This window comes from Corythoichthys intestinalis, chromosome 18 (genome assembly GCF_030265065.1).
Source record: "Corythoichthys intestinalis isolate RoL2023-P3 chromosome 18, ASM3026506v1, whole genome shotgun sequence".
Lineage (NCBI taxonomy): Eukaryota > Metazoa > Chordata > Actinopteri > Syngnathiformes > Syngnathidae > Corythoichthys > Corythoichthys intestinalis.
In genome coordinates this window covers 10,868,064-11,012,242 of record NC_080412.1, presented here as the reverse complement: position 1 = coordinate 11,012,242, position 144,179 = coordinate 10,868,064, and the positions used below count along the sequence as shown (strand labels likewise).

Here is a 144,179-nt window from a genome sequence, read left to right as displayed (position 1 = left end):
TTTTGGTTTCCGGAAACGTATGACGAAAACATCCTTCATGTGTCAGAATGTCTAGAGTCGTTTCTACAAGTTCCAAAAAAGCAATGCGTGATCGGCATGTTTGTTTTTGAAAGATTACCAGAGAAAAGTGGCACAAATTACGTTGTTTCTATGCGAGGGCGGGTCTATAATGTCCCACTTCGGCTTTACTTCCGCTTTACGATGCGACGTCACGGTCTAAAAATAGCATGCGTACGGTACGCCATTGGGTGCTCATGTTTATCAGTGCATATGTTATGTTTACGTTGAAGCACTGAAGTTGAATAAATGCACACAGAAATACACCATTGTTTTTCGCATACCTGTCAAGTTGTATGGTTTCGGCGTAATTCGTACAAGTGAGCACTGATTTTTAAATGTGTACGCCGTACGTTCAGAATCTATAACGTTTTTCGTGCATTACGTTTTTTTTTTCTCCATTCGGATTTTGCCACTGTTTCGGCAACGAGACAATGTGCGTTACGATGCGTTACTACGTTGGTTGATTGACGCGAGAAAAGTCAGAGACACTGAGAGAGAAGAGTGTTGTGATGCTGTAGCAAACGCGATGCTAGGCTAGGTGGCTCCAATATTTCCTGACTGTAGCCGACAGCCTACAACCTACGCCTAGATATCACATGCTTATAGAACATTTTGCATGTAGAACTACATGCAAAATGAGAGACGGCGGCGTTAATAAACAGCCGCCATTTTGAAGCAGTAGACTTCTCAGAAAGGCTCTGGGTTAGTGAACCTTGCTAGCGAATCTAACTTTTTATCTAAAATACTCCTAAATCGGCAAAATCTTGACTTGAATCTATCTTTAAATGATGAAACAGTTTTGAAAATTTAACATGTCGAAAGTAGACAGAAGGGAACTAATGCCAAAACGGTAGCAATTTTACCAATTTTAACAGTTGATTCACAACATTAAACGATTTTTTTTTTTAAAATGAAAAAAAAAAAAAAAAAACATGAAAGGTAAAACCAGTTACTTTCCCAAGTAACTAATTACTCTTACCTTCAGGTAACTGAGTTACTAATTCAATTACTTTTTGGGAGAAGTAATTTGTAACTAATTAATTACTTTTTAAAAGTAAGATTAACAACACTGGTCATAAAGATGAAGTCTTCAGAATGAAAAGTGATGAAAGCGGAGATTTCATTCTGCCAATTGAATGAATGAATGAATGAATTTATTGTCATTGTCATCATTATCAAAATCATTGACAGTTTCAGAGTGTGGAATTTTACCCGAAGGAAAGACGAGGACAGACAAGGAAAAGGCGGGAAAAGCAGATGCTTATCGAAACCCGTCCCCCATCAGCCCGGGACGCACAAACAGCATATTGTGTATCAGTCCAGTCATAATCTTACACATTTCGTTCAAAAGTCATTGATTGCTGGACACAATTTGCCCGCAACTATTGCTGATCACCTCTCAAAATTAGCAAAAGAAATGTTCCTTGACTCAAAGATAGCATCGGTAAGTTCATTTTACTAATTGACCCTTTTAATTTATAATTGGACACACTAACGAACTACCATTTAATCCAACGTAATTGCAAGCTGAAGTGCCATGAAGTGCAGCCATCAAGACATGATAGAAATTGCCAAAAGTGCTATATACAATTATAACAAAAGTCACTGTTAAATTTTAGTAATCATGATGTAGCTGAAGATATTGATTGTTCTTTGATTGCACCAGGTTATATGTTACAATATTACCAATAAATTCATATTATTTTAAAAATTGAGTTTTATTTTTGTTTCATATTGCACGCTATATACAATGTTGTAAGATTAGTCACCAATTTGTAAGGGCATACGTCAGTATTTGTAAGATTGCCAATGGCCTCGGGTTGACAGGTATGTTTTCGTTTGTCTTATAGATTTTACGATGAACTACCACTTATGACTTCAGTGACAGAAAATATTTCAGTGCACTGATGTAGTAATGTACGGGTAACAACGCCACTGTATAGGCTAAATTTACGTTGAAGAAGTGTGCCCCCACCAAAAGAGGTAATGTCCCCCGTGTAATTTCTTTCTGCACCCGGGTCTGTTAGAAACACATCTTATTGTCATTGTTTCAAAAACCTATGATATTTAGTACATGTTTTGACCTATAGCGGGCGCCATGTTTTACACGTCCAATGCATGTTGGAGGTGATGACACAGTTGGGCTGGACTGGGGGAATGGCTGTGTTAGCTTGCAAGCGAAGCTAGTATGATGACTGGTATGATTTTGTCACATTCTGCTGCTGCTTGTTTTGTTAAAGAGCTGTGGGATGAGTTCTCAACGTCGTACCTGCATCTAATTCCAGCTCATCAGCAGTGTATTTAAACCGATCCTAGGCAGCTTGCTGGGATATTGACTTGCTGCCATTTGACAGTTTGAATTCTTGACCCCTTCATTACGACATGCATCTTTGCCTTGGTTTTCCCGTTCGTCTGCCTCTCACTGCGGTTTTCTCGCTTTTTTTATTTTATTTTATTTTTTTAATTGATCCTGACATACTGTCACAGACCCTTTATTGTGTCTCCCTTTTCACGATCGTGTGTTTTTTTGTGTGTTCAATAAACAATTTCACGCAATCCCTATGTTATTGCTGTCTGCTTGCTTCCGCGTTCGCGGACCGTAACAGATATGTTGAATTTAATCTGAGGACTTGTTACTGATTGCAGCTAATAGATCGATAAACAATACACATACTATTTTTACATATGATTGCTTGATAAGGAAAATCATGACTTCGACGTCATGTGGAAGTATACTCAGTGCTTGATTTGAAAATCATTAGGTGCCGGAACGCAAAGTACATATGACAGCGCATGGATGACGAGACAGGCACATGTCCCGGAACATACGCAGAAAATGGTGCTGAAAACAACACGCCCACTTGCCATGCTGTGAAACTTACAAGCCTCAGTTTCAGATAATATCCATGGTATAAATGTTATGACAACAAATTACAATTATTTAGGCTATACTGTGCACGGCAAGGGCAATTGCCCACATAATCACAGGTGGGACTTACAGTACACAGTCAGCAATTAGTTTCTCAACAGGTCTAACTTATGAAACATAAAAGAGCTTACAATATATTATTACAGTAAATTAGATTACAATGAATAACACAGACCCATTCTTTTGCGAGTTTCCTCCCCCTCCCGTCTTCTCTGGCCCCAAAGTTCCCACCGCCTTACAAATTGTGCAGCCCAAACCCGAATTTCCCAAAAGGATACTGGCCTGTTGCTCTGGCTATTGGTGGTCCACCTGGCTGACTGCTGGCGCTGTAGCTGGCCCCCACTCCGAGTGGTGTTTAACCTGACCAGCTGATGCCACGGTAGCAGCCTCCTGCCCCGGCCTGGCTGTCCGTGAACCCGGCTAGCTGCTATAGCGCTAGCCTCTTGCTTTACCCGATCCTGCCTGGTAGCTCATTGCGGCTGCTGCCTTCATCGCCGGTTGTTGCTTTTCTGACTCGTTTTGAACCATCTTCATTCTTTTTAAAATAAGACAGCAAATGCAACTGTCTTTTTGGCATGTTGAAATACCGTTTGATCCTGGCTGCCTGCTCCCTAGATGCAGCAAATTTCCAAACTTTTTTTTTTTTGTGTTAATGTCAGGGGCATGATTTGTTGGTCCAGCTTTTCAGTGCATCAGCAAATGTCTCACTCTTTGAAATGACGTTAAATTTTTATAAATAACATGCACTTCTTGGGATTTGTTTTGTAAATGAATTTATGCATATTATTTTTTAATACATTTTTTATACATACACAGTGCTGTTCTGCTCATCACCTTTCAGCTGGGATCCAAATTGGAAGGGCAGAACCGAAGACATGTTTATGAAGCTAAAGAATGACACTGGAAGCCTGGCAGAGTACATTGCGTCGTCAACAACAATGGCGACCTACTAGTTATTTTACTAATTTTATTGAAACGAAAACATTAAGAGGGGTTTTAATATCAAATGTTTATAACTCACACTAACATTTATCTTCTAAGAATAGCATGTCTTTCAATCTGTGATAAGATTGCAATTTCGTAATGATTCGCCATAAAACAAATTATTATTTATTTATTTTTTACATTTAAGTTTCACTTAGTGACATTAAATTTCATGGGCATATCTTATGGGCATACGACCCACAAAAATGTCTCAAGAAGCTGGCCAAAATTGGTTTTAAGTTATTTGGCCTTGGATATTGTTGGAGAAATCTGCTTTTTCAAAGATAAAATGGGTTACTGAATTCAGATATCCTTCTAGAGAAGTAAATGAAATAATCATGTCAGAATTACAGTGTAGGTTTATCGGACACATTTGGCCAACAGTTAGATGAAGGCAAACCTCCAGTTTGAAATGAAAGTAGGGTTTGCTGTGCCAATATGCTCTCAGGATTCATAAAGCATAATTGTCTTTTTCTAGGAAAGGATAATATAAGGATTTGAAATGCCTTGTTGAAAATGGAGCTGCTTTTATCCTATTTTGTAACAAAAATGCACGTCTAATTTATACTTGTACATGTGCTGCCACAACATTACTATTCTCATCCATTATAATTATTAAGTACAGTCTTATTAGATAGACTATACTCCCAGGGGCTTTTACAGCCCAGTCAATTTACAAATGCCACGCCGAAAGCTCTTAAGGACGACTTGCTTTTTGTTTGTCCCTAAGGGCTCACAAGTAGAATTAAAAGTCGAGAAAAAACACCATGTAAAAAGTCTCTTAGGGGTAAGAAAGGGGGGATATTTAAATACACTCACTCATATGGATGATTTTTCTTCTTGGCGTTAAGTTGCGTAAAGATTCATAAGCGAGCGAATAATGCAGCTCCTAATAAATCTCCATAATGTCAGCCCTCAGCTAACGGATAATTCATAAAGAAATGAAAAGCACGAGGGGAACATTAAAAAAAAATCTATTTTTACCTCTTTTCACTTGTTTTCAACATATCCATCCTTCTATAGGACGCAAAATAATATCATTTTTATGCAATAAAAGCATAAGAATGTCATTTTTCTTCCACATTTTCTGCTATTTGCTAAAAGTACAATTTTCTGTATTTAGGTGCAAAGTGGACTATTCAGAGGTGGGGTTGCTTTCGCTCTCTAGTATATGTTTTTCAACTACTATAACGACAATAAGAGTGATACTGATAATAGTAATACCAAGAGAATATGGACTACATTGAATTTTGTCCCATTTGTGACATAGGGTGAATACTGACTTCATTACACGCAGCAAATAAGCAGTCTATCCTTGTAGAAAAGCTGTTACGGGTTCTTTATTCTGTGTTTTAACAATTCAGCCCCTGAAGCTGGCAACATGAAATAAAAGTAGGCTTGTCTATCTTGAGTAGAGCCACAAAAAAGTCAAAGTCCAAAAAGTTAATGGCCAAAAAGACACAGAAAGTTTGTAATTCAGCTTTGAAGTGGCCATTTTGGCCTGGTTTTGTCAGTTTCCTTTTTTATCTATTTTTTATTTTTTTATTTGACTGCAACCAAACTGGTTGTAAAAATAATTTTGGGGGGCTGTATATGAAACGTGTAGGCACCTTGACATGCATACAAAAACAGCAGTACTAATATGATTTATAATGTATAATATGTGACGTGTTCAAAATCGATGGTAGACGACCTTTACATGTACTGTATGACATTCTGTGAAGGTCCACAAATACTAATTCAGAACAAGCGTTGTTTAATCAAACAATGCTCAGTTATTATTCTATAGTCATACATGCACTATTAACTCATTGGCTGCCATTGACGGCAGTTGACGTCCAATCGTTTTTCACTGGAGAGCAGAAAATTGATTGGACAGCTATGGCCGTCAATGGCACTCTATCATAATGATTCAGTGCCAACCCAATTCCAAGTAACTGGTGTCTACACAATAACAGTCCTGCAATTTTAGAGACTTTTTATATGAAAAGACAACTTTTTATATTCACTCTGGATAAGTCTTGCATTTAAATTTAATGCCCGTGGGGGAAAAATCTATCTAAAAAATATGAAAATGTAATTTTGTAATGGTGACACGTCAAAAATGAAACGTTTTAAGAGGTGCTGACATCAATTATTACCTTTTTTGATCGTCTCCATACACAATTTGTCATCCTGGTGGCTTTAATGGTTCATATTTGATATGCTTCCCATCCCCTGCAGTAACACGATCATTTTTTGAATTAGACTGGCGTTTTCGATTTTCATTTTCTTTTCAACACCAGGACTGTTCATGTCAGTTCACCTGCAAGTTAACTGAAATTATGTTTTTCCATTTTAATTAACTGAAATATATATGTGTGAATATGTATGTGTGTGTGTGTGTGTATGTATATATGTAGGCCTACAGTATATTTTTCGGTAGTTGTGGTTTTAATTCAAAAGGAGAGATTTGGTCTCGAATATTAGTGTCAAAGAATATTTAAGAAGTCAGCCCCTGAAGCCAGTTTCACTTACTTAGTTCGGATCAGCATGGTTGTGGGGAGAAACACAAAGTGGGGTTGGGATGAAATACACTGCTGCCCTGCAATTCTGCCAGATAATGCCCAATATCCCCCAAAAATTTATTGAAATTACAAATGCTTTAGTATTTATGTCTTTATTTTTATTTATTTTTTTGCTTGCAATGAAACAACACAAAGGAGAATGGGGGGAAAAAATTAAATCATTATCATTTTACACAAAACTCCAAAAATGGGCCGGACAAAAGTATTGGCACCCTTTGAAAAATCGTGATGCTTCTCTAATTTGTATAATTAACAGCACCTGTTACCTGTGGCACATAACAGGTGGTGGCAATAACTAAATCACACTTGCAGCCAATTAAAATGGATTAAAGTTGACTCAACTTCTGTCCTATGTCCTTGTGTGTACCACATTGAGCATGGAGAAAAGAAAGAAGACTGAAGAATTTCTGAGGAGTACAGAAGCAAAACTATGAGGAAGCATGGGCAATCTCAAGGCTACAAGTCCATCTCCAGTGACTTGAATGGTACTGTGTCTACCGTGCGCAGTGTTATCAATAGGTGTAAAGCCCATGGCACTGTGGCTAACCTCCCTAGATGTGGACGGAAAAGACAAATTGACGAGAGATTTCAACATAAGATTGTGCGGATGGTGGTCAAAGAATCTCGACTAACATCCAAACAAGTTCAAGCTGTCCTTCAGTCCGAGGGTACAACAGTGTCAACCCGTACTATCCGTCGGCGTCTAAATGAAAAGTGACTCTATGGTAGGATACCCAGGACCCAGAGACATAAAAAAGACAGGGTGGAGTTTGCCAAAACTTACCTGAGGAAGCCAAAAACGTTTTGGAAGAATGTTTTCTGGTCAGATGAGACAAAAGTGGAGCTTTATGGGAAAATGCATCAACATAGAGTTTACAGGGCAAAAAAAAAAAAAAAACCCCGAGACCTTCAAAGAAAAAAACACAATCTCCACAGTCAAACATGGCGGAGGTTCCCTGATGTTTTGGGGTTGCTTTACTGCCTCTGGCACTGGACTGCTTGACCGTGTGCATGGCATTATGAAGTCTGAAGACTACCAACAAATTTTGCAGCATAATGTAGGGCACAGTGTGTCAAAGCTGGATCTCCTTCAGAGGTCATGGGTCTTCCAGCAGGACAATGACCTAAAACACATTTCAAAAAGCACGAGAAAATGGTTTGAGACGAAGCACTGGAGACTTCTAAAGTGGCCAGCAATAAGTCCAGACCTGAATCCCATAGAACACCTGTAGAGAGATCTGAAAATGGCAGTTTGGAGAAAGCAGCCTTCAAATCTCAGAGACCTGGAGCAGTTAGCAAAAGAAGAATGGTCTAAAATTCCAGCAGAGCTGGAAACTCATTGAAGGTTACCTGAAGCGGTTGTTCGCAGTTATTTTGTCTAAAGGTTGTGCTACCAAGTATTAGGCAGAGGGTGCCAATACTTTTGTCTGGCCCATATTTGGAGTTTTGTGTGAAATGATAATGATTTAATTTTTTTAAATTCTCCATTGTGTTTTTTCATTGCAAGCAAAATACAGTATATGAAGATATTACTACCAAAAGCATTGGCATGGGTGCCAATACTTTTGGCAAGCAATGTTTTAACACATTGGCTGCCAATGACTGATGTACGCGCAATCATTTGCAACAGGACAGGGCTCCAGACTAACATTTTTTACTTGGAGAATAGTGGCCCCTCACCTAAAATTTTAGGAGCGCAAGCAGAAGATTCAGGGGTGCACACTGTAAATCGACATGCACGTTTTCCTATAATTTTCACAGTTTAACAGATAAATACTTTCATAATAAATGCATAAAACTACAAACCTAAGTATCTATTGTATTCTTTATCAGTTTTGACATCAATCAGTATGCTACTTAGAAGTTAGGTTAACATGGGAATTTTGTTCTATTTCTATCACTGTCGCCTGCAACGCCCTACAACGAATCAGTAACGGATTTATTGATCCAAAAATCACCTGCGAGGACACTTGCCAACCTGGAAATTGACATCCACAGGCCACACTTTGTCAACATGGAGGAGCGTATTATTTCAGCAGTCTGCGACCAGCACATTCTCTCTGATACCTCTCAGCATGATTTTCGGGACATAAATAAATAAGCAGCATTCTTCTGTTGTATTTTCCCTTGGCAAAACAGCTCGTTGCATTACCGCCAGCTAGTGGATTTAACCATGAAGGAGTTTGTCAGCAACAACAATAACAACAATGAAAAAAAAACGTGCAATGTTACTGGTCGCGCATATGCGAATAGATGAAAAAAATACTCGTATTGGCTCGAATATAAGTTGCAAAATGTGACCATTTGGTCGCAGTCTGCGGTTTTTCATGTTAGATAGTAATGCTTTTAAAAGTCATCTCATCTAGAATTTCTGAAAGTGATATGGCACTGGTCTCGTGCGTGGTAACTAAACAATGGCGCTGTCAAAATGATGAAATTCAACAAAGAATCATGACTGCAGGTCTATTGCAAGTGTTATGTACTTACATTTATATGTTCACTTGTATGCATTATGTAGTCTTTTAGTCTTAGTCAAAGCAATCATACATTCACATTCTGGTTAGTTTTAACATATACCATTCGTTGTCATAAGAGTAAGCTCATTTATTTTAGTCCTTTGAAGACCATAAAGGTGTAACATGAACCCCCCTCAGTCTACTCAAGTCTTTGTTCATCTAATCAGGGGAAGTCACAAGACATCCCCCAGAACTGTTCCTTGTTGATCACTGGTTTGAATGAGTAAAGTAAACGGCCACTAGATTGTAAAACGTGAGGTATATATTGGAGTCAGATGCTGTAATGTGTGTGCCTCATTCATTAAAACATGTGTTTATTGTTTGACCGCACCCTGAGACTCTCAGTATTTGTGTGCTGACCCCGTTTTTAGTAAAGCCTCCAGAACAGAAAAAAGAATGCGCGGCGTTGAAGGTATGAGGTCGAGAGCCAACACCAACACAAGAAATGTTTATTTTGTGGAAAGAATAAAACTGATAAAGTGATCAAGTGATATCACTTCGCGGTACTGTTTTGTATGTTGTTTATGTGGCTCTACTTGTCGGATGTCATACGGTTGTTTGTGTATGACTTTTAGTAATGACTAGATCACGCTACTTGAAGTCCAGTTGTGCCCGCTCCCGTCCAAAATTTTGCTGTCAGGTTGGTCTCAACATTAAGAAGTCTTGAATTTAACTTTCCATGAGCTGGACGACCCCTGTCAAGGTTTTAATGTACATTCATTTTTACAATATTACTGATAAATGCAATGCTATAGCAACGTATTTGTGCATTACCGGCAACAATTAGGCTTAAAGTGCCTATGACAGCAAAAAGCATCTTTATTTAATATTTCACGTGGTATTTTATGCTCCTGAATGAAATGGACAAGTTGGATGTGTGTGGAAGCAATTGATTTATATATTCAATTTTCTGAATCCTGCGCCATGAAAATGAAGAACTGCCTGTATTGAGGAGGAATGCAAATATGACGTCACCCGGGTCAGCATCTCAAAATACAGCATTGCTTTATAGCATGCAGATGGACTGCGGATTCATCTGATTTTGCGGATTAATTCATTTATTTTTCACATCATGCCAGCCAAATTTGCTGCAGGGTTTTGTTGCTGCACCAGGGAGGGTGTGAGTCTTTCTGGATTTCAAAAAGTTCCCGTTCACCCCGAGATTGGCCAAAACAAGTTCGGCAACTGTAGGACCATTGGACTTATGAGGAAGATTTCCAGCCCACTTTGTGTGTCCGGCAATCGACAACTACACTCGGATTGGGCTTGGACAGCTACGCGGTCCTCTGATGTCGGCCGGTTTGTCGGCGGTCATTCTACTGCTTCTACTTGGCAAACGAGCTCTTCTGCAGCAGGGGAACAAGCAGCCGTAACTTGCTCGCCGTCCGGGCGATTGCCGATCGGTGAAGACAATCGACAACCCGCCACCGTGTGATGTGATCCGGGGTAGTTTTGTGTGATTTTTCGATTCGAAAGGCAAAAATAAGACTACGAAACAACGCTCAGTTTGGGTTAGCATACCAGCTAGCTTTCACGCCTCCTGGTTTGTTTACGCCCTCCGAAGCCGGGGCAGGGAAATGAAAAAAGCTGGACTAACTCCGTTGGCATAAAATATCATTCGGGAGGTGCAAGAAGTCAACAGTTTTGACCATGATGGAGTAATCTTGCCATGTCTTACTGCATAAATGCATTTTAAAATATTTCATATTCCATTTAGCACAAGACTGTGTCATGACCATACCATTTATTTAGCAATCGGGGGAAAATATTTGGATAAAAAGAATATCCTTTAAAAATATTGGAGTAGAGAGATTGAAATAATGATATTTTGCTGCTCTCTTCGTCGCGTTTTCCTCGTTCTGAATAATTCCCCCCTCAATGGGCTGGATTCTAAATCAGATGAAATCGTGACCCTGCCGACGTCATCCTCCAGCTGGGAACGCTCAAGCGCTATAATGAGAGGCGAGGCTAAACGGCAGATTAAAAGACTAATTTCTCATCATCTGTGCTTTGCCAAATTGTTGTATATAGTCGAATCGTCTCAAACTATGATTGTAATTCACATAATAATGCTACTTAATATTTTTTTTTATACTGTCACAGGGACTTTAAGTGTGGACATACGTAGACTTCATTACCTATTGACGTGACACTTCGTCATTCTTTGCGTGACGCCTTATCAGAGAGGGCTGAGCTTTATTTAGTAACAGCCGAAGATGGCTCACGCTCATGTGGGATTTAAGCCTGGATTGTTGAAGAACTACGAAAGCTGTACCGCATACAAACAGGAAGGATAGTCTCAGGAATGATTTGTTCGAGGATTCAAGGTAAATATTATATTTTTCGTACCATACATGCGTTATTGAAGCATTATTCGCAGGAATTTTCTTCTATGTTTACACATGGAGGCGACTAATTTTCGTAAGTGACTAGCATCATAGTTGGCAATATTTACGCGAAATAAATGCTACCTGCACGTTTTTTTGCTTTTAACCAAGAATCGAGACTGTTTTACGTCCATATCTATGAAGAATTCGGGGATTTAAGCATTTATTCACAAGAATTTTCGCCACAAAAGCTCTGTTTACATCAGGCGGCCGCTAGCCTAATTCGCTAACAGAGTAGCATTGTACTTCGACAATATACGTAAAATAAACGCGAACCTCACAGTTTCTTTGCTTTTAACCAAGAATCGAGACTGTTTTACGTCCCTATCTATGAAGAATTCAGGGATTTAAGCATTTATTCACAAGAATTTTCTCCAGAAAAGCTCTGTTTACGTCAGGTGGCTGCTAGCCTCATTCGCTAACAGTATATAGTGTATAATGATAATAAAGGGCTATTCTATGATAAGTTGTGATTGTATATAGAATTGATTAATAATCTATTTATATTAGTTATACTTAATTCTGCATGCTTTCCTCAAGTATCACGTTTCTAATGTTAAATTGAGTGTTCATTAGCTATTTTGGTCAAAAACGTATATGATATGTTAAATATTGCTATTGATCCTGAAAATATAGGTGATTATCTCTGCATTTGATGATTTTTGTGCATCTAGTGTAAAATCTGACACTTTTATAGCGATTTTAAGTTGTGTTGCACTTATAAATAATTAATGTGGATTTTATAAGGGAACGACTTTGAATTTTTTGATGCCGCTGCTCATGGAGACTCATTTATGGCTAAGATAGGTGCTTGTTTTGGTTTTAGGTCGGTAGCAGCTTTGGTTTTGTAAATATTTTAATTTGATTAAAAAAAAAAAATAGGCCCCTACGAATCGGCCCCGTTTCCCGTGTCATGTCAATTGGTTATGAAGTCTATGGTGTATAGTAGATGTTTGTCAGCCAGAAAATAATTCAAGAATAATCATGTATTTTGTTTTTGTTATAATAAATCTGCAAAAGTCCTACTTACACAGGTGCATGAAGATGAAAAATTTACTTGCGTTGTGTCAAATTTTGAGGTGAAAAACCCACATTTAGGAGCAGTCTGGGGACCTGCAGGAGGCCATCAGACAAAACATTTGCCCATTTGATTTAGTGACCTGCAATTAAGTAGGCATCTTTATCATGGATAGACCCACAAAACATTTCAAGAAGCAATCTCCAAAAGTCACAAGAAGGCTGCCATTTATTGGGAAATTTTCCGAAGAAAACAAACATTTGGAAAAGTCAGTCTTTGAACCCAGTGTAATTGAATGACATTTAATTTGCAAGGCATATCCATCACGTTTGACCCACAAAAAAGTGATGTATAGTTGCACTCCCAATGACACAGGAATTCAGCCATTTTGCTGTGAAGTGACCTTTTTGGTTTGATTTTTTTTTTCCCCTCAGTATCAATTCTTAACATATTTTAACTAATTATATTAAACAGATTGGTGATATTGCAAAACAATTGATTTTTTAAATTCAACTCATTGGCTGCTCACGGCTAGCTCCACCTTTATTGTCACTGAAACATGTTCATCCTCAAAATACAAGTGGCATGATGGTAAAAATCTAAAGTATTCATTCTTTTACAAAAAAACACAACTTCAAAAACTTAGATCATTTCAATCATATTACTGATAAAGGATTTAGATTGGAAACAACTTGCTCTAGAGTTCTGCTGCTTTTTATTTTGTGTCATATCCACCCTGACTTTGGACAATAATTCATGGTGCAATCTTGCCTTGCATATCATTTAAATTAATAGGAATCATTTTTCAGTCGGAAGCAGCTCATAACCCCATGCCCCAAAACAGGCCTTGAATTTGCAGCGGTACAAAAGAAGGTGAGATGACTATTTGTCGACACAGAATACCCTCCCACCTCACAAATTATCATATTGCGTACAAATGGTCATGATCAGGTCCACGTTGGAGGCGCGTGGAAGTGCCGATATGAGGGGCCCTAAAGAGCGGCTGCTTTTCAAAAGTTCATCCATATTTCATGTGAAAGGGACTCGCGGGACAAAAGACAGCCCTATTCATTCAATTCAGAGCACTAATTAATTCTCTTAAGGACATTCATGGTGGCCCATGCGTCGATTCACCCACTGAGAGCAAAATACACAGTCAGCTAAGCCGTGCTTAGTTAAGCTCAAAGTAAAAAGACTAAAACTTTAAAACCGTCATTCACTTTTTATGAAACCTCACGCCCAAACTCACAGCATATATTTTTTATCCACTTAAACGAACGACTGATATTGCAGCAAGTTGCAGAGCTAAAATTGACTGCAATAGACGTCAAACTCATTTTAGCTGGAAAGGCTTGTGATAAATCATCATGTTTCATTGCCACTGACAGCAATAGATGTCCAATCCATTTTGACTGGGAGGGGCTGGCAGCGATCAATTAATAATCTCATTAAAGTATGGTTTTGTAAATTACAGTATTATCTTAGAAAAACATTTTTAAAATTAATTTTCTGGGTAGGCTGGAATGAATTTATGTAGTTAATTCCAATGGTGAAAGAATATTTGAAAGTGTGTGTGTGTGTGACTGTTTAAGGTTACGAGTGTGGTTATATTCTATAGTTAAATTTAGCAGGTATCTCAAGGAGCAAATGTACTGTACATGGCGGAAAACACAGACAAGATTGAAAAAGCAGTTTCTGCTCTTGCACCCTTCTTTAAAATAAACTGCTGTATTTTAAGCCAAAAGAACTGTTGTGCTTGATACAACAATATGTCTATATGCTGCCATAGCAGATTCACGGTGCATTAAGTCCCCAAAGTATTTTTAATTTCTCCGTTTTATCCTGGATACCCCCGTTTACAGACGTCGCACAACCGCTTTTGTTTCAGCCCAGCCATAAAAACAAGTGCTATTCAAAATCTTTGTCATTTTTAGCTTAGAATCATTAATTGATGTCTAATATTTCGCTTAAAAAAACAACAACAAAAAAACAACTCGCTCGCATATTTTAAACTTTTAAACAAATTACATCACAATGAAAAAAAAGGTGTCTGTAAATAAGTTACGGATATCTTCCTCATAACTATGGCTTAATTGTATTTTTTGTTACTGTCGCATTTTCCCCGATATGTTAGATGATAAATAATAATTAAAAGAAAAAAAATAAAACGTTTAATACGGTCAATATATGAAAAAGAACATCTCAACCACTATTTGATTTCTGCAATTTCTGCATTGCGACCCTTGTTATATTACCGTGTTTCACCCATAAAATCCCCCCAAAATCCGGCTGTGGCCATTCACATCTGTGTCTTGACACTCGGTGATACATGCTACAAGGAGTTTTTGGATCGAAACAAGGTAAGTACGTGACAATATCTCGTTAAAATCATGGCGTCTTTAATTATTCTCTCGCGTGCTCTCAACTCCATTCAGGGTTTAGCTGTTTAATTTTTTTTTTCTTTAAATGCCCTCCTGTTCAAAGTTTTTCTTCCCCCAGAAAATTGAGATTTTAAGCTTTCCAATAATACTGTATATTACACGTGTATATCGGACAATTTTGAAATTTGGCCAAATTGGGAGTCTCAAAGCGGAACTTCAAGTCACCTGAGCGTTTTCCGCCATATATAATATCTAATAGAGGTTAGATTTTGTGCCCGAACCCGAACCCGACCCGACCTGACCCGACATTCGGGTCGGGTCGGGCCCACATTTTAAGCATTCACGTTCGGGTCAGTTCGGGTCGGGCCGCCATGCCGGACTAATAAATTATTAAAAAAAAAAAAAAAAAAAAAAAAAAAAATGGAAAGCAGGCTCTCTGTATTGCGCTTCTGCTTGTGCGTGTGCACGAACGCCGTGGCGCCGGCCGCTTTTTCATTTCCTTGTCAGAGAGGCGCGTCCATGTGAGAACAATATCCCACACACTCAGAAATATGTTTAACAAACTTTCCCAGCGTTATTTCGTTGTGTGAATGCTTTGATAATTCTCAAAAAAATATGTAGATTATTTAAACATTAAGAAAACTTGCGTTTTTTTCTGCCAACTCGAAGAAATGAAAATAAATTGCTGCTGCTGCGTTTTTTCCGCGTCACTCAAAAAAAATAAAAAATAAAAAAATAAAAATAAAAAAATTTAAAAATCGGGTTTTTCGGGCTCGGGCCTGCAAATCTAGTTAAGTGATCGAGCTCGGGCCGGGTCGGGCCTCAATACCAGCGGGCCGTGTCGGGTCGGGCTGGATTTTTTAGGCCCGAACTAGGCTCTAATATCTAATCATAGAGGCTAAAGCCATGACTTTTGCTGAAAACACAGTACAGTGGTACCTCGACATACAATCGCTTCGACACACGATCTTTTCGACATCTGATGTAAAATTTTACTGAGCTCATTCACTGTTGGCCATACAAGTATGCCTTGCCTCCCAGCTAACTATTCCAGAAACATAGTGATTAAAAATGGTTTAAAATATACAAGTTTTTTTTTTTTTTTTTTTAATGAAATAATAATAATCAATTATTATGTCAATTAGAATCATATTTTGAGACGATTAGACTATATACAACAATTTGGCAAAGGGCGGATGGCGAGAAATTAATCTTTTAATTTGCCGTTTAGCCACGCCTACCATTGTAGGGCTCTAGCGTCCCCAACAGAAAGATGACGTCAGCAGGGTCATGGTTTCATCTGATTTATAATTCAGCCCATTGAGGGGGAATTATTTAGAACGAGGAAAATGCGACGAAGAGAGCCGCAAAATGTCATTGTTTCAATCTCTCTACGCCAATATTTTTACGGATATTCTTTTTATCGAAGTATTTTCCCCAATTGCTAAACAAATGGTAGGGTCATGACAAATAACAGTCTTCTGCTACATGGAATATGAAATATTAAAAATGCATTTATTCAGTATGACGTGGCAAAATTACTTCATAATGGTCAAAACTGTCCACTTCTTGCACCTCCCAAACTATGCTTTATGCTACCGGAGTTTTTTGTCATTTCCCTGCCCCGGCTTGAAGAGCGTAAAAAAAAAACAGGCGGCATGACAGCTAGCCGACATGCGAACCCGAACCGAGTGCCGTTTCAGTCTTATTCTCGGCTTTCGAAGTGAAAAATCACACAAAACTACCCTGAATCATGTCACACGGTGGCGGGGTTGTCGATTGTCTTCGCCGATCGGCAACCCGCCCGCCGACGAGCAAGTTACAGCTCATCGGACTCGTTCCCCTGCTGCGGGCAAGAGAACTCGTTTGCCGGAGAAGCAGCAGCAAAATGACCGGCGGACAAACTGGCCGACATCGCAGGAGTGCGTAGCTACCACAATGTCAACATAAATATGGCGTAAAATAACGCTTTACCACAAGGCGAAGGACGTAAACAGTGTGAGAGCGGCATGCAGTTGTTGTGCAGCTAACATGGCAGGATGGCAGGAGCTTTTCTACATGTCCGTCCATGATCAAACATAACTAAATAGTCCTTTATTTAAAGAAAGTTTGTAGTGTTTACTTTGTAATTGCTGTATTCGCAGCCATTTTTAACACAAAGTTGCAATTTCTGTTGGGGTGGAAAATTTGACAGAACACCGGGCACTTGAAGAGGCAATAAGCCAAGTATAGCGCTCTCCCGGCATTGGTGGGGTGCGACAAGCCGGCGGTTGTTGGCCGAGTGTCATTCTTGGTAGACAAGGCGCATGTCAACCACAAAATGCAAGCCACCTTCGTATTAAAACGTGTGCCATGATCCCAGTATTTGACAAAACACGATGTTTACTCACTTCCTCGTAAGTCCCATCGAGTCGAAACCCAAAAAGGCTCACACGCCTCTCCTATGTGCAGCTACAAAAGCCTGCAGCCGTTTGGCTGGCGTGATGCGAAAAATAAATGAAATAATCCGCAAAATCAGCTGAATCTGCAGCCCATCTGCATGCTATAAAGCAATACTGTATTGTGAGATGCTGACCCGGGTGACATCACATTTGCATTTGTGCTAAACCCGAGACTGTAGCCGGAAGTAACTCATTTTCATGGCGCGGGACTCAAAAATTGAATCTATAAAACGATCGCTTCCACACACATCCAAGCGGTCCATTTCATTCAGGAACATAAAACACCACGTGAAATATGAAATAAACATGCTTTTTGGTGTCATACACACTTTAATGTGGTGTTTTAGTAAAGCTTGGAATGACTTAGGCCATTTACATGTAAATAGTGATTCATTATATCAAAAATTCATGATAAGAAAGCCACTCCAGAACAAATTAATTTCGTATCTTGAGGCACCACTGTCTATATATTTTCTTGTGTTTTGAAATAAACATTCAATCACTTGCAATATTGTGACTTAACTGCCATACTGCCATTCAGTACCTGTCAACCCTATGAAAGCCAATGCTCTCCATTACATTCATGGGCCCTAAAATGTGCAGTTCTTTCAACTTTGCGGAGACTCATGAAATAGTTATCGTCCATTCCGTGTCGTTTGCTCTGACCGCAGCAGGCGCGGACAATGCTGGAATGTTAAAGACAGACGTCAAAGGGTTATTTGAGTAGAAATGCTGGAACTTTCAGCTTCTGAAATATACAGTGCCTTGCAAAAGTATTCGGCCTCCTTGAATCTTGCAACCTTTCGCCACATTTCAGGCTTCAAACATAAAGATATGAAATTTAATTTTTTTGTCAAGAATCAACAACAAGTGGGACACAATCGTGAAGTGGAACAACATTTATTGGATTATTTAAACTTTTTTAACAAATAAAAAACTGAAAAGTGGGGCGTGCAATATTATTCGGCCCCATTGCGTTAATACTTTGTAGCGCCACCTTTTGCTCCAATTACAGCTGCAAGTCGCTTGGGGTATGTTTCTACCAGTTTTGCACATCGAGAGACTGACATTCTTGCCCATTCTTCCTTGCAAAACAGCTCGAGCTCAGTGAGGTTGGATGGAGAGTGTTTGTGAACAGCAGTCTTCAGCTCTTTCCACAGATTCTCGATTGGATTCAGGTCTGGACTTTGACTTGGCCATTCTAACACCTGGATACGTTTATTTTTGAACCATTCCATTGTAGATTTGGCTTTATGTTTTGGATCATTGTCCTGTTGGAAGATAAATCTCCGTCCCAGTCTCAGGTCTTGTGCAGATACCAACAGGTTTTCTTCCAGAATGTTCCTGTATTTGGCTGCATCCATCTTCCCGTCAATTTTAACCATCTTCCCTGTCCCTGCTGAAGAAAAGCAGGCCCAAACCATGATGCTGCCACCACCATGTTTGACAGTGGGGATGGTGTGTTCAGGGTGATGAGCTGTGTTGCTTTTACGCCAAACATATCGTTTTGCATTGTGGCCAAAAAGTTCAATTTTGGTTTCATCTGACCAGAGCACCTTCTTCCACATGTTTGGTGTGTCTCCCAGGTGGCTTGTGGCAAACTTTAAACTTTAAAAGACTTTTTATGGATATCTTTGAGAAATGGCTTTCTTCTTGCCACTCTTCCATAAAGGCCAGATTTGTGCAGTGTACGACTGATTGTTGTCCTATGGACAGACTCTCCCACTTCAGCTGTAGATCTCTGCAGTTCATCCAGAGTGATCATGGGCCTCTTGGCTGCATCTCTGATCAGTTTTCTCCTTGTTTGAGAAGAAAGTTTGGAAGGACGGCCGGGTCTTGGTAGATTTGCAGTGGACTGATGCTCCTTCCATTTCAATATGATGGCGTGCACAGTGCTCCTTGAGATGTTTAAAGCTTGGGAAATCTTTTTGTATCCAAATCCGGCTTTAAACTTCTCCACAACAGTATCTCAGACCTCCCTGGTGTGTTCCTTGGTTTTCATAATGCTGTCTGCACTTTAAACAGAACCCTGAGACTATCACAGAGCAGGTGCATTTATACGGAGACTTGATTACACACAAGTGGATTCTATTTGTCATCATCGGTCATTTAGGACAACATTGGATCATTCAGAGATCCTCACTGAACTTCTGGAGTGAGTTTGCTGCACTGAAAGTAAAGGGGCCGAATAATATTGCACGCCCCACTTTTCAGTTTTTTTATTTGTTAAAAAAGTTTAAATTATCCAATAAATGTTGTTCCACTTCACGATTGTGTCCCACTTGTTGTTGATTCTTGACAAAAAAATTAAATTTCATATCTTTATGTTTGAAGCCTGAAATGTGGCGAAAGGCTGCAAGATTCAAGGGGGCCGAATACTTTTGCAAGGCACTGTATGTTTCTAGTTACACCACGTGACATGTCTACCTAATCAATTGTCCAACTGATGTAGTAATTAGAAATTAATCCAATGGTGCATCAATGTGAATCTGCCTGGCATTTAGCTCGTCATATTTGCAGTTACATAAAGCAGAGCAGGTCAATTTAATGATTGTGTGTCCTTTCCGTCAAATGAAATTCTGTCATATTGTTTGCGGGCCAAATGAACCCGCAGATTAAAAAGTGTTCGTCTAATACAGCGAATAAGCCGTTAATCTGCACATAGATGCAATTAAAACGAGAGATATGAATTATTCATCCGCTGGCGTCGTCTGTTGGGGTCCTGACTGCTCTTTTTTCCCACTATTGGAGTTCCCGATGGACCGCGAAGGCTTCACTGTTGGCCATACAAGTATGCTTTGCCTCCCAGCTAATTATTCCAGAAACATAGTGATTAAAAATGGGAAAATATTATCATAATATATTCCCATGCATAGTAAAATACCCCATTGGAAAGAGAGCTTGCTGCACAGCAGAACAGGTAGAGCCATTTTGGTGACCGTGCTCCATTGAAAGTTGAACGTTTTAAAAGTTTGGAATGTATTTTTGCACTTTGAAAATATCAGTTTTGTTAAATTATACGAAATCATGGTTGCGGTCATAAGCGGATTTTAAGGGGGGGGGGGCAGGCCCCTCCTGGTGGCTGAAAAGTGTCATTGCATGTAATTGTCTTTCCTATATATATAAAAGTTGTAAAGCAATAAAACTGCAACCAAAATGAATGAAACGAACAAAAAATATATTTTCATAATGGGTCAAAATTATTTTTCGAAAATATCATATCAATTTTATTTTCAAATGATTTTTTTCTTTGATTGAAGCAACTTTTTTGTGGGATTGAATGATTTAGACACAAATGTCCTACCCATAATATGACCCAAACACAAAAAGGATTTCTTCAATCAAACTTTTTCAATGAAAAATTAAGTGTTCAAATGCAAATTTTTCAATCTCAAATATTTTTTTGCATTCAAAAGCGTTTTTTATGATTGAATTTTTACTTTTTTGATTGAAGTGATTTTTTTTTTTGATTGAATAATAAAGACAAAAATTTCTTGGCCAAAATGTGGCAGAAATCAACATTACTTCAATCCAAAAAAAAATACTTGACTTCAATCAAAAACAAAACAAAACAAAACAAAAAAAAAATCAAAGAAAAAATAGCTTTCACATGCCTTTGTTTTTTGAGTTTCAAAATTTATTTTTGAAATCAAACACATTTTTTTTGGATTGAAGCGACTTTTTGGGGGGTTGAAAATATACACTCACCGGCCACTTTATTAGGTACACCATGCTAGTAACGGGTTGGACCCCCTTTTGCCTTCAGAACTGCCTCAATTCTTCGTAGCATAGATTCAACAAGGTGCTGGAAGCATTCCAAAGAGAGTTTGGTCCATATTGACATGATGACATCACACATTCTGTGCAGATTTGTCCGCTGCACATCCATGACGCGAATCTCCTGTTCCACCACATCCCAAAGATGCTCTATTGGATTGAGATCTGGTGACTGTGGAGGCCATTTGAGTACAGTGAACTCATTGTCATGTTCAAGAAACCAGTCTGAGATGATTCCAGCTTTATGACATGGCGCATTATCCTGCTGAAAGTAGCCATTAGAAGTAGGGTACATTGTGGTCATAAAGGGATGGACATGGTCAGCAACAATACTCAGGTTGGCTGTGGCGTTCCAACAATGCTCAATCGGTACCAAGGGGCCCAAAGAGTGCCAAGAAAATATTCCCCACACCATTACATCACCACCACCAGCCTGAACTGTTGATACAAGGCAGGATGTATCCATGCTTTCATGTTGTTGACGCCAAATTCTGACCCTACCATCCGAATGTCGCAGCAGAAATCGAGACTCATCAGACCAGGCAACGTTTTTCCAATCTTCTATTGTCCAATTTTGACGAGCTTGTGCAAATTGTAGCCTCAGTTTCCTGTTCTTAGCTGAAAGGAGTGGCACCCGGCGTGGTCATCTGCTGCTGTAGCCCATCTGCCTCAAAGTTCGACGTACTGTGCGTTCAGAGATGCTCTTCTGCCTACCTTGGTTGTAACGGGTGGTTATTTGAATCACTGTTGCTTTTCTATTAGCTCGAACCAGTCTGGCCATTCTCCTCTGACCTCTGGCATCAATAAGGCATTTCCGCCCACAGAACTGCCGCTCACTGGATATTTTTTCTTTTTCGGACCATTCTCTGTAAACCCTAGAGATGGTTATGCATGAAAATCCCAGTAGATCAGCAGTTTCTGAAATACTCAGACCAGCCCTTCTGGCACCAATAACCATGCCACGTTCAAAGTCACTCAAATCACCTTTCTTCCCCATACTGATGCTTGGTTTGAACTGCAGGAGATTGTCTTAAACCATGTCTACATGCCTAAATGCACTGAGTTGCCGCCATGTGAATGGCTGATTAGAAATTAAGTGTTAAGGAGCAGTTGGGCAGGTGAGTGTATATTTTGATTGAAGCAACTTTTTTTGGATTGAATAATAAAGACACAAATGTACCTCCATTAGGCTCCGCCTAGTGTATATAATTTTTGACTGGGGTAACTACATTAGCACGACACCGGCGGGCGTACTATATATTCAATGGATGACGATCTTGGCGAAAAGTATTGCCTAAGCAGCCTGATTTAAAATTCCCCTCAAGAATGATGGGACACAAAAAAACGCTCATTGTCAACTTATTATTTGAAAAATTCTTGTAAGTTAATTGTATTACTGACACTGCGTTTCGGGGTCATCAACATGTTTTGCCCCCCCCCCCCCCCACCTCCACCCCCCCCCCGCCCCAAAAGTCAAATCCCGCCTATGGTTGCGCTATCTATACAGACAGTAGATATCGTACAGCAAAATTTGTATAGTAAAATATAGAATAAACGTCTTAATATTATAAAATGTGTATATTTGTCAATCCACATCAGGGGTCGCGTTAACCGAATATTTTCCGTCGTTGACCGATTTTTTAAAATGGTGACGGAAAAAACTGAAGTCCATCCGTCATTTTGACCGGTTGCAATTCACACCCCAGACCACAGGGTGGCGAGTGAGCATATTAATTAGCTATTGTCTCTCTTGATGCATGACGTCGTTGGCCTTACTCTGAAAAATGTCAAGGCAACTGAGTGTCCGAAGTTTCTTCAAAAAGCCCCAAAACGATGATGGTGTTGATAAAAGAGGTGAAAAAACAGGGACTGCACAAGCGGGCACGCAATTCAAGTCCATGCGCACCAGGAGGAAAGTGTGAGACTACGTTCAGGCCACAGTAGGTGAACTGTTAATTTCATTGTTCCATATGCTACATATGGTAGGCTACCTAACTACTGGGGCCACAGTCAGCTGTTTTTGTCACTGCGGAGAAAAAGTTACATATTCATCTGCTTGATGTGTGATGGCACGTTGTGGATTCTCTGTTAAGCTTGTTCGGACAGAATATTAATTTAAAATGAATGAAAACTAAATACTATTGAATATGTTGAAGCGGTATGCAATGTTAAGAGTCTTGTTAGCTGTAGGCGCACTATCCCATTCCCCTCACTATCCACTCGCGGGGGCCTGCGCTTGTCAGTGACGTTCCTTATTCTCGCTATATGATTATACAACTTTAACATTTGTTAATAATATGCTCTGTGTGTAGTATCATCCATCGCTTTTCCTTTTTAAATGGGCACTTATAAGCGAACGCAAGAAGTAACAACGGGAACATTTTTAAACAGGCTTTTCACGGGAGAGCATTTCGACTCTTCGGCCAATCATATAGCGAGAGCGAGTGGATAGTGAGGGGACTGCGCGCGGCTCTTAAGTGTCTCTGTCACGTGACTGTCGTAGCCGGTAACGCACTCGGCCAAATGGACACACAAGTACGGAAGGTGAATTATGCCAAACAAAGGGTCACCACAATGTCATTATCATCATTTTAAAAATTTAAGTGACGGGTAAAAATAGATTATGACCGGATTTTTATGACCCTGTCAGTCAAAATGACAGACAACGAAAAAGCGCAACCTCTGATCCACATTTATAAATCCTGATACGAATAAGCTGCACAAGTAGATAACTTGTTCCACAGGCTTCGATGGATTTTGATTTCTCTGTATCTTTTTTGGACGCAGCGGTCCGTGGCGAGGCTTGCAAACGCAGAAGAGCCTGTGCACCCGTCACATGTCCGAGCGCATCACGTTCCGCACGTTCCCCCGTGGTCCGTGTTTTCACTCGGAGCATCCTCCGGGCATCCGGGTGCCACACCTGTCGGAGAATTCGTGTCAGTGAACATCAGCCGTGAGCGCCGGCAGTCGAGCAGAACGCAAGCACCCCGCAGCAAACATTTACACCCCCCTCCTCCACTCCCCCTCCTCGCAAAATGAATAAAAGGAGAGGTCTAGAATACTGATCAGAGGCATTGCCTGAAATTTACAGGAGAGGGCGCTATAATCGTCCTAACACCCCACACCCCCTCCCCTTATATCCAATCAGAAGCAGGACGAAAGTCCTTTTCTGTTCATTGGACCTCCCAGTCAAAATGGATTGGACATCTAGCGGCCTTAATAGCACTGAATAATGAGCATTCACGCTAGTCCTCCCAGTTTAAATGAATTGGATGTACAGTGGTACCTTTACATACGAAGCTAATTTGTTTCAGGTCCTTGTTTGTAAGTCGAAATGGTCATATGTCGAGCAGGATTTTCCCATAATATTACATTAAATTACATTAATTCGTCCCAAAGCCCGAAAAGCTACACGGAATCCTTAATAAATACTGCTGGTACTACAACCTCTAGCATAAGGTATGGAATCACCAGTCTCGGACGAGCACTCACTCAGACATTTTATTACGGTATGTAGAACAAACTCAGATAAAAAGCTTGAAAAAAATAATGACTTAGTCCAAAAGTGCTACTGCTTGGCATTCAGAAACACTGAGAGAAATGAATAAAAACATTGTGGTGGTCAGTAAATGTTACTTTTATAGAGCAAGTGCAGGGAAATAAATATAGACTCACTCCATTCTGAAGAAAAATATATGGAATCATTCCATTTTGAGTAGAAAATACAGACACACCCAGTCAATTTCCTTTCCTTAATTGGGCCCCTGCCTCAGATTAGATCTGCTCGTTAGTCAGCAGTTAAAAACAGTGCAGTTATCCCACCTTAGGGGGGCTGCTGGACCAAGTGGATTCACAAAAATTATGGCTCCAACAAGAGAGATGTCTCTTGAAACCAAGGAGAGGATTATCAAACTTCTTGAAGAAGGTAACGCTACACATATGGTTGCCAAAGATGTGGGCAACCATAACCATATCAAAAATCTGGACCAAGTACAAACAGCATGGCAAGGTTGTTAAAGTTAAGTGTACTGGTAGACCGAGGAAGACATCCAAACGTCATGACAAAACAACTGAAGGCCATATGTCTTGAAAACAGAAGATGTACAACAAGACCAATGAAGAAGAAATGGGAGGAAGCTGGAGTCAAGGTATGTGACAGAACTGTGCAAAATCGCCGAAAGGAAATGGGATTTTAATACAGGAAAGCTAAAAGGAAACCATCATTGACACTTAAACAGAAAAGAACAAGACTGCAATGAGCTAGGTAGAGGCAATCATGGACTGTGAATGACTGGATAAAGGTTATTTTCAGTGATGAGTCAAGAATCTGCATTGGACAAGGTGATGATGCTGGAACTTTTGTTTAGTGCCGTACCAGTGAAATTGACAAAGATGACTGCCAGAAGAAAACCTCAAAATTCCCTCATTCCTTGATGATATGGGGGCTGCGTGTCAGGCAAAGGCACTGGGGAGATGGCTGTGGTTAAATCTTCAATAAATGCACAAGTTTACATTGAAATTTTAGACAGCTTTCTTATCCATTCAATTGAAAATATGTTTGGGGATAATGAAATAATTTTCCAAGATGACAATGCATCATGCCACAGAGCTAAAACTGTTAAAGTACCGTATTCCTTGGAGAAAGACTCATCTAGTCAATGTCATGGCCTGCAAATAGCCCAGATCTCAACCCTATTGAAAACCCAAATTAAAAAAAAAAATTAAAAAAAAAGGTCCACAGCAAGGCTCCGACCTGCAAGGATGATCTGGCAACTGCAATCAAAGAGAGTTAGCACCAAATTGATGAAGAACTCATTGCTCAATAAGTCCATGCCTAAGAGACTGCAAGCTGTCATAAAAGCCTAGAGGTGGTGCAACTAAATACTAGAGATGTGTTTTGATTGTTATTTCTTTGTTTCTCATGATTCCATATATTTTTCCTCAGAATGTAGTGATTCTATATTCATTTCCCTGCACTTGCTCTATAAGAATAATATTTTACTGACCACCACAATGTTTTTATTCATTTCTCTTAGTGTTTCTGAATGCCAAGGAGTTGCACTTTTGAACTAATTAATTATTTTTTCAAGCTTTTTATCTGAGTTTGTTCTACGTAATAAAATGTCTGAGTGAGTGCTCATCCGAGACGGGTGATTCCATACTTTTTACTAGGGGTTGTATTACAAATGGCAATTACACATAGCAAAACAAATACATTATAACTAAAAACCAGAATAGTAATATAATAATAATTCCTGTAATAATGTAACGAATCGGGTTCAAATGTGGCAAATCTGTTTTGCATGGTGTGCTGTACCTGAATGCACTGCGTGGCTGACGTGACAGAGTGAAATAGGTGTGGTAGAGTTTTTACCTTTACTCTTTTAATGTTCTGTTGTTGTTGGCATCAAGTGTGGCGGACAGTAGGCATGTTGTGTTGCACAAGTTCTGAAATAAATTATTAAAAACCTGAGGAAGTTGGCGATATCTTTGGCAATGTTACCACAATAATAATTCTCACCTTAATTTATAAAGTCTGGTGAACGGAGGTATGAGGAGATCCGTCGAGATCGTAGACATTCTATGGCCGTATCGTCAAGCCAGTTCACAGAGGCGCACACCACGCTCAGATTTTTCTATCAGTTCCATCTTCATTTCAATGTTAAGCGTCACCTTTTCCCTTTTTTTCACCACCTGCACTAACGTTCTTGGAACCCATGCTGATTTCTCTCCCAAGAAAATCCACCCTGCGTCCGTCTTGCGGGAGACAAAGAAACTGCGGCGTTGTCATAAATCGTTGTTTTTCGAGCAAGACGTCCGAGGTAGAACCAAAATGGAATGTCAACTTTTACGTTGGATGTCGAAAAGGTCGTGTGTCGAAGCGATATGCCGAGGTATCACTGTATATCGCCGTCAATGGCATGCATTGAGTTATATTACTATGGGTAAAAACATTTGCTATATATAGAGTTTTACTCGGTGGTGAAGCCAGAGTGGATTTCTGTTTTTATTCATTTTACTTTATTAATTTAGCTTTTATTAACAATATATTAATTTATAATTTTTTTTATGGTTAGATGAGCATAATATAAAATTACAATAATGAATAATGATTTTAAAAATGTTTATTAATTAATTAATTTATTTTTATGATCCTATAAATGGTTAAATGGTAAATGGTGGGGGTCTTAAAGCAACACAAGTAACTTTTCAACCTTTATAAAATATTTCCATAACATTTGATACAAAATACGATGTTTACTCACTTCCAGTCCAAGTCCAATGGTCCCACAGTAGTAGGGCTTGTTTTGGCCAATAACCGCGGTGAACGGGAACCTTTTGAAACCCAAAAAGGCCCACACGCCTCTCCCTGGTGCAGCAACAAATTTCTGCAGCACATTTGGCTGGCGTGATGCGAAAAATAAACTAATTAATCCGCAAAATCAGATGAATCCGCAGTCCATCTGCATGCTATACAACATTGCTGTATTGTGAGATGCCTACCCGGGTGACGTCACATTCGTATTCGTCCTAAACCCGAGACTGGAGCCGGAAGTTACTCATTTTCATGGCGCGGGATTAAAAAATTGAATATATAAAACGATTGCTTCCACACACTTCCAAGCGGTCCATTTAATTCAGGAGCATAAAACACCGCGTGAAATATGAAATAAACATGCTTTTTGGTGTCATATGCACTTTTAAGTGTCACCTATTGAAGGTGTCCATTGTAAGGGTTCTTACATTTGCAGATATAATTAAAAAATAAAAGGAAACTAAAATAAAGTTCACTAGCTGCCAAAAAATAGGATCAATCAAAATAGCAAATGAATAAGATGGGGAAAAAAACAACTAATTATACTAAGAAATGTAAAATTATATATGGCAGAAAACACAGACAAGACTGAAAAAGCAGTTTCTGCTCTTGCACTCCTCTTTAAAAAAAATGCTTTATTTTTTAGCCAAAACAACTGTTGTGTTTGATAGAACAATATGTCTATATGCTGACATAGCAGATTCGTGGCGCATTAAGCCCTCGAACTATTTTTCATTTGTCCGTTTTACCCTGAAAACCCCCGTTTACAGACGTCGCGCAACCGCTTTTGTTTGAACCCAGCCATAAAACGAAGGTCATTAATTATATTTATTATTCAAAATGTATGTCATTTTTAGCTTAGAATCATTCATTGATGTCTAATATCTAGTTTAAAAAAAGAAAACTTTATAAAATTATTCACTCGCATATTTTAAACTTTTACACAAATTACGTCACAATGAAAAAAATAGCGTCTATAAAAAAGTCACGGATGTCTACCTCATAACTATCACTTAATTATATATATTTTTTGTTACTGTTGCATTTTCTCCAATATGTTAGATGATAATCGATCCAAACAAAGAAAAAAAAAAAAAAACGTTTAAAAGAGTAAATATATGAAAAAGAAAATCTCGACCACTCCTCGATGTCTGCGATTTCTGCATCGCGACCCTTGTTATATTCCTATGTTTCACCCCTAAAATCTAAAAAAAATCCAGCTGTGGCCATTCACAGCTGTGTCTGGACACTCAGTTATACATGCTACATGGAGTTTGTGAATCGAAACAAGGTAAATACGCGATAATAGCTCATTAAAGTTATGGTGTCCTTAATTCTGCTCTCGCCTCCCGATAGGGTTTTGCTGTTTAAATTTTTTTTTAAAATGACCTCCTGTCCAAAATGTATCTTCCCCCAGAAATCTGAGATTTTAAGATTTCCAATGATATATCACTCATGTATATCAGACAATTTTGAAAGTTGGCCAAATTGGGGGTCTCAGAGCGGAACTTCAAGTGTTTTCTGCAATATACTGTACATATATTAAATTTGCTCTGTCATTTATCTATTTGAAGTATAATAATAGAAATAATTCAATTGAAAGTAAATAAAAAAAAATAGACTCAAATAAAGACTAAATCAAAACCGAAATTTAATCTAAAGAAAGTAGTCTGGATTTTCCCCAGCACAAATGACGTTTCTCTAACTCAGTTTGTTTCCATGTGGCCCAAATGTTGAGACTCCATCTAAATCTTCATGCTCCAACACCCGAGTAAAATCAATAACAACTCATTTACTACAAGCACTTCATAAACTTCACCGTGTGGCTTTAATAATGAATCATTACTAATGCAGTAGTTGTGTCGAGCTGCTTGTCATAAGCAACATTTGACTCCCGGTGCGTAGATTGAAGGCGTCTGGAGTAAACTCATTCACTGCCATCGACAGCAATAGACGTTCAGTCCATTTTGACTTGGATAGCCCCTCCAAGTCAAAATGGATTGGACGTCTATAGCCGTCCATGACAGCCAATAAGTGAATGTGACCCTGTTCATTTGTGGCGGCAATTAGCCGGCGCAAGTCAAGTAGAAGCCAAAAGCAAACATTTTTTTAATGGCGTGACATGAACTCCCACAAGAAAGCTTTAAAAACATTTCCCAAAATACATGTCCATTGACAACAATGAAAAGTAGTACGCACACACACTAATTTACAAAATATTTTCGTAACATTTTTTGGGGAAAAAACAAAACAAGAAAAGGCGCCCCGAGAAGGCGAGAAAAGCGGCAATGAATGTCATCAAATAACAGTAAGAACAAGAGATATGCTGTAAATTGCACTGACTGTTCTTTTCGAATGAAAATAAATGAATCACAAAAAAATAGGGGTGACTGCGTGTGATGAAGGAGGAAAACTTTTTTTCCCTGTTTTTAAAAATTTTTTTTTTTTAAATATATGTAACACTATCAACTTTATTAAAGTATTGCATAGTGTTAATACGCAATGAAAAGGTTGCGGAATACTGTATTTCCAAATGTAGGTATTTTGATTAAAAAAAATATTTATATGAAATTGTTAGAATGTAAAAAAAAATAATGACAATTCCATTCTTAAACTTATATTTTAAAATTATATTGAATGACCTTTAAAAAAAATTAATGCCAATATTATTATAAGAGGTAACTCCCTCGTACAGTTGTATGAAAAAGTATCGAAACTTAGGGTCCAAATTTCTCACATTTCTGCATAAAATCACACAGATGAAAAAACAGTGTCTGCTTTAACTAAAACCACCCAAACATTTATAGGTTTTCAAATTTTAATGAGGATAGTATGCAAACAATGACAGAAGGGGGGAAAATAAAGAAGTGAACCATCACATTTAATATTTTGTGCCACCCCTTTGGCAGCAATAACGTCAACCAGATACTTCCTGTAGCTGCAGATCAGTCTGGCACATCGATCAGGACCCGTTGTTCTCTACAAAACTGCTGTAGTTCAATCAGATTCCTGGGATGTCTGGCATGAATTGCCGTCTTTAGGTCATCCCACAGTATCTCAATGGGGTTCAACTCTGGACTTGGCCACTCCATAACGTGTATTTTGTTCTCTAGAAACCATTCTGAAATTGATTTGACTTCTGTGTTATGGATTATTGTCTTGTTGCAGTATCCATCCTCTTTTTAGCTTCAACTGTCTGACGGATGGCCTCAGGTTTTCTTGCAAAACATTCTGATAAAATTTTGAATTCATTCTTCCATTAATGATTGCTAGTTGTCCAGGCCCTGATGTAGCAAAAAAGCCCCAAAATATGATGCTCCGTTTGCTTCTCATCAAGACATTTCGTAGTAAGTGTGTGTTTTATAGGCAGGGCAGCTTTAAATCACTCATCAGTGATTGGGCACACACCTGACTTAAAATGTTTGGTAAAAATTGGTTTCAATTGCTCTTTAAGTTTCCTAAGGCAGAGGGTTCACTTACTTGTCCCCCTCCCTTTAGTCATTGTTTGGATGCGATCCTCATTAAAAGAAATAAATGTTTGGATAGTTTTAGTTAAAGCAGACAGCTGTATTTTCATCTGTGTGATTTTGACAAAGATCAGATCACATTTGATGGTGATTTTATGCAGAAATGTGAGGAATTCCAAAAGGTTTTAGATACTTTTTCATACCACTGTATAATGATTTTCTAAAAAAAAAAAAAAATGCATATAATGACAATTGTATTGTTTAAAGGTATTTTTAACATAATTTCCTATGTCAATTTCGTCATTTAGTTTTTAATTTCTTCTCTATTTTGAAATATAAAATGATGATTAACCATGATTTGTATTTTATTTATATGAATAAATCCTGATTTAATAATGCAAAAAAAAAAAAAAATTCTATCTTGCATACTTTTTCTTTTCATTCACTTATTAAAAATAGTGCCATTAATTACATCAAATATAAATGTACTTTTTAATACAGGAAAATGCAATTTCTGCAGAAATTTTGTGGGGATGCTTTACTCAGGTGGTCGGGAACTTTTCCCCATTTCCCATATGAATCTACATCGTCCTTGATATTGACAGATATAGCTGTCTTTGGAATGAACCCTAACAGAATTCCTAAGACCGATAATGACTCACCTAACCTAAACTTTTGCAAAACATGCCCCACAATGAAAAAAAAAATGTTTCGAATGAAAATAAACGTCATTTTCATCATTTTCATTCAATATTGATTTGCAAGAAATGAATTCCGCAAGACAAAACCTTTGTAACATATCATTTTTAAAATGAAAGGACTTCAACCAATTACAGCAGGAATTAAAATGCAGTGACCCAAAGCCATGTGACCTAACATTTTAAATGAACAAATGGGAGGCGTACTCAAGATGTGGCGTCACATGCCGCGAGGGAGTAAGTCCCGAACAACAATTCCGGATTTGGAATTTCTTCTTTTTTTACTAAGTTTGACTACAATTCGGCTCAGTATACATCATAACAACGCTTATGACGGTGCTAGATGTCCAATCCATTTGGACTGGAAGGGCCGCCTCCTCCCAGACCAAACAGATTGGACGTCTAAAAGTGATAAAGTAATTTAAATTCACAGCAGAAGTATGAAAAAAGCCACATGATTGAATGTCTATCACTGTCATTGGCACTGAATAACTTTGTGGTAATTCTTTGTCTAAATTCTGGCGAGAGCACATGAGGACACCCTGATTATTATCTCAGTTTTATCCTGAAGCAGCATACATGTGACATTTTTGAGGCTTCGGAGGTCCATCACGCACGACCGATGCCACGGTGCCGTTAGCGCGCTCAGTCTTTGTCGTCTGCTCGATCCCTCGCCGAATTGTTGTTATTGAGCGGCGGCTGCGCCGGTGGCGGCGGAGACTGCTTGCTACGCATGCTGCGGCCATCGGTGGCGGCCCGCGACGTCTCCGTGACGAAGAGACGCGTCACCCACACGGATGTGACGATACGCTTGTACTCATTGCGGAAGTTCCGGTTGAGCAGGCCGTAGATGACGGCGTTGAGACAGCTGTTGAAGTAGGCCATGAAGTAGCTGACCACGAAGAGCCATTCGGGGATGAGTGGAATCACGCGAGTAGGTGCCACCGCCACCGCAAGCCCGATCAGGTTGAGCGGCGCCCAGCAGATGGCGAACAGCACGAAGACCACGAACATGGTGATGAAGTTGCGCATGTCGCTCGGGCGCAAGCGAGGGCTTTCTTCCGTCTTGACTTTGCGACGTACCTGTTAGCGCCGATTGGAAAAAGCACAATATTACAAAATTACTCAAAATGAAAATATCAAATCACACAAAATTTCACTTTGAATGCTCTGTATAAGAAATAACATTCTCAAAAATGTTAGTGTTGCACCGATAACATTTTTTGGCTCCTAATACAGCTTCCAACACTCGAATTGTCAGACCGGCCAATTCTGAGAGAGTACCAATACTGCGTTTTTTTTTTTTTTTGGGGGGGGGGGGGGGGGTGTTTTTAATCTATTCCTATATCTAATACATACAGTGGGGCAAATAAGTATTTAGTCAACCACCAAATGTGCAAGTTCTCCTACTTGAAAAGTTTAGAGAGGCCTGTAATTGTCAACATGAGTTAACCTCAACCATGAGAGACAGAATGTGGAAACCCCCCCCCAGAAAATCACATTGTTTGATTTTTAAAGAATTTCCAAATTGAAGTGGAAAATAAGTATTTGGTCACCTACAAACAAGCAAGATTTCTGGCTGTCAAAGAGGTCTAACTTCTTCTAACGAGGTCTAACGAGGCTCCACTCGTTAATTGTATTAATGGCACCTGTTTTAACTCACTATCGGTATAAAAGACACCTGTCCACAATCTCAGTCAGTCACACTCCAAACTCCACTATGGCCAAGACCAAAGAGCTGTCGAAGGACACCAGAGACAAAATTGTAGACCTGCACCAGGCTGGGAAGACTGAATCTGCAATAGGTAAAACGCTTGGTGTAAAGAAATCAACTGTAGGAGCAATTATTAGAAAATGGAAGACATACAAGACCACTGATAATTTCCCTCGATCTGGGGCTCCATGCAAGATCTCACCCCGTGGCGTCAAAATGATAACAAGAACGGTGAGCAAAAATCCCAGAACCACACGGGGGGACCTAGTGAATGACCTACAGAGAGCTGCGACCACAGTAACAAAAGCTGCTATCAGAAACACAATGCGCTGCCAGGGACTCAAATCCTGCACTGCCAGACGTGTCCCCCTGCTAAGAAAGTACACGTCCAGGCCCGTCTGCGGTTCGCTAGAGAGCATTTGGATGATCCAGAAGAGGACTGGTAGAATGTGTTATGGTCGGATGAAACCAAAATAGAACTTTTTGGTAGAAACACAGGTTCTCGTGTTTGGAGGAGAAAGAATACTGAATTGCATCCGAAGAACACCATACCCACTGTGAAGCATGGGGGTGGAAAAATCATGCTTTGGGGCTGTTTTTCAGCAAAGGGACCAGGACAACTGATCTGTGTAAAGGAAAGAATGAATGGGGCCATGTATCGAGAGATTTTGAGTGAAAATCTCCTTCCATCAGCAGGGGCATTGAAGATGAGACGTGGCTGGGTCTTTCAGCATGACAATGATTCCAAACACACAGGCAGGGCAACAAAGGAGTGGCTTCGTAAGAAGCATTTCAAGGTCCTGGAGTGGCCTAGCCAGTCTCCAGATCTCAACCCCATAGAAAATCTGTGGAGGGAGTTAAAGGTCCGTGTTGCCCAACGACAGCCCCAAAACATCACTGCTCTAGAGGAGATCTGCATGGAGGAATGGGCCAAAATACCAGCAACATTGTGTGAAAAGCTTGTGAAGAGTTACAGAAATCGTTTGGCCTCCGTTATTGCCAACAAAGGGTACATAACAAAGTATTGAGATGAACTTTTGGTATTGACCAAATACTTATTTTCCACAATGATTTGCAAATAAATTCTTTAAAAATCAAACAATGTGATTTTCAGTTTTTTTTCTCTCCAGATTCTGTCTCTCATGGTTGAGGTTTACTCATGTTGACAATTACAGGCCTCTCAAATATTTTCAAGTGGGAGAACTTGCACAATTAGTGGTTGACTAAATACTTATTTGCCCCACTGTACATGGAACTTGTCTGTGTGTTCGTTCCCTATAAACTACGAAACGGCTGGGCGGATTTTGACGAAATTTCACACATATACATTTATACACATATACAATATACTTTATGTGTCTGGGAGTGTTTTTAGGCTATGCCTACACTAGTTTGGGACAGATAATTTTCTCCAGGGTATTTTGACGACTATTTTTATACCTGTCCACACTTCGTTTAAGGTGCGTTTAAGGGCCTTCCCGCTTCTGCAAGGTACGCCTGCATTTGCGTAAACTACGCATGCGTAAAAAGGAGAAGCCTCATGTGTTACATCACTGCCCGCGCAGTTCACCTCTGAACCGGAAAATCATTCCTCGCCCGCGGCAAATTTCGAAATTACTACACATTCTAGACTGTCATTATTTGTGATCACTGTTTTTTTCATGATCGCAATTGAACGCATCACGCAGGAGTGAGAGTGGAAGCAAGAGCACGCTCAGCTTTTACGAGCAGGCGCCGTGTTGTTATTGAAAAAATCTTTATAAAACAACGAAAGCCTGACATCATTACTTTGGATATTACAATCAATGCTCAGTTGCGCTCTCACCACTTGGAAAATAACAAATAGAAGCATATGGTGTGGCATTGCGTATATTTACTAGACGACGCAACCAGGACTGCTTGTGCATAAAAGTGGCGATCCTGGAAGTGGCAACAGTTTTGACAGGCAGAAATGTCTTGGAAAAAAAAAACTGATCACGCGCCTCTTTGACTGGGGGTGCCACGCAGGTCACTTTTTGTCTTAGAAAATGCGACCTAATTGTGTGGGGGACAGCGGTATCTTTTGGGCTTTCAGACTTGACGGTTTCATGTACAAATGTAAGTAGAGCTGTCCCGACTAGTCGACGTTTTCGACGTCATCGATGACGTAAATGCGTCGACGGGCAAAACATACCGTCAACGGGTAATGACGGGTTAAAAAAAATTACATGCGGATAAAGTTTAGAATGGCAGGCGCTCGCGATACAAGCGGTTGTTACTGGCACCTCCAAGGGGTCGCTGTTATTTCAATGTGACCGACGTTGTCAGATTGAGCAAAGAGGAAGAAAGTGGGTGAGCGAGCGAAAGAGAGGGAGCGAGATCGGCGAGTTGTAAAAGTGCGTGGGTAGCGCCGAGTTGAGTGGCTTCATCCCCCACGTTTTTGTCTTGGTCAATAAAAGTATCCTTAAAGGGCCATCCGACGCCTCTCGGTGTTTTTATGCACGCCGCCGCCTTTCTGAGGAGGAAATCGGACGAACCCAGATGAACCAAGGACAACGAGCCAAGTGAATCGCCGGTGAGGAGTTGAAAACACCGCCAATTTCCAAAAAGGGCAGAGATGGTTACACGTGAAAGCAGCATAAAGCCAAAAAAGCGGACCAGAATAACCAGAGCCTGGAAATATTTCAAGGAAAATATGGAGGATGCCACTGTGTGTACTCTTTGCTAAGCTGAGCTCGCATACCACGGTAGCACGTCGGCTATAAACGAACACTTGAAGCGCTGTCACCCAAGTATCATTTTCGAAGACAACAAGAAACAACAAGCTAGCGGATTGTAAGTCCATACAACTCTCTAACGATTTTTTAAATGGAAGTTGCCTTTATGTGCGTCGTATCAACACGCGTTTTTATTTAATAAAATAATTAATATAATTATATATTTTAAAAAATTATTATTATATTTATTAGGATCATGGAAGCTCCCACTTAGGGAAAATATATACATATATCCTGTATATACATAATATAAAAAATATATATGGAAACACCACTGGCCTGCATACTGTAATCCATGACTGCACTAATTACACTAGTTATTTAATATTATAAAGTTTTACATATAGTAGTATACTATAAAATTAATACTATATACTTAATTTTTGTTACTGTGGGTATGTGTGCCTTTCATTCAAAATAATTGTGGTAATATTTCAGTGTGCCCTCTGCATTGTCTTCAGGTTAAAACGAACAAAAGTTGAAAAGTTTTTCCCCTCCCCAAAAAAAGCGGAATGCACACCGGAAAGAGCATCTGAACTCACACAAAGTATTCTGAAAATGATTGGGAGTATTGCAATTCATTTTAACATTTAGAACAATATAGACAATGACATACCGCAAAAAGAGTAAGAATTGTTTTGACTCCTGTTAAGAAGGTGAAGTCACAGTGTTTCCGTTTACATTTTTTTGCACCAGTTAATGCCAGCAGCATTTGACCTCATTGTTTGTGATTTTTTTATTGATATTTATGTTATTTATATATACGTTAATAAAGAATTTAGGTGTTCCAAAATGTTTTTTGTTAATTGATAAGCTTTAACAAAAATTTCATTATTAAATTAGTAAAAAAAAAAAAATTATTAGATTAGTCGACTAATCATAAAAATCGTCGGCTGACTAATCGGTAGGAAATTAGTTGTTTGGGACAGCCCTAAATGTAAGTGTGCTGTGCTGATACGTTGTGGCTTTGAGTACTTCACAACAAGATGCTGGATTAAAAAAAAAAAGCACATTTTTCTGGAATATTAATAAGGGATTCATTTCGGCTGGATATCTTAATCTCTGTAAAGGCGAGTTTGTCTGTGCGCCTGTCTGTGTGTTCGTTCCATAATGATTCCGAAACGGCCAGGCGGATTTTGAAAAATTTTACACAGTTGTACTTTATGAGTCCTAAAGTGTTCCTAGATGGGTTTGATCTCTGTAAGCCTCCATCTGGTGCGGAAAATTAATTCGAAACTCCAAAAATTAGCATAGAAAATACGACCTGATTGTGGAGGCGACAGCGCCATCCTTTGGACAAAAGACGCGTCTCTCGCGATTGCAATGCCGCAGTTGGCTTTCAAACTTTACGGTTTCATGTACAAATGTGCTGTGATGATAACGTTGTTGCTTTGAGTACTCCACAACAAGACGCTGGATTTTAAATTTTCTTTTACAATTTTACGGAATATTAATAAGGGTTCATTTCGGCTGGATATCTTTATCTCTATAAAGGCGAGTTTGGCTGTGTGTTCGTGTTTTAAGGACGCCGAAACGGCTGGGCGGATTTTACCGAAATTTTACACAGTTGTACTTTATGTTTCTGTGATTGTTCTTAGATGGGTTTGATCTCTGTAGACCAGCATTTAGTGTGGAAAATTAATTCAAACCTGAAAAAATTAGCATAGAAAATACCAATTTTCACTTTTTTCACCCGAGCAACTGCCTGATAAATCCATTCAGCATACTTTAAAATAAATAATTGGGAAGCCCTGATTTCAAGTTGTCTTTCGTTGTTCGGTGTCGATTTAACAAACCTTGGCCCCAACAACCCAGCACAAGTAGCATGCCATACTGACGGGCCATACTGCTTGTACTAAATAACTGTATACTAACTTAACTGTTAAAGTAATTACTATCATGGCTTGGTCAGACACTTGTTTAACTAATTGGCTGCCATTCACAGCACTAGACGTCCAATCCAATTGAAGTGGGAGGGCCGTTGCTTCAAAAGGATTGGATGCCTACTTGTGAAACATTCAAAAAAATTCAAAGTAGAAGGATAATTGGACGGCACACAGTTGCACGTCTTTCATTGTTTTAGGAAGGGCGACAAGGGCTCCTTTCTTTAGGCACCTTTGCTAACGGCCGTATTGGATAGGGTAACCAGTGGTTGGAAATGAGAACTCACAAAGTAGATACTGTATTGTCCAGCATTGACATGTTAAATCATAATTATCCCTGATGATGTCATTTTTGTGCCATATCAGTACCGATACCAGTATTTGTACCGGTGCAACACCATTAAAATTCAAGTTTTTGCAATACAGTGATCCCTCGTTTTTCACGAATAATGGGGACCAGAAAACGCCGCCATAAGTGAAAAACCACAAAGTAGCGCAGAAATTTTTTGTTTTTTGTTTTTTTGTGCAACTTCGTAAATTTTTTTTGTGTGTACAATGTATTTATTTAGATTTAGCATTGGAAAGAGATACATATAAGACATGTTTTCTCACTTTTTTCAAAAGTAGTATTTTAAAAGTATATTTATATATACTGTCTTGTAATAAATGGTTTTTCTGTACACACACGCACATTCATCCCAGCGACCGCCCGCCCCCGCAACTCGTTGCGCATCAAATCCCCTCACATACACACTGTTACCTCCCTTGGTGTGACTGGCGATCACAAACTGCTCTCGATCGCTTTGTACCTTGTGGACAATCACAGTGGGCCGGCTGCCTCTAACCTCGCCACACACACACATTACAGCGAGCACTTCCCTATCTCTGCCCACCCGCGTATGCACACAGAGATCAAACTTGTTAACATTTATTGGCAGTTAAACGATGATTGACATGTGCGGCGCAATCATCGTTAACTTCAATAAGCAACTCCAATGCACGCAGTGCATGCCTGGGGAATCAGAGAGCGAAGAGAGAGGGAGGGAGCGACAGTAGCCACGTTTACATGCTGACTTTTATTCATACCGATTCAAATCATTCCGAATGGAAATTTCAGATCAGCTGTTTACATGTCACTTCATCTATTCCGATCCAGCGTTTACATGTGACTGCCTTTATTCCGAAAGGACGTTTGACAACTGCCTTCTGACATGCGCAGATTAATCAAAACAAAGCGTCACGTTGCAAAACATGGAGATCGATCGTCAGATCAGCTGCTGTTTTAACTTTTCGAGTGGAAACAAAACTTCAGAATGATACGCCGTTCATTTAAAAAGTTGTGTGGGTGCGCTGTGCGTGTGCTTGGAAGCCATGTTGCAAGTGACGTTACTTACGTCACCAAGTGACGTCACCACGTCAGTACGGAGCATGTGCAGAAAGAACGCAACCAGACACCATTCCGCTTCCCTGTTTACATGATATAATTCTACTTCTAATCGGTTTGGGAAAAGGAATATTCCACCCCTGTGAATCGGAATGAAATTCCATTCGGTTTGGGCCTGTTCATTCCGAATGAGGTGTTTATATGGAACACATTCATTCGGTCCGAACATCTAAACCGATTGTAATTGGAATATTTGGCTCCATGTAAACGTGGCAAGTGACACGGATCCGCGATAGATTGAGGGCGCGAAGTTTGAAGCGCTAAGTAGCGAGGGATCACTGTACAGTACTTTCCAAAATCACTTTTTTGCCATAACGTTATACAGTGGTATGAAGAATTATCGGAAGCTTTTGGAGTTTCTGTCATTTCTGCATAAAATCACCATCAAATGTGATCAAATATTGGTCAAAATCACACAGATAAAAAAACAGTGTCTGCTTTAACTAAAACCACCCAAACATCTATAGGGTTTCATATTTTAATGAGGATAGTATGCAAACAATGAAAGAAGGGGGAAAAATAAATGTGTGAACCATCGCATTTAATATTTTGCGGCCCCACTTTGGCAGCAATAACTTCAACCAGACACTTCCTGTAGCTGCAGATCAGGCTGGCACATTGATCAGGACTAATCTTGGCCCATTCTTCTCAACAAAACTGCTGTAGTCCAGTCAGATTCCTAGGATGTCTGGCATGAATTGCTGTCGCTACGTCATGCCACCGCATCTCAATGGGGTTCAAGTCTGAACTTTGACTTGGCCACTCCAGAACATGTATTTTGTTCTTCTGAAACAATTCTGAAGTTGATTTAATTAAGTGTTTTGGATCATTGTCTTGTTGCAGCATCCATCCTATTTTTAACTTCAACTGTCTGACAGGCGGCCTCAGGTTTTCCTGCAAAACATCCTGATAAACTTTTGATTCATTCTTCCATTAATGATTGCAATTTGTCCAGGCCCTGAGGTAGAAAACAGCCCCAAATCGTGATGCTCCCTCCACTGTGCTTCACGGTGGGGATGAGGTGTTGATGTTGGTGAGCTGTTCCCTTTTTCCTCCTCACATGATGTTGTGTGTTAGTCCCAAACAATTCAACTTTGGTTTCATCAGTCCACAAAACATTTGCCAAAACGTCTGTTGAGTGTCCAAGTGCCTTTTTGCGAACATTAAATGCAGCAGTGGCTTCCTCCGTGGAGTCCTCCCATGAACACCATTCTTGGCCATAGTTTTACATATAGTTGATGTGTGCAGAGAGATATTGGACTGTGCTAGTGATTTCTGTAAGGATTTAGCAGACACTCTAGGATTCTTTTTTACCTCTCTGAGTATTCTGCACTGAACCCTCGGCATCATCTTTGGTGGACGGCCACTCCTTGGGAGAGAAGCAACAGTGCCAAGCTCTCTCCATTTGTAGACAACTTCTCTGAATGTCGATTAATGAACATCCAGACTTTTAGAGATGGTTTTGTATCCAGTCCCAGCTTTGTTATTATCTATTATTATTATTATTTATACAAATCAGCAATCCTTCATAGCAGGTCTTCAGACAGCTCTTTTGACCAAGCCATGATGCACATCAGACAATGCTTCTCATCAAGACAATTCTACCAAATGTGTGTTTTATAGTGAGCAGGACATCTTTAAGGCACTCATCAGTGATTGGGCACACACCTGACTTAAAATGTTTGGGAAAATTGGTTTCAATTGCTCTTTAAGTCTCCTTCGGCAGAGGGTTTAGTTACTTATTTTTCCCCCTTCTGTCATTGTTTGCATCCTCATTAAAATATGAAACCTATAAATGTTTGTATGGTTTTAGTTAAAGCAGACGCTGTATTTTCATCTGTGTGATTTTGACAAAGATCAAATCACATTTGATGGTGATTTTATGCAGAAATGTGAGAAATTCCAAAAGGTTCAGATACTTTTTCATACCACTGTCAATCTTATTTCGCTTTATTCTCATCACGCTAAAAAATGTTGCATTTTATTCCCACCGCAACCATAATCTTTACAGAATGGATTAAGATTCTTTTGGGCCCCAAAAAATTGCAGAAAAACTTTTTGTGGAAAAAAAACACTTCCTGTCTAAAAAATATTTTCAACAGAAAAGTTATAAAGATAATTAAAAGAAACCTTTTTATCAAAAGTGATTTTTATTCAGGTTAGCAACTTGGTGTTTGGTTTTCAAATTGTTATACATTTTTTTGCCTAACATAAGTATTTTTTTTTTGTACATTAACTTCAGGAAATGTCCAGTTTAGCATTTTAGAATGTGCGTTTTGTATGTTTTTAATGATAATTTATCCATCTCGTTGTTGTTGTATGCTATGGGTCCATTCACTATACCAGCAATACAATTGAAGAAAATGTCTTCCATCCCCCTTTGCACACGTGCACTGACATTTGCGCACGTGCTCAGAGATGCAGGTAAGGGAAAGCTTTGCATTTTGGCTGGTTACGGATCAACATGGTCAAGCTGAAATGTTAACATGTCAGGGGGGATTTAAACGGCGTGTTGTGGCATTTAAAGAATTACGCTGACTCGTGCGGAGGAAGGGTCACAAATTAAAAGGTCGTGATTTCCACGAGGCCCAATGAAGCGCTGGTTATTTACAGATGTCTAAATTGTCAGAAGCCCCCCCAAATACAGCTTAACTGTCATGAATTACGAAGTGAACAATACAATAGATTTAACTTTTATGACAAAATTGTGGTATTGCTGTCATTTTCACTGTTCTTGGTGTATTGGTAAAAAATTAAGCAAGAAACTGACCTGAATGACGAGCACCCAGATCCTTAGGTAGCAGAACGTAACGACGGCTATGGGCACCAGGAAGTGCACCACCACCACGGCCACCGTGTAGGAGCTGCTGACGTTCTGGGCGAAGGTGCACGAGTAGACGCGCGGGTCGTATCGTAGTGATCCCACAAAGAAGTTGGGCACGATGGCCACAACGGTCAGCAGCCATATTAAGGCCACCAAGAGTAGCGTGTTGCGGTAGCTGTACAGACGGCTGTAGGAGAACGAGTGGCAGATGTAGCAGTAGCGGTTCACCGCGATGCCTGTGATGTTGAAGATGGAGCCGATGACGCTCAGGCCCATGAGGAAGCCACTCACCTGACCACAAAATGCACACACGGCCGAGTAGTGAACACAAATGATTTGTACCGCGGGCAATTGAGTCTGATACGTTTGTTTTGCGCTAAAAACTTCAGTTAATGCATTGGCTGCCTGTGACGGCCATAGACGTCCAGTCTAACTTTGGAAGCTGGCAGCAAATTTAATGAATTTGCTGCTAGCCCTCCCATGTCAAATGGACTGGACGTCTATTCATGACAAACTCATTTGGATTCTCAGCAGAAAAATTATTTGCACAACACATGATTGGACCACTATCATCAACAATGGCACTGAAAGAGTTAACATATTTTCAAAACAGAAAATCATGCATTTAAGAGGGAAAAACCATACCCATAAAATGACATTTTAATAGGACATTTCAATCATGTGAGAGGTATTTTTTGCAGCAATCTTACAAAATATGTCACATTTCTTAACCATGTTTTTTGAGGTTGTGGCTCAAAATCTGACGATACATTTGTACATTACTGTCGTCCTGTCCATAACCCTAACCCTTGCCGAAAAGCAGTCCCAAAGCATGAGGTTTCCACCCCCATACTTCACAGTGGGGATGGTGTTCTTGGGGTTGTCCTTCTTTTTCCTCCACACACGACGAGTAAAGTTTGCGCCAAAAAGTTCTACTTTGGTCTCATCTGACCACATGACTTTCTTCCATGACCCCTCTGCATCATTCAGATGGTCCCTGGCAAACCTCAGACGGGCATGTACTGGCTTCATCGGGGGAACCTTCTGAGCAATGCATGATTTTAAACCATTGTACCGTGATAGTAGCCTTTGAAACTGTGCATCCAGCGCTCTTCAGGTCATTGACCAGCTCCTGCTGTGTAGTTCTAGGCTCAGAGGTGAGTAGAGTAGCCAAAATTTTTACTCAAGAGTCGCGTTATTTCAAGATAATTTTACTCAAGTAAGAGTAAAAAAGTATCCAGTGAAAAGAATACTAAAGTAATGAGTAACATTTTGAGTAACTGCTAATTATTGTTTGATTTTTTATTTATTTTTTAAACAATGGTATTTTATTTCTCTCAGCACAAACTTATCCATATGAACTGTTGTTATAATGATACTGTTCAATAACCCATTACATAACGACATTAAGCCTAAGAAATAATAATAATAATAATAATAAAAAAAAAATCATTAAATTAAATTTTAATCAAATAAAGCATCATTCGTCCAAAGAGCATGAGTGCCCTGTCCTCTAGTGGAGAAAATAGTTCCTAGTTTGAGTAGTTAATACAGGAGCGCCTTCATAGTTACTATTATGAAATTAAAAGGATCATATACCCGGTTTTCCGTGGTCAATCGGTGACAAAAAAAAAACTGGGAGAGAGTTTTGAATCCGCGATTTCGATTCATGTTGAACAGGCTTGCGTGGTCGTACAACGGCAAGCTTGCGTCTGATTGGTCTAATGGAGTCATGCAATTATTGTTGTGACTTCTCATTGGTGAGATTACCGTATTGGCCCGAATATAAGGCAGTGTTTTTTTGCATCGAAATAAGACTGAAAAAGTGGGAGTCGTCTTATATTCGGGGTCAGATATTAAACCCATTCACGACACTAGATGGCGCCAGATATCATTCAAGTAAGGCTGCAGCTATATAATATTTTAGTAATCGAGTAATCGACTGAAAATCTATCGATTAATCGAGTAATCGGATAAAACATTTTTTTTAGGTGAAGAGCAATTATAAATATACTTGAGAAAAAAAGACATTTAGTCCAATATTGAACCATTTTCAGTCAATCAATGTCTTTATTTTTTATGTACATTGTTGAAAACAGCCAACAATTGCATCTCAGATGTGACTAGAAAAAAAAAAAATCACTGCTTTCACTCAAAAAACTTCTAGCTCTTATTAAAAAAACATATTTCTTACCTAAAAATGTAATTACACTTGATAACACACATCATTTGAAAGCTATGTGTTTTTCCCATGTGTTTCAATTTAATTTCCAATTGTGTCAAGCTATTTTTAAGTTCCAGTTAGGTTTTAAGTTAGTCTAAACTGTAAGTACTAATAGGGTTTTGAGTTTTTGCAGTGTTCAAAATAAATGTATGATACCTGCTGTATTGGCGCACATTAGGGACCAGTGGTGTTTTATTCAGCTATGACTACTGAGCTAAAACTGACAGTTAGCTTTATTATGTTTTAATTTTACACCCTCATCACTCTATAACGCTGTTTTTACAGATTAAATAACACCTGTATGTACGACACGTTAGCCACGCATCGACAGGGATCATAATCAATAGAAACCTAGCCCTCCGAAGGGCTAAAGTTACGTAAGCGAATGACAGTAACGTTAATTTATTTGCGATGAGAAGTCTACTGCTTAAAGATGGCGGCTGTTTACTAACGCTGTCCAGACGCGGCCGAGTCTGTCATTTCGCATCTAGTCCTAAATGCATGCGATATCTATGAGACACATCGGACACTACCTGCTACCACACTAGCATCATGCGGGCGTAGTTTTTAGCAGCGTCAGCGTAGTTTGTAGCGGCTGTCGGCTGCAGTAAGTTTTTATTATTATTTTTTTTATTGCTTCTTCCTCTACGCAACGTCAGCGCGTTGTCCTGCATTAAAAGTAATCCGGGCAAAACGTGATGCTTAGAGCTGGCAAAATTAAACGATTCCTCGAGGTGAATAAATTTACTCGGATCAGTTTTTAAACTCGAGTTACTCGAGTTGCTCGAGTATTCGTTTCAGCTCTACATTCAAGCGGATGCTGAACTTGAGGGGTTACGTTCTGTCATGACAGATCCCAGCTACTCTCAAGTTTAACCAGTTTGCATTATTTTATTGCAATGTTTTTCCTTATTCAGATTTGTTTCAAGACTACAGTTACAGTTAGACCTCACTTTGATGGTTAATGCAGTTATTGCAATTTTGTTGTTTTATCACAATATATTGGTTTATTTATATTTCAAAAACCGGAAGCCATTCATTTACGATCATTGCACTTTAGTTTACATATTTAAATGTTCAGATATTAAGATTTGAATGAGGCAAATAACATGCTTTTTCTCTCAAATGTATTGTTATAAACATTTATTTCAGATGTACTGTAATCATTTTCTGTTAATTTGGTGTTCAAAGTCTTTTTTTCAAACTTGATCCTTGAAAAAGAGGGAGTCGTCTTATAATCAGGGCCGTCTTATATTCAGGCCAGTACGGTAGTAAAGCTACTTTAGCGATAGCATTGCTAGCAAAAAAAACAAACAAACAAAAAAAAAAAACTGATATGTAGAAAAAAAAGGAAAATGTAACGACTCCTGCGTAGCCCAAGTAAGAGTAGCGTTTTTTTCTTCACAAATCTACTCAAGTAAAAGTAAAAAGTATGGTTCATTAAAACTACTCTTGGAAATACATTTTTTCTCAAAAAGTTACTCAAGTAAATGTAACGGAGTAAATGTAATGCGTTACTACCCACCTCTGTCTAGGCTGACACCCTCACTTTTCTCATCATCAGTGATGCCCCACGAGGAGATATTTTACATGGAGGCACAGTCCGAGGTAGATTATCAGTCATGTTTAGCCTTTTCCTTGTTTTAACAATTGTTGTAACTGTTGATTTATTCTCACCAAGCTGCTTTCCAATTGTCCCATGGTCTTTTCCAGCTTTGTGAAGCTCAACAATTTTTTCTTTGGTGTCTTTCGAAAGCTCTGTGGTCTTGCCCATGGTAGCAGTTGGATTATGACTGACTGCGGGGTGCACAGGTCACAATTATGAGCTCTAACGGGTGGTGGGTGGGTGGTTACTAATGGAGTAAAGGTGGACTTTTCTTTCAGGTGGACTGACAACTTGTTGAGTGTCATAATTATTGCTGATTCTCAGGGGCACAAATACTTATGAACCCCTGTAAATTACAAATAAATCATCAAAAAAAATCATACAATGTAAATTCCGGATTTATTTTTTTTAGATGATGTCTCTATAAGTGGAAATGTGTCTATTAGGAGTGGGAACCTCTTGGTGCCTCACGATACGGTTTGCGATACAAAGGTCACGATAACGATGATCTGATGATATGGCGATACAACGATTATCGATACACTGATCAGGAAATCATTCTAGGATATTCTAAAAACAACTAATAAACAGAAAAACAAGCTTCTGCTGTGAATTGGAAGGAGTTTATCACTAGTAGACGTCCAATCCATTTGAACTGGGAGGGTGGCAGCGAATGAACTTCATTCGCTGCCATCCCTCCCACTTCAAACAGATTGAACGTCTATGGATATCAGTAGCAGCCAATACCAGGCAATGAGGTAATTTTGGGCCACATAAGGTCAGTTAACTGTTGATTTTCAGTTACTTCCTGTTGATTTTGGGGTATTTTATGGGTCACTTCCTGTTCATTTTGTGTTACAGACCTGGGAATCACCCAAATGAATAGGAAGTGACTCAAACTCAACAGGAAATGACCTGGAAATGCCCTCAAATGAACAGCAAGTGACCTATAAATGCCCTGAAAATCTGACAGAATGACTGTGAACGCTCTGGTTTTGAATGAATGAACGTTCCCAGTCTAAATGGATTGGATTGGACACCTTTTTAAAATGATATCTCGATTCTTGCAGGAGCATATCGATAACCTTTTGGGATACAAAGTATCACGATATATCACCATTTCGATATTTAGTCACACCCCTAGTGTCTATGATTCAAATTTCAGACCTATAGCCTACTTATTTTCTAAGTGGGTGAACTTGCAAAATCACAAGGGGTGCAAATACTTGAAAATATTAGAAAGGCCTGTAATTGTCAACATGGGTAAACCTCAACCATGAGAATGTGGAAAAACCCCAGAAAATCACATTGTTTGATTTTTAAAGAATTTATTTGCAAATCATTGTGGAAAATAAGTATTTGGTCAACACCAAAAGTTCATCTTAATACTTTGTTATGTAACCTTTGTTGGCAGTAACGGAGGCCAAACGTTTTCTGTAACTCTTAACAAGCTTTTCACACATTGTATTTTGGGCCATTCCTCCATGCAGATCTCCTCTAGAGCAGTGATGTTTTGGGGCTGTCGTAGTGCAACATGGACTTTCAATTCCCTCCACAGATTTTCTATGGCTTTGAGATCCGGAGACTGGCTAGGCCACTCCAGGACCTTGAAATGCTTCTTACGAAGCCACTCCTTTGTTGCCCTGCCCTGGCTGTGTGTTTGGGATCATTGTCATGCTGAAAGACCCAGCCACGTCTCATCTTCAATGCCCTTGCTGATGGAAGGAGATTTTCACTCAAAATCTCGTGATACATGGCCCCATTCGTTCTTTCCTTAACACAGATCAGTCATCCTGGTCCCTCCCTGATCATCCAAATGCTCTCTAGCTCTCTGCAGACGAGCCTGGACGTGTACTTTCTTCAGCAGGGGGACACGTCTGCCAGTGCAGGATTTGAGTCCCTGGCAGCGCATTGTGTTACTGATAGTAGCCTTTGTTACTGCGGTCCCAGTTTTCTGTAGGTCATTCACTAGGTCCCCCCGTGTGGTTCTGGGATTTTTGCTCGCTTGTTCTTGTTTCATTTTGACGCCACGGGGTGAGATCTTACATGGAGCCCCAGATCGAGGGAGATTATCAGTGGTCTTGTGTGTCTTCCATTTTCTAATAATTGCTCCCACAGTTGATTTTTTTACACCAAGCGTTTTACCTATTGCAGATTCAGTCTTCCCAGCCTGGTGCAGGTCTACAATTTTGTCTCTGGTGTCCTTCGGCAGCTCTTTGGTCTTGGCCATAGTGGAGTTTGGAGTGTGACTGACTGAGTTGTGGACAGGTGTCTTTTATACCGGTAATGAGTTAAAACAGGTGCCATTAATACAGGTAACGAGTGGAGCCTCGTTAGACCTCGTTAGAAGAAGTTAGACCTCTTTGACAGCCAGAAATCTTGCTTTTTTGTAGGTGACCAAATACTTATTTTCCACTCTAATTTGGAAATTAATTCTTCAAACAATGTGATTTTCTGTTTTTTTTCCACATTCTGTCACTCATGGTTGAGGTTTACTCATGTTGACAATTACAGGCCTCTCTAGTCTTTTCAAGTAGGTGAACTTGCACAATTGGTGGTTGACTAAATACTTATTTGCCCCACTGTACTTTTTTTCCTGACCACTATACAAAGATAGCAAAGGTGGGCTTACCATGCATTGAGTGTTGCCTAGCGCCCATCCGTCATGGAAAAGAGCGTAGAGGACCAGAGGGTACGGGTAGAACGCCACCACCAGGTCGGCGAAGGCCAAGCTCACCACAAAGACGTTGCCTGCCATCAAAAGAAAAATCCTGGTTCGCCTTACACTTCCTTTTTACATTTTTTAATAAAAAGTGTTTTTCAATGACTGACCCCACGCTCCCCACCTGCTGTTGATTTTGGCACATCAGTGTGCAGCGATGTATTTTTGAACCGAGGTGCTGCTTACTCTGCATTATCGCGCTTTCAGCCGTTCCCATTTTACGGAACGCCGCCACCACTCTCAACGTGCGGTGGGAATGCGGCCAGTTGGAGCCAGCGCTTTGGCAGGGAAAGATCAAAAAAGGTGACGCAGGCGACACTTTTATCGAGGAACGGCACATTTGCTGTGTGAGCGTGGAAGGACGCGAGGGTGGGTGGTCAATGTGCCGTTTGTGTCCACTCACCATCATTGGGCTTTTTTTAGTCACGTTTTAACCTTAGTCAGACATTAAACATATGCCGGAAAGAGTGAAGCATAGGTATGAGGGGCCCAAAATAAATCGAAGCAAAATCTGGCATCAACATATTATTTCAACCTTTTTGCTGTACGACTACAAATTTTGCTGTTCATGCACCAAAAGGCATTCCCCTCCCCCAGGAATAACCGACAAAAAAAAACATTGAACAGTCCTGATTCAGCAGAAAGTAATTCTTGATTCTGCAACTTGAAAGTTGCTTTTCCACGGGCCATAAAAAAAAAAAAAACATAAAATGTTATAGAGCAAATCTATGCAATAATGATGTAAACATTATTCCATGAAGTTATTTGCAATAGCAAAATACTGTGGTTGTAAATTGGTAAACATCAATATTGTCCATGTCACGTTTGGGCAGATTTATTTTCAATACTTACACTGCTGGCCAAAAATATTGGCACCCCTGCAATTCTGTCAGATAATGCTCAATTTTATGTATTTTGCTTGCAATGAAAAAAACACAAAAGAGTTTGAAAAAAAAAAATTAAATCATGATCATTTTACACAAAACTCCAAAAATGGGCCAGACAAAAGTATTGGCACCCTCAGCCTAATACTTGGTAGCACAAGCTTTAGACAAAATAACTGCGAACAACCGCTTCCGGTATCCATCAATGAGTTTTTTTTTTTACAATGCTCTACTGGAATTTTAGACCATTCTTCTTTGGCCAACTGCCCCAAGTCTCTAAGATTTGAAGGGCGCCTTCTCCAGACTGCCATTTTCAGATCTCTCGACAGGTGTTCTATGGGATTCAGGTCTGGACTCATTGCTGGCCACTTTAAAAGTCTCCAGCGCTTTCTCTCAAACAATTTTCTATTGCTTTTTGAAGCATGTTTTAGGTCATTGTCCTACTGACCTCTGAGGGAGACCCAGCTTTCTCACACTGGGCCCTACATTATGCTGCAAAATTTGTTAGTAGTCTTCAGACTTTACAATGCCATGCACACTGTCAAGCAGTCCAGCGCAAGAGGCAGCAAAGCGACCCCAAAACATCAGGGAACCGCCGCCATGTTTGACTGTGGGGTCCGTGTTCTCTTCTTTGAAGGACTCGTTTTTTCCCCCCCTGTAAACTCTATGTTGATGACTTTTCCCAACAAGCTCTACTTTTGTCTCATCTGACCAGAGAACATTCTTCCAAAACATTTTTGGCTTTCTCAGGTAAGTTTTGGCAAACTTCAGCCTGGCTTTTTTATGTCTCTGGGTCAGAAGTGGGGTCTTCCTGGATATCCATTATTGAGTCCCTTTTCATTCAGGCGCCGACGGATAGTATGGGTTGACACTGTTGTACCCTCGGACTGCAGGACAGCTTGAACTGGTTTGGAGGTCAGTCGAGGTTCTTTATCCAACGTCCGCATAATCTTTTGTTGAAATCTCTCTTTAACTTTTCTTTTTCGTCCACATTTAGGGAGGTTAGCCACAGTGCCATGGGCTTTACACTTATCGATGACACTGCGCACGGTAGACACAGGAACATTCAGGTCTTTGGAGATGGAATTGTAGCCTTGAGATTGCCAATGCTGTCCTCACAATTTTGCTTCTCAAGTCCTCAGAGAGTTCTTTGGTCTTCTTTCTTTTCTCCATGCTCAATGTAGTACACACGGGGACATAAGACAGAGGTTGAGTCAATTTTAATCCATTTCAACTGGCTGCAAGTATGATTTAGTTATTGCCACCACCTGTTATGTCCCACAGGTAAGTAACAGGTGCTGTTAATGACACAAATTAGAGAAGCCTCACATGATTTTTCAAAGCGTGCCAATACTTTTGTCTGGCCTATTTTTGGAGTTTTGTGCAAAATGATAATGTTTAAATTTTTTTCCATTCTCTTTTGTGTTTTTTCATTGCAAGCAAAATAAATGAAGAGATTACTACCAAAGCATTTGTAATTTAAATCATTTTCTGTGAGAAATTGAGCACTATTTGACAGAATTGCAGTGTATATAGCGCAAAAAAAAAAAAAAAAAGATCGAACAATGGGTTTGAGGCAGAAGTGATATTGAAGGAACACGTGGAAGCCATCCACTTGACTTGAATATTGTATACGTAGGTCATGCAGCTGAAAAAAGAAACCACTTATAAAGTGCATTACATCAAATTGAATTAAACAATTACAACTAAGTATGTATTATCCAGTTGCTTTATAAATGTTACTGCAGAAAAAAATGTAAACACTTCAGTCTGTGTGTGGCGGGGGCTTTTAAATTGTGACATCTAGTGGCAGCGATGAAAACTACAGGTAAATGTAATATTCTGCACCTCGCCCTGTATTTATGGACTATTGATTTCAGCAAAGTAAGTTGAAATCTGCGATCGTAGATTCCTATCGTCATTATTTTTCGTTTTCTTGCACTGGCATCCGTCTACAATATTTTTCAACCTTTTTGTAAGATTAGAACTTTTAGGTAAAAAATGTGTGAAAGAAATATTTTTTTTCCCTTCTGAAGTTCATAACATTAATCATTTTTTGAGAAAAGGTCCTTTTAAACGACATCGCTCCTGAAAAACTAATGAATAAGGGAGCATTGATATTAACCAATTCAGTACCATTGACAGCAAGAGACAACAAATCCAATTCAACTGGGATGGCTGGCATTGAGTGATCATGTTTCAACTGCCATTCCTGGCGATAGACGTCCAATCCGTTTCGACGAGGTTGGGCGACTATTGACGTCGATCGCTGCCAACGAGCTATGCAGCAGCACGTTTCCAACAAAAGATAAAAACGGGAAATAAATTAGTAAATCATGCCGCAACAACTGTAATGAAATCAGCTGAGCGAGGCAAAAAAGCAACCCCTTAGTCAATATGAGAGAGGACAAATGCACGGCTGAGCATTTGCAATAATAAGTTCACAACTTGGAAGTTATTTGGTTCCAAATATGTCAAACGTAAGACCTCCATGTCTGTCAGGCGCGAGAGCTGCTTGCCTTTGATGGATTCTTTGCGGGCCTGGCGGCAGTGAGCCAATCGATAAGCAGAGATAGCTTTCATAAATCAGCTCTGAAATCATGGTGGGAGAAAAAAGGAAAACATAGAAGCTTCAGGACGCTAAGTTGGGGGACACCAACAGTGGATTGAACCTGTCAATGTCATGGTTATGTTTCAATGCCTTTGATTGTGGTAGACATGCACTCAGTTTGAAGTAAAAGGGCTAGCAGTAAATGAACATTCGTTTACTATGATACTAGTATCGATAACTCTACTCATACGTCACTAAAATGATGTCTCTGGTCCAGAAGTGGGTGTGTTACAGACAGGTGCAGACGTGTTACATTTACTCCGTTACATTTACTTGAGTAACTTTTTTTCCCCCCTAACCTGTCCTGTTCAGCTGTTTGACATGGAGAATAGAAGTCTAAGTGTCCGGTTGGTCTGAACAGTTTTAGTGTTTCATATTGAGAGTATGACATACTCCAATTGTGATCATTCAACATACCTCGTTTATTATGACAAAGCAGCGAACAGGAAGGGGTTATGGGGGAACAGAAGAAACACAAACAACACGAAATACATTGAACGCCTCACTAACTATGAATATGTTGGTGCTATCGTCAGCTAGATGTATTTCCGGTTGACACAATGTGGGGGGCCTGTTGAGCAGGGAAAGAAGGGGAGGGGTGTGGGGAGTCTATAAGATAACTGATTGGGAGGGGTGGAGTGTACACAAATCATCTCCGTGATCTATAAACCAGTAGTTGTGTGAATCCCTTGTGAGTGTAAGCCCATCGGCAACCGACCCTACGCCGCCCCACCGCTAATCCTGGCACCGGGGCCCCCCACCCGAGCGCGCCCAATCACATCCAGGCACTTGCGAGCCCCACCAAACACGCAACAGCCACGCAGCCACTCTTACTCTGCTACTTTTGGCTACACTAGTCGTTACAGTTTTCCTCTTTATTTTACATATTAGATTTTACTTTTTTTTCTTTTTACCAGGGATGATGCCAACAATTGCTCTACCAGTTTCACCAATGAGATGTTGCAACAATAACCACATGACTCCGTTACACAGATCAGACACAAGCTTGCCGTTCTATGATCATGCCCGCCTGTTAAATCACGTGGTGTCTTTAAAGCACCATAAAAATTGAAGTATTTGACATCAAGCACTGCCGTCAACATGACTCGAAAATGCGGATTTTAAACTCTCTCCCTGTTTTATTTGGCGCCAATTGACCACGGAAAACTGGAAATATGGATCCTTTTAAATACATAATAGGAAATGTTTTTTCCACTTGAGGTAACTCATGATCTTTGAACAAATGATGCTTCAGTTATGTATTTTTTTCTCTCTTGTCAGAATTCAATTAATGTGGTTATGTAAGAAGTTATAGTACAGTATAATAGTAACAGTTCATATAGAGAAAAAAATACTGTTTAAAAAAAACAACAGCATTTGAAGCAGTTACAATGTTACTCATTACTTGAGTATTATTTTCACCAAATACTTTTTATTTGTACTTGAGTACATTTTTTGGATGACTACTTTTACTTGAGTAGGAGAATCTTGAAGTAACGCTACTCTTACTGAGTACTGAGAAATAACACGTCGATGCTCTGCAATATTTACTCTTTAAGATTAAGTTTCCAATTGCGGGTAACCCTACCCAAGATGGCCACCAGCAATGCATGCTGCTGTAAAAAAGGAGCATTTGTCTTGCCAAATACAGGGAGGGAAGTCTGACATTGTCATTTCGGAGTTTAGGTCACTGTCTAGCTAGGACTTAGCTGCAACGGCTTGGCGAGGACAGTATAATGATGTTTAATACATGTTTTTGGATCGTTTTTGTTTTAATTTAGTGGGTGTTGTGAGGTATTTAAAGGGTTAATTCGGAATTGCCATACTTATCAGACTATAAAATGCACCTGACTATAAGCCGCCACCCACCAAATTTGACACGAAAATGTCATAGATAAGCCGCACTGGACTATAAGCCGCAGCTGTCCTCACTGTATCATGGGATATTTACACCAAAAAATATTAACCGGTAACACTTTATCTGAAAGCGGCATCATAAGACTGTCATAAGAACAAATGAACCCCATGAAGCTTCAAACCAATTGGCTGCAAAGCTTCATTGCTTCAAGAAGCTTCATTTGGCCATCACTGCTCCCATTTGGGAAACAGTCAAGCTCTGCTGCCACCTGCTGTCAACACTGTGGTCGTCCAACATGCCTCCTTGTATGCATTGCAGCGCTACATATGTAAATTACAGTCAAAATTCACCTTTTGTCCTAATTGTTTCTTCAGTTACTGTTCTATTTGTTTCATTAATTGCTAGTTATGGTATGTGGAACCACTGTATTTGACAGGGGCGCCATAAGACTGTCATAAGACCATTATAACTATGACATGACCCTGCCATAAGCATTAATTAATGCTTATGACAGATGTCAATTTTGTGTCATCCGGCAAATTAATCTCACTTTTGAATGATGTAAAAGATCCCAGCTGGACATAAATGGAGTTAGTGACATAATTTGCCGGATGACACGATATGACAACCGTCATAAGCATTCATTAATGCTAGTTGTATTGTAGCGGTGGGAATCTTGGGGCAAATAACGATTCGATTCGCTTACGATTGAGAGGTTCCGATTCGATTATAAATCGATTATTGACTTGACCCCCCCGCTTTTAATGTTTTGTAGATTAGTTCGAAAATTGTTCAAAAATCCTCTCAGGCTACGGCAAACTAATATTTCAGTATCAAGTTAACAGCTAAAAACAGTAAATAAAATACTGAAGTCCCCATTCTGTATCAGCAGGTCTCAAACTACATTCAATTAATTTAATGTTGTGAATCAACCGTTAAAGTTGTTAAAATTGCTTCCATTATTCCATAATTTCCCTTTTGTCTACTTTCGACATGTTTTAAAACTGTTTCATCATTTGAAGATAGATTCAAGGGAAGATTTTGACGATTTAGGACTATTTTAGATAAAAAGTTAATTAGGTTCGCTACAACAGAGCCTTCTAGAGAAGTTTACTGCTATAAGATGGCGGCTATTTATTAACGCCGGCAAGTCTGTCATTTCGCATCTCGTTCTCTATACATGTTCTAACGCCGTCGTCTGTCATTTCGCATCTAGTTTCACATACAGGTGATATCTACCGTAGCCGTATATGGCTGTATGTTTGTAGCAACTAGCAACTGGGCGTTGTTTGTAGCAGCTGTCGGCCGCAGTCAGGTATTATCGTTTTTTTATATAGCGGCATAAGTTGAACATGATATTTACTCTCGGTCTGTTCCTCATTGCGTCCTTAAGACCGCGCAGACTGTGTTTTAGTTCCGCTTTACCAGATATAATTCAAAAATCGGAATTTGGATGTTTGTGAATCATTCTCGAATCTTCCACAGCCGAATCGCGAATAATCAGAGATTTCGCACGCCTGTATTGTATTTTCGCACGCCTCTATTGTATTGAGTTCATTTTGTCCACACTTATATACTGTATTAGTGGTGAACACTTCTGCCTTTTTCAGAGATGTGATGAAGGTGGAAGTGTTTGCCGAAACATGTCAGGTATTTAAACCACCTATAACTATTGTCTGGGATAAAAGAAAAATTCGACTAATTCATTATTGCTGCCCCTGATAGTGTCATGTCATAATTGTGACGGTTTTATGGCGCTGCTGTCAAATAAAATGTTACCTATTAACCCAAATAAATCAACAAATAAGCCACACTGGACTATGAACCGCAGGATTCAAAATGAAGGAAAAAAGTGGCGGCTTATAGTCCGAAAATTACGGTACGTGGAAATCCGGGTTACATTGCCAGCTCGTTTGAAAACCGGGGACTACCTGTACTATGATAGACGTCCAATCATGTGGAGTCCAGTCATCCCTCTGTTGTGAATTTAAATGAGTTAATCACTGGTAGACATTCAATCCATTTGAAATGAGAGGGTGGCAGTAAATGAACAAGTCAGGCCTCCATGATTGTAGTTACTTTACATTCAAGTGAGTACTGGTATGCAAAAAAATTAATATTAAAACATAGACATCATCACTATTGACGTGTCACTTCGTCATTCTTTGCGTGATGCCTTATCAGAGGGGGTTGAGCTTCATTTAGTAATAGCCGAAGACGGCAGACGCTCATGTCGGATTTAAGCGTGGATTTACTTACGATTGGAATTAACTACGAAAGTTGTACCGCATACAAACAGGAAGGATTGTCTCAGGAGTGATTTGTTCGAGGATTCATATTTTTCGTACCATGCATGCGTGATTGAAGCATTTATTCGCAGGAATTTTCTTCTTTGTTTACACATGGAGGCGGCTACTTTTCGTAACTGACTAGCCTCACAGTTTACTTTTGACTAAGAATCGAGACTGTTTTATATCCATATCTATAAAGAATACAGAGATTTAAGCATTTAGTCACAATATTTTTTGTGAGAAAAGCTTCTTTTACGCCAGGCAGCCGCTAGCCTCATTCGCTAACATATTAGGATTGTACTTCATCAATATACTGTACGTAAAATAAACGCTAACTGCACGGTTTCTTTTATTTTACCAAGAATCGAACTGTTTCTCGTCCATATCTATGAATAATTCGGGGATTTAAGCATTTATTCACAAGGATTTTCGCCAGAAAAGCGCCTTTTACGCCAGGCGGCCGCTAGCCTCATTCGCTAACAGTATATAGTGTATAATGATAATAAAGGGAAATTCTATTCTATAATAATTTGTGGTTTATATAGAATTTATTAATAATCTATTTACATATTATTTATATTTGATTCTGCATGTTTTCCTCAAGTATTAAGTTTCTGATGTTAAAAAGAGTTATTATTTATTAGCTGTTGAAAACTTGCAGTAAAAAAAAAAAAAAATTAAGTTGCTATTTTGGTCAAAAACGTATATGATACTGTACGTTAAAAATTGCTATTGATCCTGAAAATATAGGGATTATCTCTGCATTTGGTGATTTTTGTGCCTCTAGTGTAAAATCTGAGACTTTTATAGCCATTTTAAGTTTGTCATACTTATATAAAAAAATAATTAATCGGGATTTTTTTAAGGGAACGACTTTGAACTTTTTGGATGCCACTGCTTATGGAGACTCATATATGGCTAAGGTAGATTGTTGACTGTTTTGGTTTTAGGTCGGTAGCAGCTTTGGTTTTGTGAATATTTGGATTTTTAAGTTTTTGAAAATAGGCCTCCTACGAATCGGCCCCGTTTCCTGTGTCATGTCAATAGGTTATGAAGTTTATGATTAAAAGAATTTTTTTTTCTTTTTTCCTCAAAAATATACTAGCATTGGCCGATACCACACAGAAACGAACAAAACAGTATTGGAAACCAAAAATTGTATCCATGCAAAATTAATAATTATGGTTGACATTTGGAAATTAATCAAACATTCCCTTTTTAACTACACAAAAACCTCACTTTCGAAAATGTGTCACTCTGCCTCATTTTACTCTGCCAGGTCACATTTAATTGTATTTGATTACCCAGTTTTGTCGATGGAGTGTACATTTAAAGTGTCAGCTTTCGTTTAGGACAGGCAGGAAATGAGTAGCAAACCGCGCCTTTTCCAATCCGGCTTTTCACGCCTGGAAGGACTTCGGCGTGGACGGGCAGACAGACAGACAAACCCACGGACGGACTGTCACAGGGGATGCGAGTGTTCTCTTTATCACCGTGGACGAGCGGATGGAGATTGTGATGTTTTTTCGGAGCCTTGTTTGCATTTAAATGTGTTTAGAGTCCTGGAAGTGTGGGACGAGAGAGAGAGAGAGAGAGAGAGAGAGATGGAAAGACGACGACAAAAATCTACTTGGAAAAAAAAGAAGCAATCATACTCGAGAATAAAATCCTCACCAAGGCTTAAATTCCTACCTTGAATGAAATCCTAACCACGTTTGGAAAGTAAATCCATTTCTGTAATCACTTGTGTCGTCTTGAACCATCATTTGAAACCCTGTCATGAAAGCCTCATTTTTCCAAGTTAGTTGAAAACTCCAATAACACTGTACAAATTTATGCTCAGCCACAAAGTGAGGAGTTAGAGAATACTGTATGCCAAAAGTTACTAAGTGATAATTTTTTCACCTGAGGCAAATGCAGTGCCTGGGTGTTAAAGTTTCAACTCTTAAGCCGGCGTACGTGGCAAGGACCAACATCGCCTGCGGTGGGAAAAGCTAACTCACAGAAAGAAATATAATCAGAAAAGCCACATTTACTTAGCAGATGAAGAGAAACGGATCGAAAAAGTTAGGGAGCGCAATGACTCCAAACCACTTTGTTGGACAATAACATCGACCCTTCCGTCTGCGTTTGTGCCGCTGTTAATTGCTGGCAACAAGTTCAGCTTTTAATGAGAAAAAGTGTTGATCCAGGAAGTGCTGATTTGAAAAAAAGATGAATCTCAAGACAGCGGGGAAAAGTGGATTAGACGAGAGCAACGGAGTAGAGCTTGACATTTGCAATACTCGGGGAAAAAAGTAATGAGATTTCCCTGCTGGTGCGATTCTCTTAGACTCTTGTCGCTCATCGTTTTTCGAATGCGGAGCTACTACCGTTCGGAATTTGAATTGCTCTTGTATGAAAATTACAGTTGTGAGTGCTAAATGACAAGCAGGTGTTCAAAGGAAGTTAACCCTTTAAGCGCCGAGTTTTGCATACTTTGACTAGTTTGCACCGAAAGTTGGCAGATTTCCATTTTTCAGTGCAAAGTAGTAACTATACGGGCATCTCATTTGCAACTCTGGCTTGTTAAAAGTCAGCAATGTTGCATGTCATAATTTTTGCCATAGTAATAATCAGGGCTGAAAGTGGGCCGGAACACAGGTCTGATAAGAGATTTGGTGCCGGAACGGCGCAGAACGGTTCTTTGATCCCTAAAATATGACAGCAACTGTCAAAACCCCAAGCTAAAAGCAACCTGCCTGGCTGCCACACAAGCATCTACAAGAGGAAAACGATTAACTAACATCAGATTTACATAAACAAGTGTAAACAACAAACAAGCATAATAAAGTGCTTGTGTTGCATCATCCCTTTCCACTAATATTTATTATTTATTTATTCGAAGGACAGCATGGAGCTCCACAGCTGTATGACGGGTCGCATCGATGTGCGCATGCGCTCAGCTAACCACCCTCTCTGGCCTGAACTCCGTTCAGTTGGCTGGCATACTGACATGTGATCAGCATGGATAGTAAGCTCTGATTGGTTTAAATGCACATGTTTTCTGGGACAAAATAAAAAGAACAAGCTTGTTGAATTAATGTGATACAAAAAAGGGCAAATCAACGGAAAATTGATCAGATCTTTGAAAGAAAGGAAAGAGTTGAAGAGACTTATTTTGTTTTATTTTATTTGCCTGACCCCAGAAATAACGAACAGAAAATTCAGATTTTTTTCAATTTGAAAGCTTTATGTCGTCCTTAAACGTGATAAAAAAAACTTTTAATTTTTTTTAGTAAGAGTGTCACAATATCTCAATACGGCGATATATCATGCTATTTTGGAGGGCCGTGGCGCAGTTGGTTGCTAGAGTTGTCCTTGGACCGAAGGGTCAGTGGTTCGATTCCCGGCTATGACTGCCCACTGTCGAAGTGCCCTTGGGCAAGGCACTGAACCCTGATTTGCCTCCAATGGGTTAACAGCGCCTTGCATGGCAGCAGCCCCATTGGTGTGTGAATGTGTGTGTGAACGGGTAAATGTGTACTAATGTAAAGCGCTTTGGGCATGGTACCCATGCAGATAAATGCGCTATATAAGTACAGTCCATATTTTGCAACCCGATTCGCTTCCGCCAACTATCGATACTTTTATTTGACATATTGGCCCTACAATGGAGTATGGATGCTGTAAACTGCTCATTCAATGTTTGTTGAGCAATTCTTTGGCGGTACACTAGGGGCGCTCAAGAGTCACGGTGAAGTTAAAGTGCGCGCTAGTCGTCTAGCGAAGAAGAGAGTGGAATGAAAAAAGTAAAAAGCTTAGTGAGAACGGTGGAGGGAAAAAGTGAGAAAAGTACTATCAATCACACGTGTGGACACACTTTCGATTTTACACCAACAAGAAAGGAAGTAAGGTGAACAAGGACTTGACTGTATGCAAGAATTGTGTAATAAAATAAGGTTAGCTGGAAAAACAGTAATTATGCACAGCCACTTGCAGCTGGTGAAGAAGTGGTCATAGCTTTCATTACCTGAGATACAATTTTCCAGCGTAATTAATTTTTTTTTATTAACATGTATTATTTTGATGGCATTTAGTGTTGAATGATCCAAAATAAACCAGGACCCTAAATTGGATGGAAATGAATATCAAACAAGCCTACATAAATTTTTTTATATTTATTTTTATATTTGTACAGATATTATTTGAGAACCACTTTCCATCTAAATTACTACACAAACTTATTACTGCCATTTTGATACAATAAGCTATAAAAATGGTTTGAATAGCTTCCCAGATATATAAGGTGATGTGCATGTTAATTTATATAACCTACATATTAAAAATGAGTAATTATTGCTTATTTCTATACATTCAATTCATAAATATTTTTTAATTCACTCAATACACACAAAAAAATCAGGATTTAAACTCAAAAGCTATTAAGTAGCTAATATTTTTTGCTTAATTTTGTTGTTTATAAGGTGAGGAAGAATGTGACTGACTGAGTCTGACATCTCAAACAGTGGTCGAAGTGCTCAAACCAATGTTTGTGGCAACAAAGGTCATATACGAAGAAAAGAGACCCAACAATTCTATCATTGCCCCACTCCAAGCTCAACTGCTTACTGACACCTACAGCAGTGTTAAAAATTTTAAAGAAATTAATGGTGCCATTCATCATGATCTCTCCAAGAGATATCAGTGGTTGTGGTTTGTTCCCTCTATTACAGTATGTGCAGGTACAAAATTTGCAGTCGTTTTATATTTTACAGCGATGTTGCACAGAAAGGGTCACTGTTTAATAAACGACTTAAACAGTATAATTTTCCATTTTGAAATATCTTGGCTTTCGTTTTAACAGTTGCATCGTAGAATATCATATATCAATTTTCTGACCAATATATCGATAATTGCTGTATCGCGAATCGTATCGTATCGTGAGGTGCCCTGAGGTTCCCACTCGTAGTTTGTATATGGCGGAAAACAGTCAAGACAGAAAAAGCAGTTTCTGCTCTTGCACTCCTCTCTAAAAGAAACTGCTGTATTTTAAGCCAAAACAACTGTTGTGTTTGATAGAACAATAGGTCTACTGTATATGCTGCCGTAGCAGATTCATGGCGCATTAAGCCCCCGAACTATTTTTAATTTGTCCGTTTTACCCTGAAAACCCCCGTTTACAGACGTCGCGCAACCACTTTTGTTTCAACTCAGCCATAAAACGTAGGTAATTAATATATTTATTATTCAAATTGTCTGTCGTTTTTAGCTTAGAATAATTAATTGATGTCTCATATTTTGTTTAAAAAAAAAAAAACGACTTGAAAAAATTATTCACTCACATATTTTAAACTTTTAAGCAAATTATGTCACAATGAAAAAAATTGCATCTGTAAAAAGATTACGGATATCTACCTCATAACTATCGCTTAGTTGTATTTTTTTTTTGTTACTGTCGCATTTTCTCCGATATGTTAGATGATAAATAATTAATCCTAACAAAGGAAAAAAAAAAAAAAAAGTTTAAAAGCGTAAATATATGAAAAACAAAATCTCGACCACTTCTTCATGTCTGCGATTTCTGCATCGCGACCCTTGTCATATTACCATGTTTCACCCATAAAATCCCCCCAAAAATCCAGCTGTGTCTTGTCACCCGGTGGTACATGCTACGTAGAGTTTTTGGAATTACAACAAAGTAAGTACGTGATAATATCTCGTTAAAATCGTGGCGTCTTTAATTGTGCTCCTGCGGGCTCTCACCTCCAGTTAGGGTTTTGCTGTTTAATTTTTTTTTTTTTAAGTGCCCTCCTGTTCAAATTTTTCTTCCCTCAGAAAATTGAGATTTTATGCTTTCCAATCATGTATCACACACGCATATCGGACAATTTAGAAAATTGGCCAAATTGGGGTTCTCAGAGTGGAACTTCAAGTTACCTGAGTGTTTTCCGCCATATACAGTGTATCACAAAAGTCAGTACACCCCTCGCATTTCTGCAGTTATTAAAGTATATCTTTTTATGGGACAACACTGACAAAATGACACTTTGACAGAATGAAAAGTAGTCTGTGTGCATCTTATATGATATAGTTCATTTATTTCCCCCTCAAAATAACTCAAAATATAGCCATTAATATCTAAACCCCAGCAACAAAAGTAAGTACACCCCTTAGAAACCACGTACTGTACATCCCTAAATGTCCAAATTGAGTACTGCATGTCATTTTCCCTCCAAAATGTCATGTGACTTGTTACAGGAGTGCTGTCAGCATTGCTGCAGAGATTGAAGAGGTGGGGGGTTAGCCTGTTAGTGCTCAGACCATACGCCGCACTCTACATCAAATTGGTATGCATGGCTGTCACCCCAGGAGGAAGCCTCTTCTGAAGACGGTTCACAAGAAAGCCCGCCCGTCTCATCAGACCATAGGACATGGTTCCAGTAATCCATGTGCTTTGTTGAAATGTCTTCAGCAAATTGTTTGCGGGGTTTCTCTTGTGTTTCTTGTGTCAGGGTTAGATTAATAATTAATCACTTAATATATTCCATTTCATTGTGCATAATGTAAGTCTTTTATACTTATTTTTTTATGTATGTTACTTTAAAATACAAGTTTGAATGAAAATCAGTTTCTCATGTATGCCTTGTTACAGTAAGTGTAATGCAGTAGCCAAATGCATGTGTGAAACCTTTTTTTTTTTTTTTTTTTTTTTAATTCCAAAGCATAATTAGCTTAATGCTAATATGCAACAGAAATGCTGCACTCTAATGAATGTGAAAAAAAAAGAAACTGCACACCAACACCTCAGTGACATCAACATTTGCGGACAAGAAATATAACAACACTCACAAGCATATACTCATTGTAATCTGCCAATGTCAAGAACAAGTTACATCACCAAAGCAAATCACAGAAATTGTGAGCTATACTTCCTTGCATTGTTGAGTGAATTTATAATATTTTTCTATTGTACTATATATATATATATATATATATATATATATATATATATGTATGTATATATATTTATATATATTTATTTATATTTATATTTATATTAGGGCTGTCAAACGATTAAAATTTTTAATCGAGTTAATTACAGCTTAAAAGTTAATTAATCTTAATTAATCGCAATTAATCACAATTCAAACCATCTATAAAATATGCCATATTTTTCTGTAAATTATATATATATTCTGTAAAATAAATTGTTGGAATGGAAAGATAAGACACAAGATGGATATATACATTCAACATACGGTACATAAGGACTGTAGTGGGCATTTTACTCTACTGTCATTTAAATCTGTCTATGCTGTCCTCACTCCGAAGCGTCTACTTTTTCCAAAGCTAGACAGCTAGTGAACGACGCCTTAATAATCAGACTTCTTCCTTTTTCATCTGATTTATGAATAAAATGGCCTCAAACCATTGTCCTCTTTAGACCGTCGTAAAACTACAAAAAAAAGTACACAAGCATTGCATTAGCAACAACGTTAGCTTAGCACGCTATACAGGTTCACTAAACATAAACAAAAAGCGTCTCATACAAAAAATATAACATTTCGCTTACTAACATAAAATGTACATTCTTTACAACAACCATACTTACGGACAAATCTTGTCCAAGGATCATATAAGCACAACATTACAACGTAGGCGTCAGCCCGAGACGTCGTGCAGCCATATTGAACTGGCAAGAACACAATAAACCATGTTGCAAAGCGACCACAAGAGTTCGCTGTTAGCACAAAAAGCCTTGCTGTAAAACTTACCAAAAGGCAGAATACTGTCTGAGCGGGACATGTGCGTTAATTGCGTCAAATATTTTAACGTGATTAATTACAAAAATTAATTACCGAGTGTTAACGCGATAATTTTGACAGCCCTAATTTATATATGTAATTTCGTTTATCTGCTGTAATTGGCTTTGTTTGTGAAAATAATGTTGATTTGCCATGTTAAATATTGACCATAAGAAGTGTTCTTAGTGAGAGGAATTTCAGGGTATTAAGTGCTGCTAATTATATGTTCTTTAATTCATATGCTATTAAACACTTCAATTACAGCCCAAACCAGCCTTGAAACACAACCCCCTTCCTGTAATTGAGTTTTTTCAAATTAATTTCCAGCTTACGCAACCTCATGGGAGTGTTCTTTTATAAAGCAGAAAGTCGACGTGATGGAACAAATGTATTTCTACAATTATGGAGGGGAAAATAATAAATATAAGATCAAAGCACTTGCTGGCATGTTTGAATTTTGTCTCTCAGGATCTACTGTATTTGTTTTTTTATTGTTAATACTTTGAGTCAATCTTTGCTTGTAAACATACCGCATCCAGTGAGTATGCACCTCAATCTTCTACCGTGGCCACGGAGCGTATAGAGCGCATAGAGCGCATCAGTGTCCTATTAGATTAGATTGCAGTTGTGTAGTGCTGACCACAAAACTCTGTAGCCAATTAAAAAGCTGCTGGGAGTTTTTCAGAGCAGCACAAATAGCAGCCCAATAAACCGCAGAGGTGACGGAGTTCATGTGTTTTGGATTGAAAACATTTTTTTTCACATTTTGAACAACTTGTTTTTGTTGTTAAAAATGGAGCTTGAGTGTTGACTTTCCAAACTTTATCACTGCCAATGGCAACTGAAATCTTTCATTCGCCCATCCAAGTCAAAATGAATTGGACAACAAGCGCTGGCTGTGGCACTGAAACATGAGCATTGACTGCCAATCCTCCCAATTTAAATGAACTGGACGTCTGTTATTGTCAATGGCAGGCAATGAGTTAAATGCTATTAAATGAGGTCTTTATGGGGTTAACTTTTTTAAACTACCAAAATAGTCACTAGCCCTATAGCTTTACGTCCGCATGTCTGCAAGCAACTTCCATTTTAGAATTTCTCCATCCAAAACAAAAGTGAAGCTAGAGAAACATTACTCATCAAAATCCCTTAAAAAAGACAATTTGGAAATACCGCATCCATTTGCCATCATCACGACAGAGGAGGACAACATGATCATGAAGGCAGATGTGGAACCAAGCTCGTGCCACCACAAAGACCGGGTGTTTTTGTAGCCATGTTGCTGCTGTGTTATAGCAGGTATGTTCTTCCAATCCCTGCATTTTCATGTGTCCGGTGCTCAAAAAATACTAAAGCTAATATTTTGCACATGAAACGACTTGTTGCCTTTGATATTGTTATTACGATGATGATTTTAATTAAGATAATCTATAATAGTATTTATTACAACCAAAGAGGGGTGGCTGGGAGACTGTGGCTCGCCTCGCGACGGATCATCGGCTCGATCCCGTGATCCCAACGACGAGCTTGTTAACTGCAGCAACTTTAAGATTTGCTATTGGAGCTGAAATTACCGAGGACAGCGGGAGAAAGCCTGTCTGTAGGCCGCCGAGGGCCTGCATAATGTCGGGTCAAAGTTTGGCGAGGCTGTCAAGCCCCTCGGGAGCTCTGCTGTCTGATATCACATTCTTGTATGCTATTTATTCTAATAATTTTATTAATTGTGATTTATTGACCTATTTTGCACATGCACCAATCGTGTTAAATAAAACAAGAAATGGAATCATGTTGAAATGTTTTATTGCTATCAATATCCGCAATGAAAAAGAATTACATACAATTTTTTTGTTTATATGATACTTTGTAGTATTTCCTTGTAACAACAAAATCCGTGTCAGCCCTTCTGCGTTCAGCAACTGTAAAATTATTTGTAATTTCACCTCATTTAGGTCACTCAAGTGGCTGGCATATCAATCTATACCTCACGTCAACACAGGCTGACAGGTTGTTATAATTTTGTCCATGAATGATCAGCTAAGTGATAAGAACAATCATACAATCTCATGAACAACTCATCTAGGAGTATGAACCTTTTGGTACCTCACGATATGATGTGGTTTGCGATACAAAGCTCACGATAACGATGATCTGACGATATGGCAATACAACGATTATCGATACATTGGTCAGGAAATCATTCTATGATATTATACAAACAACTAACGAACAAAAAAACAAGCTTCTGCTGTAAATTGGAATGAGTTTATCACTAGTAGACGTCCAATCCATTTGGACTGGGAGGGTGGCAGCGAATTAGCTGCCATCCCTCTCACTTCAAACGGATTGAACGTCTATGGCCGTCAGTGGCAGCCAATGCCAGGCAATGAAGTAATTTTGGGCCATTTAAGGTCATTTACCTGTTGATTTTCAGTTACTTCCTGTTGATTTTGGATTTTTTTTATGGGTCACTTCCTGTTTATTTTGTGTTACAGAACAGGAAGTGACCTGGGAATCACCCAAATGAATAGGCAGTGACTCAAACTCAACAGGAAATGACCTGTAAATGCCCCAAAATGAACATCAAGTGACCTGTAAATGCCCCAAAAATTGGACCGAATGACTGTGAATGCTCTGGTTTTGAATGAACGAACGTTCCCAGTCTAAATGGATTGGGCGTTGAGCATCGTCAATGGCAGCCTCTTTTTTTTGGACACCTTTTTAAAACGATATCTCGATTTTTGACAGGAGCATATCGATAACCTTTTGGGATACAATGTATCACGATCTGTCACCCTTTCGATATTTTGTCACACCCCTAGTCTCATCTACTTCATGCTGAATCCATTTTTGGAGATTCCATGGGTTCCTCTTGCTTGATTGTGCAGTTTTAACTTTGTCAACACACTGCCTACTTCAACCGCAATTCATGTTATTCTTTGTAAACCGGAAGTTCGGAGCAGACATTTTCCAAGATGGCGCAGTCCATATTTCGTTCAGGAAACTTGTTTATTAACAGTGTTGGGCACGTTACTTTAAAAAAGTAATTAGTTATAGTTACTTACTACTTCTTCCAAGAAGTAACTGAGTTAGTAACTGAATTACTCTATGGTAAAAGTAACTAGTTACCAGGGAAAGTAATTATTTCCGTTACTTTAAAAATAAGTTGTTGTATGTCATCCGTTAGTTTAAAAAGAAGTTGTTGTACGTCAAAGAATTTGAAGTTTTCTGAGCAGTATTCGGGTCAGTTGAATAGAGAAGAACAGACAGGTAGTTGTGTTATAGAACCTTGTAATATTTATTGCACCTCACCAGCAACAGATTTATCCTACACTTGATGTGCAAAAAAAAATAAACAATAAACAATATAATAAAATAACAATCAGCAGTAAACAATATAAAGTGAGTTTAATCAATTAAATCTAACTCTCACAACATGAGACAACTGGTCAAGTAGACATAGCCTACTGTACTTCAAGTATTTTGACTTGAAATAGTGTTTATATCTCCACCTCGTAAAGGACAAATTTTCCTCTGAATGCTCTGCCATCATATCCCTCTGCATCTGTTTTGCGTGTGTGTGTTTGCCGCACACGCTGTTCCGGTTTGTGTGTGAAAACACCGGCTCTGATTGGCTTACCATGACACATGACTCTAACCCTCAGCCAATAACAATCACTTACATCGCACCTATCCAGGTGGTGCATTCAGGTAGCCTCGTCCCCCTACTCCTCCCGTCACCCTCAAAGCGCCTGCCGTCCTCAAGATGGAAGCAGCATTCTTGCTGGCTGACAGTGGGGGATGGGAACGAGGCTAGCATTCAGGTGTAGCAAACACAGAAACGTTAGCAAGCTTTAGAAAGCATTGTCTAATTGAATGAGCAGGGACAAACAGCCTAGAGTCATAAGAAGTACGTGCTGTAATATTTTGAACAGAATTATCCAAGGCACCATAAAGTGCACACGGCGCCAATATTGTTTTGCCCACATGATGCGGGAGTGAGTTAGGCTAGGTCCATACTACAGGTCTTAATGCACGAATCAGATTTTTTGTCATATCTGTTATTTTGGTGTACCCATTCAGACTGCCTTTGTCCATTGAGACCATTCAAGTATTACGTATGCGCACTAATTCGCAGTCCGACACGCGCTGAGCAAGACGACCCGCATGCGCAGAAGCATCAAAACAAATGACCACACATGCTGGCTGTCATCTGTCATTCCAGGGATATCATATTTTGCTTTTTAAAAAGAGGACACAAATAACAGAAATAATCCCAGTTTAGGCTTATATTCAAAGTATATGGATCAATAGCATGCACGCACTGTCCGTGCATGTCACACACACATACGGGCAGTTTGCCTCGACTTTCGGCCGTGTAAGCAATGTTGAAATATTGCTTATATTTAGCAGACAGAAAACCGATCATTCTCAGGCTTAGCCTCAACCCATTTTTATTTTTTATGACTGTTGTTGAGCCGTGTTCAAGGCAAGCTAGGAGCTAATAACGCACAGCTGCACCGCTACCGTAGCGTCTCTCTCACTTTTTGATGACGTAATTGCTGCATGAATTTTGATTTGAGAGACTGGACAGTACAGACCGCCGCGACAGTCTGGAAAAATGTGGCCCAGATCGGATTTGAACCACATACAAAAGTGACCCAGATCGGATTTGAAATGGTCCAGTTCTATGCGACTTGTCACGTTCAGACCGTCAAGTTAATGCCTCACTTGAATCGGAAAAACACGAAAAAAATCGGATTCGTGCATTAAGACCTGTAGTATGAACGTAGCCTTAGAGACACGGCCTGCCGAGAGCCGTACGTTTGTGTTAATGTAGAAGTTATATGTGCTATTAAAGAAACAGAGTGCCAGCACGTCTTGTGTGGTATATATTTACTAAGAAAAAGCACAAAACAAAACACGTGCGCTATTCTCGAACCTGAACGCACCCCAAGTCTTGGATGACAAATAAACAGAGCAGAGTAGACTCGCTACGGCTGGTAGTTTCTTCAATTTATTCAGAGTAAGTAACGCACCACTTTTGAACGTCAGTAACGGTAACTGCGTTGTAACGGAGGAAAAAATGATTAGTTAGATTACCCCGCTACTGAAAATTATTCCCAACACTGTTTATAAAGGGTTAAAAAAAAAGTTAAATGTTGAACAATAGTAACAAAGTGCAAAACATTCTGTCTTAAATATCATTTTCTCCTCCTATTTGTGCATTCAGGCACCAAAGACAAAGTAATAACTTCATCAAGAAACTTTTTCTCATAGAACAATTTATTGAATAACCGGTAGCTAGATTTCCTTTTTGGCCAAAAAAACCCCCAACAAAAAACAACAACAAAAACTCAAATGATGTTTAGAATAATGTGCAATAAGGATGTCAAATTTATTCATAAAATCCTTAAAAACCTTAATCTCTATACTTCCTAAACCAAATCCTGACTTGAAACTGTACAGCAGGGTTGAAACTCAATTAAAAAATCTTATCCAGGCTTTAATCCCTAATTAAAAACCCAACTTGAAATCCCCAGCTCTGGCTTGAAACCCTACTTCCAACCCCGCGCCTGTATATCCCACAGTCACGTCAGTGTTCTTGGTCACAATCCGCTGCGGAGCCAACAAATGTGTTTTCCCGCAGATATAAATTCTCTTCATATGTGGACATGGGGCTTTTAACCCACCTGTGTTTGCTGAAGCCCACCTGGGTGGGCACCGTGACAAAATACAGTTGAGTAGATCTTTTAGGCAAACAAGCTGTTTCCGCCACTGCCACTGTGTCATTTACATATTCAACTCAAAAGTCAACACGGTTGCAAGGTCACGTGGCACAAAAACAAATTCACAATTGCCGTTCTTGCAAACATCAGCATAAAAGCAGACATGCTAAACAGCATACATATGCAAACGATGCATTTCACCTTGGCAAAAGTACAAATATTTGAGTACGCAGGATTGAATTAGGAATGACATTACTGTGACATGGAGTGCATCAGCTACTCACTAACCCTTACTATTTTGCAAAGGAGAAATTATATATGCTTGAGAAGTGTTGGTCAATATGGGGGGGGGGAATCATGTGTTGGGCCATTTTATACCATGATAATGATATGTCACGATAGAGTACAGTTTTTATGTTGATGGTAAATTATACAAAAATTATGACGGCATGATGGTCTCACTTTTTTTTTTTTTACTTCTGTACTGTAGAAATTGCATGGAGATGCTTGTTCCTCTGGTCTGTAAACGCCCTGTTGATTTTGGAAGTATTCTACGAAGTGTTTGTCAGAATAATAATGTTTTTGTGGGTGTTGTATGTGCCATTAGAAATAAATGGAGGCAATGGAAATGTATGGGGAGTTTTTGGTCAAAATTTGGCAGAACTACGATTTTACTAAAAACTGGCTGATAAACTAAAGTTTTTTTAATTTATTCATGAATGAATTATGAATCGGACAAAACCTGTAGCATTTTTAACAATTGTTGCCATAAGAAATTAATGGGGCTTTTTATATCAAAAAAGGAAAAAAAAAAAAAAAACGTGATTTTGGCTTAACTGTGAACATGGTGAAACCGAAAAAGAGCCTGTGAATTTTGGGAATATTTTGAAGTTTGAATGGTGGGAATTGGTCAGTGGTGGAATGTAACAAAGTAAAAGTACTTCGTTACTGTACTTAAGTACATTTTTATGTATCTGCACTTAACATGAGTACAAATATGTAGTGGTACTTTTTACATTTACTTACTTTTACAGCATGTATCTATACTTTTTACTCCACTACTTTTCAAATTGTCGCCTGCCCACTTTAGTTTGGTTTGTTTGTTTGTTTTTCTCATTATGAATTGATAGTTTCGTTTTCATGCCTCCCCATGCAACTATACCGTAACTGAGCACTAGAGGCAGCAATGCGAGCACAAGCAAGATTAGGCAAATGAACGAATGAAAGATTTTAAACGATAAAAACCAACAGTGAGAGCAGCGTACCCTCAGATGGGTGCTGCACACTCTTGTACAGTGGTGGTGGAGGGGGTGCGGGGGGAGTACATTTATAATGATGATTTCATCTGAATTTACTAATTAATTGACTTACCGGTAGTTTGAAATAGGGGACAATTTTGGTGAACAAAGCTTGTATTCTAATGTGTGAATGGCAGTTACAGTGGAATGAAAAAGTACCTGAACCTTTTGGAATTTTTCCCATTTCTGCATAAAATCACCATCAAATCTGATCTGATTTTTGTCAAAATCACACAGATGAAAATGCTGTGTCTGCTTTAACTGAATTAACTAAAACCATCCAAACATTTGTAGGTTTCCTTATTCCAATGAGGATAGTGCATGCAAACAATGACAGAAGGGGGAAAAATAAGTAGGTGAACACTCTGCCTAAGGAGACTTAAAGAGCACTTGAAACCAATTTTGACCAAAAATTTTAAGTCGGGTGTGTGCCCAATCACTGATGAGTGGTTTAAAGCGACCCTGCCCACTATAATACACACACCTGATAAGAAATGTCTTGATGAAAAACATTGTCTGATGTGCATCATAGCTCGGTCAAAAGAGTTGTCTGAAGACCTGCGATCGAGGATTGTTGATTTGTATAAAGCTGGGAAAGGATACAAAACCATCTCTAAAAGTCTGGATGTTCATCAATCGACAGTCAGAGAAGTTGTCTACAAATGAAGAGAGTTTGGCACTGTTGCTTCTCTCCCAAGGAGTGGCCGTCCACCAAAGATGATGCCAAGAGTTCAGCGCGGAATACTCAGAGAGGTAAAAAAGAACCCTTGAGTGTCTGCTAAAAATTACAGAAATCACCGGCACAGTCCAATATCTCTGTGCACACATCAACTATATGTAAAACTACGGCCAAGAATGGTGTTCATGGGAGGACTCCACGGAGGAAGCCACTGCTGTTTAAAAAAACGTCGCACGTTTAATGTTGGCAAAAAGGCACTGAGACACTCCACAGACGTTTTGGCAAAGTATTTTGTGGACTGATGAAACCAAAGTTCAATTGTTTGAGAGTAACACACAACATCATGTGTGGAGGAAAAACGGAACTGCTCACCAACATCAACACCTCATCCCCACCGTGAAGCATGGTGGAGGGAGCATCATGATTTGTTTGCTGTTTTGCTGTCTCACGGCCTGGACAACTCGGAATCATTAATGCCAGAATGAATTCAAAAGTTTATCAGGATGTTTTGCAAGAAAACATGAGGCCGTCTGTCAGACAGTTAAAGCTAAAAAGAGGATGGCTGCTGCAACAAGACAATGATCCAAAACGAAGTAAATCAACTTCAGAATGGTTTCAGATGAACAAAATACACGTTCTGGAGTGGCAAATTCAAAGCCCAGACTTGAACACTATTGAGATGCTGTGGCATGACCTAAAGAAAGTAATTCATGCCAGACATCCCAGGAATCTGACTGAACTACAGCAGTTTTGTAGAGAAGAATGGGCCAAGAGTAGTCCTGATCAATGTGCCAGACTCACATGCAGCTAAAGGAAGTGTATGGTTGAAGTTATTGCTGCCAAAGGGGGGGCACAAAATATTAAATGTGATGGTTTATTTTCTTATTTTCCCCCTTCTGTCATTATTGGTATACTATCCTCATTAAAATATGAAAACCTATAAATTTTTGGGTGGCTTTAGTTAAAGCAGACACTGTATTTTCATCTGTGTGATTTTGACAAAGATCAGCTCAAATTTGATGATTTTATGCAGAAATGGGAGAAATTCCAAAAGGTTCAGATCCTTTTTCATACCACTGTATATGATATATACAGTATATATATATATAGAGAGAGATTTTTGGAAGAAAATACTTTTACTTTTTACTAGGGCTGTCAAAATTATCGCGTTAACGGGCGATAATTAATTTTTAAAATTAATCACGTTAAAATATTTGACGCAATTAACGCACATGCCCCGCTCAAACAGATTACAACGACTGCAGTGTTATGTCCGCTTGTTACTTGTTTTTTGGTGTATGGCGCCCTCTGCTGGCGCTTGGGTCCAAATGATTTTATGGGTTTGGGTATTGTAATTATTGACATCAACAATGGCGAGCTACTACTTTATTTTTTGATTGAAAATTTTACAAATTTTAATAAAACGAAAACATTAAGAGGGGTTTTAATATAAATTTTCTATAATTTGTACTAACATTTATCTTTTTAGAACTACAAGTCTTTCTATCCATGGATCGCTTTAAGAGAATGTTAATAATGTTAATGCCATCTTGTTGATTTATTGTTATAATAAACAAATACAGTACTTATGTACTGTATGTTGAATGTATAGATCCGTCTTGTGTCTTATCTTTCCATTCGAACAATAATTTACAGAAAAATATGGCATATTTTATAGATGGTTTGAATTGCGATTAATTATGATTAATTAATTTTTAAGCTGTAATTAACTCGATTAAAAATTTTAATCGTTTGACAGCCCTACTTTTTACTTTTAAAGTCAATTTTAAAATATGTACTTTTACTTGAGTACATTTTGTCTTTGATACTAGTACTTTGACTTTTTTTTTGGCCCCTGTATCTGTACTTTTTCTTGAGTAATAAAGTTAGAACTTTGTCCACCACTGGAATTGGTCAAACCGAGTGGGCTGTAGGGAGCAACGAAAAAGTGAATGGAAAAAACGTGTGGAGAGCTTTGCATTGCAAAGCATCCCCATAATTAACAGCAACTCATTGGCTGCCACTGATGGCAATAGATGCTCATTTGAACTGAAAGAATTAATTTACCATTCATTTGAATAAATGAAGTGTTTTTAGTTGTGGGTGTGGTCAGGGAACAATTGCCTACATTTATAATGATGATTTCATCTGAGTTTACTCATTAATTGACTTAGTGTGGAATAGGGGACAATTTTGGTGAACACAAAGCTATTATTCTAATGTGTGAATGGCGGTTAATTGCACCTTTTGCCTTTTAGTGAAAGAGCACTTAATTGTTATGCTTGTCACTACAGCTACTACGTCACTGGCAAAGATAAATGAGCAAAGATAAATCATGTTTAGTAAGCAAATAATGATTTTCGGATGTATGAAGTAAAATTGGATCGTTGCCCGCGGTTGGCAATCACTGACTTTTTATGCAGCGAATGTTCCGTGCCAAAAAATCTGAGTACGCGTACATGCAACACCCCCCTAATGGAATGTGTGTATTCAACGTTTTGACAAATAGCCACGGTGTGACTACTTGTGTATGTGCATCGTTGCATCTTTGCTTCATCCATTTGAAATACTTAGCATATATAGTAATATTTATGTAACACCTGGATGGATTTATTTTGCATTAAAACTGCCACTCCAATTTCTGCATATCCTTAGCTGGCACGTCTGCCACTTGGTGCCGTCTCAAGTCGTTACGAGTCTTTTGGCAGTCGAGGGAGAGATGTTCACTCGCTTGGGTTCTTGCTTCCCCCCAAAAAAACAAAAAAAAACAAAAATAGCCACAGATCATACAGAAGCGCAGAAGCGGAGTTCATTTCAGATTGTGAGGTGACATTTCTGCCTCAATTATTCTTGGGGAGGACTAAGGAACGGGTGGTGCTCCTCCAGCTTGATAATAAATTACAACCATGATAAGGATTTTAATTACAGGATGTGTACCTTGAGCTGTGACAGGGAGGGATTCCAATTCTCCGCTAGAGGATTGGAATGACACTCTGCGGAGGTACTTAGTATAGAATAAAGCAGAGTGCTTGTTCAGGGGCTGGTTAACTACATCCCACTCAAAACAAGTAATAGTTGATGCATTTCCCATTGTGCCAGCTCTGTTAAGTATTTCAGTGCCATTGACAATGATAGACGTCCAATCATTTGGTGTCCTGCTGTGAATTTAAATATGTTTATAACTAGTAGATGTCCAAATCCATTTGAACTGGAAGGGTGGCAGTGAATGAACATTCGTGCATTCGCTGCTAACCTCCCACTTCAAACGGATTGGACATCTAGCACTTTCAATGGCATCCAATGACTGAAGGAAAAGCGATGTGGGTGTTTTTGAATGCAGCTGTATTTTTCAATGTTTTATGTTTACATTAGAGATGTAAGAAGATTTTTAAAAAAAGTATTTTAAACAAACAAATAAATAAAGCTTATAGGTATCGGAAATTGGCAATATAAAACCCTAGTCGGAGCATCCCTTATTTACACCACCACCTCAAATCAATATTGTCCGTTTAATTGCTGAACTCCATTTATACGTTTCAGTCCCCCTAAATACACCTTTGAAATATGTTTCTATGTTTTTAACAGTGGCGGTTGCTTGTCTTTCAATGAGGGGAAGCTCGAAGTGTGTGTGCTTTGTAGCGGTGGAGGAGTTTAGCGGCACTCGCTGCTCGATAGGGAAAGAAACTAGAGAGAAAGAAGTCATGTCTCCAAACACAAGCAGCTACAGTAGAAATAAAACACCAGAAATGAGCTCAATTTTTCGCTAAAAAGCAAGTGTAGCTAGGATGATAATGGAAGTCTCCGGTGCAATTCAGAACAACTGAATGAAAATTAAAAAATGCCTTCCGCGGATGTTAATAAGACAAGATCACTGGTTCAGTCATTTCGCTGTCAATCAAAATGGGATTCACCCTCAGACAGCTCATCCAATCATCATGCTGTAATCCAGAGCGTCCGAGCCAGCCGTGCCCTACCCACTGTGACAGTGGGTAGGGCACGGCTGGCTCGGACAGTGTCGCATTGGCGGGACAAACCCAGCCTTTAGTCAACGACTCGTCTCGTTTTCCTGTAGTGGAACAACGTACACTCAACTCTGGAGACGGACCATGGCAAGACTTTTTAAAGGACTGTGAAGCAGCACGAATGAATGAAAAGCAACCCGCGTCGTAACCAATGATAAGAAGCTAAAGGCTGGTTTATGCATCTGCGGCGGACCTAACCCTTCAAGGCAGACCCGATTTACAACCCTCCGCCGTAGCCTGATGTACACCTCCACAAAATCCTGACTATGCGTCACGTCAACGAGTCGTGAAGTGACGCAAATGGACTGGGATTGGTCCGCTCAGACTGTTGTTTCCAGTGCAGTGTGAAATCACCGCCATTTATAAACATTTTTGCGCTACACCCAAAAATGGACCAAGCCGACGATTGGATCTTTGAAGTACAATGTTTCGTCGAGGCAATATAAAGATTGCAAAATGGCAAGCAATTCGAGGAAGGAGATTGCTGAAAATACGTGGCTGGAAGTCAGCGAATGCATAAAAAAATGGAAGAACCTCAGAGACAAGTGTGTGTTCTAAAGCGAATGGCCACACGAAGCGATGACACAGCCGGCCAAAAACTGCCAGCTTTTTATTACTTTATGTTGTATTTTGGTTGGTGCACTTTATCATTTATATTGTACATATGTTTGCTGTGAGTCTGTGACTTATTTACATTTTACACTTCAAGTATATAAAGAATAAAGCACAGTTTTTGGTGTCCAAAGAGTTGTTTTGATGTTTAATTTTCAACAACAGGTGCTTTTCTGATAACGTGTTTACCATCAAGGCTTCCAACACAGTTTGGGAAGTTCCATAGCCACCAGAAATCTGCTATGGCTTCCCACTGGCTGGTTGTAGGACATGGCAAAGAAAACGGACAAAACGCTGGTCAACACAGCTTGCTGGCTTCCACCCAATGCTAGAATTCATAATGTGACTGCCAGTCTCTGTGCGGCATCAACAGTCGGACAAACCACCTCCGCAACTGTCTTCTGCGTCGCCTACGCCTCAACATTTATATGATCAACATTTGTTGTTCAGTGTTGATGAGCTGAAGATCCACATTCAAGTGTTCCATCGCCATTGCCATTATTGTATAACAAGAAGAAAACTCAAGGAATTCGACAAGAGTCCCCAGAACCGCACAAACACAATGCAACACTCCGCTAGTGGCTTGGCGGTGAATTTCAGAGCAACGCGTTCCCTTGACGTGAAATTTGAATGCTCGTTGACGACGTAGGGTCTACGCCGTCGGTACTCTGTCACCGCAACGCAGAAGCATAAATTAGGCTTAATTCTGAACAAAAGTTGAGCACGTTGTACCACATATTTTGTCTATGACATGTACGCACAACAATATACATTTGATGACTATTCTTTTGGGGGAACATTTTGGGGGAAGCTGACCTTCCCTTGTAGTCTTAGAGCAATCACCTCTGCTACAAAAATTGAATTGAATTTTTTATTTTTTATTGTCATTGTCATCATCATCATCATCATCATCAAAATCATAAGGATCGCGTAAGTTTGTTTATCCAAAGGAAAGACAAGATGAAGACAGACATGACAAGGGAGACGGAAAAAGCAGAAGCTTATCGGGAACCCGTCCCCCTGCCACCTAAGTCGCACAAGCAGCATGTTATGTATCAGTCCAGTGATAGTCTAACACATTTCGTTCAAGTCATTGATTGCCATGAAGATTTCGCATATAGTAATTTGAGTGTATTGTATCAGTTCATGTCCAAGTAGGTGAAGGGTGGGAAGGCCTGGGGTGCTTTGGAGACTCGCATGTGTAGTATCCCCTGTGGAAGATTTCTCGTCATCATCCCTTGCCCGGTTTAAAAATAGAAGTTTAATGTAGTTTTCTAGGTATAATTCTACTTTGAGCAACAACTCTAGTGTAGTATAAAGATGTACAGTGGGGCAAATAAGTATTTAGTCAACCACCAATTGTGCAAGTTCTCTTACTTGAAAAGATTAGAGAGGCCTGTAATTGTCAACATGGGTAAACCTCAACCATGAGAGACAGAACCCTAACCCTAACCCTGGGGAAAAAAACTGAAAATCACATTTTTTGATTCTTAAAGAATTTATTTCCAAATTAGACTGAAAAATAAGTATTTGGTCACCTACAAACAAGCAAGATTTCTGGCTTTCAAAGAGGTCTAACTTCTAACGAGGTCTAACGAGGCTTCACTCGTTACCTGTATTAATGGCACCTGTTTTAACTAATTATCGGTATGAAAGGCACCTGTCCACAACCTCAGTCAGTCAAACTCCAAATTCCACGATGGCCAAGACCTAAGAGCTGTCGAAGGACACCAGAGACAAAATTGTAGACCTGCACCAGGCTGGGAAGACTGAATCTGCAAGGTAAAGCGCTTGGTGTAAAGAAATCAACTGTGGGAGCAATTATTAGAAAATGGAAGAAATAAAACACTAATGATAATCTCCCTCGATCTGGGGCTCCATGCAAGATCTCACCCCGTGACATCAAAATGATAACAAGAACAGTGAGCAAAAATCCCAGAACCACACGGGGGGACCTAGTGAATGACCTAAAGAGAGCTGGGACCACACTAACAAAGGCTACTATCAGTAACACAATGCGCCGCCAGGGACTCAAATCCTGCAATGCCAGACGTGTCCCCCTTCTGAAGCCAGTACACGTCCAGGCCCGTCTGCAGTTCGCTAGAGAGCCTTTGGATGATCCAGAAAAGGACTGGGAGAATGTGTTATGGTCAGATGAAACCAAAATAGAAATGATTGGTAGAAACACAGGTTCTCGTGATTGGAGGAGAAAGAATACTGAATTGCATCCGAAGAACACCATACCCACTGTGAAGCATGGGGGTGGAAACATCATGCTTTGGGGTTGTTTTTCTGCAAAGGGGACCAGGACGACTGATCTGTATAAAGGAAAGAACGAATGGGGCCATGTATCAAGAGATTTTGAGTGAAAATCTCCTTCCATCAGCAAGGGCATTGAAGATGAGACGTGGCTGGGTCTTTCAGCATGACAATGATGCCAAACACACAGCCAGGGCAACAAAGGAGTGGCTTTGTAAGAAGCATTTCAAGGTCACGGAGTGGCCTAGCCAGTCTCCAGATTTCAACCCCATAGAAAATCTGTGGAGGGAGTTGAAAGTCCATGTTGCCCAACGACAGCCCCAAAACATCACTGCTGTAGAGGAGATCTGCATGGAGGAATGGGCCAAAATACCAGCAACAGTGTGTGAAAAGCTTGTGGAGAGTTACCGAAAATGTTTGGCCTTTGTATTATTGCCAACAAAGGGTACATAACAAAGTATTGAGATGAACTTTTGGTATTGACCAAATACTTATTTTCCGCCATGATTTGCAAATAAATTCTTTAAAAATCAAGCAATGTGATTTTCTGGTGGTTTTTTTTCCACATTCTGTCTCTCATGGTTGAGGGTTACCCATGTTGACAATTACAGGCCTCTCTAATATTTTCAAGTGGGAGAACTTGCACAATTAGTGGTTGACTAAATACTTATTTGCCCCACTGTATATACTTTTCTACTGTCAGAACTTTTTGTGAAATTTTTCTAGCATTGCCATTTGAGTTTATGCTCAGTTCTGGCAACTCTTTCAAACTAAACATTTTCCATCTGTTTTAATTGATCTAACAAAATATGAGTGACTGAAAGGACAAAATGACACGATAAAACCACCTTTGACTACTAACACATGGTTGATATGCTTAGCACATTTCCACCGGGTAACAGGGAACACCACTGAGGTTTGCAAAATCAACCTTATTCAAGGCCGTCATTAAAGACTCTTGGAAAGTTTCAAGGTTGCTCTGGTAAGCGCGGTACAACGTCTCCGCGATGGACTGCAGCAGGGATTGTGGGGTGGGCGGCGAGGAGATGTAATCAAAGTCGGAGTCGGAGATTAAAGCGGATCTTCGGAGCTCAGCGGGTCAGCTCCTGATCCAATAACTGCGTCATGTTAAAGAGTATCCAGCGCCATTCATCAGAAAGTTTTCTTAAGTAAGCTTCTTTGCAGGGAACGTTTGGCTGTCAATGCATTTTCTACTGTTCAAAAGGGTTGGCAGTGAATGACCAATGACTTGATGATGACAACTTAAATGTTTTACAGTTTAGTTTGGCCAAGCTGTCAAAAATAACAGGTAATATTTGGTGGCAATTAAACAAAATCTCTGTGGGTTTGTCAAAATCAAGCGAAATAACTGCTTCGAAATTATAATGGCTGCTTCAAAGCTAAATGGTTGACTTCCTGTGTCATTTGAAGCATGGCTTTATAAGTGTTTTTTTTGTGGGTCTACTCATTTGCCTACCACATGTTATGTTACGTATTGAAACAGGATTCAGGGGGTGAATTTTCAAAGCAAATTTGTGTTTTATGGCGAATTCTTGGGAAATTGCTAGTTTAATTCCCAGGCATGAAAATCACTCACCTTTTGGCGAAATTCGCCGTTTTGAAGTCAGAAGGGGTGACCTACATGGTTGTGTAGATCCGAGGAGAATTTTTTAAGGGGGGGGGGTGTGGGCGTAATTCCATCTAACTAACTAACAACATGTTTTATTGAAGTTGCTAGGGCTGTCGCGATATGCAATGAGTCCATTTGTCGCAAGTAAAAAAAAAAAGAGCGATAATTTTCATGGCTGCGTTTTATCACCGCGTGCATGCATGCATACATTTGTGCGTGCGTGTAGAAAACATATGAGTCCAGTTCATTTTACAGATGTTTATGGGTAATCAACACGCCGTAGAATTACAGTTGCAAAATAAGGAAACACGTGTATATTAAACACTGTAAACGTTAGCATTGCTACGCTGAGACTAATGGGGAAAAAAGACAACCTACTTTAGCCTGATATAAAACATTGGCAGTCTTGTCCAAAACACAAACTTGCGGTTAAAAGGTGACACTTCAAACATTAAAAATAGCTGGTTAACAGCATTTGCAAACGAAAAAATGAAAAGAAAAAAATCTGATGACGCTAAGTACTTTTTTGCAGAGTGTGAAGCTGTTAGCAGTTTAGCAAACGTACTACCGGTGAACATATCAAAATAAAAGCACGCCAAGTTCATATGAATAACGATTTCTGGAGTTAATCCCCCATACTTCAGGATTAATACTATAATATGTACAGTGCCTTGCAAAAGTATTCGGCCCCCTTGAACCTTGCAACCTTTCGCCACATTTCAGGCTTCAAACATAAAGATATAAAATTTTAATTTTTGTCAAGAATCAACAACAAGTGGGACACAATCGTGAAGTGGAACAAAATTTATTGGATAATTTAAACTTTTTTAACAAATAAAAAACTGAAAAGTGGGGCGTGCAATATTATTCGGCCCCCTTGCGTTAATACTTCGTAGCGCCACCTTTTGCTCCAATTACAGCTGCAAGTCGCTTGGGGTATGTTTCTATCAGTTTTGCACATTGAGAGACTGACATTCTTGCCCATTCTTCCCTGCAAAACAGCTCGAGCTCAGTGAGGTTGGAAGGACAGTGTTTGTGAACAGCAGTCTTCAGCTCTTTCCACAGATTCTCGATTGGATTCAGGTCTGGACTTTGACTTGGCCATTCTAACACCTGGATACGTTTATTTTTTAATCATTCCATTGTAGATTTGGCTTTATGTTTTGGATCATTGTCCTGTTGGAAGATAAATTTCTTTGTTTGAGAAGAAAGTTTGGAAGGACGGCCGGGTCTTGGTAGATTTGCAGTGGTCTGATGCTCCTTCCATTTCAATATGATGGCTTGCACAGTGCTCCTTGAGATGTTTAAAGCTTGGGAAATCTTTTTGTATCCAAATCCGGCTTTAAACTTCTCCACAACAGTATCTCGGACCTGCCTGGTGTGTTCCTTGGTTTTCATAATGCTCTCTGCACTTTAACCCTTGAGATTCGAAGGACGCGCCGGCGCGTCCTCAGCGCACGTCGTCTTTGAAGCGCCCTCACGTTTTAATTACGTCACCCACATGCCGTTGGTTGGTCTCGTTTTAAAGTGCAGAAGTTGCGGTTTACTCTCGTTATTATTTGAAGTCAATCGACCAACTAAAACGTGAGATATTGTCATTTAAGTTTTATAGTTTTATTGTCCTCTCAAAAAAACATGAAAACGCTGTATGGATCATTTGTTTATGTCTATATTTCCATCATTTCTTGTCCTTTTTCAAAATGGAAGCTCCATGAAAAAAACACAAATCAAACGAACCCTTTCGAAGTCACAGTGGAAGCACAAAATGCGTTTTTTTAAATAAATATAACTGCCGTGCGAAGTTGCACCGAACGAGAGGGAGGAGTGTTCTGAAGCAGCGAGGTGGCGAGCGATGGCCATTTGGATCGAGCAGCGACTTTGTGTAACTTTGAGAATGAACGGAAAATTAAATTTAGCGCAAGCAATTGTGCTTTTTGATCAACTTGAGGAAGAGGATGGTCCAAATTCGTCATCATCGTCTTCTTCGGAAGAGTCCTCGAGTGAAGATAGTGACGGATTTGAACACGTGGGTGACGCCATCGACGAGCAGAGGTAAGCAAACTCTTTTTTTTTTTTTTTTTTTTTTTTCATGCTGAAAAAGTTTCTTTTGATATTGCAAGACAAAGTTAATTTTGATGCAATATAAGTGTGTGTTTGTGTATATAATAATAAAATGTGCATATCAGATCAAAGTCGTACGTGCACTGCGAGTATCCAAGGCAGGAATTTATAATTGTGGTGTTCTTCTTTCTATATGAAGATTAGGGATGTAGCACATATTCAGCTATGGTATTCTTTCTATTGTCATACATATAGATTTCCATTATTATTTATTGCTGTATATATTTTTATTTTATACTTTATTATTTTCATAAATACTGACTTTTTTTCATGTACATTTATAGTGACAATGAAAGTAAAGTGAAATGAAAATGGAAGGGTGGAAGGGTGGAAAGAGGACCGACACCCCATGGAAGTGTGGTCTGTGTGATGTAGCCCTGTGTCTAATTCCAGGACGAAACTGCTTTTCGAAGTGGCATGTCTGAAAAAAATTTAACTTGTTTATTGTAAATATTTTTGAAAATGCTTTTTTTCCCAATGTTATATATATATTTTTTCTTCCCACAATCAGTCTTCTCAATTTGTGTATATAAATGTGTGTTCAAGAAGCTTGATTGTGTGTACATAGTTTTCATCAGGTGATGGGCCGCAATACCTAAACTCATTAAGAGATGGCCTCTAAACACTTTTTGTTTTAGATGGTATATTTTTTCACTGTTCTTCACTGTTTGGTCTGCTGTATATAACCTGTTTTGACTAGAGCATGTATAAAGGCAAAAAACGCCTATGGCTATACCTGTTGTTTATGTTGAATTGTCAAATATAAGACTATTTATTCTAAATTTTTTTGGTTGAATGTTCATCCTAACATGTTGAATAAATATTACAAAGTTTCAAAACGGTTCGTTACGCATGTTTGGTTGTCAATTGGACATCAATATTAAAAATTTTGACAAAACGATTTTGGAATTTTTGGTCTTTTTGGGCCCAAAATGATGATTTATAATTGGTCAGTGAAGGAAACAACAGTTTGGACATAAAGTTCAAGGTGTCACAAAAAAAGGGACCAAACCAGACCATCGTAAACAATTCTTTCTTTGAAATATAAAGGCAACTTCAAAGGCATGCAAAATCAGACAAAATAGGCCCAGACCTTAAAGGGTTAAACAGAACCCTGAGACTATCACAGAGCAGGTGCATTTATACGGAGACTTGATTACACACAGGTGGATTCTATTTATCATCATCGGTCATTTAGGACAACATTGCATCATTCAGAGATCCTCACTGAACTTCTGGAGTGAGTTTGCTGCACTGAAAGTAAAGGGGCCGAATAATATTGCACGCCCCACTTTTCAGTTTTTTATTTGTTAAAAAAGTTTAAATTATCCAATAAATGTTGTTCCACTTCACGATTGTGTCCCACTTGTTGTTGATTCCTGACAAAAAAATTAAATTTCATATCTTTATGTTTGAAGCCTGAAATGTGGCGAAAGGTTGCAAGATTCAAGGGGGCCGAATACTTTTGCAAGGCACTGTAAATACTATAAAACTACAGAATTCAGATTTTACACTAACAATAGCTTTAAAATGACACCCTTTTTGAAAAATATGATTGGCAATGAATATTACAATTCTTATACTATTTTATGTAGTAGTATACTATAATAATAATAATGCTAGAATTTTTTTTTTTATTGTTTTGAATAATGTAGGAAAGGCTAAGTCAGTGTTCTGAATCTGTTTACATTGCATTCTTTTGCATTAGTAAATGCTATGAGCATTTGACCTCATTGTTTATGTTTGATTAATTATTGTTATTTACATGTTTATTTGTATTTTAGTAAGGAATTTGAGTGTTTTTGTGAATTAATAAGCGTCAACAGTATTTCATTGCTAAATTAGTAAAAAGTCGACTAATCGTAAAAATAGTCGGCTGACTAATCGGGAGAAAATTAGTCGTCTGGGACAGCCCTACCGGAACATTCCTCCACACCCTTCTCACCTTTTTAACCCCTGACCCATTTTCATGCCTGAATTCCAAATGGCAGCTTTTCACTGTCACTTTTCAGGCATTACCTCTTGAGACCTTTTTATGAGAGTACTCATGATTGATGAGAGAAGTTGAATGTGACGACAAAATGTTTGTTTTACTGGTCCGAAATGTATGCTTTATGCTTTACTGCTGATTACTAAAAAAATCAGACTTATATATGCGGTCATTAATTTTCCCTCCATTGTAATGTTTCAAGTTTCAACAGCAAGCAGGTTTAAGTCTTCTCCATGGTCAGGAGAGAGTTTCCCTGAATCAAAATTGGGCTGTTCAATTGCTCTGTTATAGTGCAGTAAGTGTTCAAACATCTCTTTTAGAAACTTAAGAACACGACATGAAATTGTTCTCTCTCAAAACTTTTCAAAATTATGTCCTATTAACTCAACTCAATATATTTCTTTTCTTTTTTTATCCAATTAGATTTGGCCACTTGGATTTTTCAATCTTTTTATTCACCAAAATGGTCATGTTGGTTCTTTCTGATGTCTTCCCCTGCGTGTAATTCTGCAGCAGCTCAACTTTCCTGTGTTCACTGGTGAGTAAGCTTCATTTGAATGGACTACACTGAACCCCCATTTATCTCCAAGTGTATGTTATATTGCAGTTATATTCATGAAAGAAACTTTTATTTTTCTAATGGGAAAAGTTCTCTTCCTTGAACTCACGGCTCACCTCTCCCAATCAAAATGAATTGAACGTCTAGCGCCTTTAGTGTCACTGAAAAACTAACAACAAAAAGAAATATATAGAAAATAGAAAAATAATAATATTTAAATAAAAATTCATATAAATTCAAGAAAAATGAGATTGAAAAAAAAAAAAAATTAAATTTAACTTTTTCCTGCCAACACTAGGTATATATATAAAAAAAGTTTTTTTTATAATCAAATCAAATTTATTTATACAGGTAGTCCCCAGTTTACAAACGAGTTCCGTTCCTGCGTCGGCGATGTAACCCGGATTTCTGAGTAAGTCGGAATTAACCCTTTAAATACCCCCAAACACCCTCTAAATTAAAAAAAAAAAAAAACAACTAACCAAAAACCTGTTAAAAGTCATTTTACTGTCCTCGCCAAGAAGCTGGCGCTAAGTCTTAGCTAGACAGTGAGCTAAGCTCCAAAATGACAATGTCAGACATCTGTGTGGTTTGCTGACTTTATTCAGCTGCTCATGACATCAACACTTGCAGAATGAAACTATTTGCACAAGTAGCTGCTGATACAGCAATAACAAACAATTAGCATGTATCAGTTAGCCTCCGCAAATCATCAAAAACAATCATATAAACTCTCCCCGAGTATTCGACCAGAATTGAAAATGCACAATAAACAGTACAAAAGGGGTTATATACAGCCGTCGCCTCAGGATACTTCACAAGCCACAAATACGTGCGCAGGCTGTCACCTCTGTTACTCGGCTGACGACTACTCTGTGTGTGCGTGTGTGGAGTGGGCAGCGTGCCTCTGTACATGCGCTCGTTTCCTGTTTTACGCTTCTGGCGCCAAAATAAAAGCATGCATCACAAAACAAAAGTAAAAAAAAAAAAAAAAAAAAAACGACAAGACTCAGGTGTTGTATAGTCAAAATTGTGTAAGTCGAGTCCGTCATAACCTGAGGGCTATCTGTATAGCCATTTGCAAAAACCTGAGAGGTCCTCAAACTGCTTTACAACAAGGCAAAATAAAGTACAGTGGTACTTCTACAACGTTAATTCGTTCCAGGACATTGTTGGTCAAACTGGTCGTATGTCAAGCAGGATTTTTCCATAAGAATCCATTATAATTCCATTAATTCGTTCCACAGCCCGAAAACCTACACTAAAACCTTAATAAATACTGCACAATACAATACTTACAAAGGGCAATTACCCATAGCAAAACAAATAAATTATTAATAAAAAACAGAATAATAAAATGATAATAATTCCTGTAATAATGTAACGAATCGGGTTTTAATGTGGCGGACATGTTTTGCGTGCTTTAGCTGAATGCACCGCATCGCTGACGTGACAGAAAGAGGGAGAGGTGCGGTTAAGATATACTTTCTATTTTAATGTTTTGTTGAGAACACCGTCAACTGCTCACCGTCGAACACTCATATTTTGTTCTTCTTTTCTTTTGATTATTGTCACCGATTATTGGCACCTAGGAATTGAATATTCAAAATAAACATGTTCAATCAAACCGCGGCGGACAGTAGGCGTGTTGTGTAGCACAAGTTCTGAAATAAATTATAAAAACCTGACGAAGCTGGTGATTTCTTTGGCGATGTTACCACAATAATAATTGTCATCTTAACTTAAGACTAGCGAAATAAGGTCAGAGGAGTACCATGGAGATCGTCGACATTCAACAGCCGTATTGTGTAGCCAGTTCACAGATGTGCACCCCACGCTCATATTTTCTATCATTTCCATCTTCATTTCAATGGTAAGCGTCGCCTTTTTCCATGTTTCTCCACCTGCACTAACCTTCTTGGAACCTGTGTTGATTTCTCTCACAAAACAAAACTGTGCGTCCGTCTTTGGCCCTGTCATGTCGTCATATTTCGAGCATGTCTTTGGATGTAGAAATAAATGGTGAGTCAAATTTTATCTCGGATGTCGAAAAGATCGTGTGTCGAAGCGATCGTATGTTGAGGAGAAATCACTATACAATAAAATAGAGAGAAAAAAAACATATTTCACGCTAAAAGTCATTACAACAAATAAAACAAAATGAAACGAATAAAATCCGAGCTCATTGAAACCGTAAAAACGAGGCTACCCTAGTAAGGAGAAAAAGCTAGACTAAAAAAGTGGGTCTCAAACCGAGATTTAAAAAGGCCTAGATTAGTGATGGTAGGGATGTCGGCGCAGGCTATTCCACAACCTGGGGGCAACAACCGCAAAAATCGATCACCCCACTGTTTAAGTCTCGACCTTGGAACTTGCGGAGAAAAAAGCTGACCAGAAGAACGAAGAGCCCTGCCACAGTTTCGGAAGTTAAAATCTCCGACAAGTAGGAGGGCGCTCAGCCGTTAGTAGAATTAAAAACAAACAGTAAAAGGTCAAAATTAATTCTAAAACGACTAATGACTTCTTCCTGCCTTCGACGGGGGCGGACGTGTTTTTCCTCCCTGCTGCTGCTTGCTGTTATCTTCGTCTTCGTCAGTCAGTCTGTCTGCTTTTTTTGTATTTCCTCTATGGATCAATCGCCTGGTCTCTTATACAAAAACGGATCTGATTAGTTGGTCTATCAGTGCAATTGACAAGATTTTTTTCAACAAGACACAGTGCACCAGGAGAGCTGCCTTGCCCAGACGGCACTTTCGCCGCTCGTTACGTTATAGAGATTCATGAGACCACTGGAAACCAGCGTGTCTTACCGTCCTGTCCGTAGAAGATATGGAGGATATGTGGCTGTTTTGCGTGACAGTTGTGGGGTATCTTCTGCTTGGCTGAGGAGGTGCCCTGCCCTACCAGAAAGTTTCCAAGACGGCAGCTTTCAAGAAAATCAACAAATTGACCATGGATCAAACGGTGCGATTCACGGCATTGGAAGATCGCGTCGTGGCTCTACAGAGAACTGGCTCCGTGGAATTACGGTTCGATCCGAGGAGGGCTGGAGAAAAGTGGATACTATCTTGCGCCAGGTGACGGAACTGTCAGGGCAGATGACTGAACTGTCGAGGCAGACCGCCACTATTGGCAATGACTTAAGGGACCTGAGATCTCGCCTACGCCATGAGGAGTGCAAATTTGACTGAAGACCAACAGTATTTGGACATATTAAATTATTATTATTATAAATTATTCGGCTTAATTTGATTATAATTTTCGTTTCCCTTCCCGAACTCCCTTATCTTTCCCCACCCCTCCCTTCTCCTGGGGAGAGCTGCGCAGTTCCTATCTTTTGCACAAATACTGATTCACTTGCGCACACAAATACACACACACTCACCCCTCCCCCGCTTTCAGTCTGCCACCGCCTTTTTCTCACTATCACTAATTTCCCCCTCCTCCCTCCAGCTATGACTGGTAGTTCTCCTTTTTTTCGTACAAAAAAATCCCTGCACGTGACCTGTGCGTCGTGTCATACCCATGCTATGTTGTATGATATCTGTGTGTCTACTTGTAACTTGCTCTGTAATTTCTACAGAAGAGAGAGAAGTGGCGGTGGGGTACAAAGTCCGCAGCGACCCGATGCTCACTCATCATCGGAATTTCGTGGCATCTGTTGTCATCTTGTCAGAGCTGGTGTCAATGACAAATAAATCTCCGAATCTGAATCTGAGTAATATTCACATTTCATTTATCTGTAATTTAAATGTATTTATTGAAAATAATAACAGCAATGATTAATGATCATAATAATAAAGAATATTATGATTGTAATGGTGTGTGGACATCACATTTTGAGCCACATACAGACCCAATTTCAAAATTGTGACCTATATGACCTGTGATGTGTTGTCCATACAGTGGGGCAAATAAGTATTTAGTCAGCCACTAATTGTGTTTTCCCACTTGAAAATATTAGAGAGGACTGTAATTGTCAACATGGGGAAACCTCAACCATGACAGACAGAATGTGGAAAAAAAACAGAAAATCACGTTTGATTTTTAAAGAATTTATTTGCAAATCATGGAGGAAATTAAGTATTTGGTCAATACCAAAAGTTCATCTCAATACTTTGTTATGTACCCTTTGTTGGCAATAACGGAGGCCAGATGTTTTCTGTAACTCTTCACAAGCTTTTCACACACTGTTGCTGGTATTTTGGCCCATTCCCCCATGCAGATCTCTTCTAGAGCAGTGATGTTTTGGGGCTGTCGTTGGGTAACACGGACTTTCAACTCCCTCCCCAGATTTTCTATGGGGTTGAGATCTGGAGACTGGCTACGCCACTCCAGGACCTTGAAATGCTTCTTACGAAGCCACTCCTTTGTTGCCGTGGCTGTGTGTTTGGGATGATTGTCATGCTGAAAGACCCAGCCACGTCTCATCTTCAATGCCCTTGCTGATGGAAGGAGATTTTCACTCAAAATCTCTCGATACATAGCCCCATTCATTCTTTCCTTTACACAGATCAGTCGTCCTGGTCCCTTTGCAGAAAAACAGCCCCAAAGCACGATGTTTCCACGCCCATGCTTCACAGTGGGTATGGTGTTCTTCGGATGCAATTCAGTATTCTTTCTCCTTCAAACATGAGAACCTGTGTTCCTACCAAAAAGTTCTATTTTGGTTTCATCTGACCATAACACATTCTCCCAGTCCTCTTCTGGATCATCCAAATGCTCTCTAGCGAACCGCAGACTGGCCTGGACGTGTACTGGCTTCAGCAGGGGGACACGTCTGGCAGTGCAGAATTTGAGTCCCTGGCGGCGCATTGTGTTACTGATAGTAGCCTTTGTTACTGTGGTCCCAGCTCTTTGTAGGTCATTCACTAGGTCCCCTCGTGTGGTTCTGGGATTTTTGCTCACCGTTCTTGTTATCATTTTGACGCCACGGGGTGAGATCTTGCATAGAGCCCCAGATCGAGGGAGATTATCAGTGGCCTTGTATGTCTCCCATTTTCTAATAATTGCTCCCACAGTTGAATTCTTTACACCAAGCGTTTTACCTATTGCAGATTCAGTCTTCCCAGCCTGGTGCAGGTCTACAATTTTGTCCCTGGTGTCTTTCGACAGCTCTTTGGTCTTGGCCATCGTGGAGCTTGGAGTGTGACTGACTGAGATTGTGGACAGGTGTCTTTTATACCGATAACGAGTTAAAACAGGTGCCATTAATACAGGTAACGGGTGGAGCCTCGTTAGACCTCGTTAGAAGAAGTTAGACCTCTTTGACAGCCAGAAATCTTGCTTGTTTGTAGGTGACCAAATACTTATTTTCCACTCTAATTTGGAAATAAATTCTTTAAAAATCAAACATTGTGATTTTCTGTTTTTTTTCCCACATTCTGTCTCTCATGGTTGAGGTTTACCCATGTTGACAATTACAGGCCTCTCTCATCTTTTCAAGTAGGAAACCTTGCACAATTGGTGGTTGACTAAATACTTATTTGCCCCACTGTATATTTGGACGCCAGCTTTTTTGTTTTTATTTATTTATTTATTTTTTAATTACCAAAAATAGCCACTTGCCCTATGACGAGTTAGAACACAATTATCCTGATTATAATGCACCAGGATGTACTAAAACCACTTTAAAATAAAGTCTGCTCTTACCAACGAGACTATTGTACGACATCACTGTGAAATGAAAACTGTTTTACCTAGCGTGGTAATAAAAAAAAAAAAAATCTGCTATTACTAACCATGTCCAATTGTTGCATCTTGCCATAGCATTTTTACAGCTTCCATCATCTTTTAATTTGAAATCAGCTTCCTTTTAAGTGACAACACGGCGCTCTATTCCCATCTGACATCGTAAGGCTGACATCCGAAGTCTCTGACCAAAGCAATTTGTTTTTTTTTTATCGGGTGTGATTGCATTTCCTGTCTGGCCGACATGCACGGATGCCGACGCAGGTTTCTCGACGCCTCCCGATGGATAAGGAATCCACGTGAGCGCCTGTCGGGTTAGGTTGAGGATATTTGGATGTGCTCCTGGGGTCACTGGCAAACAAATGTGTGCGCTCACTCGCTAGTATATTTGCTACGCTTAAATGGAACTCATGCTGAATAATCCCTCAACTCTGCAGTCACAAGTATTTCTCATATTTTTTGGACCAAAAAAAGAAAAAGATGAGAGTATATACTGCAATACCTGTGTAGGCTTGATATTGGCAAATGGGTTTTTTTGGGTGAGGGCTTCTAATTATATTTCTGTACTTTTTTGCACAGCTTCAGTTAAATACATAGGCATTAATCTGAACAATTTATCTGAATTTTACAGTTGTAATATTAGCATTAATTTATGTTTGGAAAAAATTATTATTGTCACTACAAATTAGCGTTGCACCGATACTAGTATCGATACACTGTAAGTACCAATACGGCACTAAAATAAGAAGAAATAACGTGACGAGACTTCGCAATTAGGGATGGGAATTGATAGGATTTTTACGATTCAGATTCCATTATCGATACTGCTTAACGATTCGATTCCTTATCGATTCTCTTATAGATTCTAATTTGGGGAAAAAGAAGAAGAAACGTTTTGATTGGCATCGAGTTTGTTTAATCAGAAGTCACAACCTTACAAACTCACAACGAGGTCAAAAGAGGCCCAAAGCCTCAGTGTTAACTGTGGCAATATGTGGCAAATGCACAAGAATATGTAACATTTTACTGAATCATTTTTCTAATAGAAATAAAAAATATTGGTATATATTGGCATAGTGGTCGTATTCCCTCCCGACGCAGTTATCTCCACCTTGCAATGACCAGGCATGAAAATGGGTCAGGGGTTAAAAAGGTGACAAGGGTGTGGAGGAAATATTTTCCGGTAGGGCTTTCCCAAACGACTAATTTTCTCCTGATTAGTCAGCTGACTATTTTTACAATTAGTCGACTAATAAAAAAATATATATGTATATATATTTTTTGTTACTAATTTAGCAATGAAATTTTTGTTGACGCTTATTAGTTCACAAAAAAACATTTTTCACTTAAATTCTTTATTGAAATACAAATAAACATGTAAACAATAATTAATCACACAAAAACATAGCGGTCATATGCTCATAGCATTAACTAGTGCAAAAGAATGGAATGTAAACAGATTCAGGACACTGACTTAGCCTTCCCAACATTATTCAAAACAATTCTTTAAAAAAAAATCTAGCATTATTATTATAGTATACTACTATATATAATAGTATTATAATAATTAATATTTTTCAATGATATTTTTATTTTTCAAAAAGGATGTCATTTTAAAGCTATTCTTAATGTAAAATCTGAATTCAGTAGTATTATAGTGTTTACATATTAAAGTATTAATTCTGAAGTATGTGGGATTAACTACAGAAATCGTTATTTATATGAACGTGACGTGCTTTTATTTTTAAATGTACACCGGAAGTACGTTCGCTAAACCGCTAACAGCTTCACACTCCACAAAAAAAATCACTTTTCGTGATTTCGTGATTGCATGTGGTGTCACTGTCACCAGTCAATTTTTTTGTTTGCAAATGATGTTAACCAGCGATTTTTCATGTTTGAAGTGTCACCTTTCAACCAACCGCAAGTTTGCGTTTCGGAAAGGACTGCCAATGTTTTATAGCAGGCTAAAGTAGGTTGTCTTTTTTTCCCCCATTCGTCTCAATAAAGCAATGCTAACGCTTACAGTGTTTAATATACACGTGTCCTTATTTTTTATGTCTGAACTGTAATTCTACAGCGTTTTGATTACTAATAAACATCTGGGAAATGAACTGGAGTCTAATTGTAAACTATACGCACACACAAAACAAATGTATGCATGCACGCACGCATGCACGCGCGTGTTGATAAAACGCAGCCGTGAAAATGATCACCCTCGTTTTTATTTATCTTGCGACAAATGGGCTCATTTCATATCGCGACAGGCAGCAACTTTAATAAAACACGTCGTTAGTTAGTTAGTTAGTTAGTTAGTTAGTTAGTTAGTTAGTTAGTTAGTTAGTTAGATGGAATTACGACCCCCCTCTTAAAAATGTTCTCATTGGATCTACACAATTCAAGTATGTCACCCTCTTTGACTTCAAAATGGCGAATTTAGCCGAAAGGTGAGTGATTTTCATGCCTGAATGACTACAAGTCGCTTTGTTGTTATTTTCCCTCGTGAAGTGAAGACACACTTTTGAGCGTTTGGACCTACGTGTTGTCATTGTTATGTTTACGGCTGAAATGCTCGTGCTAAACCATTATAACCTTTCATTTTCACCCTCTTTCCTGGTGAATGGTAGCCAAACTTTGGAGTGAGTGGTTCTTGGCGCCATGCTAGTTTGATGCGTCCAGGATGCGTCTGGACAATAAGATGCGTCACGTCACAAGATGACGCAGTACGCGTCTTTAGGGATCGTTAAAGGGATCGTTATGGCTTTTTCATTGTGTTGTCGAGGCCTCAAAACACTGGGAACCGGTTCGGAATTGGAATTGGATTCCCATCCCTGTTCGCAATATGTTCTTTTCATGATATATCTTCCAACTGCTGGTCGCTTTCCCCAAGATGGCAGCCAGTGACGCATGTCGCCCTTCCCAAGATGATGATAGACATCCAATCTTGATTCGTGTGGGATCCAATTATCCTTCTGCTGTGAAATGAAATGAGTTTATCACTAGTAGACGTCCAATCTATTGTTCATTCACTGCCAATCCTACCACTTCAAATGGATTGGCCTTCTATTAACATCAATGGCAAGCAGTAGGTTAGAGCAGTCTCTGACCAAGTCATGATAGCAATTAATTTACTTTCAAGTGAGTATACTGTAATGTAGTATTTAAAAAAACACACATTTTTATGAATTATCAGTACAGTTTCAGCCTCGATGTTGGAATTGGGAGCCAAATAATACCATCAGTGCAAAATTACTAAAAATAACATTTCATAAATTGTGTATGAAATATATGTTTTGATATAGACAAGTTTCCTGAGTGAAACATGTGCGGCACCATCTTGGAAAATTTCTGCTCCGAACTTCCAGTTTAGAAAGAACTACGTGAATTGCGGGTGAGGTAAGCAGTGTGTTGACAAAGTTAAAACTTCAAAATCAAACCAGAGGAACCCATGGAATCTCCAAAAATGGATTCAGCACGACGTAGATGAGACTCCAAGACTTTCTGTGCTGTGCGTGAACTCCTGGAAGTGCTTATATATATGTATGGTTTGAAGTGGAATGTTTTGAACAGCGTCCAGCTTCAAAGCGCCAGTGTGGATCTACCTCGCCATGCGCCTTAAATCGAAACCAGCTGCAGACAAGAAGTTAAGAATGTGATATAAACCCAACCATATTCCTAAAAGATTGTATTATTTTTCTTATCACTTCGTTGATCATTCATGGACAAAACTATAACAACCTGTCAGCATATGTTTAAGTGATGTGTAGATTGATACGCCGGCCACTTGAGTGACCAAAATGAGGTGAAATTACAAATAATATTACATTTGCCGAATGACGAAGGGCTGACATGGATTTTGTTGTTACAAGGATACTACAAGGTTGATCACAATAAAACATTTTGGACAACATGATTCCATTTCTTGTTTCATTTAAAATGATTGGTGCATGTGCAAAACAGGTCAATAAATCAGAATTTATAAAATTATTAGAAAAATATTAGCGAAGGTTGAGCATACGAAGAATGTGTTATCAGACAGCAGAGCTCCAGAGTGGCCGAAAGCCTGAGTTGTACTCCTGCGTTGCGGTGACGGCGAAGTGTTTACGGCGTCAATGAGCATTCGATAGTTCTGCGGTGAGGGAACGCGTTGCTCTGTAATTCGCCGCCAAGGCACTAGAGGGGTGTGGCGTCATGTTTGTACGGTTTTGGTGCATGCTTGTTGACTTCCGCTAGTGTAGTTTAAAGGAAAAAAAAATAAACAATGCAAGATGGAACACTAGAATGTTAATCTTCTGCTCATCAACATTGAATAAATGTTGATAATGTTGAGGGGCAGAAGATGGTTTCGAGGCGGTCTGGCCGACTTTTGATGCCGCACAGAGAGTTCTAGACTCAGGTGGAGACAGCTAGCTGTGGCGGCTAGCTTCAAACTGGCGTCGAGCACTGCATCCGAGGTCTGCAAAGCCCTCCAGCCCGATTTGTTTGCCGTGTCCTACAACCATCCATAGCAGATTTCTGGCCTCTACGGAACTTTCCAAACTGCGTTGGGAGCCTTTATTTTAACGTTATTATAAAAAGCGCCGAGGCACTCTCAATCAGTGATGATGTATCGTGCGTGAACTGTCTGTTATTGAAAATTAAAGATCAAAACAACTCTTTTGACACCAAACCTGTGCTTTATTCTTCATATACTTGAGTGAAGTCACAGACTCACAGCAAACATATGGACACAATAAATGATGAGGTGCACCAACCAAAAATACGACATAAAGTGATAAAAAGTTGGCAGTTTTTGGCCGACTGGGTCACCGCTTCGTGTGGCCACTCGATTCCGAAAACACATATCTCGGTGGTTCTTCCATTTTTTTTTTTCAATCGCCGACCTTGCCATTTGGCAATCATAATAATGTCTTGACGAGACTTGCTCTTCGATGAAACTCCCGTTGGCTTGGTCCATTTTTGCGTGTAGAAAAATAATGTTTTACAATGGCGGTGATTTCACGCTGAACCGGAAACAACAGTCTGAGGGAACCAATCACAGTCCATTTCCGCTACGTCATATGCATATACGTGACGCTAGGCTGACACTAGGGTTTGTAAAATCAATAGACCCCAATCACATGACGTCACAACTCCGCCCCCCTGACTGGTGCCGCCATATTGTCCGTCAGCTCATAGTGTTTACATATTACCGCTACGTACAGTACATTCCTCCTATTACTGGGTGTTTTTCTGCTTGTCTAAGGAATCACCGCCTAGTAAACGAACCCAAAAACCTTCCTGACAATCGTTAACATTGATTAATCAAAATGGTGAAGGCATGTGTGGGGGTTGGTTGCAGTAACAGAGAAGCTAAACCGTCATTGTAGTAGTTGTTGTGTGCCCATTGTTAAAAGGGCAAATCTCTAAAGCAGCACGGTTTGTGTATCTCGGTCCATGATGCGTTTGTGTCGACAGCCGTTAGACAGCGGCGAAAACATCAATATGGTGCCAACACGATCGCAGACATCATCAGACAGAGACTACGAAGCTCGTCGCCATGGTCGCGCAGCAAGAAGGTGAGCGCAACAGGTGTTGTGCCGAAAAATAGCCGCCCTGCGTCAAATGTCCCCCCTGACGGGAGGGCCCACACGGAAACGGCTTTTTTGTACTGTGAATATGTATTATTTTACTCTGCTTGAACTGATAAATGTCATACCTTTGTGATTGTCATTGGGATATGGTCGTGAAAACCTGTAGACTACTACATTTCTGTTCAATGATGGTTATGTGGCCCAGTCCACGATTTGTTACTAAAATGCAGTACTAATATTTTGTGTAATTTAATTATTTAAAACTGATCTTACAGTCGTAAATCCATTACTGTAATGCGTCCATGAAAACATTTGATGTTTTGACGTCAATAAAGCGTTATAAATAAACGCTCCCGTCAGGGGACATTTTACGCCGGGCAGCTATTTTTCGGCACACACCGGCCCATTGTCGATCAAGTTTCATTTTACAATCGTGACAACGGTGACGCTCAGCTGAAAACAAATGTCGGTTTATGTTCGGGCCGGTGCCGATTTTGGGTACCCGACTCCTCATCGTGACATAAACTGGAGTATGACTGGAAATTTTGTGTTCTCAGGACGAGCTCTGATGCACGGGACGGGACCAGTGAGATTTTGGCAGAACACCGGCCGGGAGGAAAAATTGGTTTGGGCATCAAATATGGATCTGGCGACTGGATTGACCGAAGTTTTTCCAAATAACGGCTTTTATGCAACTCATCCATTGAGTTTACAGCGTCTGAAAGCACAGGGGCTTCTATAATTTGCAAGTGAATCCACCTTTAGAAACTACGATCATTGACAATACGGACACACAATGAAGGACAATATGGCGGCACAGTGCTGCGTCACCAGTAGGTGGATGGTGAGATAGTGTAAAGCGCTTTGAGCGCCTTGAAAGGTGGAAATATAAGTGTAACACCATAACACCATAATACAACGATCACGTGATTTTGTGACGTTGGTGATTGGGGTCTATTGGAGCGCGTCAGGCTACGGCGCAGGATCGTAAATCGGGTCTTCCTTGACGGCGCAGATCTGACGCGGAAGTATAACTCGGCCTTAAGGCCGCCTCGCCAAACTTTCACCCGACATTACGGACACCCTTGGCGGCCTCCAGACGGGCTTTCTCTCGCTGTCCTCGGTAATTCCAGCTCCAATAACATATCTTAAAGTTGCTGCAGTTAAAAAGCTCATAGTTGGATCTCGGGATCGTGCTGATGGTCTGCCGTGAGGCGAGCCACCGTCTGTCCTAGAGCCAGCCTCTCGGTCGCCCCCGGGTGGAACGCACGTAGTTTCGATATATGTCGATCAACGTACACTGAGTGTTGTTGTGAGGCACATCAACTTGTCTTCCCTTGCCTAACAGCGTTTTCCACCTGTAAACAAACAAACAAAAAACATGTAACACTTTCATTTATGCGTTGACATCCTACACGTACCGATTTGCAACAGGCTAGCAGCAGATAGCATGTGTGTTGCAGCAACAGCAGTACAGTTGTTGCAGTAAATTTTATTAAACATTATCATAATTACAATCATCATAGTAATAGCAATATCAAAGGTAACAAGTTGTTTCATGCACAAGATTTTAGCTTTAGTATTTTTTGGGCACCGGACACATGAAAATGCAGGGACAGGAAGAACATTACCTTCCATAACACAGCGGCAACATGGCTACCAAAACACCCAGTCTTTGTGGTGGCACGAGCTTGGTTCCACATCTGCCTTCATCTGCCTGAACATGTTGTCCACCCCTGTCGTGATGATTGCAGATGGATGCGGTTTTTCCAGTTTGTTATTTTTAAGGGATTTTGATGAGTAATGTTACTCCAGCTTCATTGTTGTTTTGGATGGAGAAATTCTAAAACGGAAGTTGCATGCAGAAATGCGGAAGTAAAGCTGAAGTACCTCGGAAAATTGTCTATAATGTATTCCAATCTTTATTATATTACGATCAGTGGCGGAACAAATGTGAACAGGGCATGGATGCGATAAGCATAAACGGGACCCCTCTCGAAGGGATCGTCCGACAGGGGGATGCTAGTGGACAATTATTCCCCATAAGACGATTATCTGGGGTGTGTGTATGTGTGGGGTGCAAGAGGAAATTTTTTGCAGGCTCCTGCAGACAACCGGCCAAGTGGGAGGGGGCTGGCATAGATATTTTAACACTTAAAACACTATATTAAAGCTTAGCGCATCATCTTACCTTTCGGTACCTTTACCCTTCCCTCGCCCAAACACGCTCAATTTATGCTCGCAAACTGGGCCAGTTAGAGGCGCCGGCATGGTTGCAGGCGCACACCCAGCTCCCCCCTAAATTCGGCACCTGATTATTATTTAGTATTGCTATTATCACTATTTTCTTAACTACTAATTTACATATTACATATGTACTAGGCGTGTGACAAAATATCGAAATGGTGATATATCGTGATACTCTGTATCCCAAAAGGTTATCGATATGCTCCTGTCAAGAATCAAGGTATCTTTTTAAAAAGGTGTCAATTAAAAAAAAAAAAGGCTGCCAGTGATGGTGCTCGACCCCCAATCCACTTAGACTGGGAATGTTCCTTCATTCAAAACCAGAGTATTCACTGTCATTCGGTCCAATTTTCGGGGCAATTACAGGTCACTTGCTGTTCATTTTAGGGCATTTACAGGTAATTTCCTGTTGAGTTTGAGTCACTGCCTGTTCATTTTGGTGATTCCCAGGTCACTTCATGTTCTGTAACGCAAAATAAACAGGAAGTGACCCATAAAATACCCCAAAATCAACAGGAAGTAACTGAAAATCAACAACTAAATGACCTTAAATGGCCCAAAATTATTAATTGCCTGGCATTTGCTGCCACTTACGGCCATAGATGTTCAATCCATTTGAAGTGGGCGGGATGGCAGCGTTCTGCCATCCCTCCCACTTCAAACGGATTGGAAGTCTACTAGTGATAAACTCCTAATTCACAGCAGAAGCTTGTTTTTCTATTTGTTTCCCGACCAATGTACTGATAATCGTTGTATCGCCATATCGTCAGATCATCGTTATCGTGAGCTTTGTATCGCACATTGTATCGTAACGCGAGGTACCAAGAGGTTCCCACTCCTAATATGTACAATGCATCCCTGAATTGCTTAACAATGCTTTGTAATTTGTTTGACACTTGTGACATAGAGGGATATGATACTTTATGTACTGTATTGATTAAATAAGATTGAATGTGTGGCAGATTATTTTCCATGTACAACACATATACAGGGTGACCCCAAAAAAAAGTTTACACTGCCATAATACAACTTAAATGCCATGTTTATTCAGCTTAGAATTAGAATTTAATCACAAATTATTGTAAAGAACAGCACTCTACACTCTATTTTTCAATGTGTCCTCCCTTAAGTGTCACAACAGCCTCCAGGCGCCTGCGGAACGCTTGACAGGTCTTCTTTATGTAGGATGCTGTCATCTTTTCCCAAGATCTAACAATGGACCTCTCCAAGGCTGCCACAGAAGTTTGTGGCTTCTTACAGGCACTGTCCTCCACAGTTGCCCATATGCTATAATCCAGGGGATTGAGATCTGGACTGGCACGCAGCAATTCAGGTACAGCTAAAGTTTTCTTCATTTTCAGCAGAAGCACAGGAATTGTAGAGACGAGAGATTACCAGCTGCATTGAGTGACCTTAATGAATCACTTAAGCATCACAACCTATTTAGATATGTTTCAATGGCTTTTAAACAAGCAGTCAACTGAGTGTAAACTTTTTTTTGGGTCACCCTGTACATGAGTTGGGGACTTGCTGTTTTACACATTTGGTTTTAAAACGGTAGATGATGGTTGCGCCACTTAGACGCTGATGCTATTTGTCATCAATTTGTCGCGTTTTTGCCTCAAGTCGTTATTTAAAGCAAATAAACAGTCAAGTGTAAATGTTTTAAAGACGGCGTTTTAAAGAGGACGACAGACGAGGCTGCCGGGAGTCAGTTATGCTGGCTCTTGCTTCCCTCTCGGGGCTCCACTTGGGCTCTTTGCCTGTGTGCTAAAGCAAGTGAAGCAAATTATTGGTGAGCCAAGGGGTGTGGGGGGTGCGCATGCGGGCATTTTGTGCCAACTGCGTGGCCCCCTCGAGCCAGATGGAATCTTTCCGAATGTGTTGCGCCGCGTCGCTCCAATTGCTAATTTTTTAACTGCTTTCCGCACTTAAATAAATGATTGTCTTTGGCTCAGAGGGCAAAGAAGATGTCAGGTCAGGGCCGCGTTCATTCCACATGTGCTCCGCCCCGGGGCGGCCCGCTCGCCCCCCTCCCTGTGTACCTGCTGAGCATTTAAGATGCACAAGAACAAGCCTCTTGAATTGTGCAAAACGTTGCCAAAGTTGAGCAGCTGGTGGGCTTAGGAAAGAGTACAAAGGCGCTCTTTTTCATTTTGGCTTTTGTTTTTGTTTTAAATACGGGAAATTATGATCAGATTTTGACAGCAATTCCACCCACATTAGATGATGTGGGCAAAACATCTGTGCAGAATACCTTTTTCAGAATGGGGCTCATTTGTGGAAATTCCCTAGTAGGCGTTTATCGAAGACCCGATTCCTGGAATGCACCTGAAATGGCTGTCAACTTAAAATGGCCGAATACGTGTTCTGTTTCGGGAATTCTTTAACTTGAAATTCGATTTACAATTTGATGACAAGCATTGTCGGCATTCGACTGTGTCAGCAAAAAAGCTTGGCAATTAAACGTTGTTAGGACACCTGCTCATTTCAATAAGGACTCATTTGGCCGAATTCCCTTGAACTAATTAGAAACGACTGCTTTCACCCATTGTTATACCTGAATTAAATTTTTTTTTTAAAAAGCATTGGGAGAATTCATAGGTAAATAGAAATATTGATAATGATAAAACATATATTTTTCAATTTAATTTTATATACAGATAGTCCCCGGGTTACGAACGAGTTTTTTTCCTATGCTGGCGACTTGACCCGAATTTCCGCAAATCGGAATTAACCATTTAAAAACTCAAAAAACTATCCAAAAAAATCCCAAAGTATTGTATTTTGTTTAGTGTTGCAGAATACACTGCCCTCTTGTAGCAGCGTTGGGTCTGGCTGGACTGTCGTTCAATAATGCTTCCATACAGGAGCAGTCAGACGTCTCACATGGATAAAGGATAGCTGCGCTCTGGTTTAGCCGACATAAGGCTGTAAGTTTCTTCAGCTGATATATGTTTGTGTATGCATTTGTAATCAAGTTTAGAGCTACAGTTTGTGCTGTTATATTTGAGTGATTTGCCAAGAGAATTGTAAATACGTTAGTATTCCTAGCAATTAAGCTAGCGGACTTTCGTGATGCAAATTAGGCTAATTTAATCCACTAAATTTACATCTGGATCAGACTAGATGGACGTTTGAACACCAATCGTTTTGTGTCGAGTGTTTTATTGTTCAAATGTGTGTCGTTTTGAACAGACGTGTACATATGGGCGGCCGTGGCGCAGTTGGTAGTTGGAGTTGTCCTTGGACCCAAAGGTCAGCGGTTCAATTCCTGGCTATGACTGGCCACTGTCGAAGTGTCCTTAGGCAAGGCACTGAACCCTAACTTGCCTCCGATGGGTTGACGACGCCTTGCATGGCAGTAGCCCCATTGGTGTGTTAATGTGTGCGAGAATGGGTAAATGAGTGCTAATGTAAAGCGCTTTGGACATGGTAACAATGTAGATAAATGCGCTATATAAGTACTGTCCATTTACCATATGTGTGTGACTTTACAAATGATCAAATATGAAGGAAGTAAAAACTTTCAAAAAGCACAATTGCTTTGTTTGCTGTCTGTCGAGCTGAACAACTTCACGTCTAGTCAGGACGGAGCAAGTCATATTAATAAAGAAAAGTAAAAAATAAGATACTGTGGGTACAATTACTGTATTTTTCGGACAACAAGTCACAGTTTTTGTCATAGTTTGGCTGGTGGTGCGACTTATACTCAGGAGCGACTTATGTGTGAAATTGTTAACACATTATTATATCATTTCACATGTTATTTTGGTGTTTTGGAGTGACACTGATGGTTTGGTAAACTTGTTAGCGTGTTCTTTATGCTATAGTTATCTAAATAACTCTTAATAGCTATGTTACGTTAACATACCGGCCACATTCGCATTCTGCCTTTGGCAATGTGTGTTCAATTGTATTATTGGCTTTTTTTATATTGAAATACATGCTTTTAGCTTGTGGCGCTTTCACGCCCAAGTGGGGGCGCACTCGCACTTCTTTACGCGAAGAAGAGGGCTCAGACGCCAGAAGAAGACGGAACGCTACGCAGCTTTGAGCAAGGTGGGGAGTTAGCGAGAGAGAGAAAAACAGAGCTGCGAACCTATGTTCATTGTTTATGCTTGTAAAATATCTCTACAGAGGCAACGCCTGTGTGTATCGTCTTTTCTGTTGTTGTTGTGTGTTTTCCACCCGCGATCGGACACTTACAGCCAGTTGTATGGTTGTTTGAACGATGTGTTAATGCTAGCTAACGTATGCTAACCGTTTGTGTCATTGCTATGATAGCAGCTAATTATTATTTACTCACGTTGATGCGAACCTGTTTGGTATCGAGGACGAAATTGATTTTTTTATTTCTATTTTTAGTTTCACTCTTCAAATGATGGTGCCATAATGACGGCCAAAATAAAGTGGGCAATAATACGGACGTCCAGCATCGTAATTTGGGAGTTTAGCTCTCTGTAAAACCAGGACCGAGCCGTAGCGTCCTGGTGAGGACGGTACATTCGAATTTCGTTGTTCGTGCATCATGTAACATACTCATACTGTACACTTATTCAGCATGTTGTTCTCTATTGTATTTTTATTTTAAATTGCCTTTCAAGATGACATATCTGTTCTATGTGTTGGATTTTATCAAGTAAATTTCCCCCCAAAATGCAATTTAATTCAATTTAATTTCTATACTTAGTATTTTGAATTCACTCATTGACCGCCATTTATGGGGTGATAGACGTCCAATCCAGTTTTACAGGGGGTTTAGCAGTGATCCAATGATTGCTGCCAATCCTACTTGTCAAAATGAATTGGACGTCTATCGCTCTCAGTGGCAGTTAAACATCATCACTCAATGCCAGCCATCTATGTTGAAATGGATCTGATGTCTATCACTGTCAATGGCAGCGCCAACCAATTTGGCTTTAATTGGGGAAACTGCTATCAGGGGACGGTGGTTTTTCCTGAACAACATTTTATTCTCCAAAGTTAAATTAGTTTCAGGGTGTGAATTTTCAAAAAATTTTACCAGGCAAATCCTGGATTTAATGACTCTTTGACACAAAGTTTATCACTCAGAGCCATGGTTCTTTGAGGCTTTTTTGCATTCTGTTTTATGATGGACTTCTCCATCTAATCTTGTATTGATTTGTCAAAGTGGTTGTTTTTTTGTTCTTCATTTTTCTTCTAACAACACCCGGGCCTCTTGAAATGTTGAAAATGTTCCAAAGACTAGCAGGCGGCGAGTTTAAAGAGCAGACTCTCGGCGCGGATGTTTGCGGGAGCTTTAAGACGCCAGCTGCTGTCATCATGCTTGGCATTTTCTCAACACTGCAACCTACAGTATGGAGAACGTACATACATGTCTTCTTTCTACTTTCTACTCTTTCGCATCCATCTGCACTGGACCGGCTTTAATGCTGACGCCAGCAGGCCAGACGCCCTTTGAACTTTGAGAACTAAGCAGATGATCGAGTCGGAAGGCTGTCGCGGCTCGTCGTTATAGCGTCGGAGATAACAATCTGGATTAACAGCGCGCGCTGATGAAGGGGCCTTGAGGCCTCATGTGACGAGTTGCACTGTACCAGAAATGTCAGTTTCTGGCGTGCGAATGAGGAGAGATGCCCGGCTCAAATGCCAAACAAACAAATAGACGAATGGGGAATTGTTTTCAAATCATAGCTATTCTCAAATGCATTTGCGCCAGTGTAGGGGGGTGCCTATGAATCTCATCATTACACGCCAGCACTTTTGTTTTCGGATTTCACCTTGAAGACATTTTGTTCACGGCGAGTCATTAATTGTTGCTGACCTTCCAGCAAACATTGACCAATAGTGCACTGAACTTGTTGCCCATCTGTCAATTATAAAAGGCTCGAATTTAGTGGCAACTGGAAAACTGTGAATGATGAGTGAAATTGCCATAATGACCCTAATATAAGCATCTTGAGGATTCCTAACATTCCACATGATTGACGAGATTTCTTGTCAAATATATCTTCCAATAGGGATAGGTGGGCAGAGCTATACCGCTGCTCCACCTTGAACAAAGCAAACAATTTTAATGAGATACAACCACCAGAAGGGGGCAGCTATGTACAGTGTTGTTAATCTTACTTTAAAAACAGTAATTAATTACAGTTACAAATTACTTGTCCCAAAAAGTAATTGCGTCAGTAACTCAGTTACCTGAATGTAAGAGTACTTAGTTACTTGGCAAGGTAACTGGTGATAATTTTCATGTTTTTTTTTCTCAAAAAACAAAAAAACAAAAAACGAAAACAAAAGCAAAAAAACAGGTCACACAATGAGAAGTTTGAAGGGTTTTTGGGGCAATCGACCCTAGCCCAATTCTTTACCCTATACTTAACTAGACACAGGGGTATTGCGGATATTGCGATAACTAGATAGTAATCTTTGCTATGTGTGGAACTCATTTAATGTTGTGAATCAACCGTTAAAGTTGTTAAAATTGCTCCCGTTACTGCATTAGTTCTCTTCTGTCTACTTTCGACATGTGTAAGTTTTAAAACAGTTTCATCATTTAAAGATAGTTAAGTCAAGATTATGCCGATTTAGGAGCATTTTAGATAAAAAGTTACTTAGGTTCGCTAGGAAGGTTCTCTACAACAGAGACTTCCTGGAAAGTCTACTGCTTTAAGATGGCGGCTGTTTACTAACGCATCTAGTTCTTTATTATACATATTGCTAATGCAGCCATGTCTGTAATTTGCATCTAGTTCTGTATATATGTTCTACCAAAGCATCATGTGGCCGTAGTTTGTAGGCTATTGGCTACAGTCAGGTATTATTGGAGCCACCTAGCATTGTAGCATCGCGTTTGAAACGGCGTCACCCTCTCTTGCCTCCTTCCCACTCCTGCTCTGCTCTCTCGTCTCCGTGAGTCCGTCTTTCTCAGACTTTTCTCGCGTCAGTCAACCAACATAGTAACACACGCCTTTCCCGCCTCAGTAACGGTAACGGCGTTGCCAAGATGAAAGTAAAGTAAAGAGAAAAATAATTAATTAAATTACTCACTACTGAAGAAAATAACGCCATTAGTAACGCCGTTATATTCTAATGCCCTTATTAATAACACTGGCTATGTACCAATATAAATTTGAGCTCAGACTAGTTTTCAAGCACATATTGAGAGGTTTCATTGTTAATTCTGAAATTTTGTCTTGCTGTTCATATTGCTAAAAAATATGCGACTCGTAGTGTGAAGGGAACAGAAGTAAATATGGTGCTTTCGGGGAGTCTCGGCTGTTATGCTTTGGTTGCAAACCGTTGCAACTTTTGAGGATTTTATGCTACAACATATTTTTAGCCTGATAGCTTTAGGTGGAGTTTCAAAAACAAAAGGGATTTTTCCTGCTTTGACCACCATTGCTCGTCCGCGTTTATTCTTTGTTTTTCCGAAACATAGATATTGACGGATCACATCCATCATACACTTCACCTCATCTTCAAGTAGGGGGCCTGCCCACATAAAGAGGAGTTATTCTCAAACACACGCACGCAGCGATCTAACGCAGGATTTAGGTTGAAAAAGTACGAAAGATGTACCGCATACAAACAGGAAGGATTAGCTCAGGAGTGATTTGTTCGAGGATTCAAGGTAATTATTATATTTATCGTACCACGTATGCATTTCTAACGTTGTGAAAAAAATCAATGGAAATTAGCCGCTACGGCATTGGCATCATAGTTCGCAATATTTCCGTAAAATGAATGCTAAATGCACGTTTTTTGTTTTTTTTTTTGCTTTTAAACAAGAATTGAGACTGTTTTACGTCCATATCTATAAAGTATTCAGGGATTTAAGCATTTATTCACAAGAATTTTCAACCAAAAAAGCTCTTTGTTTTCATAAGGCGGCCGCAGCACATTTGACATATTTATTTAAAATAAATGCTAACTGCCCGGTCGTTTGCTCTTTTAACAAAGAATCGAGACTGTTTTACGTCCATATCTATAAATAATTCAGGGATTTAAGCATTTAGTCACAATAATTTTGAACGGATAAAGCTCTTTGTGATGATAAGGCAGCGCTACATTGGCTCAAAGACTAGCAGCACATTCGACATATTTGCGTTAAATTAATGCTAACTGCCCAGTTCTTTGCCTTTTTAACAAGGAATCGAGACTGTTTTACGTCCATATCTACAAATAATTCTGGGATTTAAGCATTTATTCACAAGAATTTTCAACGGAAAAAACTCTGTGATCATAAGGCGGCGCTACAGTGTTGTAAAGACTTGCAGCACATTCGACATATTTACATCAAATAAATGCTAACAGCCTGGTTCTTTGCTCTTTTAACAAAGAATCGATACTGTTTTACCTCCATATCTATAAAGAATTGAGGGATTTACGCATTTATTCACAAGAATTTTCAACTTAAAAAGCTTTGTCTTTTTCCACTCGGTCATCTTTGACGGAGATAGAAAATATGAGACACCTGTGTCTTATGAGGAAAAAAAATCGCAATTGACCTGCCTAGTGAATGTAACATTAGATAAATACCTGAATTTTGTACTGTACATCCTACCAGTATTTTACTGGAAACCTGTGTAATGTTCTGCTACCTGCTTATTAACGTAAGCAGGAACAGCAGCAGCAGTGGTTCTGTCATTGGAGATTATACAGGAAGCTCAGGTGGTTGTGTGTCCCTTTGTTTTTCAGCTCCAGCATCCTTGAAATGACTCTCTGTAGCCATATGAGCTTTTAACAGACTCCTCCTATTTCTTTTCAATCTGTGTCCATCCTCTGTCTCAACAATGAAAGATCTTGGACTGATTTCACTGAGCACAGTAGCTTTTCTGTCCCAACAATCTTGTCCTTTGATCCTCACATTGTCATTCACGAAAAGCGGTTCCAAGCGTCTAATTGTTGGCCCCCCTTTTAAAAATCGTGATGCTTTCTTTAATTTGTGTAATTAACAGCACCTGTTACGTAACTGTGGCACATAACAGGTAGTGGCAATAACTAAATCACGTATGCAGCCAGTTAAAATGGATTAATGTTGACTCAGCCTCAGTCCTGTGTCCTTGTGTGTACCACATTGAGCATGGAGAAAAGAAAGAAGACCAAAGAACTGTCTGAGGACTTGAGGAGCTAAATTGTGTGGAAGCGTGGGCAATATCAAGGCTACAAGTCCATCTCCAAAGAACTGAATGTTCCTGTGTCTACCGTGCAGTGTCATCAATAAGTGTAAAGCCCATGGCACTGTGGCTAACCTCCCTAGATGTGGACGGAAAAGAATAATTGACAAGAGATTTCAACGAAAGATTGTGCGGATGGTAGATAAAGAACATCGGCTAACATCCAAACAACTTCAAGCTGTCCTGCGGTCCGAGGGTAGAACTGTGTCAACCCGTACTATCCGCTGACATCTGAATGAAAAGGAAATCCCTGGTAGGATACCCAGGAAGAACCCACTTCAGACTCAGAGACATAAAAAAGCTATGCTGGAGTTTGCCAAAACTTACCTGAGAAAGCTAAAAACGTTTTGGAAGAATGTTCTCTGGTCAGATGTGACAAAAGTAGAGCTTTTTGGGAAAAGGCATCAACATAGCGTTTACTGGGGAAAAAAACGAGGCCTTCAAAGAAAAGAACACGGTCCCCACAGTCAAACATGGGAGCTGTTCCTTGATGGTTTGGTGTTGCTTTGTTTCCTCTGGCACTGGACTGCTTGACCGTGTGCATGGCATTATAAAGTCTGAAGACCACCAACTAATTTTGCAGCATAATGTAGGGCCCAGTGTGAGAAAGCTGGGTCTCCCTCAGAGGTCAAGGGTCTTCCAGCAGGACAATGACCCAAAACACACTTTATAAAGGACTAGAAAAGGGTTTGAGAGAAAGCACTGGAGACTTCTAAAGTGGCCAGCAATGAGTCCAGACCTGAATCCCATAGAACACCTGTGGAGAGATCTGAAAATGGCAGTTTGGAGAAGGCACCCTTCAAATCTCAGAGACCTGGAGCAGTTGGCCAAAAAAAAAAAATGGTCCAGCAGTAAGAAACTCATCGATGGATACCGGAAGCGGTTGTTCGCAGTTATTTCGTCTAAAGGTTGTGCTACCAAGTATTAGGGTGAGGGTGCCAATACTTTTGTCCGGCCCATTTTTTGAGTTTTGTGTAAAATTATAATAATTAAAAAAAAAAAAATCTCTTTTGTGTTTTTTCATTGCAAGCAAAATAAATGAAGACATGACTACCAAAGCATTTGAAATTGCAATCATTTTCTGGGAGAAATTGAGCATTATCTGACAGAATTGCAGGGGTGCCAACAGTTTTGGCCAGCAGTGTATGCCCTTTTCTGTCTGTGCTTGAACCTTTTCTTCTTGTCAATCCAGTTTTTGTTTTCATGCACATTTGCTATTTGTGGAAATGTGGTGCGTAATTTACGACCCATGAGTAACTCAGCAGGGGATGCTCCACACTCCAGTGGTGCTGGTCTGCAACTCAATAAAGCAAGGTAAGGATCACCATTACCATCTTTGGCTTTCTTCAGCAGTCTCTTTAATATCTGAACCCTTTTTTCGGCTTGCCCATTAGCTTGTGGGTAGAAGGCTTGAGATGACATGCTGGAATCCATATTGCTTTGAAAAATTCTGAAACTCCACACAGTTGGATTGAAGTCCATTATCACTGACAACACATTGAGGAATGCCACGCCAAGCAAAGAATCCTTTCATGTGCACAATAACAGAATGTGAGCTGGTGTTGCTGGGATTGACAATCTCAGGATAGTTTGAGTAGTAGTCAATGAGCAGGAGGTAGTCCTTGCCATGCAGATGAAACAAGTCAGTGCCAACTTTCCCCCAGGGTGCTGTGGAGAGGTCAGGCACTAACATGGGCATTACAACCTGGTTTTGAAAAAATCATATCGTTGGATTTTTAAAGAATTTATTTGCAAATCATGGTGGAAAATAAGTATTTGGACAATACCAAAAGTTCATCTCAATACTTTGTTATGTACCCTTTGTTGGCAATAACGGAGGCCAAACGTATTCTGTAACTCTTCACAAGCTTTTCACACACTGTTGCTGGTATTTTGGCCCATTCCTCCATGCAGATCTCCTCTAGAGCAGTGATGTTTTGGTGCTGTCGTTGGGCAACACGGACTTTCAACTCCCTCCACAGATTTTCTATTGGGTTGAGATCTGGAGACTGGCTAGGCCACTCCAGGACCTTGAAATGCTTCTTACGAACCACTACTTTGTTGCCCTGGCTGTGTGTTTGGGATCATTGTCATGCTGATAGAGCCAGCCACGTGCCATCTTCAATGCCCTTGCTGATGGAAGGAGATTTTCACTCAAAATCTCTCGATACATGGCCCCATTCATTCTTTCCTTTACACAGATCAGTCGTCCTGGTCCCTTTGCAGAAAAACAGCCCCAAAGCATGATGGTTCCACCCCCATGCTTCACAGTGGGTATGGTGTTCTTCAGATGCAATTCAGTATTCTTTCTCCTCCAAACATGAGAACCTGTGTTTCAACCAAAAAGTTCTATTTTGTCAAACCCTTTCTTTTATCCCAGGCAATATATAAGTGTAGGCAAAATGAACTCTATACAACTATTGAGTTCCATTTTGGTTTCATCTGACCATAACACATTCTCCCAGTCCTCTTCTGGATCATCCAAATGCTCTCTAGCGAACCGCAGATGGGCCTGGAGGTGTACTTTTTTCAGCAGGGGGACACGTCTAGCAGTGCAGGATTCGAGTCCATGGTGGCGCATTGTGTTACTGATAGTAGTCTTTGTTACTGTGCTCCCAGCTCTCTGTAGGTCATTCACTAGGCCCTCCCGTGTGGTTCTGGGATTTTTGCTCACCGTTCTTGTTATCATTTTGACGCCACGTGGTGAGATCTTGCATGGAGCCCCAGATTGAGGGAGATTATCAGTGGTCTTGTATGTCTTCCATTTTCTAATAATTGCTCCCACCGTTGATTTCTTTACACCAAGCCTTTTACCTATTGCAGATTCAGTCTTCCCAGCCTGGTGCAGGTCTACAATTTTGTCTCTGGTATCCTTCAACAGCTCTTTGGTCTTGGCCATAGTGGAGTTTGGAGTGTGACTGACTGAGTTGTGGACAGGTGTCTTTTATACCGAAAATAAGTTAAAACAGGTGCCATTAATACAGGTAACGGGTGGAGCCTCGTTAGACCTCATTAGAAGAAGTTAGACCTCTTTGACAATCAGAAATCTTGCTTGTTTGTAGGTGACCAAATACTTATTTTCCACTCTAATTTGGAAATAAATTCTTTAAAAATCAAACAATGTGATTTTCTGCTTTTTTCCCCCACATTCTGTCTCTCATAGTTGAGGTTTACCCATGTTGACAATAACAGGCCTCTCTAATCTTTTCAAGTTGGAGAACTTGTACAAATGGTGGTTGACTAAATACTTATTTGCCCCACTGTAAATGTCAATGACAAAAATTGTCATTGTTATTTCCATTTGTGTTTTTCAATGATAAAGTCTAAAAGATAATGACAAAATATACCTTTGTATAATGATTGATCTATTTTCGCACTTCTATCATGCCGTACGGATTTTCATTCACTTCACCCTCCCAGTTCAACTGGATTGGACGTCTATTAGTGATAAACTCATTTAAATTCATAGCAGAAGGATGAAAAGAGAGCCACATCATCGTCATGTCCGTCAAAGCTGGTGATGTGCGAGAACAGACAGCAGAGGGCGTGAAGGCCCTGGGGAGGGCAAAAGTGACTTTGCTTCAAATCTGTTTGTTTACTCGCTGATGATTTCACTTCAGCCCGAGTGTGATCATCAGTGACACCGATGCGCAGCCTCGCTCCGACTACCGCCAAAACGACGGCGCTGGTATTTTTCCCACGCAGCTCAGCGGCCAAATCTTTCATTTAAATGAAAGACGCCATTTTCCATTTTCCATCACTGATAAGAGGTTGGGTGAGCAGCAGTTGGCGCGAATGCCAGCTGATGAAATATTCAGTTTGAAACCAATCGCCTTGCTTTTGCGTGAAAGGTGTCTAAATCATTTTTAGGTCTCTTGGGAAACTCTTTCTACAAATATGCAACTTCCATCATACGACTCAGTTTTGTAAAATATTTATTGGACAATTTTATGGTCGCAATTACAGCACTGAAGGAGCCAGCTTATTTGGGCGGATGTTGACTTGTGTGTAATTCAATGAATCCAATTGTGTGGCGTCTAGTGATCCTTCTGCTGTGAATTTCAATGAGTTTTTCACTTCTATCACCTTCGTTAATTTGCTGTCAGCCCTCCTACTTCAAATTGATTGGACGTCTAACCCTGTCAATGGCAGCAATAAGGTAAAAAAATAAAATTTGTTGTTCCTCTGGTAAAAATGCACCCTCCCACCAATTAGTGTATCACTAGTAGACATCAAATAGATCAGATGTCTAGCGCTGTCAATGGCAGACGAGATGAGCAATGTCTGACCAAGCCATTAAACAATTATTATTTTATTCAACTGAGTATGCAGTAATTTAGTACTAAAAGGAAAAACAAAATTTTTCCCAAATACGTGGTATTGGTGGAGTATCTGATACAATACAGCAGATTTTCGGTATTGGGAACTAGAAAATGATATTGGTTAGAGTTCTTCGATTTTATCGGGTACCCGATTATATCAGCCGATAAAATCATTTAAAAATGATATTGAATAATATCGACATTGTTTTTTCATTACAGTGATCCATTGTTTCTCGCGGTTAATGGGGACCAGAACCTGCCACGATAAGTGAAAAACTGCGAAGTAGCGTATTCCGAAATAGCATTGCGAATATACAGTGTATCACAAAAATGAGTACACCCCTCGCATTTCTGCAGATATTTAGGTATATCTTTTCATGGGACAACGCTGACAAAATGACACTTTGACACAATGAAAAGTAGTCTGTGTGCAGCTTATATAATAGAGTTAATTATTTTCCCCTCAAAATATAGCCAATAATATCTAAATCCCTGGCAACAAAAGTGAGTACACCCCTTTGAAAAAACATACATCCCTAAATGTCGAAATTGAGTACTGCTTGTCATTTTCCCTCCAAAATGTCATGTGACTCGTTACAAGAGTGCTGTCTGCATTGCTGCAGATATTGAAGAGGTGGGGGGGTCAGCCGGTTAGTGCTAAGACCATACGCCGCACTCTACATCAAATTGGTGTGCGTGGCTGTCACCCCAGGAGGAAGCCTCTTCTGAATATGGTACACAAGAAAGCCTGTAAACAGTTTGCTGAAGACATGTCAACAAAGCACATGGATTACTGGAACCATGTCCTATGGTCTGATGAGACAGGCGGGCTTTTTACTTACGGTAGCAATGCCAATTTTTCGTAGATGATCAAAATTAGAGTACAACCATTTTTTTCTATGGATAATTGAAAGTGTTGTTTGTTAAAATCACTTGTGGATGCTTATTGAGCCGATTGTTAATATTGAGTTTAATGTTTGAAAATGTGTCTTGAACTCCAATTTATCTGACTTCTGGGCTTCCACGCTTTTAGATTGATAGCTTTAATTCAGTTGTGTACCTAATAAAGTGTCGAAGCTAAGAAGTCTGCCATCCAGCAGATGTGCACTATTATAAAAACAACTGATGCCTGTTTGCAAACAAAGATTGCAGCTGTCAAAAAAGTAACAACAGCTATCACCGGAAACAATGGGTGTCATTTTTCGCCCCCGGCAGCATGAGAATAGCGCTTATTTCCTCTGTGCGGAGCTTCACATTGCTGGATTCTCCCAGATGCGATACAAAGGATTAGGAATTCCTTCCTTGTTTTCCCACAGCTGAAGAATGTGGAATGTGACACTTCTAAGCCGATCTTTAGCCATAAAACAAAACTCTCCTGGTGCACCAAAGTAGTGGGACATGTCTGAAATTACATCAGAAGAGCAAATTGAAAACTTTGTGAAAACTAGACTTTGTGTGTGCCCTGGTTTTACCCCTCTAAACTCCTTCAAGGATACATCGGAAACACTAATGGCTCTTTTTCGTGTTAGGAGTAGAGTGCCATCCAACCACAGGTCATGTCCGCCCAAACATAAGGTTGTTGTTGTACACATTTGGGACCAGAGCACATGTATCTGTCTATCTCGAAATTGCACCCAAGGATGAACCAACAAGTGTGACAAAAAGTTTCTCTTGCTGTTCAGTGCATGTAAATTTCTGGTTTCAGCTTTTCTTTTTTCACTTGCCGTATTCCTTATCCAGCGTCAGAGAGGTTTTGTTAAGGGATCTGGTTACCGACGCCTTGGTAAAAAAATGCATGTGTCTCCGCGTTCCCACAGTCACATTCCAGGTGTGCTTTGAGTCAAAGCTTTTCTGCATGTAGTGGCGGAAGCATCGGCGAGCAAACATTGTGTTCACCTTGTTTAGGGATTCGTTTGGCACGCGGCGGCATGGCCTCATCCTCCCATCCTTTTCCTCCTCCATTCTCATATTTTCTCTCCATCCCTCGCCTTCCCACCTCCTCACCCACGGCTGCCTGGAGGTTGGCAGGAGCCCTTACGTAACTCACTTCAAATTACAGCCGCGCATCTATTATGAATTCGGGCTCTCGTGCGACGCGTTTGCTGCATTTCGGCGAGGAGAATGACGAAGAGGGGGTACGGGGTCAGTCGTCCACACTCGTAGAGTTTCGAGGGGTTGCACGCAGCGACGGGAATATCTGAATCATTCCCCCCACGTCCCCTTGAGTCGGCAGCAAAGTGCACACGAGCGCCGGGTGATTGTGATGACACTTGACAGCATCTGTAGCGGCGGGCTGCAATTCTATGGGCCTGTGTTTCCCGACGTCCATTCAGTCGAAGCATGTAGTTTAGGTGAGCAAAATCTTACAGCATGCCAAACAAAAATGTCGTAAAAGTATGGAATGGTGTGTAAACCGTAAACAAAGACAATTACCCGTAATTTCCCGAATATAACGGGCACTTTTTTCCCCCAAAATCAACTTGTAAAATCATGGTGCGCATTATAAACGGGAACATGGATGGAGACATATATATATATATATAAATTATAGAAGCATCACATGATTTTTCAAAGGGTGCCAATACTTTTGTCCAGCCCATTTTTGGAGTTTTGTGTAAAATGTAGGGCTGTCAAAAGATTAAAATTTTTAATCGAGTTAATTACAGCTTAAAAATTAATTAATTGTAATTAATTACAATTCAAACTATCTATAAAATATGCCATATTTTTCTGTAAATTATATATATATATATTCTGTAAAATAAATTGTTGGAATGGAAAGATAAGACACAAGATGGATATATACAGTGGGGAGAACAAGTATTTGATACACTGCCAATGGGTTTTCCCATTGGCAGTGTATCAAATACTTGTTCTCCCCACTGTACATTCAACATACGGTACATAAGGACTGTAGTGGGCATTTCACTCTACTGTCATTTAAATCTGTCTATGCTGTCCTCACTCTGAAGCGTCTACTTTTTCCAAAGCTAGACAGCTAGTGAACGACTCCTTAATAATTAGACTTCTTCCTTTTTCATCTGATTTATGAATAAAATGGCCTCAAACCATTGTCCTCTTTAGACCGTTGTAAAACTACAAAAAAAAAGTACACAAGCATTGCATTAGCAACAACGTTAGCTTAGCACGCTATACAGGTTCACTAAACATAAACAAAAAGCGTCTCATACAAAAAATATAACATTTCGTTTACTAACATAATATGTACATTCTTTACAACAACCATACTTACGGACAAATCTTGTCCAAGGATCATATAAGCACAACATTATCAGCCCGAGACGTCGTGCAGCCATGATGAACTGGCAAGAAAACAATAAACCATGTCGCAAAGCGACCACAAGAGTTCGCTGTTGGACAGCACAAAAAGCCTTGCTGTAAAACTTACCAAAAGGCAGAATACTTTCTGAGCGGGACATGTGCGTTAATTGCGTCAAATATTTTAACGTGATTAATTTAAAAAATTAATTACCGTGCGTTAACGCGATAATTTTGACAGCCCTAATATATATATAAATATATATAAACCGATTTTTTTTTTTTTATTGACACGGCCACGTTGTGTTGAAGAAACATATGCAGCGATCCGTTGCCGACCATTACGGTACGTGACGTCACCATTTTGTTTTGGTAATACTTCACTCTGATCAGCCAAATGATTTCGTCTGTGTTAAATTCTTTTTTCACTCTTCATAAAGCACAGAATTTAGTTTCTTGAACTTATTTGAGTCAACGTTTATTGCAGCTCCGCAACTCGGACCATAACAAACGTAACAACACAGACTTCCTGTGTGTGTCCGTCAACTATATCTGTCCCTCGGGAAACTCAAACCCAAATAACAATGGTTCCTATTGTTACTGTCGTGTCGACAGCAATGAGCTCTCTCGGATTTCCGACTCACGTTCTCACTTTCATTTTACCGTATCAATCCATGGAAGAAACATTTATTCATCATGATGAAACGAGCAAGTTATACGGCAGCCTTTAAAAGAAAAGTCACATCTGTTTTGTTTTCTCCTAGATTCTGGTACGTTGGAGAAGTTGTCAAATCATATTATTACCGTAAATATTGTCAGTTTATGGTAATGTTTTGAACTACCAATATGCTATGCTTGTGCTGTGTTTCACCAGTCAGTAAAATGACATTTCTGTATCTGTACACAAGCTCTGTTTTCTTGTATTCTTCTATTAATTGGTGCTAAAATTAGGGTGCGCGTTATAAACGGGTACAATAATTTCCCCTAGATTTTACAAATAAATTTGGGGTGCGCATTATACACGGGTGCGCCTTATATTCGGGAAATTATGGTACACACATCATTTATTTGAAACAACCAATAATGTTAATGTTAGCATACAATGCAAACCAGCATAGAAATAGTATTGATAGTCATTGTGTAATAACCATAACCCTTTAACTCATTCGCTACCGTTGACGTCTTGCGTTGTCAATGGCGGTCTGTGAGTTAAATTCATATCTCAAGATACCATCTGAACCGAGTGGTTGGAAATCAATTCTGAGCACTTCAAGCAGCTGCAACAGACCTAGTCAGTCGTCATTCACTCACTCACTCCATTATGTCTGTGTGCCTAAATACTTTCAAAAACAAGATGAAAGAATTTATGGCAGAGAAAATCCCCTCCAAAGCCTGGCGGACACTCTGCGGCATGCATTATAGATCAGTCGCAGCTCGTATGAATGGGACGTGATGAAAAGCGGCTGATATTTGTCACAATGGGACGTACAGTGGGGATGTCGCATGCAATTTTCACGCGTGGTTCCAAATCATTCCGAATCAACTCGAATGAATTCATTCTCATCAAGCCCTGCGACAAATTTACCGCCCCACCCGTCTTAAAACCCTCCATTTCCATTCCAAACATCGCTCGTTTAAAAAGAGCTTCAAATCGGGTCCCTGCCTTCAGCTGTCAGTAGAAACCTTTTTCACACTCGGCCAAATCTCCCCTGGATTAAACGGGATCCCATTGATCTGACAACCTGCTCGCTCGGCCATTTGCCGTTTCTGAGATTCCGACGTATTCCGATTAAAAACCCCCGGTCGGCCCGAGGAGACGAGAGAATACATTAGCCGGTGCCTGCTCCGTCGCATTGGGAAGAAAAAAACCCGTAATGCAACGAGGGGCATAAGTACGTTTTTAAAAACGGATGAGGAGAATATTAAAAAGCACTAAAAGCAAAGAGCGGAGAAGTGAGGCTGGGATGCAGGGTCGTGGGATGGCTCTTTCATTGCTCGTGCACTTAGCAGGCCCACCTCCCGGTGATATTTGGCTTCACAGAGTGCATTTGGAGAACATATGGACTTCCGGCGGCTGCCCCACCACGGCCCGCGAACGGAACAACTGGCTTTTGTCCCCCAGGAAGCTACAAAACTTTCCAATCATAAACTTTCACACAGTAGCCATACGGGAGCAGTCCAGATGAAACCTAAGATTAGCGTCAGAACAGCACTAATCAGTTCTACTATTAACTCATGAGGTTGTCCCGATCACATAATTTTACACTTGAATTCGAGGCCGAGTCACCTAATTTTGAGGATGTGCCCATACCGAGTACCGATCCAATACCTCAGCAAAGTATTAGGGTGAAAAAAAATTACATCCAAATGAAAAATATTGTCGACATTATCACTCTTGCACTCTTATCGTTAGATTCCCACGACAGCTAGCATAACGTCCTTTAAACGCAGTGCTTCTACTGCTTTTTCTGGCTTTGTTTCGATGTTCTGTAGTACAAAACATACATTTTATGTTCTTGTATATTTTATTATGTTGCTTTGGAGGCCTTAAAAATAAATACAAATAAATACGTACATCTTAAAGTGATCCAAGGATAGAAAGACTCGTAGTTCTTAAAAGATAAACGTTATTATGAGACCCCTCTTGATGTTTTTGTTTTTTGTTTTTTGCTTTTGTTTGTGTTTTGTTAAAATTAGTTTGATTAGCCGGTCGCCGTTGTTGGTGATGTCACATGGTTACGCTGCCGACTTCCAGGATATGACTCTAGCGACATAAACATGTCATTTGTTCAACGCTTTCAATTTGAACCCGAGAGGAACATTAATGAGCATGACAGCACCAAGGGCGTAGGTTTGCATAGGGACGGTGGGGACATAACACTACCAACTTTTTAGGATGATGAAATTATCCCCACCAACTTTTAAGCAACCTTATTTGCATTATGACGTCAATTATATAGGTCATTTAGATCCTACCATTATTAAGTGAATTGCAGTACTTTCATTATTGTTCCGACTTACATTGAGCTGTTTTCACTCGCTGAATGTGCCAGTCCATTTTTTCCCCTCACAGGCATGTTTGATTGGCTCATGACTTGAACCCCGCCCCACCCCCCCACACACACGAGCGCATTCACAGCCCGACAGAAATACAACATGCCGCCTCCCCCGCCCACTTCGAAGACGAGGGATATTTGAATGTAGAATGTAGAATATAGAAGTAATGTAAAAAGACGTCAATATTGTGGAGGTGGGAACACACCACTAATTTTGCATCCGCTACCGTGCTTAAAGTTAATTTTACTCTCTTAGATTTCTTGACATAAGAAAAACAGCTAGCTGAAAATAAGACTAACAGACTTATTTTAAGTAAAATGTTTGTATATAAGAAACTGACACATTAATCTGTTAACTAGCCTTTAACACTCAAAACAAGATGGAAGAAAATTATTTGACTAGATTTAACAAAAAATATCAGATTAAGACGTTATAAATTAGCAGTGTGAAAGTTAGTAGAGGTCAATACAGATTTATTTTGCATTAATAATTTAGCCTATCAATTCATTCAGTTCATATTGGTGAGAAGTGTAGCCCTGACTCCCGTTCACCAAATATAGTTGGTCTTATTAATGTCCCGTCCCCAGCAAAAAGTGTACATGCAGGTTATGCTGTTACAGTGCCCTCCATAATTATTGGCACCCCTGGTTAAGATGTGTTTTTTAGCTTCTAATAATTTTTTAAAATTCAAATAATATGGGACCTTAATGGGGAAAAAAAAGAGAAAAATCCAACCTTCAATACAAGTGCATTTATTCAGTGGGGAAAAAATCCCACATAAAGAAATAATTATTTGACATCAAATAATGTGTGTCACAATTATTAGCCGGGGGTCGGACCGCCAAGGCCCCCATATTATTGAATAAAAAAAATATTAGAAGCTAAAAAACACATCTTAACCAGGGGTGCCAATAATTATGGAGGGCACTGTATATCGTCCCTACCAATATTGAGACCAAACCTACGCCCTTGGACAGCACTGTCGATATTTCACAAAATGAGCAGCAATAGCAAACTGAACAGGAAAGACGGGATGAAACGAGACGAGAGTAGGAAAAAAAAAGTGAAATGCCAAAATGTGCTACACCGGCAAAACGTCCTACAAGAGGCCAGTTTGACACCCAAAGTACTACCGTGCGCTTTCAGCTTGTTTTGTTTGGATGCATACAGAGAGAAAGATGCTTTAAGAAAATACTTAAACGTAGTAATATCAAATTAGAGTGGTTTACATATGCTACGTGACTAATGTTGTCAACAGAACAACAATCTGCTTTAGAGCTACCACAAGAAACCACAATGCTTAAAAGTATGAGAGGGAAACACATGCAAAGAGTATTTTGAGGCAATGATAAGGTAATAAAAGACTCGATACAAACACAGATAGTAAGTACTTACCGTTTTTAACCGATTAGCGCATGTGTTGGACGTCTCGCCGTGCAGAAGCAATTGCAGTTACCCGGTAGTATTCGTCGAGTGACAGTGACAATCTACGTCATCACCCTGAGCGTCCATAAAACATGGCGCCCTCCGTAGGTCAAAACATGTACTAAATGTTATAGATTTTTAAATCAATGGCAATATTTTATTTGTTTCTAATAACATATTTTCGTAAAAGAGACTGGCTTATTAGAGCCTACTAGTCTTTAAGTCCGAGTTCCCTTTAAAGACCTGATCATTGACTCCATAATGATATTGATGGGTCAGATTTGACCTTCACTGCGCCAAGCCTTCAAGTAGGGGGCCAGCCCACAATACGCTTCAGTTATTCGCTGTCGGTCGCAGCAACACATGCAATGATCCAACGCCGGATTTATGTTGAAAAAGTACGAAAGCTGTACCACATACAAGCAGGGAGGATTGTCTCGGGAGTGATTTTGTTTGAGGATTCAAGGTAATTATTTTATTTTTCGTTTTTTCAAAAGAATTTTCAACGTAAAAAGCTCTTTGTTGTAAGGCTGCCGCCACATCGTCTACCGGGCTAGCATAATTCTTCGACATATTTACGTAAAATAAATGCTATCTGGATATATATATATATTTTTTTTGCTTTTAACCAAAAATCGAGACTGTTTTACGTCCATATCTATAAAGAATTCAGGGATTTAAGCATTTATTCACGAGAATTTTCACCAGAAAAGTTCTGTTTACATTTGGAGGCAACCACATTGACTAACAGACATGGACGTAAAACAGTCTCGATTCTTGGTTAAAAGCAAAAAAAAAAAAAAAAAAACGTACAGTTAGCATTTATTAAAAAATGTCAAAGTACAATAGTACTAGTCTGTCAGTCAATTCTATAAAGAATTCAGGGATTTAGGCATTTATTCACAAGAATTTCCACCGGAAAAGCTCTGTTTACATATGGCGGCCGCCACATTAAATGACAGACTAGCATCGTACTTTGACATTTTTACATAAAATAAATGCCAACTGCACAAATTTATTTTTTTTTGCTCTTAACCCACAATCGAGACTGTTTTACGTATCTATAAAGAATTCAGGGATTTAAACATTTATACACAATAATTTTCACCGGAAAAGCTCTGTTTACATATGGCGGCCACCACACTGACTGACAGACTAGCATCGTACTTCTACATATTTTAGTAAAATAAATGCTAACTGCACGTTTTTTTGTTGTTGTTGTTGCTTTTAACCAAGAATCGAGACTGTTTTACGTCCATATCTATAAAGAATTCAGGGATTTAAGCATTTATTTATAAGAATTTTCACCGGAAAAGATCTGTTTACATATGGCGGTCGCCACATTGACTAACAGACTAGCATCGTACTTCGACATATTTACGTAAAATACATGCTAACTGCACGTTTTTGTTTTTTTTTTGCTTTTAACCAAGAATCGAGACTGTTTTGTGTCCATATCTATAAAGGATTCAGGGATTTAAGCATTCATTCACAAGAATTTTTACAAGAATTTTCATCGAAAAAAAGCTGTGATTCCACTCGGTCAGCTTTGAAGGCGACGCCAACAATGCAGGTCCCCTATTATTCGGCCCCGTGTCCCGTCAATATCGTTATGAAGTCTATGACCTGATCTTTTTCACCTGATTGCAATCCTCTGAAAATGATGTGATGAGGCCTGATCGCTGATCACGTGATCGGATCAGGGCACATCCTGACTTGTTGACAATTTTACCGACATATAACTACCCAGTAGATGACAGCCATACACCATTTTAGTTATGAGCTCGGCCTACAATGACACATTGAGAGGTTTCTCAGAGAAATGGCTGCATTTTTGTAACCTACTATTGATCTACTGCTGATTACTGAAGAATGGCAACCAGTGGGTCTTGATTAAAGATACACGATAATATCGGCTACCGATAATTATCGGCCGATAATGGCAATTATGACGTCACACAGATAATACAGATAATAAAAAAATCAACCGATAATGCAATCCGATAATTATATACTTGATTTAGCCTCCAAATGTGCGCAACCAAGCAGTTTTCTCCACTTCTTCACTGCCGCCTGCTCAACCCCTCCCCTCTCTGAAGTCCCTGTGGGAGGAGGGGTTTAGGAGTACGGCGTCATAGAGTAGGCGGTGTTACACATCAGTGTTGACACTGTTGAGGCGCTCTCACTAGCGTGCGTTGCTTTTCCCGTGTGTGAAATGAAATAAACGATGCTCTCGCCATCTACAAAACAGTTCCTCAAGGCCTAAAGAAAGCGTCCTCATTGAACACCACTAGCACTAACCCAGCAGCCATTTAAAACTGCATCACAATGATTTTTGGAACGAATATGAGGCTGCTGCTAGCATGAATGCTAAAGCTATTGTTAACAAATAAACTATAAAGGAAGCTACAGGGCTTGTGACGATACAGAGACGCTGCGGTCCTCCTGGAGTCGGGGGGTTTGGGAATGCAGCCCAAAGCGAGTGGTAAACTCCCATCTATGGCTAAACACCTCACGAGATCGATAGTTGACAAGTAGCTGTCTTCCGACGGAGCCCGCCGGTCCGGCAGGCCGCCGCCGCCTTGCCCTAGGCGGGTAAAGGATGAGAGCAGAGTCATGCACCGAATGCGCCGCAGCGAGCCGGCCGGGGCGGGCGGATATCCGGTACGAACTTAGCTGCCGCCGCCACTCCGGTTCAAGACAGAGGCCTGGCGCGGGTGCTAATTTGGCAGCCGGGCGGACTGAAGGGCACAGGCGGGAGGAAATTCCCGAAATGACCCGATAGCCAAATCCCTGGATGAAAAAATAATGCAGTTTATACGACCACGATTCTTCGTGAAAGACATGCCGATCACATCAGTTTTACCACGGACATTTACACAGGTGATGTCAACAAACCATGTTTATCATGACGGCACAGTGGTTAGTTGATAACTGTAACATGCACCAAACGACACAAAGAAGTCATCCAGTCAGTAATGCATTCAGTACGCTTTAAATTTATGACGTCTTAATCAGATCATTCTTCTTAAATCTAGTCAAATAATTTTCCCCATCTTGTTTGAGTGTTGAAGACTAGTTGAATGCGCCAGATTATTCCACTTACTTGAACTAAATATTGCAATTTGTTCTTATTAAGCCCAAACATCTAAAAAAATAAGGTCATTTTCACCTAAATCAAGAAAAAATTGCTTTCAAATAATGTTTTGAACCATACATATTCTTGAATAAAGAACATTTCTGACAAGTTTTTTTTTTTTTTTTTTTTTAGGATTATGTATAATAATTTATTGCTTAAAATAAGGCTGTTAATCTTATTTTCAGCTGGCCATTTTTCTTCAAGAAATCTGAGTGAAATATACTTGAAGTGCTGGCAGTTAATTTAACTTATTTCCAATAGATTTACACTGAAAACAAGGGACTTTAACTAGTCTTAAGGAGCTGTGTTTTTGCTGTGTAGTAATGTTATACTTTAGGAATGGCATACTTTTAAAGCCATTTTTGTGCAATTTATGTATTTACTCTGTAAGTAATTGTTGCCAGAAGTTTACCATTACACAATGTCAGACAATCTGTCTTTATTTAGATGTTGGAATTTACTACTACTACTACTTGTTCACATTTGATGTTGAAAAAAAAAGAGCAATATTATTTTTGCACAGCAATATTTTCTCTTGTGTATACTTTAAAATTTTACATAAATCTTTAATAAAATTATCGGCTTGACATTATCGGTTATCGGTTGGAACGAGGAGGAAATTATCGGTTATCGGTATCGGCTGAAAAATGCATTATCGGGCATCACTAGTCTTGATAATTCAGTGAAACTGATTAGAATTCCTGTCAATTCTGGGTTGGCAAATGCACATTCAGGTCTGGTTTCCACCGAGGGTAGTCAAAAATATTAAAAAGTATTGATAGTGAAATGTTGTATCTGGACATGATATTTTATTTCAAAAGTATCGATACTCAGTTATTTGTTATTTCACGACCACGTGTCACCAGAATTTTGGTGTCACTGAAGAAGTCTATTAAACTAATTTAAAGAGTTTTAATGTAGTTTCTAAGAGCCATATGGTGATATGTTCTATATTTTATTATTATTTATTTTTATCAAAAACGCAAACATTGACTGACAGACCAGCATCGTACTTCGACATATATGCGTAAAATAAATGCAAACTGCACGTTTTTTTTTTTTTTTTTTGCTCTTAACCAAGAATCGAGACTGTTTTACGTCCATATCTATGAAGAATTCAGGGATTTAGGGATTTATTCACAAGAATTTTCACCGGAAAAGCTCTGTTTACATATGGCGGCAACCACATTGACTAACAGACATGGATGTAAAACAGTCAAAAAATGTTGAAAACTATTTATACTGAAATTTTGTATCTGGATATGATATTTTATTTCAAAAGTATCGATACTCAGTTATTTATTATTACACGACCACAGGTCGCCAGAATTTTGGTGTCTCTGAAGTCCAATTAACTAATTTAAAGAGTTTTAATGTAGTTTCTAAGAGCCATACGGTGATACGTTCTATATTTTATTATCATTGTTTTTAATGTATTGTCAAAAACGCAAACATCGACTCACAGATTAGCATCGTACTTCGACATATTTACGTAAAATAAGTGCTAACTGCACGTTTTTTGCTCTTAACCAATAATCGAGACTGTTTTACATCCATGTCTATAAAGAATTCAGGGAAAACACATATTTTTTTGAGTATCATTATTGAATAGAAAATGTTAGTATCGTGACAAAAGTATTGTACATCTTATAAAAGTCTTTAAATCTGACTTTGAACCGAGCGATGCAATTCAAACACCTAAAACCTTAGCATGTATTGTGCATTGCGACACTATGACAATCCCATTGGTGATAAAAAACACCTTAGTGTCTCGCTCCCATTGGTGATAAAACACACCTTAGTGTCTCGCTTTCATGTTGGGAGAAATTGATTTTTTTTTTGTTGAAAGCCTGTGACATTTTTTTCATTTCCTTTTTGATTATTTGAAACCGCCTTCCTCTTGTGTCTGTTGTTTGTGCTCCAAGGCCCGATAGCGACCGCGAGCTCCCGCCCCGCCTCGGCGCTCTCATTTACAAGCCGTCTAGCACGTCACGTAGCGGAATGACAAACGATGTATGTAATTGGTATGGACGTGAGGAAGCTCGGGAGGATTCCTCGCAAACGTGTCTTTGAACAAGATGCCGAAATCCCAACTCCCTACCCCCCTCTCCCCCGTACTCGTTGGACCAGAGAGACACGGCGGATTAAGCGGCTCCGGTGTCAAATTAACCGAGAAGTTGCGTTGCCTTACAAATGTAAGTCTCTCTCTCTCACTCTGCCTTTTTTTAAAATGTGAATTCGCGGAATGCGTCGATCCATTCGACTCAGGCGAATGCTTCCCGCAGCGCATCAAACATTTGAAAACACGGCGTCAAGCAGAGCGTCTCGGCAGCACGTAAATGTCGGACGGGAAGTCTCGGATTTGGCGGTTGGAACCTATTAAATGTAAATTCCTTTTGAACTGGGAGGGATGGCATTGAATGATCGTTTTTCCAGTGTCACTGACGGCGATAGCTGTTAAATTCTGGTTGTGCATAATCACAATTGAACAAAATATGTGGTTAATTTTTTCTTCAAGGTCAAGGTCAAACAACTGTTTCAAACCAAAATGGCTGCTTTGAAGCAAACCGGGTGCCCTTGACCATTTAGAGCATGGCTTCTGAAGACATTTTTTGGAGGTGTACACATGATAGATACAGTGCTGGCCAAAAGTATTGGCACCCCTGTTATTCTGTTGAATAATATTCAATTTCTCCCAGAAAATGATTGCAATTACAAATGCTTTGGTATTAATATCTTCATTTATTTTGCTTGCCCCAAAAAAAATAAAAATAAAATCATTAGCATTTTACTAGGGCTGTCTAAATTATAACACGCGGTAATTAATTTTTTAAATTAATCACGTTAAAATATTTGACGCAATTAACGCACATGTCCCGCTTAGACAGTATTCTGCCTTTTGGTAAGTTTTACAGCAGGGCTTTTTGTGCTGTCCAACAGCAAACTCTTGTGGTCGCTTTGCGACATGGTTTATTGTTTTCTTGCCAGTTCAATATGGCTGCACGACGTCTCGGGCTGACGCCTGCGTTGTAATGTTGTGCTTATATGATCCTTGGACAAGATTTGTCCGTAAGTATGGTTGTTTTAAAGAATGTACATATTATGTTCGTAAGCGAAATGTTATATTTTTTGTATGAGACGCTTTTTGTTTATGTTTAGTGAAACTGTATAGCGTGCTAAGCTAACGTTGTTGCTAATGCAATGCTTGTGTACTTTTTTTTTTTGTAGTTTTACGACGGTCTAAAGAGGACAATGGTTTGAGGCCATTTTATTAATAAATCAGATGAAAAAGGAAGAAGTCTGATTATTAAGGTGTCGTTCACTAGCTGTCTAGCTTTGGAAAAAGTAGACGCTTCGGAGTGAGGACAGCATAGACAGATTTAAATGACAGTAGAGTGAAATGCCCACTACAGTCCTTATGTACCGTATGTTGAATGTATATATCCATCTTGTGTCTTATCTTTCCATTCCAACAATTTATTTTACAGAATATATAATTTACAGAAAAATATGGCATATTTTATAGATGGTTTGAATTGCGATTAATTGCGTTTAATTCCGATTAATTAACTTTTAAGCTGTAATTAACACGATTAAAAATTTTAATCGTTTGACAACCCTACATTTTACACAAAACTCCAAAAATGGGCCGGACAAAAGTATTGGCACCCTTTGAAAAATCATGTGATGCTTCTATAATTTGTGTAATTAACAGCAGCTGTTACTTACCTGTGGTGCATAACAGGTGGTGGCAATAACTAAATCACACTTGCAGCCAGTTAAAATGGATTAAGTTGACTCAACCTCTGTCCTTTGTCCTTGTGTGTACCACATTGAACATAGAAAAGAAAGAAGACCAAAGAACTGTCTGAGGACTTGAGAAGCAAAATTGTAAGGAAGCGTGGGCAATCTCAAGGCTACAAATCCATCTCCAAAGACCTAAATGTTCCTATGTCTACCGTGCTCAGTGTCATCAATATGTCTAAAGCCAATGGCATGGTGGCTAACCTAACAAGATGTGGACAGAAAAGAAAAATTGACCTGAGATTTCAACAAAAGATTGTACGGATGGTGGATAAAGAACCTCGACTAACATTTTTAACAGTTTTTAAGCCTACAAACACATTGTCAATATTTACAACTCTGCACTCAAAACAGCCCGTTCCAATTTCTATTCTCAAATTATTCACTCTAACTCTTCCAACCCCCGTACCTTATTCTCCACTTTCGCAAAACTCACCAAACCCAAGGACAATATCACTGCCACATTCACAACAGACAAATGCAAAAACTTTCTGTCATCTTTTCATGCAAAAATCCAAACTATACACAGTTCACTTGCATCCACTTCCTTCAGTTCTCCTTCCTCAGATCTTAACAGTCCACCTCTAACATCTCACAGCTTTCCCTCCTTTTCTCCTCTTGCTCCCTCTGACATCTTCAAACTCATCTCAACCATGAATTTCTCCAGCTGCATTCTCGACCCCATACCATCCTCTCTTCTTAAAACCTGTATTCCCACTCTCATTCCTCTTATCATTAACATCATAAACACCTCTCTCACCACTGGCTCAGTCCCCTCCCCACTCAAACTCGCCACCATCACACCCCTCCTGAAAAAACCTGGCCTTAACCCCGACAACCTGGACAATTTCAGACCCATTTCCAATCTCCCACTTCTCTCAAAAATTCTGGAACGATCCGTCATAACCCAACTTCAGCACCATCTCCACTCCTCCCATATGTTTGAAACATTTCAATCTGGATTCCGCGCACACCACAGTACTGAAACAGCTCTCATCAAAGTAACCAATGATCTTCTCCTTGCCGCTGACTCTGGTTCCATCTCCATCCTCCTCCTCCTCGACCTTTCTGCCGCATTTGACACCATTGACCACAACATCCTCCTCCACCGTCTTCAGTCAATAGGGATATCTGGCACTGCACTCCTCTGGTTCACCTCCTATCTCTCCGATCGTCACCACTTCGTCTCCATCAATAACCATAAATCCCACACCTCTCCAGTCACCCATGGTGTCCCCCAAGGTTCGGTCCTCGGCCCCCTCCTCTTCATAATCTATATGCTTCCCCTCGGTCAAATCATTCGCCACCATGGACTCAATTTCCACTGCTATGCAGATGACACTCAACTTTACATTTCATCTAAATCCATCACCCCTGTCATTCTCTCTCACATCTCAAACTGCCTGTCCGACATAAAAACCTGGATGGACAATAACTTTCTCAAACTCAACAGTAACAAAACAGAACTTCTCATCACCGGACCCAAAGCTCTCCTCCCCTCTGTACAGAACCTCACTCTCCTCATTGATGGTCACCTTGTCACCCCCTCCACCTCCGTACGCAATCTTGGCATCATAATGGACTCAACACTGTCATACCAATCACACATCAGCCACCTCACTAAAATCTCCTTCTTTCATCTCCGCAACATCGCCCGCATCCGTCCCTCCCTCTCCCAAGCCACAGCTGAAATACTCATTCACGCCTTCATCACATCCAGACTTGACTACTGCAATAGCCTCCTCTATGGTCTTCCATCTTCTCATCTCCAAAAGCTGCAATACGTCCAGAACTCTGCCGCCCGCCTCCTCACCCACACCCGCTCCAGAGAGCACATCACCCCCATCCTCCAACAGCTTCACTGGCTTCCAATCTCATACCGAATTCAGTACAAACTCCTCCTCCTCACCTACAAGTCCCTGCATAATCTGGCCCCTTCCTACCTCACTGACCTCCTACAACAGCACTGTCCCTCCCGCCACCTACGTTCTGCCGACTCTAATCTCCTCACACCCATCACTCGCACTAAACTCCGAACCTTGGGGGACCGAGCCTTCGCCGCTGCTGCTCCCTCACTCTGGAACTCACTCCCAAAACCCATCAGGAACTCGGACTCATTACAAAACTTCAAATCACTCCTAAAAACCCACCTGTTCAAACTAGCTTTTCCCACCTCTTAATTCTTAATTTTGTCTTTGTGTTATGTTATGTAAAGCGTCTTTGAGTGTCCAAAAAAGCGCTATATAAGTTTGAGGTATTATTATTATTATTATCCAAAAAGTTCAAGCTGTCCTACAGTCCGAGGGTACAACAGTGTCATCCTGTATTATTCGTCGGCATCTGAATGAAAAGGGACTCTATGGCAGGATACCCAGTAAGACCCCACTTTTGAGACATAAAAAAGCCAGACTGGAGTTTGCCAAAACATACCTGAGAAAGCCAAAAACTTCTTGGAAGAATGGTCTCTGGTCAGATGAGACAAAGGTAGAGCTTGTTGGGAAAAGGCATCAACATAAAGTTTACGGGGAAAAAAACAAGGCCTTCAAAGAAAAGAACATGGTCCCCAGAGTCAAACATGGCGGAGGTTCCCTGATGTTTTGGGGTTGCTTTGCTTCCTCTGGCACTGGACTGCTTGACAGTGTGCATGGCATTATGAAGTCTAAAGACTACCAACAAATTTTGCAGCATAATGTAGGGCCCAGTGTGAGAAAGCTGGGTCTCCCTCAGAGGTCATGGGTCTTCCAGCAGGGCCCATAACACACTTCAAAAAGCACTAGAAAATGGTTTGAGAGAAAGCACTGGAGACTTCTAAAGTGGCCAGCAATGATTCCAGACCTGAATCCCATAGAACACCTGTGGAGAGATCTGATAATTGCAGTTTGGAGAAGGTACCCTTCAAATCTCAGAGACCTGGAGCAGTTGGCCAAAGAAGAATCGTCTAAAATTCCAGCAGAGCATTGTAAGAAACTCAGTGAAGGATACCGGAAGCGGTTGTTTGCAGTTATTTTGTCTAAAGGTTGTGCTACCAAGTCCTTTATTAGGCTGAGGGTGCCAATACTTTTGTCCGGCCCATTTTTGGAGTTTTGTGTAAAACGATAATGATTAAAAAAAATTTCCATTCTATTTTGTGTTTTTTTTCACTGCAAGCAAAATACTAGTAAATGAAAATATTACTACCAAAGCATTTGTAATTGCAATCATTTTCTGGGTGAAATTGAGCATTATCTGACAGAATTGCAGGGGCGCCAATACTTTTGGCCAGCACTGTATGCCTTAAAATTTCAGGTTACTGCACTGGCTTCAGGGGCTGAATTTTCCAAAAAAATGTTTGTGGAAAGCCTTTGGAAAATTGTCTTAAAATGGTCACAGCCTTGCTGTGTCATTTGAAACATGTTTTGTTTTGGAGACATTTTTGTTGATTTACTCATGATAAAGATGTCTACTAAATGTTATGTTACACAGTGAAACTGGCTTCAGGGGGTGAACGTCTATGTTTTATGATGTATCCCCAGAAAATGGCTCTATTAATCCCAAATGGAAGCCTTCCTGTAGCTTTTCAGACTGATAGCAGATGATAAGATAACGTGTATTATGACAGTATTTTACTATGGCTACCATCATTTTTGCACCCACCAAATTGATCAAGAAAACGATTTGTTCACACATAGACTGCACTAGACTATAAGCCGTGGGTTTCCACATTTCCATTATGGGATATTCACACAAAAACATGCAGCTCATTGGACTGTACAATTAACCGAAATGGACGATCAGTAGGGGGAAAAATAGTAGCTTATGATCCAAAAATTGCAGTATACACTCAATGTAAATTGTAATGACTGATATTGAAGGAAGAACCGCTTGGATAATGATAACCAACCAGTGTTGTCACAGATCACTTGAAAAAGTAATTTAATCACTGATTACTGATTATGCCTCCAAAAAGTATTGCAGTTACTTTACTGATTACTTTATTGTCAAAGTAACTAAGTTAAAAGTAATTTAATGGTTACTTTTTACCATTTTTTTCCATTTGCTGCCTCAACATAAAAATGACAACAAGAAAAAATGTCATCACTTGTAATTGACCCCCCGATAATTGAATTTAAAGAGGAAGATTAAAAGTTTTAGTTAGCGGGGATTTAATTCGTCGATGTAGTTGATTTCAACCACCATTGACCCGAGCTAGCTTATCCATTCAGGAGCCCTGAAACTTACAAATAACTGACAAACTGCATGGAATTTGTTGAAATCAACTCCACCGATTAATTAAACCCCCGCTAACTCAAAGATTAAGCCTAATGTAAAAAAAATCTGAACTTCGGGTTAGGGTTTAGGAGTTACGGTTAATGACATCTCAGTGCCAATGTAAAACAAAGCAAATTGACTGCGCAATAATCAACAACACACAAATGAATTGTGCAATAAACACAAAGTTGGGGGCAGGCGCGAATGCGCGCGCACAACCCAGAAGTACACAGTACACACACGCAGTCAATTTAGCAGCAAAACATTGCGGAAACTACGCATTTTAAACTGAATCGGACTTACAACTTACCTCATGGCATAAATGTACAACATGAATATGATGTAAAGAATGTTTGCCGACATGGAGCGATGCGTACCTGCCGTTGCAACGGCAAAGCTACGAAACGGCTTCAACCAATCGCTGGAACCCTCCAGAATAAAGGAAAAATTCAAGGACGCACACAGATCAACATTCTCTCTCACATCTCAACAGGTGGCCGCACTCAGCTCAAATATGGACCCCGCGTTCGTCACACCTTTCTCTTTCCCAAAACACTTAGCGCGTGTGACTCGAGACCAAAACAGGTAGTAACAGTGAGCGGTTACCATGGAAACGAACCCATAGTAGTAGTAAGAAGATGGGATCCTATCTAACATTTTCTATTCGAAATGCTCTCCATACATGACTACAATTGTCTTCATTCTACATATATTATGAGGCAATATCAAAATAGTCACACACAGACACTAAGGAAACTAATTTTAATCAGATTACTGGTTTGGAAAATGAACGTGTTAGATTACTCGTTACTGAAACAAAGTAATGCGATTACAGTAACGTGTTACTGACACCACTGTAACCAACCAAGAAAAGTAGTTTGTTCTGACTTTTGTTTTAGTTTACCAAGTTATGAATAATTGACAACAAAAGTAAAGTTATCCTTCAGCTACAATCCGAGTGTGTTTGCCTGGCATCTGGGAATTTCAAAAATATGCATTGAAGAAGTATTCACAATTCGACTTGGTGACATCATTCCACGTTTTACAACAAAAGTATTTTTCTCAGCGTTTTCTGCTGTCGTTTTGACTTGCAATAATGATAACGTCTGCAGTGAAGGGATTCAGATTGCTTTTTGTTTGCAATGCGCCGACTTTTGAAAAGCTTGGAGCATGAATGTAACGTTTTGAGAAAATGCCTGACAACAAAGGAGATTTTGATGATGTATGCAGCCTCAGTTCCCCCATCGGTCATTACAATGTGTTTACTTTGGCGCTTTTTGTTTCAAGTTGTTTTTTTTTCAAGCATTATGCTAAGACGCTTGAGAGCTTCGGGGAAAAGTAGCTGTGATGGGCAGTGAAGAAGGGGGTGCTTGTAGATTTGAAATAAATAGTCTCTTTGAAGCAACTAACGTGTGATGGCTTTGACACTAATCCCCTTCAAAGGCGGCCCTTACAAAAAAAACAAAAAATTCGGACCCATGCCGTGTGCTCGCACATTTTGGAGCACCTAAGCCGCTAGGGCTGCAATACCGTATTATGTATTGGCCTGTATAAAATCTATAAGTTTCTTGCTGTGTCATACAATTTTATTTCATGTTGTGCTGATTTTACCATTTAAGTTCGCAGTCATGGACAATTTGGGGTCTGATCCTTTAGAGACAATTGAAAAATTTTCAAGTCGCTGACGGTAGACATGGCTGCTGCAGCTATTTTATTGAGGAAATTATTCCAAATCAATAGGCTAAGCGAGGAATAGGAATCACAAAATAATCTATCAATAAGATCATTCCAAATATAGAGATTTATTACCTTAACATTCATTCATTCGCAGCCTGAACTCCAGTTCAAATGGTTAAGTCGTCTTTCACAGTCAATGGCAGCCAATGATTTAGCTTAACTGAAGCAATGTCACAGGAAGGCTGCCATTTTGGATTATATTGGCCTTTTTATTACAATTACTAGCCATAAAATGCAAAGTTTTATTTTTGAATTCAGCCGCTGAAGCCGATGTCACTTAGCAACATGAAATTTGGTAGACATGTCTGTTGTGTGTAGACTCACAAATATAGCCATGATCCAAAAGATGCGGGTCAGCCTTTTTGCCCTTGTATGGCCGTTTTGGTTTGAAACAGTTATTCTGCCGCATTTTGACCTCCAAGAACAATTACGATTTGTGTCCAATCCTGCTCAAATGGATTGGACGTTTATCGCCATTAATGGCATTGAAACATTATCCTTTACTTTTGAGGCTAGTGTTGTACGATATGACGATACATATTGCTAAAATGTGAGAAACCTTTCTATCAACATTTTACGTGCCTGATGTCCTTATTGCCATAAAGAGACTTCTTCCGGCAGTGTAAATTTTGGGCAGATGGTGCCCAATCTGCGCTGACTTGCTACATTGATGGGATTCAATACGGCATAGTAGGACCACCAATTGCCCTCAAGATGTCCCTATCTCAACTCAATAGTCAATAGCCAACTCAATAGCCAACTGGCTCCCATGCCAATTGTATATGAGTAATGCATGCAAGAAAATTGAAACGAAAAAAACAAAACAAGACTAGCCCTGCAAGCAGGACTGAACAGGCCCTCGCAGTTTGGCGCAACTCGTCACGCAAACTCGGTTCTAATTGGGCCAATTTGACAAAGTGTGCCAAATTCTGTGGCTGTGTAAGCTGCCTAAGTCCCTGAAAAAAATATACTTCCGCTTAATGGCGAACAAAGGTTGGTCACGGCAACAGACAGGGTAATGTGGACGTGGAGTTTAAAATATAGTATTACAAAAGGTCTTCAAACTACAACTAGAAAATGCAATTTCTGGAGAAATTACTCTGGGTCTTTGCTGTGTGGAGATACAGATCTTAGCCCCGCCCAGGTTGGTTTTGGGACATGGTTTGGGAACATTTCGGGAACAATATCAGGTCACTTCCTGTTGATTTGGGGACGTTTGGGGGACACGACCTGGTCATAACAGGTCAGTTTCTGTTGATTTGGGGACATTTTGGGGACATTTCCAGGTCATATCAGGTCATTTGGGGACATTTGGGGGATACGTCCTATTGATATCTGGTCATTTCCTGTTGATTTGGGGACATTTGTTTTTTTGCCATTGAAAATGTATAGGAAATTTGGACATCCATGGCCGTCAATGGCATCGACTAACATTTGTGTCAATGGAATCCAAGTACATTAGTATCAATAGAATCAACAAACATGGCCGTCAATAGCATTAAACAAAGTAAATGCCATTGAAAATAAATGGGAAAATTCAGACGTCCATGATCGTCAATGGCACCGACTTCCATATGCGTGAATGGAATCAAGGACATTTGGGGGACATTTCCTATTGATATCTGTTCATTTCCAGTTGATTTGGGGACATTAGTTTTTTTGTCATTGAAAATGAATGGGAAATTTGGACGTCCATGGTCGTCAATGGCATCGACTTACATATGCGTCAATGGAGTCCAAGTACATTGGCCTCTATAGAATCGACATAAATGGACGTCAATGGCAAGGACGTGCATAGCCCTCATTTGCAGTTGTGTACTTGTGTCAATGCAATGCGAATGACATTGGAAATGAATGGGAAATTTGGACGTCCATGTTCGTCAATGGCATCGACTTACATATGCGTCAATGGAATCCAAGTACATTGGCATCATTAGATTCGACATACATGGCTGTCAATGGCATCAATGCATTGTAAATTCCATTGGAAGTGAATGGGAAATTTGAACATCGCATCCCATTAAAAGTGAATGGGAAAGTTGTTTTTTTTTTTCTTGGTCCAAAAATCGGTGTTTACGGCCAAACGGAAAATTTTTCGGGCTCGTTAGAAAAATTTGTTTCAATATTCGAACAGTGCCTATCAGTTAAACGGTTCGGGCTGTGCAGCGCGCCGAAGAAATCTCATTTTAAAAAAAACAACAAAAAAAAACAGAATAACACTATCTGGGTCTTTTCCAAAGATCAAAGATAATGATTAATCTGTAAATAACTGGAAATGTATAAGTAAAATGAGTGACTTTCTGTTGTCATTAGTTGGTGCTACAGAGTTGATGCAAATGACCCATACAGGACCCTTCAAGGTATGACTCAACAAGCATGGGAAGTTTGGCGCAGATACAGTATGTTATATATCTGCCAAGTTATGACTGTTCAAAATTTGTTGTGAGGCAAAATGCTGAGGGTCTTTTCACTATCCTTTTTTGACCCATTCACTTCAACGAAAACTCGATATTTTTCATCCGATGCCTGAAAACATGTCTTAGGGCTCCCCTGATGCAGGTTTGTGGTCAGTTGATTTTTGTCAGTGGAGGAAGAACCTTTCTCGTATGCAAGGGCGTTTCCTGATCCCACCAGGGGGCGCCATGCCTAATTGGTAGTATTTCAATGCACTCGTGTTCAGGCTGGGATACCTCTCATGCTTGCCAGATTTGAAAAAAATTGCACCTTGTATCAGAAAGTTATTAGTCATTTACTAAATGTGGAGTGTTGCGAAAAAAACGCCCGACTTTGGTACCCCGCTCAGGTCACACCCGTGAATGAAAACTCACCATTTTGATAACTTAACATCTCATTTGTCTCATGAACAGTCTCACCAATCTTGAGGAGGATCCAACTAACTGCCTAAGTGCAATGATCTCATACGTGAATGCTGTTTATCGACTAAAATTGCATGTTTTTTAACATTCAAAGCCAAATACCCGATTTCCTGTTGGGTTTAGAACATGAGCGCAGAGACTTTCTGGAGTGCTTTTGCACAAGGTATTGACTCCCCAAATTTCATCGATCTACGTTGAAAAAACCTATTTGGAAAAGCCTTTTTGAAAATTTCAAGGGGGCGCCACTGAGCCATTTTGTTACATTTTTTCTGCAACGTTGGAAAATTTTCAAAATTTACGCGAAGCAGCATGTACTAGTATGTACAAATTTTGGTGGGTTTTTGAGCATGTTCAGGCCTTCAAATTGGCTATTTTCATTTGCTATGAAAAAGAAATAATAATCCTCTGCATTCCAATAGGGCTCTCGCGCCAGTTGGTGCTCGGGCCCTAAAAATATCAAGACATAATCCGTTTGTTCTAATATCGATTTTAAAGATTTATTATTTATGATATTATTCTAACTTAATACTGTATATAGCAGACTTGAAGGTAAAACCACTCGTCACAATTACTAGTAGATAATCTGATATCCTTACATTTGAACATTAACATGTATGCTACAGTACTGGTTCTATTTATTTTGGATAGTTTTGGGTTTCAGCACTACTTGATACATTTAACATTTGTGAGAGGCTAATGAGTGGTGGGAAGCTATCATAATTGTATAATTTTTTCATCAAATAGTTACAAATGTATTGTGGCATATAGATTTTGTAATATAAAATATCATGATAGGAGATAATTTTCCCTATCTCAAAGCACTCGTTCATGCTTTATCATTCAAAATTCCGTAAGCTCGGTAACAATAGACCTTCGGTCACAGTGGGCCGCTTTTCATTACTTAACTTCCTCCATACAGCTATTCTTATGCTAACAGTACGCACTGTAGGTCAGAGCGAAGCCCACAGTGAATCATCATCAAATGCTATTTGCCCACGTCAACAGCAAGTGGCCTTCAATCAGGTGCTTTCCCACCTGAAATGCACCGAGAGCGCAGGGCTTCACCCTCATGGACGAGTGGGCCGTGCCGTAACCAGCTACGCGTGGCTAAAAACTCTGCGCCGCCTACTGTAATGCCTCTTAAAAAAAATAGCACTGTATGTTCCGCCTCAGAGTTTTTTTAAATTGTGCATTCAAGTTGAATGACACTGGTGAAGGCCAACATCTTTTTGTCCTTCCTTAAGAAATTCACTTGACTTTTTTTTTGTTTCTTTTGACTTGCAAACAAAGCCCCCACATGGGTCAGGGCGATGGTGAGTGGAACCAAACAAAACATACAGTACAACCTTGAGAATAGCATCAAGAAAAGCAAGACGTTTCGTTCCTCAAAAACTGATTGTGTGCTCCAAAGTCATTCATCAAGAACTCCATCCATTCATAAAAATCCAACCATTGAATAACAAAGAAAGAGTCTTCATTCACCCAAACTTTCTTGAATTAAGTAAAGAATGATGTGGAAGAAAAGGCCTGAAAATCACCCCAAAAAAATAACATCTCTTCATTGAAAGAAGTTGATTTGTTCCCTCCAAGAAATTGCTGTCTTAATTAACCCCTTGATGCCAAGTAAACCTTTTGATTTTTGATTGATTTCAAAAGTATTTTTCTTTTTTTAGGACTGGCAAAAAATGTTTTTGACAAGAAAGTATACAATTTTTTTCAAAGGGAAAAAAAGTGGTTTTTTTTTGTTTTTGTTTTTTAAGTAATAATCATAATTCATGATGAGAAATCAATTAATTAATTTTCTTTCCATATATATATATATATATATTCCACATATATATATATATATATATATATATATATATATATATATATATATATATATATATATCAGGGATGTCAAACGATTAAAATTTTTAATCGAGTTAATTACAGCTTAAAAATTAATTAATCGTAATTAATCGCAATTAATTGCAATTCAAACCATCTATAAAATATGCCATATTTTTCTGTAAATTATTGTTGGAATTGAAAGATAAGACACAAGATGGATATATACATTCAACATACGGTACATAAGTACTGTATTTCTTTATTATAACAATAAATCAACAAGATGGCATTGCCATTATTAACATTCTGTTAAAGTGATCCATGGATAGAAAGACTTGTAGTTCTTTAAAGATAAATGTTAGTACAAGATATAGAAATTTTATATTAAAACCCCTCTTAATGTTTTTGTTTTATTAACATTTGTCAAATTTTCAATCAAAAAATAAACTAGTAGCTCGCCATTGTTGATGTCAATAATCACACCATGCTCACTCCTGAATCCCATAAAATCTTTTGGACCCAAGCGCCAGCAGAGGGTGCCAAACACCAAAAAACAAGTAACAAGCGGCCATTACACTGCTGTCATTTTAATCTGTTTGAGCAGGGCATGTGCGTTAATTGCGTCAAATATTTTAACGTGATTAATTTTAAAAATTAATTACTGCCCGTTAACGCGATAATTTTGACAGCCCTAATATATATATGTTATTCATTTGTTTGACAGATGAAAAATGTTAATAAAGCCATCCATTCCAGCTCGATTTTTTTGGACTGGAAATAAGAAAAAATTCCATAAAAAAACTTTTGACTCATTTGTGTCAGTTGTTTTCTGTAGTCATTAGGAAAAAGTCCCCACCCAACTTAATAATTTAGATTCAAATCTTCCAGCCCATGACTCAACATGACTTTAAAGCCAACTGCAACCCAATGAACACAAGCAATATTGTATCTGTATGTGGAACTATGAACAAAGCATATTTTCATTCTGACTCTTCCAACAGTAGTAGCACTGAAATAACGACCATGGTAAACAATCACCATACTTCAGCTGTGTATTCAGTATGACACATTATCGCTCATCACGACTAGAGGTGACAAGTAACTCCCTTATTGCAGCTTTTTACTATACAAATGTGACTTTTTGTCCCTTGGGAGCCGCGGAACCTTCCCTCGTGTCCAGCTGAGCAGAAACAAATCGGAGTGTGTGTGTGTTGGGCACTGTGAGAGGGGAAAAAATGGATTTTTGCACCTTGTAGATCAGAGGGCTTGTGAAGCGAGGCGAGGCAAAAGGAGAAGAGGGAATGTGAAGCAGGGGATGGTTTTAACTCATTCACTGCCCTTGATGGCAGTAGACGTAGGCTCGAGCGATAAATTGATTTTATCAATCAATTTGAGTTTTTTGGTATTTATTTTTTTTGTGGTTGATTGAAAAAAAAATATATATGTTTTTTATTGTTGCTTCTTTTTTTTTGAGGGGGGCGGGCAAAAAAGGAAAACTAGCAAACAGTTAGATCCAGAGAGTTGTTACTGTGAAGTTATTAGTATTTGGGGGCTGACAGCACAAATAGGGAGAGAAACAAAAGGTTTTGCACTCTATAGCCCCTTTCAGACATATATCCCGGTAAATTACCGTGTAAAGTAATGCGGGATTAACCCGAGTCATTGCTTTCAGACATGGAGAGTTATCCCAGGAATGACACGCACTTTCACAAACTCGTACCGTGTTGCCGACTCGGCGCTCTCTGTGCGGGGAGGGCAGCTGGCGCGATTTTATAACCTGGACAGTCGGCATCGGCAACAAAATAAACCACACATTTCCAAAAATGGATAATAGGCTCTAATCCTCGGCTTTAAGAGCCAGTAGAATATAATTTAATTTAGATGTTTTCAGTTTAATTTAGCTATTTACAGTTTGCCATGTTAATAATTGCGATGTTTGTTTACCGCTTTTCGTCTTACTGCGAAGAAAGAGGAAATGATGATCGGCTCGACATGATATTTACGTGATCAGCCATCGTGCTGTTACCAGGGAATTTAACGCGTGCATTTACACATACCGCTTCCAGGGAAAGGCCCGGACATTATACCAAGATGCCACTCGGTAAATGTCCGCGTCATCTTTGTGTCAGTCAACCCAGGTAATTGCTTTCACGCATCAGGGCGACACGTTTAAATCCCGGGAGGTAAACGGTGTTTTGATGTGTGTGAAAGGGGCTTATTTTCGTTCAACATTTAACTTTTTTACTTTGTTACTATTTTTATAATGGGGGGGGCTTAACCTCATAACGACTTGGCGTCCACATACGTGGCAACACTTGAGTTAATATTTTAGCCGAAATGACTTAAAACGTAATGTCCCCATTTGTGAAGGCCAGATCTCAAATATATATATATATATGTATATAAATCATATATATGTATCTACAGTATATATATGTAAATATATGTGTATATATTTGAGATGTGACCAAAATTTCGGCGCTGAAAACTTTTTGCCGAAAATAGCTAAAATTGCAGTTTCGGTTAAAAGACCAAAAGTTTACCACCGAATAGTGTGAAGAACCGTAGCCCTCTTGTGATGATGCAATCAAAGCACGGCGAGAAGCAACATTGCTTCTCGTCCCGCGCCACATCGAGTATTTGAGCCCGTGTGTGAGTGGTTTGGAGTTTAATCAAGCGAGCAGTACACAAATAAAATAGTATTTAAAAGCATACATGTGCATTTGCTGTGGTTTAGTTCAATATTTTATGGCACAACCACTTCTTTTCGTCACATTTCTTCCGCGACTTCCACACCCCCTCTGCCAGTCGCTCAGCTTCGTCACTGCTGGGACTTGGCCCACTCGCCTGGCTCTCGATCGATTCCACTTCTTGCACAAGAAAACAGCAAGTCTTATTTTAATGAGTACAAGAGATTGTAATAGCCTTGTAAATAGCTTTACTAGTTTCGGCAAGAACAGAATAGTTTTTTGCTATTGTTGTGAACTATAGTTCCACACAAATGTACATCAAGATCGCATTTAGCTTAGCAAATGGAGGTATGCCCCACACTTCCAAGAAAGCGCATCAGGCAAAGGGTATTAATCGGAAAAAAAATGATAATGAAAAAAATGAAATAAAGAATTCTCTGAATACATGTGTATTATTTGGCCTTTCAGATATTGTATATGTATACATCATAAGTCTTTACTTTAGTTGTGATGGAGTTCACAAGAACAGGCTCTAACAGGTCCAGCATGTCATAGCAGGGTGTAAGTTGCTAGCTGGATCATCGTAATATAAAGGAACATCTGTAACCATTAGAAGTGCCCAGATCCCAATGGGCCACGTCACAGAAGGACGCTGAGAACAACAAGGCTGAGGTTCTGTGGGACTTCAGCTTTAAGATTGAAAAACAACTCCAGGCTAGCCATTGTGGTTGTGGACAAAGAGCAGAAGAGAGTGTCGGTGTTGGATGTGGCAATTCCAGTTGATGCCAACATCAGGAAGAAGGAACACAAGAAGGTGGAGAAGTATCAAGGGCTGAAAGAGCAGTTGGAGCGGATGTGGACGGTGAAGGCTAGCGTGGTTCCCGTGGTAGTGGGAGCACTCGGGGCAGTAACCCGTAAACTGGCAGGATGCTTGTAGCAAATCCCAGCAACAACATTTGAAGCATCATTCCAGAGGTGTGCAGTCCTTGGAACAGTTAACATGCTGCATAGAACCCTCAAATTCCCATGCCTCTGGCAGGGGACCCGAGCTTGAGGTTGACACCGATACCACCCCATTAGGGGCGAGAGGGACTTTTATATAATAAATTATTAATCATTATTTATCTATATATTTTAAAGGAGAAATACAATAACGAATTAATAAAAATAATAAATTTAGAATGAATAAAAACAAAAATATCCTTTATGCTTTCTCTTAACACTCTGGTCATTAAAAAAAAAAAAACAACAACTAATTTTCTGCCCTTGACAAGAACAGACATGCAATTCATTTAAATGAATGCTCATGTTTCAGTGCCATTGACGGCGCTAGACGTCCAATCCATTTAGAGTTGAAGGGACGTTGAATAACTGTCCTAGAAAGCATGTCATCAAGCTTTTCAGCTAATTTCACCTGGCAAGCTTTTTGAGCTGTCGCCACAGACTGAGTGGCTATACTGGCGAAAAAGAGCAGTCGGTAGCGCGGGCGGCCATCGATCAATCCTGTCAATACGGTATCATAATAGCTGCTCAAGGCTTAATTAGCCTGCGGACACTCCACCCCTATAACAGGTGCACGCTATGCGTGTATCACATCACCTGGAATTGACAGGTTTCGCTCTGATTGCGAGCTGACGGGTTCTACACGCGCAAAACCCCCACACGCCCTGTTGCCTATTTACCAGCGCTTCCTCTTATGTAACAATGCAACACATGCGTTACAAGCACAAATAGATGTCAGTTGCAAGTACAATGTGAAACGTGACAAGGTTGATGGAGATGGCTAAAGGATGAACGGCTTTGGTTCAAATGCATATTGGTTGTACATAAGTAATGGACCTTTAATCAGCATAGTAAAGTCTCAAAATGGGAACTTTTTGGACTATTTTTTTTTGGAATTGTAAAATAAATAGACCAAAAAAAAAAAGAATTTTACCTGAGGTTTTCTATGCAGAAAATGCATTTTTGCACAAAAATATGAGTTTTGCCCTCTCAAACCAAAAAGTGATTATCATTGTTTTTTGTCTAAAAAAGTGTATTTCTTTTTTCACAAATATTAAAAAAAAAAAGAAAAAAGAAAAACATCACTTTTATGCCAAGAGTTTTTTCTTTTGTCCTACAAATCATTTTTTCACAGCTTACTCTTAAAAAATACATTTTATTTCCTCAAAATACTTTTACCGGGGGAATAAAAATCCCATTCCATCATACTCACAAACACAACTTCTGTTTCCTGACTTATTTATGTATAAAAAAGACTACTTCCGACAAACATTTTTCATCCTCTGAAAATACATTTTTCCCCACTGATATCTTTATCGTCATTTACGATAATATTGTCCAAATCATTTTAAGGTTCATTCACTGCCATCATTTCAATGTCAAGCGCAGTCGATGGCAACCTATGAGTTAAACTCAACGTGAGTTCCTTCGAGTAATACGCAAAAGAATCACTTCCTAAGTAAAGTTCAGTCATATTTCACTTTAAGCTTCATACATTTTAGTTGATACTTTACCCCATGCAGGCGTTTCTTGTTGTAAAAAGTTTCTTAACCACTGTTGTAAAAGATCCCAAAGCGGTTCAGTGAGTGGAATTAAGGACGTCTTACCTGCGTTTCTCAGCTTGCGGTTGCGAAAGACACTAATGATGACAAGCAGGTTGCCCAGCACGTCCACCACGGTGGTGAAGATGAGCACGCTGGCCAGGATGCCGATGACCCAGGCGGGCCGGCCGCCCCCCTCCTCGCCGGTCGGGGCTCGCGGCTCCTCCGAGCGGTTGCGGAGGAGCGCCAGAGTGTCGGGCATCACGTCCCGCCAAGCATCGCCGCGCCTCCACTTTCTCCTCCTTCCTTCTTCTTCTGCTGCTTTCTCTTGTTGTTCTCACCGAGACACTTGATAGGCAGAGGGAGGCGCTCACGTGTGACCTACATAAAGTTACACCGGTCTTTTGCTCACAAAAAGTCATTCATCCACAGCGCACCCGCTTTCCTCCTCCTCAGCTGGACTGCTTACGTGCTTTCCTTTTTTTTTTTAGACAGGGGTCTCCCTCTTTACCGCCGCTCTAGCGGGAGCAAAAGGGATGCCGGGTCCAAACCGTTGTGACGCCATCCCCGAGGAAAACCCACCCGACCGAGCCTTCCCGCTAACACCCCCGCCTCACACACGCGTGCGTGCACAGTCTTCCCGCTGAGGTGCGCATGGAGACACCCCGCGAGTAACACTAACACATCACTACCTCCCACGCATCTTTATAGGTTTAGGCGCTCTCTCTCTTTCTCTCTCTCTCTCTCTCTCGCTTGCGCGCCCTGGCATCTCCCAACATGCTGAGCGATGCCAGCTCAACGTCACATTCACAGAAACGCAGCATATTTCTTGCCCTTTTAAATTTGAATCTGAAATTGTTGGATTATATTTAAACTTCTCATTGTCCAAAATAATTTGATGGGTTAAAATGCTCCCCACGAATTAAACCTGTCATAAAAAAGTATTATTTACTGTTTTTTTCATTTTTAGGCAAAGAAGTCAATAACATAACAATTAATGTCCTCCAACCTCCCAAAATAATTGTGAAAAATACCGTATCGGCCCCAATATAAGACGGCCCTGATTATAAGACGACCCCGTCTTTTTCAAGACTCAAGTTTGAAAAAAGACTTTTTGAACACCAAATTAATTTATATACAGAAAATACATCCGAAACAAATGATTATAACAATGTATTTGAGAGAAAAAGCATGTTATTTTGCCTCATTCAAATCTTAATATCTGAACATTTAAATATGTAAACTAACGTTCAATCACATTCGTAAATGAATGGCTTCTGGTTTTTGAAATGTAAATAAACCAATCTATTGTGATAAAACAACAAAATTGCAATAGACCCTACCCACGTGACGTCACAACTCCGCCCTCCTGAATGGTACCGCCCAATTGTCCGTCAAAACATAGTGTTAACCTGTTACGGCTACGTACATTCCTCCTATTTACGGCGTGTTTTTCTGCTCCTTAACATTAATAATCAAAATGGTGAAGGCGTGTGTGGCTGTTGGTTGC

At 39.6% G+C, this 144,179-nt stretch overlaps 1 protein-coding gene across 1 annotated transcript; it reads right to left on the bottom strand.

Annotated features, from left to right (window-relative positions):
* Window positions 1-30,888: 30,888 nt before the first annotated feature.
* Window positions 30,889-143,304, bottom strand: mtnr1bb (melatonin receptor 1Bb). Its single transcript, XM_057820738.1, has 4 exons — window positions 142,736-143,304; window positions 48,625-48,743; window positions 42,109-42,453; window positions 30,889-32,624 (listed from the first exon to the last, which is right to left on the bottom strand). Exons 1-4 carry the CDS (start codon window positions 142,929-142,931, stop codon window positions 32,187-32,189), a joined length of 1,098 nt encoding a protein of 365 aa, XP_057676721.1. The 5' UTR covers window positions 142,932-143,304; the 3' UTR covers window positions 30,889-32,186.
* Between the last annotated feature and the right edge of the window lie 875 nt (window positions 143,305-144,179).

Bases quoted from the DNA above. Each gene is read 5' to 3' on its own strand.
- mtnr1bb (XM_057820738.1), bottom strand. From the start codon at position 142,931: ATGCCCGACACTCTGGCGCTCCTCCGCAACCGCTCGGAGGAGCCGCGA. The intron at 42,454-48,624 runs GTAAGCCCACCT...TTTTGTGGTCAG, and splicing joins TAGGCAACACTCAATGCATG to GTGAGTGGCTTCCTCATGGG. The intron at 32,625-42,108 runs GTCAGTTTCTTG...CGGCGCTAACAG, and splicing joins TCTGGGTGCTCGTCATTCAG to GTACGTCGCAAAGTCAAGAC.